Raw genomic sequence first — 144179 nt, 5'->3', positions numbered from 1 at the left:
CTAAGGGCTCCACACCCCCCCCCATGTCATAACCTTTGTGCACCATAGTTTCGGTCGAAACAGAGCCTACAACACAGGTAAATATTACCTTGCTTTGTAGAGACTATGAACACTAGCTGGTTGCTTCCCCAGCCGATTTTGTATTTTGTTGCTAAGCCATTGGCATAATCAAACAAACAAAAAAAAAAAGCAAATAAAAATAACCTTCTTTTATTGTCTCCTGGTGGACTTCTATGAAGATGTTGCCTGGAACAGAGGATGTCATCTTGTTGCCTTGGATGGGGGTCAAGAAGAGTGAAAAGGGACAAGTAAAAATTTTATGGTTGGCATGCTAATCCAGAGTTTTTGTTATGTGAGGTGATATGGTCCCATTCTTTTAGGACCCTGGAAATTATTATTATTATTATTATTATTAATATTAGTGTGCATGGTTGCTTTGCATGCATTTATATCTGTGCACCCTTGCACAGTGTCCATACAGGCTAGAAGAAGATGTCAGATTCCGTGGGACTGGCATTACAGATGGTTGTGAGTGGCCATGTGGGTGCTGGGAACTGAACCTTGGTCCTCTGAAAGAGCAGCTAGTGCTCTTAACTACTGAGCCACTTGTCTAGTCCCCCATGAGTCAGGAAGTTTAATACGCTGCCTTTAATTTTTTGTGACTATGCTAAAACATCATGACCAGAAATGATTTATAGAAGAAAGCATTTATTTTGGCGTATGGTTCTGGTAGAAGAGTCCACAGTACAGGAGGCATGGTGGATACCACAGAAGGCTGGCCGACCTCATTTCCATGCACACCAGTGTGCAGAGACAGGAGACTGGAAGTGGTGTGAGGCCATAGACTCTCAAAGTCCACCCCCAGTGATGTAGTCGCTCCAGGAAGGAGGCTTTCTTTCCATCCTAGAAGTTCCATGACCTCCCCAGATACCACTACCAACTGGAAATCAAGTGTTCAAATACATGAGTTTATGAGGGACATTCGTATCCAAGTCACCACATTGCCAATGTCCAAGATCATATAAAATGATAGAAATGGTGTCCAGACCCATCCCAGTTCATGTATCCGAGGCCCTGCAACCTCCCTCCTTCCCTCCATGACCTAAAAAGGAGATAGCTTCTGAAGAGCTTGGTGTGGTGCCCATGACCTTGGGCTATCTGACCCAATAGAGCTAGTGCTTCTTACCTGCTTATGTGACCTCTTACATGGAAGGGGGGAGGAAGAAACGATGGAGGATGCTGGACTCTCTTGAGTGATGATGACCGGGTTAGGCAGTGTGAAGCTTTCCAAGGACGCAACTGGATTAACCGTATTGTGAGTGTATTATCCCCCCCCCTTTATAACTTCATAAACCCTGATACCCTTTAAACAGATACACATGGATTTCTCATTACAGGTTGGCTTGCAGCGCTCTGTCTAGACTTTGGATAAGGGGGGAGACCTTTTCCTAAACAAAGGCAGTAGTAAACCATCTGACTCCATATTGTAAACTGGTCATTCACGTCTCTGAAATAAAGCACTATGGAGGAATCCACTAGTTGACCCGTCTTTTTCCCTTTGAGTGGGTCCCAGACACAGGAGGCAGGGGTGAACAAGTGGGTGATGTTGTTGCCTTCGGAGTAGAGCTTAAGTGACAAATAGAGGACACAGCCAAAAAGCAGCTTCTGGGGGTTGCAATGACAGCTCATGGGTGAGGGGTTTGCTGCAGAGGGTGGAGACCCGAGTTCAGCTCCTTACAACTCAAAGCCTGGCATGGGGGCACTCACCTTTGACCCCAGTGGGTTGGTGGTAGAGCGGGTAGAGACAGGTGGATTCTGGGGATTCACTGGACCGTTGGTCTAGAATGTGTTCTACACTCAGTGAGAGTCTGTCTCAAATCATACGGTGGAAAAATCGCAGAGGAAAACACCTGATGTAGACTTCTGGTCTCTACGTGTACTCACGCAGGCTCAGTTGGAGTCTTGGTGTAATATATGCAGCACAAACTGTTTACTGAAGACAATTTCATTCAGCACCTCCGGAGGATGTCGGATGACTTAATGGAAACACTAATGTATGGTGACTTGTGTCCACAAGAGGCTCTTGTCTGATTTGGATGGTGTGTCAATGATGCCGGGGGTCATCTGTTGGAAGTTGAGTGTGCTTTTGGAAGGGATTAAGGCAGTTCCCATGAGACCTTAGTTAGCTCTCCTGACACCAACTGTTACACGTGCATGGGCCTATCCTTGAATCTCTCTGACTCCCTGCTGTCATCTTTGAGATACAACCCTGCCTTCTTTCATGCAGTCATCATGATATGAATCGGTCATGCCACCCTCCCCAGAGCCATCCTCTGTTGTTTGGTCTTTTGGCCTCCAGAATATCAGCATTGTCTTGCCTCAGGTATTTTGTTCTATTTGGAAAATAAGTCATCACCCTTCGGTTGTTAAGGTGCAAAGGGAGGGAACCTTATTACTGCAGCCCAGAGCAAGCTCTGGAGGAGACAAAATAAGCAAGGCTGGAGAGCTCAGGCAGAGCCACTTGCCTTATTTCCCGCTCTGAATTCCAGCCCCTGGCCAGAATGAAGCATCTGGTGAGGTTTCAAGTCCTCCTGAGGCTCAAGGGGCAGGAGAGCAGGAAATGGGGCCTTGGTTTAGGAAATGGAGGAGAAAGCGGACCGGCAACAATTGTTTTTTTTTTTTTGTTTGTTTGTTTGTTTTTGTTTTTTAATTGTAGCTCTTCTCCTCTTGAATACCAGCTATGATAACTGTTTCAATTCTAAAGTGCTCTCACTTTTCTGAATACCTTCTTGCAGGCTTTTCTTTTTAGAAACACAGGAGCAGAAAGAGCCATCCGAATCTTCACAAATATGTAGCTGCGTGCATGTCAGTTCTGGGTTAATTAAAAACGCATAGCATTCCGTGTGTGCAGCAAGCCCAAGGGGACAGTGGTGAGGATCAAGGAGAGTCCCCCAGGCATGTGCGTGTGTGGAATTATGCACAGCTTCCCAATCAGGCTGGAGAGGCAGGGAAATGATACACTTGATCCTTACTCCTTCCCAGAGCAGGGTGTCCTCAACAACAACGAACCCCACTTAAGAACTTCGGATCAAAACCCAGGGAATAAAAATGCATGTCATTAGTCAAATGAGTAATTAGCTCTCGTCTACACGAGCTGTTCTCTGAGTCTCATTCACTATAATCACTGCCCTATCGCCTGCCCTAGAATCCTCTATGCATGTTTTCTCGCCTTAAAGCAATGGTGCACAGTATGCCGCTGGGAGAGTGTGTCACAGAAGCCATGAGGTCTCTGCACACCGGGGGGGGGGGGTGCACAATGGTGTGTCCTGGTCCTCCAGTCATGGCAGGTGAGCTCAATTTCCCAATTTCCCAATGCACCATCTCACTGCCCTATGAGCACTACCCCCAGAATCCGTTGTTTAATTTCCTTATTTTTCCTATCAAATTATATATGCACATAGCTTAAAGTCAGATTGCCCAAGGAGCCTTTTGTGAAGCACAGAAGCACATCTCTAGCTTTCTCTGCTCCCCAAAGGTGACTCACAAGCCCTGAGGACAGCATCCTCAGACACCCTGAGCAGTGTGTGTGTGTGGGGGGGTGCATACAGGCCTACATGGGCAGGAACATGTACATGTGTACCACTACCGCACACTCAAGCCCTGGTTCAATGTTCCACTTCTCGCTCTGTCTTCCACACATGTAAGGACAGCCCATCAGCCCTGAAGAAAGCTCCTGCCATTGCTTGAATGAAAATGACCGCCCCCCCCCCAGGCCCATATACTTGAATGCTTGGTTACCAGGTGGTATACGGTTGAGAAGGACAGGGGTGTGGGGTGGGGGTGGCCTTGTCAGAGGAGGTGTGCACTGAGGGTGGTCTATAAAGTTTCAACAGCTCACCCCAGGTCCTCCCTCCCTCCATCCCTCCCTCCCTCCCTCCCTCCCTCCCTCCCTCTCTCTCTCTCTCTGCTACCTGTAGATCAGGGTGTGACACGATGTAAAGCTCTCAGCTCCTGGTCCAGCATCATGCCTATCTGCCACCATCCTTCCTGCCATAATGATCAGGGACTCATCCTCTGAAACTAAAAGCCAGCCCCCAGTTAAATGCTTCCCTTTATTAAGAGCTGCCTTGCTTATGCGATCTCTTCACAGCAATAGAACAGTAACAGAGACATCTCCTCTTGACGGAAAGCTCTTAAAATCCTGCGTTCCCTGGCATGTCCGTACTCTGCCCTCACATTTATTTGGGCTCAGATTTCTAGGGTAAAAAATAAAAAAATCACTGGTGTCACCCCTGTCATCTCTGGTGGTGGCCTGATGTCTTTCTAAATGCTGATGACCCGTGGCTATACTTATCTCCCAAGGGGTTCTGGGTCATCTTTTTTGCCCGGTCATTCTAAAATTTTTATAATGATGTATGTATTCGTGTAAACTGTTTCCAGGTTTAGAGCAGGGTATATGGTACAAACGGTCAGTTAGTTCTCAACAGTATTCCTTTATTTCCAAAGTGATTTCCTCCCCACTGGTCTTATCACCTGTCACTGTAACACAGGTCCTGGCCAGAATGCTGGTAAAGAGGCTTATTTTGGCTCCACTTCTGGAGAGTCAAGCCCAAGGTCAAGTGGCTGCATTCCTGGGCCAAGAAGCAGACAGACTGAGCACGGAAGCTCCCAGTCCCCCTTAAGATAGTGGTGTAAGGATCCTAAGCATTTGAACGCCTGTGGGCCACTTGCAAACCTTGCCTAGATATAGCGTTCACTTGCTTGTGTTTACCTCACGTCTTTTAGAAATTAAATTACATTATTTTATATGTATGGATGTTCTGTGTGTCACATGCATGCCTTGTGGATAAGGAGGCCATCAAAGGGTGTCAGATCCCCTGAAACTGGAGTTAAAGATGGCTGTGAGTGCTGAGAACTAAACACGTCTTCTTCCGAAAGAGCAGTTGGTGCTCTTAACCACTACGCCATCTCTCTGGCCCTTTGTTCCAGCTTTTAAAGGCCCATAGCATCTCCCATCAGCACCAGTCTAGGGACCACACCTTTAGGGAACACTGCCCATTTCAAACCATGACCAGAAGCACACCCCTTCTTCTTTTCTAGACACAGGATTTTCCCTTGCCTTTGTGAGTTACTGCTGTTCTAGTCTTCAGTGTGAGAAGCCCATTTCTACAAGGTGCATTAAAACAAAGCAAAACAACAACAACAAAACTATTGTATTGTGCCCATCATCGCCATGAGAACCTCCCTTCTGAACATGCTTGCAGTGGTCAGCACATATGAGCGCAAACAGGTAAGGGCTGATTAGGAATTCTGTAGGGTTAGATACCTGTGGTCTTATTGCAGGCATGTCAACCAGGACATTTCTTAGGAGCCCTAGTACCAACATCATATTTTATCCAGGTTTGCTTATTAAACACTTCCCATCTCCTGCTTGGAAGGCATGTGCCTAGTTCATACAGCCTCCATCCTAAAATAGGAAGGGGTGTGTAGTTAGCATCATTTTACTAGTCTGTTTTCAAATGCTATATAATAAAGTATATGGAAATGGGTCATGTATGAAGCTTAGAGGTTCAAGAACATGGCTCCAACATCTACCCACTTCTGGGGGGTCCCCCTTCCTGTGTTGCATGGGAGTGAAAGTTCACATGAGAAGAACATACAGGAGGACAGAGAGCCAGAAAGGGACTTGAGGGCTGGCACAGTGTTCTACAGCAAACCACTTTTAAGGTAGCTATGGGCGGCGGGAGGATTCTGATAGGTCCAAGTGTCCTGATGAGCTGATTGCCTTTTCCTGGGTTTCAGCTCTTAAATACTCTACCACAGAGCAAGATTCCAGCACAGAGCCCTGGGGGCATCTCAAACCACATCCTCACATGATTTTACCAGTAAGGTCCCCTCTTATACCCCACACCTGCCCTCAGCCACGCTCTGTGCTCCGTGTCCAGATCACGCTCTCAGGAAACATACTCCAGTCTGCTGCTGCTGCCGAGCCCAGCTTCCTCCTGCCTCCAGTTACTATTAATATTACTGAAGTGAATAGAGATAAATGTATACGTCCAGTCAAGTGATTAAGTCTAGGCTGCAGATTTTGAGAGGACAGTAAAAATGCATTCTTCAAGACAAATAATACATCATGCAACATTTTATTAGAGAAAAATCCGGGTGAGGAACTCCGTGATGAACCAAAATGTCACCAGGATGTGAGTGATTGCATTTTCTCTTTCCTCTTGCTCTGTGTGGCTCAGGGTTAAGCTGGCCCAATCCATCACCTTCAACCAGAATTTCTGATGATGTTAGGATTTTCATGGCCTTCTCAGCCTGTAGAGGTCGAAGATTTCAAAATTATCTTCTCACTTGTCTATCATGCAAATTACTTGAATATCTAAGAGTGAGGGCTCTAGTCTGACCTGAGAAGCATTTCTGAACCAAATGTTAAGTGGCTCAAATGTGACAGATTGACTTCCCAGTACTGACAGAGGAGACAGCTATGCGTCCTGGAGAGTAGGATTTCTGGCCTCATGATCAGCACCTTTTTGAAAGAGCTGATTAAATGAAAACACCTATGCATGTACCGGCTAGACAAAGGAATGCCTGTTATTAGTGTTTTTCAGTTGTCCCCAGCTAAGTCTCCTCTGATAGTAATTTATGTTTTATAGCAGGATTCATTTTAACAATTTCTCCGTGTGTTCCAACCTCAGCTGTTCAGTGTAGACCACTCTAGGCAGAACCCAGACTCTTTAGCTTTTGTTTGAAACCTGCTATTCGGATTCCAAGCCTGCCTCTCTTTCAGCTAACCTTGAAGCTATTTGAATGCCTTTTTCTGTACAACGTTAAGCAGGAGGGTTCAAGGTAGTCCACAGCTTCCAATATCAGAAGCGGTCAGAAGATCGTCTAGTGTTTGTATTTAGTGAATATATTCTTTTGGAAAAGTTGCATTCTCCTGCAAATAAGCTATTTTTCAGTCTTTCCGTATGGTGGCCACATTCCTGGACACTATATGGCTGATGGACACTATTTCAAAAGCTGACCTTCTGTGGATTAGAGGAGGATTTTACCTAAAGCTTCTTGCCTTGCGTCCTAACTAGGTAGGTCACATTCACTGTAGGCAGGAGTGTGGTTCCCATGGGGATGCTGTAAGATAAGCTCAGGTTTCCACCTGTGCTTTGAGATGGGCAAGGAGAGGTGCTCTAAAATTTCAGGTTAACACAAAGCTTCTTCAGAAGTACAGTGGATCCATGGAAAAAATGTGGGAGCCTGTGATTGACAGTTCTGTGTTTTGTTAAGGAGCAGGCAACCTACTTCTGCTCAGCTCTTGGAATGAAGTGTGTGTGTGTGTGTGTGAGAGAGAGAGAGAGAGTAAGAGAGAGAGTATGAGTGTGTGGTTGTGTGAGTGTGTGTATATGTGTGTATGTGTGACAGAGTACGTGTGTGTATGTTTGTGAGTGAATGAGTGAATGTGTGAGTGTGTGAGTGTGTATGTGTATGAGTGTGTATATAAGTGTGTGAGAGTGTATGGGAGTGTGTGTGTGTATGTGTGTATGAGTGTGTGTATGTGTATGAGTGTGTGTGTGTATGTGTGTGTGTGTGTATGTGTGTGTGTGTGTGTGTGTGTGTGTGTGTGGTGTGTGCTAGATAAGAACAAAGACTCATTATAAAAGAAAGCATGACCTCACAGCTCAGAGAGAAAGGAGCCCACACCTGGAGCACTTTGCTCTCATTCAGGACACAGAATTACAGAATGGCAGCTGGAAAGATGCCAGGAGACCTGGAAACGCCCAAAAATGCAGAAAAGGAGGAGAATGTGACTGTCCTTCTTCTGTTAATCAGTAACTGGCAAGAGTGCAAAAACTCTCATGTTCCCACATTGCAGAAAACTCAAAAAAAAAAGGCAGACCTGGTCTCCTGGTGGCACTCAGTGGACTGACAGATGGTTGCAACCAGAGCTGCACCTTGGTTTGTTTGTTTGTTTGTTTTTACAACTCTTTATTGCAGTGGCACTAACAAACTCCACAGACAGCATGTCTTTTTTACCCAGTGAGCATTTGAGGAAACCCTACATGGAGCAAGCTTAGCTTTTTTTTTTTTTTTTTTTTTTTGCATGTAGTACTCTGCCCCTGACACAGTGGGCTCTGGACATGGTGCTTCTCCAGACTCAGTAGACTACAAGGTGGTAGAAATAGACCTTTTGCTTCCTGGCATTGCTAGAGCTTAACACTGCCCTGGCCCTTTGCAAACATAACTTTTCCATGCAATTGGAAACTATAGTGTTCTGGGACCCATTCCATTGCCATGTTTGTATTTTGGTCTGCACCCAAGTTGGCACCACCTTCTTGGTGGGCCTGCTCGGGCAGCTCAGACTTTTCTAGCCACTGTGTATGCTAAGGATCTCAGTGTTGCTTCATCAGAAATATTGATTAATTTCCGGAGCTCCTGCTGTTTAAACATGGCATCATCAAGCTAAACAAACAGGCATTAAGGGAGAACATACTCCTTCTACCTTCCATCAACAAAAACCTTTAATTGAAAAACAAAGCAAACAGGGCTAGAGATGGCTCAGCAGTTAAGAGCACTTGCTGCTCTTTCAGAGGACATGAGCTGGGCTCCCAGCATCTACTTCAAGTGACTCACAATTGCCTATGATTGCAGCTCCAAGGGATTAACATCCTTTTCTGGCATCTGCAGTCACATACACACACACTCACACACACACACACACACACACAGAGAGAGAGAGAGAGATGGGGGCAGACAGACAGACAGAAAGACAGACAGACAAATAGAAATTAACACAAACCAAACCTAACACAGATTGAATGTCCTGCTCAGTCACTTGGAGACAGGACACAGATGATGAAGAGAAGTGGGCCTCCTGAGCTCTTTTTTCACTTTCTGAAAGTCATAAACACTTACAAATGGAGTCTTGGGTTTAGAGCCTGCAAACTGTGCCTGTGTGAAACACAGTAACCTGTATATTCAGGAAACTAAACATTTGTGGCAACCAAATCCTGTCTCCTGAACTAGACTGAGCCCTGTGGTTCCTTTAGTGTGTCCAGGGCTGCTGTGACAAATGACGACAAAGTAGCCATTATGGTTTCAATGTGAAATGTTCCCCCACAGGCTCCAGTGTTAGAACACTGTGCCGCCAGCTGGTGGCGCTGTTTTTTGGAGGCTGTGGGACTTTCCTGTCCATGGCCTAGCTAACAGAAATGAGTTACTGCCCGGAGTGTTTGTCCCTCGCCCACCATGGTATCTGCCAAGGTTCCATCTCATGCCATACTGTAACCTTAGACATTTGTTATGAAATGACCCACTGATGGTGTGGACGTCAGCTTGCGTGCAGTGTTCCATGGGGGCTTGGGACCTTGGTAACACTGGTTAGTTTTCAAGCATGCCAACTCTCAAGCCCTAACAGAGTCTCTATGAGACTCTGTGTCATAGAGGAATTTGGTCAGGAAGTTTGCTAAGTGGAAGAGAGACACCAGTGAGCCTCGGTCACTGAACAAGTCAACATACATGGACCCAGAACCATGACTTTTGCTTGTCTACTCTGTCACCGTCTGCTTACCCCTATCAGCCTCCAGGTAGGGTCCCTGAACTTGGAGTGGTGGCATCACAGAGGCTGTTAGAGCCACACATGAGGGGCCATGGCTTGGACTCACTGAGGAGTGGAGCACTCAGGGTGGGTATCTGTGTTTCAGTCACCGCTTTGGGATGCACAGGTTGTTTTATGAGAGCCGCTGGCCTGCCTGGCACTCCATGATTCCCTATCGGTGCCTTGGAGAGTGCAGATGGGAGTGTTCAGGGGGACTCTGAAGCCAAGCATGAGATGCATGGCCCCTGCCTGTGGCTCCTCTGTCCTGCATCAGTGAAACTATGCAGGGTCTCTGTGCTTCCATCACCCTCTACCCGTTACCTGGGGAAGAGCAGATCTTCTGCTGAGATTACATCATTGTCTTCATCTGCTTCATATTGCTGAAACAGTCTCCCACTAGCTTAGCTGAGTAATTTTTAAAGAAAAGCAATTCCTTCTCATAGTTCAAGAAGGAGGGAGTCTGGTGTGTGAGTTGTATGTGTGGTGTGTGTGTGTGTGTGTGTGTGTGTGTGTGTGTATGTGGTGGTGGGGGTGGTTCGTCTAGAGATGGTCCCTGTGTTGTTATCCCATGATGGAATGCTGGAGAGAGGTAAGCTGGAAGGCAAAGGGAGGGAGTGGTGAAGGGGCTAAATTCATGCTTTCTTTTTCTATGAATTAGTAATTCACACACTCCCAACCTGAGATACTTGCATTACCGATTCTACAGGACAAAGTCCTGAGGACTCCATAGCCTCTTGGGGGCCCTGCCTCCTTGGGGACACAATTCAGTGACAGCAGTCATCTTCAGCATTCTTGCATTATTGATGCTCCAACCAGGAGGAGGCTTGGGCTTGGCAGTTCCCCTATGCCCTAGGACAGGCAGTGATTCTCAACCTTCCTAATGCTATGACTCTTTAGTACAGTTCTTTGCTACTTCATAAGTGTAGTTGTGTTACTGTTGGGAATCACCATGTAAATATATGATATGTGGTGAGATATCTGATATTCGACCACCAAAGCAGTCGTGACCCACGGGCTGATAGAACCACTGCCTTGGGGAAGGAAAGGGTTGGAAGAGAGGGGGGGAGACTGAGGGAGCGTGATGTGAGTTCCAGGGCTGGAGGCTGACATTGACCCTAAGTGAAAGTGAGATGAAGAGGCATGCGGAGAGGCTTAGCCATGTCCTCATCCTCAGGCTTAGCCAAGTCCTCACGTGCAGAGGGGCCTGCTGCTGGGCTGAGGGAGGTCTGCAGGATTTATTTTGTGAGAGAAAAACCAAATGGATGTTCCTGGTGGAAGAGCGCAGTGTGCGGTGTCTGAATAAAGTCGCCACTTACAGGAAGTAAAATGAAGTCTGCAGGAAACACTGAAAGGCAGAGAGACAACCAGGACAGACTGACCGGGTTCAACAATGCATGGGGAATGAGTCCCAAGAGGCTCGGGAAGATTTATTTACACCTCTCTCTCTCTCTCTTTCTCTCTCTCTCTCTCTCTCTCCTTCCCCTTGCTAAGATAGGCATTACATTGAACAATTTTGTTACTGGAAAAGAAGAGGAAGGAGGAGGAGAAGAGAAAGAAGAAGGAGAAGGAGAATTAGAAGGAGAAGAAGAATTAGAAGGAGAAGAAAAGAAATAGCATAGAAGGGAAAACCTTCTACCAGGCCTTTCCCCTTTCCATCTCCAGGGGAATGATAGCACTTGAAAATAGTCACCACATAGAGAGCTTTCAAATACATAGTTAACAGAATTCCGAATGCAGCAACAGAAGAACCGTATTACTTTCGTTAGGTATAATGAGGGTTTGCAGATATCAGATCCTGCCTGGCATGGGCCTGGCATCCTCTGGAGATGAGCACCAGCTCTGTTCCCAGCTTTGCGCTATCTCCCAGTGAGCTCATCCCTATCCTGGGAATAAGCTCCGGGTTTTCTGGGGATGTGTATCAAACAACCCTGCTCATCCCTGAGCTTCCCAGGAATGGCCATAGGTCACTTTATGCTGCGCCACAGATGCTTGTTGTGGAGTATACACACTACAGTAGTTCATCACCAATGAACCAAACATCACTCGCCATGCATGAGCAAGTTTTCTCAAAGCTTGGTTCTCTTGACTAGATTCTACATATATCTCCCTTCAACAGATAAACCTCAAAATTTGCAAAGAGAATTCCTTGGACATCATCAAGGTGATTATGAAGACATGGATCTTTGTCCCCAGTGTAACCATCATAGGGTACCATATGGATGTGAGGATGGGCTCAGGCAGAGCAAAGGGTGACTCCTGACACGGAGCACCACATATAGGACAGCATCGCAAAGGAGCTCCAGAAGCATGGGTCCTCAAAGGAACTGGAAGCTGCGATGACTCAGCTCCTTCCCCACAGGAAGCACCAGGCAGGAGTGGGTCTCTGAGGGAAGGAGGCCACTTGCATTAACCTGTGTTTGCACCTTAGCACTGCTTAGTGTTAAACCTAGCTTCAAAGGTCATGAAAAAATGTAGGCCAAGGCCAAAGAGGAGATGTCAGTTGTGATCCTTTAAAAGGGAAAGGAAGGTTTAGCCAGGGTAGTAGTAGACTTGAACACCCAGAAGGGTTCAGGGTCAGTTGGAGAATGACCATCATATTTGTGCTTGTCCTTCTAGCTCTCCACACTTACGCATCCTCAATAGTTCACCATGCTTACAGCATCCTCATGCCTGGTTCTAATAGTTCACCATGTTTATAGCATCTCTACCCTTGTTTCCAATAGTTCACCACACTTACAGCATCTCTACCGCTGGTTCCAACAGAGGCCAGAGTGCTGGCCTCATGCCTGGGAATCTTACTGGGGAATCAGTCACTGACTATCCTGTGACTTCAGGGAAGCCTTGCCTTCTCTCTTAGAAGTCCTTTACTTCGAGCTGTCCTAGGGTGTGGGTCACTTCCTGTTGGAATAGTGCCCTCTTAGTGATAGTCCCTCATCCTTGTCCCCACCCAGTCATCAGGATGCTAGAGTCTCTACCACCCCAAAGAAACATGGTCCAGCACACAAAACACTCTGGCAGGATTGCTCAGGCACAGCACCCACAACCTTGCCCCTCACCCTCACCTGTGTGGCTTCTCTCCCTCCCTGACCCCCTGCACTTACACAGCCCTGACCTTAGACCTTGAGCCCAGGAGCCCTCCACCTGTAAACTGAACATGGCAACATGGCTGGCTAAAGAGGAGAAATCAGGGTGTGGCTGTTACCTTACCACACTTCCCTCTAGAATCACTCACCATGCCTCTCATGCCTTTGTCATCTTCTTGCTTCAATAGTTCATGACAAATGCCAGCAGCTCCCTTGAGTGACAGACTGTGGCACTGGGGTAGAGAGGGCAGAGGGGCTTTCCACCCAGCAGAGTGTGGTTGGAGCCACGTAGATGTCAGAGTTGCTTTAGACTACGGGGGGGGGGGATCTTGAACTCTTCGGATGACACGTCTGTGACATCGTTGGCCGACTTGGGAAATCGATTAACTCTTAGTGTGTGTGTCTGAAACTGCAGGACATTCCACAGAACCCACAGTCAGTGGAGGAGTCTTGCTAGTCTTACTGGTTCATGACCTCTAGTGGCAGACGAGGGGCTCTGCCGTTCTCAAGGAAATCTTTCTTGTGGCTTCCTCCCTGAATCTCTCACCCAGCTCTCCACGTTCATTCCCTCTAAATGACATGACCCCCCCCCCATAGTGCAACCTGGAGGCACAGCTGGCTGCAACCTCTACCCTGATCTCTTGTTTAGAGGGACCCAGGCTCCTGAGGCCATCTTTGAGCTGTGGTCTTGCAGAGCTCTCTCCGAGCTGACACTTAGGTGTGGGTAATACACATACTTACTACTCAGGCCAGTTGGTGTATTTCCCACTTGCGTTTTTGAATTTTTATCAACACAAGTCTCATGTATCCCAGGCTGGTGTCAAGGCAACATGTAGTTGAGGATGGCCTCCAGCTTTTGGTTCTCTGGTCTTTACTGTCAAGTGATAAGTGTGTGTGTGCTGGCATCACAGGCACGCATCACCATCCTTGGTTTATGTAGTACTTGAACCCGGGGTGTTGTGCATGTTAGGCAACTGCTCTACCTATTGAGTTATCCTCCCCAACTTGTATTCTGAAGTACAGGTGTCCTTGCTGCTCTGTGCTGAGGCTGGATCCTGGGGGTGGGGAAGGTAGCTTCAAGGCATGTTTCTCCCACCACCTGTCTGCAGGACCTCCCTCCTTCCTTCATGGGATAACGGTTCTGTGGCTCTACATTCTAAGACACAGGGCTCCCTGCGGACAGCTCTGATGCACTATGTCTTCTGACTATAGCTGCACAGCCATGCCTCTGGATTCCATGGCAGCAGTTCAAAGCCAGCCAGGCTCACAGACCTAGCTTTGAGATATTAGAAGGGAGCTGAACAGAAGGTTCACTGTTCATCACTTCCAACTGCTGCTCCGAATCAACCTTCTCTCTAGAAAACTCACTCTGCCCAGGCTGGCCCTCCAGTGTTTGTTATATGTTCCCTCTTCCTTCACTAAATCCCTGGAGCGGGTCCCTATCCCCACTGGTGAACCTTCCCTAAGCTCTTCTGGTCACACCTCCTACCCAAGTGCCACCTTGCCTGTCACTGCCTGTGACATGCCAAATCTGACCAGCCTTTGCTTTGTTTCCTGGGGGGGGGGGTCTCAGTTTTAGAAGAATAAAATAGAGGCTAGGCTGGTCTCTTCCTTTAAGCATAGATATGGCGGGACTTGGTGCCGAGGAGAGACGTGGAGACAGGAGGGGAGAGCTGCAGCCTGGGAGGAAAAAGAAGAGGAGAAAGCAGCCAGGATAGTTTTTCAGGGCCACCAGGGATGCTCAGCCCTAAACCCCAGGCTCAGGAACACACATTTCCCTTCATCTTCTGATAGCCCTTTGTGGTGGGAGCAAGGGAGCTCTAACAGTTAACACTCGTTACCACGAGGCCACCTGTAGGCTGCTCAATTCTGCTTCTGCTTTGGGGCACTACTCAGGACTTCTGGGAACAGCCTGCCGAGCCGGACACTTAGATGACCAGAGCCATCGATGGCACTGGATCCAACAGCATACTTTCTTTCTCGGTATCTCACACTTTGCAAGTTTTCTTGCTACAAAATTTTCTTATAGAGTTGAATGAGGACAACCCCCAGAGTTCATGGATGGATAAATGAATAAACGAAACATGACACATGGATGGACTGTCATTTGGCTTCATAAATGGGGGGGGGGGTGGCCCCTGTTACATAGATGTACCTGGAAAGCGATATGCTCCGTGAAATAAACCAAATAATTTACAGAGAGAAGTACTGTATGCTCTAGCTAGAGGGGCTTAGTGGAGGTAGAGCCGTGGATGCAGAAATGAGAATCATGGTTACTGGCGGCTGGAGGGAGGGTAAATGGAGAACTGGCATTTAATAGGGCAGAGTTAGGGTTTGTGATATTGAAAAGGACCGGGCCAAGCAGTGCAGTGCACCTGGTACCACTGAATCGTATACCCGGGAAGGTGTGAAATTGTTAATTGAATGCCCTGCGTAATTTACCACGGTGGAAAACAAGAATTGGAATGAACGGACACACAGCTGTGTGAAAGCAGCTGCTGGTAGCGGAGACTCACCCAGCCAACAAATACCCAGGACTCCTATGGCGCTGCGGGATGGGGCTGCCCTGTTATAGCACAGTTGGAAGATAATCCTGGGCCTGCATACACCTTTATTCCAGCCGAGTGCGTGGAAGGAGGTAAGCTGTAAAGTGCCATGTACAGAATTAAGATAGGAGGGACATGGCAGTGGGAGAGAGTGTGCTCTTTTTTGTTTTTTGTTTTTTGTTTTTTTTTTTACTGAAACTTAGAAAACCAGAAAGGACACCTCCCTCCCACCCTTCGGGAAACAGGGTTTGAAGAGACCAGGGTGAATTCCATGATGGAAGGAAGTGAGGTCTGATGCTGAGGCTGTGGGGAAAGCATGGAATACCTAAGCCTGATTAGGTTCTGATGGGCAGGGAGGGAGAGGGGGAGGGGAGGGGAGGGCCACAGCACAGCACGTGCCTAGGCATCCTTCTGTGGTTATACCAAGTTGGAGAAGGGGCCAGGCAGAAAGCCACTGGATCAGAGGTCAGCACCAGCTATTTTTTTTTTTTTTTTTCTGCTGCTCCTTGAAGCCACCCTTGCAGTTAAGGAGAAAGAGCGCTGGAAACTCATCCAGTGTGGTGCTCAGAAAGGATAAGGAGTCATGGGCCAACACGGAACAGTGAAATTGGGAAGGAATAGTTAGGCCGCCATGGCGCGGTTCATAAATCTAGAGACAACGGGACCCGAGGGCGAAAGAGATATTTGGTGTGGGAGAACAGAACAGCGTAAGGGCTTTGTGTTTAAACAACACGCAACTGATACAGACGTCTGGTAGGAGTCAGCTAAAACAGGACTGACACTGGACACCCAAGGGTCTATGATTCAGCACCAAGTGGCCAAAACTGGAGGCCTAGAGACCCTCCCAAAGTAAATCTTCTCTACAGCTATTTCTGGCAGAGTGGCACTTTTGTGTGACTCTGTCTAAATACGGCCTTGAGGTAAGGGGCACGGGCCTTTTCCTTCAGCAGTTTGCCTCTGTGTCTCTGTCTGTCTGTCCGTAGGCCTTTGTGTGCCGATATACGTGTGTATGTATGCCCCTCTGTGTGGCAGTATGTGCCTAGGTGCCTACTGGTATTTGGTTGCCTAGTAGCCTTTGTGCTGATGAATAAATAAATCACGCTGTATCAGTGTACAACTCTTCAAAAGTGTCTTTACCCTCCCAGCCTCCAGTGACCCTCCTCCTTTCTTGATATCAAAGTATGAATCTTACAGAAGGAGGGGAAATGGGCTGTCACCATGAGCTCCTAGCTACTGCAGTGGGTGGGAGATGATGGTGCTCGAACCAGCTGATCTAGAGGTCCGGGAATGAGACTTTAGAATGTTAGAACTGGGACGCCATGCAGGCATTTGGGAGACAGTCTGGTAGAAGATTCCCAGCTACCAAGCAGAGAAAACATTAATAATTCAGAGCCATAAAGAGCATGGTTTCCAGAGAAACAAGGGGAAGGGAGATGAACCAGCTGTTCCAGTGCTAAATTCCTCTCCGTGAAGTGCCAGCCCAGCCACTCTTCCAAACCCTTCCCCTCACACGCAGCCGCTGAAGGGCCGATGGGTCTTCCGTACCCAGTTTGACACACCCTATTGCTGTAGACATGGTAACAGTCTTCCTGAAGCTCCTGTATTCTCAACCCTGGCTACATTAACAGTACCATCCATAGAGGCAGCTTCACAAACAGCACCAGGCCCATTTAAAGCCAACTGTTGGGGTCTCCTGGATTGGGATACTTGTGAGAGGCGATGGTGACGGACGGAAGGGGTGGAAATCATCCTTTTTCAATGCTACTTTGTGACTCTGGGTGCATGTGTACTTTTTTTGACTTGTCCCTCACCTGCCACAAAGGAACTCCGGGCTCTTTGGAAAGAGTTATCTCATAATGTGTCTCCCTGTTCTCAACAGATCAGGTGGTCTTACACTAATAATCAAAAGAGAAAAAAAAACCCTCCATATTGTTTAGCTAAGAAAATGCTTAATTTTGTTTCCTTTTATTATAGTATATTATGCAAATGATGCAAGTATACAGCTCCATTCAAAGAATCCAAAGAAAGCCAATAAAGCAGAAGGCCTCCCTGGAGATGTTTCCTTCCCTTCCTCTCCCACAGAAGTAATTACTCTATTGGTCTACTGGGTCTAATCTCAGCCCATTTTCTATACATGCATATGTGTTGTTTTTCTTTGAATGAGCGTGTTTCCAGAAAGATTACACTAAACATCTGCATAGCAAAATTTGCCTTTCCTTTTTCTCTTTAATGGTGTGAGTAAAAACTGACACCCAAGTGTCTGGAACCACTAGCCACATACACTGACTCCAAGTTAATTGAAATTTAATACAGTTTAACATCTAGCTCCCTAGTCATGCTAATAGCCCTGTTTCAACTGCTCAGTGGGTGTGTGTGCTTGCTCATGAGCACTCACACATGCACACTCATGCACATGAAAACACACACACACACACAGTCAACTGACAACATTTCATTATCCCCGAATGTTATATATCATGGTTCTGTTTGCAGTGGATGTGTTCTACTCCGCAGCAGAGCTGTGAGAGAGTTAGAAGCGCTCATTTCCAAGCCTCCAGTTAAGAGGGAACAGTCGCTGAGCACATCAGTCATGTGAGAAAATAGGTCACTCACAGCAAACAATCTCTCCAAGGGGCAGGAATCATTTCTGCAAGTGTCTGGGGTGACAGAAAGGCATTTAGGGCTCGTGGACTTCCGCAAATCACTGATTCGACTTACTTTGAGGTTTTAGTCTTATCTTGCCACCATTTTCATCTCAAAACTGTACAGACCCCAGTTCTACTGGCTTTCTCCAGCCCCACTTTGTCCTCCACCTGGAGCTACTCGCATGTTGGTGGGACTCTGCACATCTGCTGCTGAGTGTCTGGGGTACTTATCCCATGGGGGTATGCCATTTATTCTAAGGTTGGAGAATGAATATTGATGGAAGCAACTCATCAGTGTGCAATGGCAAACTGGCCTAGACTCGGCATTAGCCTGACAACATTGTTTAGAGTTCCCTGGGGAAGGATGATGTTTCAAAATGTTTTACTCACGCCTGGGATGGATGCTCAAGTCTATGGCATCAGACCTGGCAGGTGCTGCCTCCAGGTAAATGCCTTCTAGGGTTCACACCCTCACCATGAACAGCAGGCACTAGGAACCAGAGGAAAGAAAGGTGAATAATTGCTAAAATAATTTCACATTTGAATACTTAGAACATGGTGGCTCACACCTATAGTACCAGCACTCAGAAAGCAAGGCACTGTAGAAGACAGTAGTGAATTCGAGGTCCACTCAGGCTAGAGAGCAGGCTGCCATCTCAGTCTATGAATAAGAAACCAGGACTCCTGATAGAAACCCAAAGTTTTGAACAGACGTTACATTGAAATATTTAATCAAACGGATAATGCTCTCGCTCATTCTTACAGATATCCATTCATACACAAAAATGGATTGTCTAACCTGCTTTGGATGCTGGGAACGCCATGTTGAACAGGGCATGTGTCCCTGGCTCTCAGGGGGTCCTTGTAGTATTAGAGACAGTGCAATACTCCCACAGAGAATTACTGCTGTGACACAGAAGCCCCTGCCCCAGTCACACTGGGACACACTAACTGGAGCTGGGTCTTTCTGACTGTTCTCAGATGATGACCGAGACCAAGCATAATGGACTCGAGACAGGGTAGAACTGGGTCGCCAGCACCAACTACACTGGAGAAGGCACTTGAATTCTATTCCCAACTCCATCCTTGCGTCATGCTGGATGGGGGATAAGGTGCATCTTTTTGGTTCTCTTTCCTCAACTGTGGAGCCAACACAGTTCATTCATACCCCAGCTTTCAACACGGGTGTCGACTGGGTTTGACGGCTCCATAGACATCACTCAGCCACTTCCATTTGTCCAAGTGCACTCACTTGGGAAGATCACTGGTATTGATCCGTGTGGGTCACGATGACAATGAGATCAAGATGTTTGGGCACAGCTCTCTTAGTCATAAAGTTTGGTCTTTCTCTGGTGCACAATTGATGGTACAGAATGCTGGGCCCAGCCTGCGGAGGGCTGGGATGGCATATGCTCTACCTGTGGGCTCCTATGGGATATAACAAGGACTCTCCTAAAAACCAGTGTTGTCCACAGGTACCAGCTACCAATCTGTTGAGGTGCCAGTGTAAGTCCTTCACTCACTGGGTATATCTCCCTTGACAAGGACTTAGGCACCTCACACACTCTGTTCCATGCCATTCTCCTCGGGGTGAGAGTCTGAGGTCCGCATTTCAGCCACGCTTTTACAGCTGTGGAAACTGGGCTTTGAGAGAAGTTCGGTGGCTTTCCCCAAGACTCTGCAGCTGAGGTTTCAATGCAGGCCTACCTGATGCACCAGGCTCCTTCCAGGCTTTGCATCAGACATCACGGGAGTGCAGCAGAGTCTTTGGTGCTGATGCAGACAGATCCCAGATGAGACAGATCTCTGGGTAGGGTCCACACGCTAAGGGATTGTGCTGTGCATTGCTGTCTTCTCCACCCTATGCTACACAGCCAGTGTTCTCCGGAACTACTTGAGGCAGTCAGTCTTCTATACATTCCACCCCTACACAACCAACATTCCCCATATAATGTGCAGCAAAGCATGCAGAAACAAAGTATTAGTCAGGAATGTCTAGAGGAACAGAACCCTCAACTAAGATTCCCTTCTCAAGTGACTCTAGGCTCTGTCAACTTGATAATTAAAACTAACTAGGACAACTTGCTCTGGGAAGATGGCATTTGTTTGCCAATGACAAAGGTTGCTCCCCTGAAGTCTGCTAGTTAGCGATCAAGAGGGTAGAAATTGACTTTGGAGAGAGAGGGAAGCTTCCTTAGCGGGGCCTGGTGTCAGTATGGATAGGCTCATAATTGTTAGGAGGGTGGTGGCAGAGATGGGGTTAAAAAGAAGAAGAAAGAGAAGGAGGAGGAAGAGAAGAAGAAGAAGAAGAAAGTAATTCAAGCAGTTCCCAGCCCAGATGCATTGGAAATTGCTTGAATGAGCTCCAGTTCCATTTATATCATCCCTGGGCAAATTCTAAGATGCTGTGTCTGTCGCCACATGGGCATTAGTCAGAAAGAATAGAGAGTGGGTGGATACAGCTGAAGGAAGATAGCACATTCATACATGCTGGAGCACTGGATGGTCAGAGAGCATCCTAGGAGAAGGACCCCAACGCATTGAGCTGCCCCTCTGTGCCACGCATGATCTGCGGAGAATGATCTGCGATAACCATGTTTTCAGTTTTGAGTGAGTGGGTTTATTAAATATACAGCAAGCCGAAGAAAAAAAAAGAAAGAAAAAGAAAACCAACAACAAAAGAAGAGGAGAGAAAAAGCAAAACGCCATGGGATCAGGTACTCAGAACACCCAGCAGAGAGGCTGGAGAGATGGCTCAGTGGTTATCAGCACTTAGTGTTCTTTCAGGGAGCCAGATTTGGATTCCTGTCACCCACATTGCGGCTCCCGACCATCTGTAACTCCGGCGCTAGGACAGTTGACGCTGCAGGCGCCAGGCATGTATGTTGCACACATACATACATGCAGGCAAAACACGCACACACCTGAAATTAAGTAGGTCTGAAAAGTAAAACCATGCAGCAGGTACCAATGGAGACAGCCCCCTCTGAGGGGTTCCCAAGAGAGAGTTGTAGTCAGGGCAGAGCGTCCCCTCCAGTGAGACTTGTAAATGAAAGAACAAATAACCGTAAAGAATGACACCAGCAAATGGCAATTTATCAAGGCAGCGTCTATTACAGGTCCCACTGAGAGCAACCTCTCAGTGGCTGTTCTCAGGTAGCCTGACTTCACCGAGCTGATGACTAAAGCTCGGTGGAGCCCAGAGTTCCCCAGCTCAGGAGAGAGGCTCGTGGGCTTTCTCCCATGATTGTCTAGATAACAGATGTGCCTCTGCTCAGCCTGGAGCTGCCGGGACAAACACAACCCCAGGCGCCAGAGCCCCACACTACACTCTGCTGGATCACTTTCTCACAGTTGCTCAAAAGAGGGGCAGGACCACCTGACAAGAGAATAAGTAAACAACACACGGTAGTAGCTCCTATCTCTCTGCCACCCAGAGCTCCTCTGCAGACAATGCAAGCAACCTGGAGCATGACCATTATTTATAATAGACATGATTTCTGACACTGATTTTTTTTTTTCTCCTTACGATTTAAAGTTCAGCTGCATCCTCAAAAAGGATTCTGCCATCTGCCAGTCAACACGGTCGCAATCTGAGATGACTGTGCGAATCCTGTGGCTCACGGGGAGGATAGCAGTGAAGGGACCACACTCCTGTCAACACAGGGCTGGTGTGTACAGTGTGTCCTATACCCTCCAGCACTAGAGAGCTGGCCCTGGGCTCTGGTTTGTGCGGTTACACATTTGCCTCTGTTTACATATGGTCTGTGTTGCCTCCTATAATGCTCTAGAAGCTTGGTCCTCCATGTGGAGATGTTAACTGAGGAAGGGATCTTTAAGGGGAGGGGGCCAGTGGGAGGTCTTTGGGGGTGCTCAGGAAGGGTAATGGTCATGGTATCCTGGGTTAGTTTTTTATAAGGAAGCGGTGACAGAAAGTGATCATGGCTCCTCTGTCCCACCACAGTGCCTGCTTAGCGATGTGGTCTCCCCTCCCATGGGACCCCTGTCCTGTTCTCCCAGGTTCTCCTCCCCACCCGGGATATCATCCATATGATGCCCTCACCAGGAACGAGTGTTAACACCCTCAAAGATCCACAACTGTAAGGCCTCTTTTGTTTTTATTTATTTGTGTGTGTGTGTGTGTGTGTGTGTGCACATATGGTACATGTGGGGTGGTGGCTGTGCACATGTGTGTGCAGGTATACTCCACCCATGTGGATGAGTGTGCCCCATGGAGGCCAGAGAAAGATGGCAGATGTCCTAATCTTATTCTCTCCATCTTTACTCCTTTATAACTAACCTGGAGCTAGACTGGCAGCCAGCAAGCCCCATCTTCCTCCCTGCCTCTACCTCCCAGGATGCGGGGATTATGGTTATACACACAGCCACACCCGATTTTATTTTTCACAGTGATGCTGGGACTCAAACTCAGGTCCTCATGTTTGAGGAGCAACTGCTCTTATCCCCTCGGCCATCTCCCCAGCGCAAAGCTTTCTTCTTGATAGTTTTTCCCAGTGTCCAGTATTGTGTTATAGTGACAAAAAATAGACCAATACAGACACCAGGGCTTACACATGCTAAGTAATTTACTAAGGGTCAGAGACGGTTAATGGCGAGATTGTGAGTCACGTGTGCCCTATACCTTTGTAATTGAAAGCACCTGAAAGGACTTGGGAGGGCATTATACACCAGAAAATCCTGTGGCCCAAACTGCAGAGGAGTGTTTGTGCGAATAGCTCAGTTTTTGCTCTTGGACTAGCATGACGTCACTCAAGATTTGGGCATGGCACCATGTTTTAGAACACCCAGTTCAGTCACTGGTCTCTCGGGAAACAATTGTTCTGATTCTCTTGGGCTTCTACCTTCCTGTCACTGCTGTGTGATACTATTCCTGGAAACGTGAACAAATGTCTACTCACTCCATATAGGGAACTGATGACGGTCTAAAACATGGATATCGCTAAGGTTCAACCAACTTGGTGAACCATTGAGTTTTATTGGGATTACTTACAGGACAGGATACTCACGGGAGCAGAAATGACTCCCAGGCAGCAGCTGCAACACCAAAGCCCACCTCAGTTTGGGTGACAGATCATGAGGGCTGGAAACCTGAAGAAAACTGTAGAGCAGCTCAGCGGGTTGAAGACTGGCTCCTCCACACATCTCAGGTGGTGTTTGCTCCATTTTGGTGGTGTGGCTGGTCTGAGCCTTTTATGGCAAGCTAGGCTTGCCTGAGAGTCTTCTACGAGGTTCTGAAGGTCTCTGCCTCTTTGAGATGACTTGGATGGTCTGAGAGTGCCTGGGAATGGAGGAATTAAAGTGAGTCTGCTCGGTTTCAGGAACTTCAGGAAGCTGTGTTCTTTACTTCCTGGCCTTAAGGAGCTTCCAGGCAAGATGGTACATTCACTTCCTTCTAGAAATCCCTGTCCTATCCAGCTTCCTTGTAGAAGGGTTGTCTTACCCCAGAGGATTGCTAGACAACAGTTGGTTACCTGCATCACTTTCCCTGCTCAAAGAGCATGCTACCCTCTGTTACACAGGATGCATATCCTTAGTATATCTAAGCATGTATATGCTTAGAGGATAGTCTCCTCTGCCACGGTGTGAAAGACTAAAGTTCCTTTTTTCAAGACAGTCCTGTCACTGAGTAGTACTGGATGGCAGCTCCCCCAGGTTATGACAGGAGGGACATGTGACAGAGACAGCATTCCTGCCCAAAGGACTGATAGGAGACCGGTCACTCCTTGGCAAACCTCAAGTTTGGGACAGATGCAGGGAGATGACTAGAGATGCATCAGTGGCTTTGAGCTTTCAACGTGTCTCTTTCCGCCTTCTACTTTCAGATCAAGACTATTGCCATGACTTGGCTTTACTGTTGTGAATGCCAAACCTTTAAAACTATAAACCCCCAAATTAAAGGCTTTCTTTTATAAGTTGCCTTGGCCATGGTGTCTTTCCCCAGCAACAGTGACTAAGACAGTACAAGGGGCTGCTGTTCGATAGATGATTCTGTGAGCAGTGAGAACCTCCTCCAAAGGGAACCAGAAAATCCAGTTGACCTTCAGCTGACATCAGACTCTTGGCGTGGGAAACTGTCCAGGTCCCCAGAGAACAATGCAGCCTCCTCCCAGCTTGGGGGAATGTCCTGTGGAGGCATGTCTCCATAACTTCATCCCCAACCTATAGCTTTACAGAGAAATAGTGGAAGCTTAAAGAATGGGCCTTAGCAAGAGGTTTCAGGTCACTTTTCTTCTGTTTTTGTTTGTTTCATTTTTCGAGACAGGGTTCCTCTGTGTAGCTTTGGAGCCTGTCTTCATACTAGCTCTGTAGACCAGGCTGGCCTCGAAATCACATAGGTCCACCTGCCTCTGGGATTAAACCACTCTGCCCAGGCCCAGACAATTTACTCTAATTACAATTTCCCCCTCCTACTACGACTCACAGTTCCTCCTCATTGCCTCTCCCTCCCGGATCCACGCCCTTTCTGTCTCCCGTTAGAAACAAATATGCACTTAAGGAATTTTATAAGAATAAAATACATTAAGATGAAACAAAAACAAGTAGGAATAAGACAGAACAATCAGAGAGCCAAAGAAAAGTCAGTATATATATATATATATATATATATATATATATATATATATATGGTAAGGCAAAGAACCTCTAAAGATGCCCTCGAGTTCATTTTATACTAGCATGCAGCCCACACTTAAAATCGGTTTGTTTCTCCAGTGAGAGAGACTTCCTCGGAGAAAACTAATTTTTCATTTGCAAATGGCTATCAATTGGGAACAGCTTCTGGGTTAGGGATGGGTATTGCATCCACTTCTTTTTTTTTTTTTTTTTTAGCTCTGGGACCCCACCAGGCCCTGTGCAGCTGCCACAGCCTCTGCGTGTGCATCCATGAACCAGCCCTTTAAGTATTGGCATTGTGAACACAGGGTCATTGTTAATTTTACCTTCCCTGGTAAAGACAGTAAGCCTCTGTTTTGCCGGTTTTACTTTTTTTTTAAAAAGAAAAAAGTGATTTATTTTTATGTCCTGTGTATGGGTGTTTTGCCTGCATGTATGTATATGTACCATCTGCATACAGTACCCTGAGAGGCCAGAAGCGGTCATTACATTTTCCCTGGAACTCGAGTTACAGTTTCAAGGTTCTGTGCAGGTGCTCGAAATTAAACGAGGGTCCTCTGGAGGAAGAGCTAGGGCCCTCAATCACTGAGCCATCTCTTCAGTCTCTGCCGGTTCTCTTTTATTGCACAATACAGCAGCTGGTCCCATAAACAGGTGACCTGTGTAGATCGCTCTATCCTCCGTGACTTCCTCATAATTGGTATTTTGAGTTTATGTCTTATAATGTAAAGTCCAGTGGGACAACGAGGCTGTGTAAGAGCAGACACTACGTGCGCAGTATGTGTGCCCCATACACAGAGTTTGCGAAACCCCATGAGGACAGAATTGGGGAGATGCCTTCAGAGGACTGGGGCTCAATTCCCAGAACCACACGGAAGCCCACTACTGCCTGTTACTAAATTCCAAGGGATCCAATGCCCTCTTCTGGCCTCTGAAGGTACTGCACGAAGGTGTGCACATGCATACGTGCAGGCAGAGAGGGAGACAATTATATCTGCAGCAAAGTCAGGGTCAGACATCCCTTGAAGCCACACTGTGCTTTGCTGAGAAAGTGACGTTGTGATATCACAGGCAACCTCTTGTCCCTGCACGCCCTTCTTCCTTTTGGTACTCTGCTGTCCTGTTTCTACCTCTCTGAAAATGATAGATGGCTTTAAGTTCGTTTCCTTTCCTCTTCCCCGGTTCACCAGTGAGAGTCAGTAGAGCGGCCACATCACATAGAAACGGTTGAATAAGGTTTGTGTGGCATCTCTGCTGGTCTGATTAGAAGTAAAATACATATGCATGCGTGAGCTGTGAGATATAAATTATGCGGTCTTAAGAGTTTCCCGTGTGAATCAAAAACACATTTGCTCTGAAAGCTAACATCACACAGTATAAACATAAACAGGAAAATGCATGCTGAGAATGTGAAATTTTCAAATTTTCCTTTGCTTAGAATGACACCGTCTTGCAAAGGGTTGCCTCGGCAAGTGGAGACTGGGCCCCCCTAAAGAAAGAAAATCTCTCTATTTCAGTGAATTTCATGGTATTTTCTCTGACTTTTTTTTTTTTAATGCAGAACTCTCATCATTTTGCAGCAGGTTCCTTCTGATAACCAGACTACTGCATGTACTCAGCACGCTCAATACTTGCAGTAGACAGTTGTCACTGAAGATGGCATCTTTCCAGAGACCTCAGTGCCTGGGTTGAAGGCATGGGACAAGAGGCAAGGGGCAGGGCTGGAGTGAGACATGCTTAGGCTGAGGGGAAAAATAAAATGAAGTTCCGTTGTGTGAGCAGAGGCCTGGGTGCAGAGGGCATTGCCATCAGCCAGGAGAACACAGTCCTGCTGTCACAATCCTAGAATGAAATCCAAGAACGCAGCTCCCACACAGGCATCAGTCTTTAAGCTAACACACACAGGAAAGAAAATCGGTAGAATCCTGGAGGGTAGAAAAGAGCTCAGTGGGAAAGCAAGGAGCCCTGGGATGTAGCCTCACAGCATGCATGGGGGGGGGGGGGTGTGCAAGGGAGGGAGAGAAAGAAGGGAGGGAGGGAGGAGGCAGGGAGAGGGGGCAGAGGGACAGAGCTCACACCATTGCTTTGTCAAGTAATAGCTTCCTGGAGTGAGAGGCTGGGTACATGATTACTGAAATGCATTTCATGATTACTGAAATGCAGCTTCACACGTGGTTGTAAAAGAAGCACTAATAAAAACATCGCACCAAAATGTTTAGGGATGGGAGACGGTGGCTCCTCCCGTCTAACCGTCCCTTGAGGGGGGCGGTTCCTGCTCCTAGGCTTTTATCATTTGCTGCCAGCACCAGGAAGTTGTGCCTCACACTTTCACACAGCGCAGGAAGCTGAACTTTAAGGAATGCACCAAAGGAAGGACCTTCGGCACTCACACACTCTCTGCTCTTCCAGGGTATAAGCGGACTGAGTTGGCTGTGCTTTTATTTGCTGCAGAAATGTGCTGTAGAAATGACCATGGACACACCCTGCATCTGATGTGGCTAAGAGTGATGGAGTCTGCCTACTGACTTAACCGCCTTTATAAAGCTTAATTTTTTTTCCCAGATAAATGTAGGAAAATGTGTACAGAAATGTCATCTCCCATCCTTAGCATTACAAGAAATTAAAACAAAGATGACAAGATACAGACGCTTCTAGATTCTATTTGAATCACTACCATTCACATTTCAAACTTTTTTCTTTGAAAAATAACCAGAATAAGAGGCAGGAGGAAGAAGATAGGCCTTAGATGCTGTGTGCAGACAGGGCCTGGCGATCCGCCCAGTGAGGTTTGACTGAAGGCTCAGAAGCATCCAGAACTAGATTCTATCTGGAGCCACAGTTCATTCCCCGAATCTCTGTGAATGAGGGGCAAGAGAGGGCTATGTCCACTACAGACAAGTGACTCCAGAGGGAAACTGAAGAGAGGTCGCTGGGAATCAAATCCGCACGAGGTACCAAGCATGCAGCCTGGTTCAGAAGGACCTTCCCGGGAAGAGAGGGGCAGAGAGGGGTATCCTGCCCTGTGATCCTGGCCCTGCCTACATCTGCAGTGAACTTCAGTTCCTTCTGGGCCGCCAATCACCAGATGTCTAGGCCGTACCCACAGCTCCCCATACTCTGTTTCAACCCACTGCAGACAGGAGAATTTTATACTTCTGCCTGCACTGAACCTGTGCGGGCCTTTTCTCCCCACAGTCTTCCTTATATAGTAAGACTGCACAGGTTGATGCTAGAGGTGTCCCTGCTGGCATTTTCATCCACACAACCTCAGAGATGACAGTTTTGCTGCTTTCTGACCAGCTGTTGCCAAATCAGAAGTTATGATTACAAGTTACAACAGACAAGAAAGTTAACGATAAACAGTGTGCTCTGTGTGGGACTGACTTACTGATGGTGGCTTGGCTTGTTAGCGTTTTGGGGGAACCCTTTTCTATGCTGACTCTCGCTGCTGTGAATCGGATTCCAGCCCAGCCATGTGCATGTTCCCAGCCTCTCCTGTCTCAGCTGCCATGAACGTGATCCGTCTTATGGGCTGTGATAAGCTAAGGACAGTTTGCAGATAAGCAATCCCAGCCATCATTGGCTTTGAGGAATAAGCTGTAAGCAGGGCTTGCAATGTAGCTGGTGGGAGCTCACTGACTCTGCACTGATAGCTGGGAAACCTGCGTAGGACTGAATTAGGTCCCCTGAATGTGGGTGTCAGTTTGTAACTTGGGCAGACTGTGGTACCACTGGCAGTGGGATCAGGATTTACCCCTAGGGCATGATCTGACTTTTTGGAGCCCATTCCCTATGGAGGGACATCTTGCTCAGCCTGGATACAGGGGGGAGGGGCTTGGTTGTGCACCAAGTTGATATGGCAGACTTTGTTGACTCCCCATGGGAAGCCTTACCCTTACTGAGGAGCGGATGGGGGGGGATGTTGGGTCTGGAGAAGGTGGAGTGGGGAGCAGAGAGGAGGGAGGGAGCAGGAACTGTGGTTGTTACAAAACTCAAATAAAAGAAAAAGTCTTAAAAAAAAATGAATGAAATTCTCAGGGGATGGAAAAATGTGTTTGTAAAGAGCCAAGGATGTAATTTCGGTCATTCATCAAGGACATTGTCCATGCAAGGGACTGATGTCACTCTCATGGAACCACAATTGGATCTCAAGAGACGTTTGCTATGATATAGTGAACCTGGACCCTCGCCTCCTATGGCTTCCTGTCTCAATGCTTCTTGTCCCTGGTTCCATGCTACCGTCTGCCTTAATACAGCACAGTTAGGGCCTTCCACAGACCTGGCAGGTTAGTTTCCAACCTCCAAAACAGGTGGTCCTGGAGTGTGGCTGGCCTCCCCGAGCCCCATGTGACATATTTGAATATTTCAGCTATATTGCTCCTGAAGGACGACGGAAATGTTTGTGCAAGTCACTTAGATCCTATGTGTTAGTATTCAGGTACCTGTACCGGCCTGTCCTTGGGGTTCGGACAGGATTCGCCCTCAGCTGCAGCCACTAAGAGCACCCCCTATGCACATTCACTACATTCCCTTTTAAAAGGCCCTGCCCACCCCCATCCTCCTCATCCTCTCTTTCTCTCCCCCCCACCTCCTCTCTTCTGTCCCCTGGAGGCCAGTCACCCCTCCCCCTCCCCCTTTTTTATGATCCCTCTCCCTAATTACAACACCATGGGACTCGGTTTCCCACCATCCAATAACAGTGGGGTGAGAGGCAGATTCTTGATCTTTTCTGTTGTACTCAACAATTGCCTGGAGAGTTTTGTAACAGTTAAGCCCAGATCTCTCAACATGGGCCTTAGTGATGGATGCAGGGCCTCGTGCAGGCTAAGCACGTGCTGTACCACTAAGCTAAGCCTCCAGCCTCTGTCTTCCCAAGTCGACTAGGTAGAGAACATCTGCGAGGTTCCATCTCTCAGCATCAACCTGCGGTCCTTAGCTCCCTCAATGTCCATCTACATATTACACTGGGTGTGTAAATACAGCCCCTGGTACCTGCACACTGGGTATATAAACACAGCCCCTGGTACCTGCACACTTGATTATGTTGTCATTTTATATTAATATCTGCACACCCAGAAAGCATATATGTCTATGTATGTATATATGGTACTATTTCCTCGTGTATTTATGAGATCGCCATTTGAAGCCGAGGTATGAGGAGCAGGAACCCACTCCTCTGTATATGTGGTGCTTAGATTCAGGGCACAGATATAAGCAACAAGTTGTAAAAACCTGAGACCTTGTAAATCCAGATGCAGAAGAAATGAAGAAAACAAGTGTTGTGCCTTGGGGCGCCAGCTGGCACCATCCAACCCCACAGTCCTTTCCTCTCCAGCTAGGGAGAGTTCACTGTGTCTTTAAAGACTTTCAAGGTTCCTCGCATCCGGAATCCTGGGAGCCTGCAGTCCTCCAGCTGCAGGTGATCAACCTATTTGGCCAGATCTGTTTGGCCAGACCACAGGTCTCCCAGGTAGGTACAACGAAAAGATGCCAGTGGGCATAAGGAGGAGTATTTGGAGCGGAGAAATTGTGACAGACATTGTGTTTGGTTTGTCCGTGGGAAAACAGTGTGGGACAGGTATACTCCTACAACCCCTTCGCCACAGAAAACTCAGACTAAAGAGGAGCGGCATGCTTACTTACTCAGGTCACTAAGTGTAATGAACCGTGTCTCCACTAGGGGGTAGAGTTGACTTTCCTTTGGCGCTTTACAACATTCCAAAAAGCCTGCTGGTTTTCTACAGCTGCGTTTTCCTCTGTTAATGCCCTCCACACCTGATGCTAGCACAATCAAAAAGATGAGCTTGTATTGTTCTAAGCTGTCCCGGCAACCTACGGGTATGATCTGGTTAGCTCGGCCCTAATTATCAGAGGAATGCTGCATAGATCTGATCTAAGGATAGCTGCCGTGAAGTTCACACAGCAAATTATCAGGTTTGTTTGTTTGCTTGTTTTAATTTGTTTTTAAGATTTATTTATTATGTATACAGTGTTCTGTGTTTACATGTACGCCAGAAGGCCAGAAGAGGGCACAATATCTCATTATAGATGATTGTGAGCCACCATGTGGTTGCTGGGAATTATGTCCAGTGCCCTTAACCTCTGAGCCATCTCTCCAGCCCAAATTACCGGGTTTTAAAATGGAAAACAAGCGCACAATCTATTGACCTATCATTCCGATACTTTGTGAGAACCTGTAGTTTCCAAAGTGACTTTTTAATGATTTGTCCACCATTCTTAACATTTTTAGGGAAATAATTTAGACTCTAAATTTTAATTATTTATACTTTTGGTTGTGAGTCTAGCCTTTATCAGCTGAGCCTTCTCTCCAGCCCAAAGTCAATTATTCACACTTACTGGTTTGGAAAGTATTTCAGGATTTTCTTTTCCAATAATTTTTATTGTCTTAGACAATGCAATCCATCTTTCCTTGACAACTCCATGCAGTAATATAATTTTGATTACATATACTCCCGATCATTCTCTAATCCCATGCAATTCACTCTCTCTAATTCCACGCTTCTTAAATGAGCTTGATTGTGGTTGCTAGCATGGATGCGAGTACAGGATCATTTCTGGGAAGATGGGCAACTTACCCTGAAGAAAAGTTACTCCCTGCCCCCAGCAGCCTTTCCCTGCCAATAGTTCCTAGAGGTGTGGGTTCGTGGTACTTTGTTCTTAGTCACTACTCTTTCCCACTACCTTCCCTCATCTTCCTCATAGCATCGTGCTAGGACCTCTTCTTTCAAAATTTCCCTTCTATTGCATAGCACATAAATTCCACCACCCTCTCTTTCCCCCTCCATTCTCCTCCTCCCAAAGACTTCTCCTGCTGTGTTATTCTCTCTCTCTCTCTCTCTCTCTCTCTCTCACACACACACACACACATACACACACAGTCCATATATGAGAGGAAATTGTGATACAATATTATCTTTTCCACTCCAGCCTTTTTCTTGCCAATGCCATGGCTTTATTATTATTGTTGTTATAATTATTATTGTTGCTATCATTATTTCTATGTAAAGCTAAAAATCATCCATTGTGTATATGACCCACACTGTTTTTTTTTTTTTTTTTTAATCTATTCATGTTTGGGTGGACATCCAGACAGATTTCCTTTGCCTGGCTATTTGAATAATGTCAAAATAAACATGGGGAATGCAAGTGTCCCTGTGATACAATGACTTCGAGACCTTTGTGTTCCCAGGAGTGTGGGATTACGTTGTAGCAAAACACTGTTTCTAAGATTTTGAGGAACCACTGCACTGACTTCCACAGTGGCTGCACATGCTTATACTGCAGCCAGCAGCATTTGTTGCTGTCTGGTTTTTGTTTATTTGTTTTGCTTTTGTTTGTTTGTTTTTTGGAACCCCTCTACGTGTGGTGAGGTGCAATCTGAAGGCAGCTTTAATTTGCAGTTCCCTGATAACTAAAGATACCGAACACTTTCCAGGTAGTAACTATTTGCACTGCCTGGAGAACCTTCTACTCAGTGTGTTTGCTTATTTATTCACTGGGTGACCTGGGTTTCGGGTGCTTAGCTTGTGCAGTTTTCGGCGTGTTAGATATTGATCCCCGTCTCATACATTGTTGGCAGAGATTTTCCATGCTCTGTGAACTGTCTCTTCACCCAAGTGGTTGTTTTCTTTACTGTGCGGAAACTTCCTAACTATGTCGGGTGTCGTTTCTCGAGGTTGCTATTGCGCGGTTGGGATCCTTTTCAGAACGCCCTGTCTGTGCCTCTGCCTTGGAGTGTTTTCCGATGGCAGTTTTGGCTAGTCTCAGACTTGTGAGTTCATGCAATCCCCCTGCACTCCGGCATCAGCTTCCCAAGGAACTAGGATGGTAAGTGTGAGCAATCAATTCAGCAAGAGCTTGTAGAATATGCACATGCAACTCGATGCTGAGGGACCCAAAATGAGGGAGCAATAGCTCACCCCCCTCCCCCACACACACCTCCAGCAGGTAGAGCAGAACCTCCTCAGAGAGGTGTTGCTCAAAGACCATGGTGACACAGCATTGCAAGGGGACAGGTAGAGTCGCAGTCTAGGGAGCAGCAAGGCCAGGTACTTGTCAGTGGCAGGGTGAGCTGCGCAGCCGAGCACAGGGTGCAGCCAGCACTGACCGGGTGTCCTCACCTGGCTGTGTTCTACAGGGATCTGAAACAGCTCTTGGCTCTCTCGAAGAAGGTGACCCCATTGACTTTGGACTGATCCTGACTCTGGGCAACAGTGACAAATCACCCAATTCAGGGGAAATCAAAAGCTGAGGGATGGATAGGCCTACGTTTCGGTTGTTCTGGGGTATCTGGAGGAAAGCAAACCAAAAACTCTTGAGGTGGTTGTGGGGGTACAGTGAAAATGGTGCCTGTCATGGCCACATGCAAAGGGTAGAATGAATCATCAGGGTGTGACCCCAACAAGCGTTCATCCCCATGCTGCCCTTCTGTGAACCCCACCACTTCCGAGGTCTCAGCATGTCACCATCTCGGGGAGGTTGAGCAGAAAGTAGGTTACCTAGAACAGCTTGGAGGCTTCTAAACTCTCCATGCAAGCACAGACCATGCTCCTCAAGCATCCATCACTGCAGAAGGGACTCGGAGTCTCTTTGCACCACTTGTCCCAAGAGCACAGCAGGACAAGATGGTCCCCGTGGGGCTGAAATCACAGCCTTTGATGCCTGCCGTTCATGCCTGCGGAGAGGCAGCCACTGTGCCTGTGAACAGGGAGAAGCAGGTCACCTGGGATGGACTCAAGCCCACATGGCATTCCGCAGAGGGCAGGAGGGCAGTTAGAGAAGACAGTATGGCAATGGCCCAAACCTGGCTGCCAGCCTCAGGAACCCATCCTGCACATGCCTGGTCCTCAGCCAGGAAGACTCCTGTAATAGAAACACAAGGGAACTTGGTCTTGGTCCCCAAAGGAGACCTTAAGTCCTTGTAGGGGAAGGAGAAAACATCTGTGTACATGTTAAGACAAAGTCATACATTGGAGCAGCCTTGACAGCTCGACACAGCTCTATTGAAGTTGCATGGCCACATTACTATCTGAAAACCAAAGCTTCTAAGCAAGGAGGTGGGCGGTGGCTCAGTGGCACAGAAGAGATCAGAGACAAGGGTGTGTGTGTGTGTGTGTTGTAAGGAGACAAAAGAAAGTGTGTGTCCCTTGCAGGTCAAGACCCATCAAAGCAAGGGCTCGTGAGATTACCCTTTCTCTAATGGCTGACACACAGGATAGCCACTCATTTACCAAGGAGTTTCTTTGAAGAATCCTTTCTCCCCAGGCCATAAAGCACTACTTGGCCCTCTGCAAGCCCCTTGCTGGGCTGAGTCACAGCAAGAATCCCTTACCCTTGCTTGCTCTGTCCCAGCATATCTGCTTGGATGCTCTGGTCCAGGCCTGGGTTCTTCGAGCTCATTTGATCCATTGCTTTGTACCAAGGTAATAGTTTATGAGCTATGACTTAGTAGGTCTCTCTGAGATGTGTTCACTATCACACCTTCTCTCTGGTAGGCTCAGGTGCCTTCTTTCACTGGTGGAGGTTGGACTTAAAGCACCTTGATGTTGTGGTCACTGTCAAAGTCCTTTGTAAGCAATGTGAGCATCCTGACCTCAGTCCCCAGGGAAGCCAGGCAGGACAGTGACAGGGAAGCTCTCTGTCTGTGTCTCCCTTCATCTGATTCTGCATTTTCAATCAAACAAGATCATCTCCTAATACGACTCCCTAACACACACAGACACACACACACACACACACACACGAATGACACTGTCCCAAATTGTGTGTGTAGGCCCAGATCTGCTTCTAACAGGGAAACAGGAGCACAAACTTGGAAGTGCCCAAACGGAAGTCTGGCTGCTGTGCTAGAAAGATAACCTTTCCAGAGTGGCTTGCTCGAATGAGCGAGAACTTCTCTGGGTAGAAAACAGTTTTACCAGCGCATGTATGTACACGCCTGTAGATGCCCACACCCTAGAGAGACATAAAAAATAACAGTTAGTGTGAAATACGCTATAAACACTGATGATAAATGGCCTTGTAACAGCATGGTTAATAGCAGCAAGCCTTTGCCTCTCACTGCCAGCTAGCAGGCAGGGTCAGTGGGCTTTGCTGGCCTTGGCTCCAGGTCGTGAGCTAGCTTTAGTTATGTTCCTTGCGTCTCCAGACTTGTGGACTGGCAGTTGCTTGGGGCCCCGCCTGCTTTCCAGATGACAATGACAGACACTAGAACGGTAGAGGAGAAACCACAGTACATCTTAAGGGCTTGGCCCCAAACTGGCATAATGTCCCTTCAGTCCACCTTCTTTTAGCCAGAGAGGCTTGTATGGCCAGGTCAGCATCAGTGAGCCAGAGTGAAGAAGGAAAAGGACTCAGCCACCATACAATGACACAGAGGTCTCGGGGCCATGGCAAGTGCTCAGAGATGGGTTTGGGAACAGGGAAATGGGGACACAGGTGTCAGATGATGAGTTCGGGAAGATTGGAACGGACTATGGCAGGCATGGCTATCTTGCCAAGGACAGGGGCTTTTATCATGTGGGCAGTGAAACGATACTTAGGAGTAAGGAATGGCTTGGCTATGGTTTCCTTTGCCCCAGCTGCTCCAAGGCACACAGGAGCGTGTGGTAGCTAAATGGAAACCTCTGCCTCCTGCCAGGGACAAGCAGAAGCCTTTGGGTATGGGCTCTGGGCTCTTGGCCAGTGCCACTCTGAGCATGCAAACTTAGCTCTGACTGGGCTCATAGATTAACTGAGCAGTCTGAGTAAGGAGCTACAAGGGTAAGGGCCAAAAGCACAGGACTCACCACAAAACTAAGCACTCTGTCGGGGAGACCCATGTGATTCAACGTCAGCCCCACTTAACTCGAGGCTCAGTTTCCACACAGATAAGAGAGTTGTTATCCCCATACTTCCTAGACTTGGGAGGATGTAGGCAAAGTCAGAATGACTAACAAATGTTCATGACATTTGGATTGTTCTTTTCTTTTGAAGCACTGAGGACTGAATCACCCCCTTCCACATCGCAGGCACCAAGCTGTATCTCCATGTTTTATTTCATCCTGTCTCGGCCTCTCAAGGAGCTAGGCTTCCGGGCTTGCATGCCAGGCCCACTAATGATACTTTATATTGGTATGTAAGATTCATAGATGATGTGGGAGGTCCTCCTACATGCTGCAAATATGTGTTGCTTTTATTGGTCGATGAATAAAGCTGTTTCAGCCGATGGACAGGCAGAATTTAGCTAGGTGGGAAAGGGGCGGAGAGAAGGAAGACAGAGTCAAGGAGATGCCATGTTGCTGCTGGGGAGGCAAGATGCCAGGGCATCACCAGTAAGACACAGCCATGCGATGATACAAGGATTAGTAGAAATAGGTTAATTTATAGGAGGAGGAGAACTGGCCAGTTATATGCCTAAGCCATTGGCCAAATAATTATAAAGTCTCTAAGTGGTTATCTTATAAGCGGCTGCTGGGACCCAGTGAGAGGAGAGAAACCAGTTCAAGTGGGACCAGCTGAGGGAGGCTCACAATAGTTGAAGCCAAGGGAACAGCTGCTCTTCTAGTGAACTAACCCTGTACAGACAGTCCTCTGTACAGCTAGAGCTGACCTATTACTATGTAGACCAGGCTGGACTACAACTCAGAGAGATTACCCTGTCTCCTTAACATCCTGGGATTAAAAGTGTGTACCACCTTATCCAGCTAGACTTTAACTTTTGAGTTTATATATATTTTTTCCCATCCTGTCCAGATGCCTCACAGGGTTAGCAAGCTGCAACTCCCAGTCAACCCTGTGGCCCTCCAGGAAATGGCCAATACTCCATAGCGCTCTGTTTGTCAACCATGGTGTCTTTTAGGTTAGATGTGGATCATTTTCAGCATGATATTTTCAATGTACAGTGCATGTCCTAATCAGGATTATGGTCTCACAGTGAGTCTAGAAGCAGCTTTGGTGATCCTAGCATCAACAGAGACACATATTCAGCAAATCAGAGACTGTACCGACAACTGTGCTAAAATTGCTGTTTATCAGACACCCCAGGGCTAGGAGAGAAAGCCCCTGGGAGATGAAGTCACAAGGGAACTACCAGACAGTTCCCGCCACTGTGATAACGTACCCACAGGCAGAAGGCATGTCTAGGAGCACCTCTGTGTTGACTCCTTCAGAGTGAGATAAAATTTAATATTCATTCTTCCATTCTGTGCACTTGAGAAAGGGATGGCTTGGGATGAGGGTGTGGATGGGGGTCTTAAGCTTCAAACATGGTAGATCCAGAGAAAGAAATTAACAAAAAAGAAGGGCATGATAGGAGCTCAGTTGGTACTATGGAAGTGTAAAGAGTTAGGAGGTACTTGTTTCAACTAAAAATAGCCTTGGGTAAGGAGACACCCTGAAGTGGGATTTGTTTGTGCATTTTGCATCCAACAACAGAGAGAGCCACAGAGAGGTACGACTTGGAGAGCTATTTGATTCTAGACCTACTAGTGGGGGCATCAGGTTCCTCAAGCAGACTCACTCTTTGGTAGACAGGCTGGATGCTAACACTGTGACGACCAATAGCAGCCAGCTGATTTGGTTGCCAGGTTTGTGCGCCTTTGGGAAACCGGATCATCCCCAGGGGCAATGAGTATAGAAGTTTGTCTCACCATCCTAGGGATGCCTGCTTGCAGGAAGCTCTATCATGCCGTGGCCGGTTAAAAGTGTAAGATGTGTACTGCTGAAATTATCTGAACGGGAGTCAGGAAATAGATTTTCATCCTTGGTACTTTGATGATTTAATGGAACTAATGAGACTAAAGAAGGACCATGGCAAATTTCCCCTCACACTGTTAGATACAATGGAAGGGGTCTAGACTGCCCAAATTACCTTCCTAGATTGCTTGCTTTCATAAGGCCCAACAGAATATAATCTTATCGAATTCACATGCAATGAAACAAAATTTGAGTATGAAGAAAAGAGTGGGTGAGAGCTGTAGAGGTTTGGATTTTAGTTCAGGCTCAAATCCTCTTTCTATAATTTAGGTCAAATCTCGCACATCCGACCATGTGACACAGAGCGAGGTCTTATCAACAAGGGAAGGCACACTCCACTGTAGACTCATCAGTTTGTATTGCCCAGTGGTATCATAGGCATCTTAGCCAACTTGAGTGCACGATACATAATGATGCAAATTGCATAACAGTTCTTTGAACACATCTCTCATCATTGAGTAGTGCATAACTTCCAGCTACCCAAGTCTGACCAGCTGTGACTTTGGAAGAAAGGTGATTATGGCACTGGGATTCTGTAGTAAATGAAGGGAAACATAGCCTTGTTTCCCTACAGAGGAAAATGTCTTGGGGGTTAGATATTGCTAAGTCTACATTCCCCGGAAAACATCCATCTAATCAAATGTCCCAGGAGCCAGGATATAAGGAAAGAGAAAAGATGGGTGTGTAACACAGAATGGTAATTGGGGAGGAATACTAAAGGAAGTGGGATTAAAGAGAGCAGAGCACACAGCTACCTCTGTCGGGGTGGTGGAGCCAGAAGATGGGGTGGGTGTCCTTGGACTTGAACATGGGGACCCTGAGGAAGGCAGGTCTAAGCATGTTTGTTCTTCTGTTTCATCCTCCATCCTGCCCCTTCCTTTAATCTCTTTTGGGGTTTGGTTTGCTCTAGTACCAAACGCTTCCAATTATAACAAAAAGATTGTTCATAACTTCCTTATACCAAGTATCCTTTATGAAAGTCAATTTTTGTTTATGTTATTTGTAGTGTGGAATAATTTACTGCACTATTACTGAAATAGATCAAGGGGTTGTGTTTTGCTTTTCATGCCGCCATGAGAATAAGGCTTGGAAATTTCCTGCTTGTTTCACAAATGTTCCTTTTATGGGAGATTCAATGTCTGTCAAGCTCTATGATGCATTTGGGAAACATTTCCCAAATACAAAGAAACAGGGAGAGTGATATCTTCAGCCTTCCTAAACATTGTCTTCTTAATTGTTGGCTAGGACAACCCAGAGCAGAGACCCCTGTCGTCTTCTGCCTTGGGGGTCTATTCTGAGGCTCTGGGAAGGACCTCTTACCCAGGGAGGGCCAGGCTGGGGGCTTCTCTGCTGAAGGAGGGATCCATGAGCCAGGACATTCTTGGGGAAGAGGATGATGATGCCTGGACCGGAAGCTTTGGGGGATTCGGTGTTACTAGACACAAATGGAATTTTAAAGTAATGACTCACAAAGTGGATGAAAACTCTGACAATGAATTTGGAACCATGGAACCTGTGGAGAGATCTTGTGGATAAAGAAACAGATAAAGGGATCGCTTTGGCGTCTTCCCACATTCACACCATCCCCCAAGCGGAAATGACTTGGAGAAATGGATCGGAATGCTGTTATCTTCAGGTGTGGCAACACTCAGTGCGTTCACCTTTCAGGGAACCTCACAAGTGGATGATAACAATTAGTGTTGTTTATTATTATTGCTATTGAGATTGCTGAGATGGTGATGCCAGGCAAGCTTATCCAAACATGTTCAGCTAGGAATTTCTGCTTCCAATAATACCAAAAACAATGGGGGGGGGGGTGAAATCTTCCCCAAAACAGCTGTAAAAATTGTACAAAATATTTAATGCCTGTATACTTGAAGTCATTCAAGAGCTAACAAGATAGATAATTGTGGGGTAGCACCTGAGGGATTCCATAGAAGTCTGAAAATGAATGAAGGAATAAAAAGCAATAAAACGTTAGCAATTTGACAAATATTGATTGCAAAGAATAATTTTGGTGAGAAAAGGCTTCGACGACAAAAATAGACTATGAATTATGCAAGGGGCTCTATGGATAGAAACACGTTATTAGATTTGGTGAGAATGCATGCTGCAATCCTTGGAGTAACCACTAAATTAAAAATGCGTGAGTCCTCTTGTGGGACTCCTAACGGTGGGCTGTCTCTGACTCTTTTACTGGCTTTTGGGACCATTCTCCTTATACTGTGCCTCCTTGCCCAGCCTTAAATCATGGAGAGGTGCTTAGTCTTACTGCAGATTGGTTTGCTATTTTTTGTTGATACTCATAGGAGACCTGCCCTTTCCTAAACACAAATAAAGGAAGAGTGGATTTCAGGGGGTAGGAACAGAGGAGGGAAGGAGGAAGGAACTAGGAGGAGAGAAGGGAGGGGAAACTGTGGCCAGGATGTAAAATAAATAATAAATAAATGTATTTATTAAAGAGATAGTCTACACCCACAAAAAAAAAAAAAAAAAAAAAAAAAAAAAAGAAAATAAAAAGAAAGTCCTATCAGGGAAATGAGTAGCCTAGAGTTCTAGTGTGCAAACTGAGGACCACATTAATAAAACTGTATTGATACAGGGACTTCAAGCAGATTTTTTTTTAAAGTGACATTTGTCCCACACAAGTAACTGAAATGCTAGATATGTTGATTGGCTTCACCATAGTAATCATGCTCTTGGAAAGTAGGATCAACATAGTAAAAATGGCAACCCCACCAAAAGTAATTTAATGATTCAGTGTTGAGACCATTTAGTGTTGCTTGCATGTATGTCTTCAGGGATGCACACTTGGGATTGGCTAAGCTATCGGGGGTTCATCCCAGGAGAAGACTGAGTCTCCCTCTCTGAGTAGCCACTCATTGCTCTTCATCTAGGGGCAGGGCCTTGTGAGATGTCCCCCATCCATGCTGGCATGTCACTGTGCAGGTCTGGATTAGGCAACCATGGTATTGTGACGTCATGGGTGCAGCTTCCCTGTCATATGTAGACGATAACTACCTCACAGCAGAAATCCTTGTCCTCTGGGCATTACAGTCTTCCTCTTCCACCACGTCATGATCGTTGAGCCTTGAGAATAGGGGTTATGCTGCAAATGTGTCAACTGGGGGTTGGAATCCCAGGCTCTGGTCTCTGCATTTTGACTGGTTGTAGACTTCTGTGATGGTCTCTGCTGGCTGTAAAGTGAAACTTCTTTGAAGAGGGAGGAGAGCTGCAATTAGCTGTGGATGTAAGGGTAGGTATTTACAATGCAATTAGGAATTATATAGTCCAGTGTTCAAAGGCAACTATTTACTCAACAGCCTAGCTACCCCCTCACCTCTTTAGCCCCTATTCTTCTCAGACAAAGAGCTTGCTACTAAGGGAAAGTGGAGGGGGGTTACTGTAAATGACCATTGAGGTCCCACGGGGAAGAGGGCATGGCATGGCAAATTAACCACACTTGTGGGTTTGGCTGAGCTTCTCCTGTTGAAGGATAGGAGTAATATTTTGATAAACCACGCATACAGGTAACGATGAGAGGAAGGGAGGAGGATGCATCCACAGAAGATGAGGGAAGAGACAACAGTTGCCTCAGACTGTGGGTGTTGATAGACCGCAAGGAATTCTCCAGCTCTAAGAAGAGGCCTTCATAATTCCTCGAGACAACTGGTTGGAAGTGAACTGTTCTTGGAAATCTAGAACATGGAGCCATTAAGCTCCATGGAGTTTGCCAAGAGAGTTAAAATCCCTATATAATCTTCATCTATCTCACAGATAATGCTGTCGAGATTTTTTTACTGTGCTGTGCGAGGCGGGGATAGCTAGGAATGTTTACGTAAACCGGATCAGCATCACGTTTGCGACACTAAGCCAAGCTCTGCTGCCTGGCCTCTCAGTGCCCTCTCCAGTCAACAGCTACTGTCAGGACTGGGATATTTCTCATCGCTCCCCACGCCACATCACCCACCGCTCTGCTCATGGGGGATGCACAAACTTCATTCAACATCCACGCAGCGAGGACCGCCTGTTCAGCAGCACAAAATCTAGACACAAAATCTGTGTGGTTATACTTCTGTATCCGCTTCTCTATCCTTGAGGGTGTGTTTGGCAGCGAACACAGTGCTCAGGCAAATCTGAAGTTAGAATTTGAACAAGAAGAAAAGAAGTGTGGTGCTTTGAACAAGAATGCCTCCCCCACCCCCCAGGCTCATAGATTTGAATGCTGGGTCTTTAGGAAGAGACACTACTTGGCAGGCATTAGGAGGTGTGATCTTGTTGGAGGAGATGTGTGGCTGTGAATGGGCTTCGGGGTTTCAAATGCTCAAGCCAGGTCTGGTGCCTGTATGTCTCTTCCTGCTGTCTGTGGATCAGGGTGGAGAACATTCAGCTATCTGCCCAACACCCCGTCTGCCTGTGAGCAGCCATCCATGCTCCTCACCATGAGGACAATGTGTTAAACCTTTGAACAGTAAGCCAATCGCTTGTGATTTTTGTGTTTATAAATCCTGTTTCTGCCCTGGCTGAGAAACAAGGCTCCTGAATCCTTGTCCCGCAGCCCTGATCCATGCATGTGATGGGAGATGCCATTATGTATATATGCTTCTCATACTGGTTAATGAATAAAGCACTGTTGGCCAATAGGAAAGGAAGATAGGAGGGACTAGGAGACAAGGAGGAAATAGGAAATAGTAAGGAGGAGTCAAGATGGAGAGTCTGGAGAAAGCAGTATGCCACCGGCTCCCCGGTAAGAGAAATACATAGATCAGCAGAAATGGGTTAATAATTAAGGCAGAGCTAGACGATAAGAAACAAGTAACAGGGCCAACAGTATTGTACCAAATACAGAGTCTCTGTGTATTATTTGGGGCTGGCGGCGTGGCGGCGGGACAAGACCAGCGGCGGCGGGCGGGAAAAACCCATAATCCTTACATGCATGTCTTGCTTATGTGGTGATGTTAAAAAAAAACATTTGGGACCAATAAATGTCTCTCTCTCCTTCTACATGGTGCATAAACGGCGAGGTGTGACAGTACTTTAAAATTTAAGTGCAACAAGGCAAACGGGAAGTTAGCATGGATGCGGAAAGGTAGGTAAACTGGAGTAGGGCATGAAGTTAACTGAAGTAGGAGTGGGTAGTGAAGAGTGTTAGTTGATGTGTTAACATAATGTATTCTGACCACCTCTCGGTGCTTCAGAACAATGCCCGATGAGTCCATGGCTAGCTTCTATGGGCACACTGCGAATTGCTCACTTCTTACTCATTTTATCTCCCACAATGCATCACTTCTCTGGCTAGAACGTTACACAGCTGACCTGCAGTGCCCTCCAGCCGTTAAGGATTCTGAGCACGATCACTTCACATCTTCAAATGTTTTGTTACTTAGGTTTGCATCATTTGCTGTGTTCAGTTTGTTTGCTCTCCTAAAAAAAAAAAAAAAAATGCATGGCACGGGGCTGGATATAAAGCAGATATTCATCAAATATTATCAGAGCTTCTAGCAATTACTGGCATCCATGTGTCAACTAAGGGCCTGGAAGAGTGAGCACAGCCATGGCCACCAACGCAGTGTGTTAAAAACAATTCCTACCTGAACCAGGAGGAGGGATGCTCTCCCTCATCAAGATGGAAGCGGTGAATTTACCATAATTGTAACATTTAATTGTCTAACAAACTCAGTAAATTAATTATCACTCTTCCCATCGACCCACTAATAAACGAAAACAAGAACAGTGAAGGTATTCTTTAAAATGATCACATCTAATGTGAAAGGAAATGGAACAGATGCCAGGCCTACTTGGAGATAAACCCATGTCATTGCCCACCAGGTTACACCATGTTGATTGCTTCCAATTTATCTTATTTGTCTTTAAAATATGCACATCCGTGTGTGTCTCTGTGTGGGTATGAGCACATGTGTGTCGGTGCTCAGAGATGGAGGCTTCAAGCTTCCCGGAGCTTCAGTTCCAGGCAGTTGTTACTTGTCCCAAGTGTGCAATGGCAACCGAACTCTTATCCTCTAGAAAACGCAGTGCATTTCCTTAACTGCTGAGCCATCTCTCCAGCCCCATTGCTTTGATTTTTTTTTTCATGTGTCAAAGCATGGGACATAGTAGCCACAAAAAAAAAAAAAAAAAAAAAAAAAAAGAAAAGAAAAGAAAAAAGAAAAAAAGAAAGAAAGAAAGAAACCAGAGGTATAGTAAGTAACACAAATAAAAATTATGTCTCAGGGTTCTGGTGACTTATTTCAGTCACAAATGTACACAGGGTGTACATGGTAGATTTTCCTGGACATCCTTGATGGGGCTTGGCCCTTCCTGAACTTAGGCTTTGTCTGCTCTGCTGATGAGGTCATCGGGTGCTAAAGGATCCCAATTCTGGCACTGCCGTTTCAGAGTCTCCAAGTGGGTTGTAAAAATGTGAGCCAAGATCTCAGGAATCTCGTTAATGAGGCGATGTTGACACGTGAAAGAGTATCTCAAGCCTTTTCCTGTCGTATGTGCTGGTGAGAACCCACCCCCCCCCACCCCCCCCCACCCCCCCACCCCCCCGTGCAAGGATGAGCAGGCAAAGAGAAACATTAGTAAAGCGTTTAAGATGAGAATCTACTTCCCAAATGTTTGTTATCCATGAACACAAGGACCAACATGGTGGTGTGGCTCTCTTCTCCTGTAGGGTCTGGCACAATGTTTGGGTTTAGTTCCTTCTGATTTCTCATGAGTAGAATAGCTCCGTTCTTGTCTTTGTATCTTTGTTATTTTACCTCTAAGGTCTCCTCTAATTTTCCCACAACTATAGGAAAGGAGAGACGGCACCGAGTAGCACATTCATCATGTCTGGCCTGTCTCCCATTTCTAAGCAGCCAGGACACCCTATTCCCAGTAATTCAGCTACCAAACAATGCTATCTTGATTGAGTTTTGATTCAAGTCCTTGAGGACCTGTGTGTCAGACACTGTTGCAAGTACTTCCAGAAATGCCTTGTGTCACGTTGTAGAAACCAATAACACTTATACTCTATGTCAGGCAAAGAATCCAGAGGCAGCCTGGGTAGTCTATGGGACCTCTGGTGGTGGAACCGGTATTTACCCCTAGTGCATGAACGGACTTCGAGACCCCATTCCACATACAAGGATACTCTTTCAACCTAGATACTCGGGGGAGGGCCTAGGCCCTGCCCCAAATGATGTGACAGACTTTGATGATCCCCCATGGGAGGCCTCACCCTCCCTGGGGACTGGATGGGGAACGGGATGGGGGTTGGTGAGGAGCATGAGAGGACAGGAGGACGAGGGAACTGGGATCGGTATATAAAGTAAGATTGTTTTTAATTTAAATAAAAATTTATTTATTTAAAAAAAAAAAGAATCCGGAGGCAAATGGACTCACTCTAAGTCTCCAGGCAAGTAAAGCTGTAGAGTGCACAAATCAGGCCTCCTCCTGCTCTCCAGACCATTCTCTCTGGACACCTCAGGAAGGACTTCTACTGTGACCATGTCTGCCCTCTGTTTCCATTTCAGACTTGTCATGAGCATATAACTGACAGGAATATTGACTCCCGGGAGGAGAGCCAGCAGTTCCTCTGGGGGCAGTGCCGTTGGCCAGGCTGGCACACAGGAACACATGCTCCCATCTGTCTGTGCTGGAGCAGCTGTCAAGTACTCAGCCTTTGACATGACCTTTTGGGATCCTCACTAACCTGCTCCAGGCAGTTTTTCCCATGAATTCTTGTGATACGGGTTTCCACACAGGAGTCCTTATTTTTCCGTGTAAAACTATTTTTTTTTTAACTAAACATTTACAATGTAAGAGATGAACTATTTACTTAGACAGTTACCAGTTCCGCCTCTGATTTTTTTCTGTAAGTTTACCTGTATATTGGGTATTTCTAGCTGATATGTTAAGACCACAAAATCGAGAAACTGGGTAATTTGCATTGAGATCTCGGCTGTCAAAACGGGCCGTGAAAACACTGTTTAGATTTCAGGCTGTTTATGTCTGGGCTTTGGGGCCGGGGGAGAGGTGAGCATCCGGGAGCCACAATGAGGACACCGAGGTCCAAAACTATTTAGATGTTTAGCTGTGATAAATGTTTAGAAATATTATCCCTCGAGAAAACAGCTTGAGTTGTGGGCAGTGTGTGCACCTGTGTGATGTATAAAATAGGAGGTTGAAAGGGAACTCCAGAGACAGTGATGGTGGTTGGAATGAGGCTGTCCCCACGTAGGCTCTTATATTCGAACACTGGTCCACGTTGGTGGAACTCTTGGCGAAGGATTAGAAGGCATGGTCTTGTTGGGAGAGGTGTGCCGCCGAGGTTCCAAAAGCTCATGCCATCCCCAATTATCTTTTCTCAGCCTGTGGCTGTTATCTCGATAGGTAAGCGCCCAGCCATGGTGTCTCTTCCCAGGGATAGAAAAGTAACTGAGACAATAGTGCACGCAGGCGGTAAGCGGCGCGTCTAAGAAGCTTCTCGTCATTGCTCTGTACTGGTGATCACAGAGGTGGCAATGTCATATGGCTCAACAGAATAGCCCTGAGGAAAACCATCAGGGAGGTGCTGAAGTCGGAAGACAGGATACACCACCCGGGTGGATGGCCCTTTCCCATCCAGCAACTCCAGAACCAGACAAGGGTTTTGACACAACAGAGGTAAAAAGCAGCTCAGAAATACTTAGAGGATTTAAGAAATGCCAGGAGAGCAAAGATGCGAACAAGATTCATTTGCTGCTGAAACTAAAGTGTGAAGCCTTCTGTCACCAGTGGTCTAATGACCGGGGACTTTGCGGATGGAATTAAGAGCAAGAGAGAGAATCCGGCTGACAATGCAGATAAAGTGTCTTTGAGACCAAAAATGCATATGGGGGAGGGGGGTTGCAACCTGTGGCCATACTGTTTATTCTGTACATGAACTGTATATTGAGAGTCCTTCACTCCAGTAGCAGGTGTGACTGTGTGTGCTGGGTTTGGGGTATGGAACAGTGAAGACAGAGGGCTAGTAAAAGCCAACAACATAAATCCAGGTCAGTGGCACTGACAGACATCTCCCTGAACTTCTCCTCGAGTCCCTGTGACTAGAGGGCAGGGTAGAGAGAAGGTGGCCCTGGAATGTTTTATATCCTGAGATCTGGTGCCCCACCTGACCCTAGTTGACAGAGATTGATCAAAAACAGCCAGGTGGATGCTAACTCCTCATTCCTGGTAATTTAACTGGAGAGGACTTCAAACTGTGAGGACAAAGAGTACAGACAGCCAGTCCCAGAACGCTCAAAATATCTTCACAGGGTCCCTGGGTAGGTAGCAGGCTGCCCTTTCCAGGAATGTGTTTATCAAAGAGGCAACTGGAAAGTTTGTTTTCCTGAGAACTCTGTTAACTCCCAACTTGGCGATAGCTGCACATCGCTTCTCTTTGGAGATGGGAGGCTAACTATTTATAATTCCGGCTGGGACCATCACCTCTCCTCTGAGGCCTAAAAGGTAGGACGCATCCATTTGCTCCTCCGTGTCGCGAGTGGCCTTAAATGCACCTACTGCAGAGCTAACTCCAAACACTTCCTTATAGGTGCAGGCTTCTTGCTCAAACTGGGAAGACACAGCCTGGGGAGCTCCTGGAAGCAACTGCTTGGGGTTCATATGTATTCCTGATTGCACTTAAGTGCCGTCCACCAGCAGGAGGAACTTGCCTGACTTGTACTGCAAAATGCAGGCAAGACGCAGGAGGACAGCAACCATGAGTGTGTACTTAAACCATCGTCCAACTAAGGCTTCAACTGGAGTCCTTCAATTTTCTAGTACAGGAAAAGAAAAAAAAGTGGATCATACATCTATCAAAGTAGGAAGGTCCAGCTGTTCTAACCCAGTAAATGTCCTGCCGTTTCAAATTTAAATTCTCAGCTCAGCTCACTGTGCTATTATCAAGCCTGAGTATATGAAATAGCAGTAGGAAGAAAACTGGAAATCGAAAAGGGGGAACAAACCCAAATCAGCACAGGCTTGCCCTGCCCTCCTGGTGAAGCCCAAAGTATGTCCACATGCTGATCCGGTTTCTCTGTGCCCACTTCCTTTATCGAGAAAAACCCTAAATCCCCCCAGAAGTCTCTCATCTCTTCCCACAGGCCCTGTTGCAGAACGCATCCCCCCCCCACCCCTGCCCCAGGCCCTGGATCTGAAGGGGCCTCACACACACAGCTCATCACCTCTGAAGCACCCTGAGCAAAGCAGCCAGACAAGAGCTCCCAGCAGCCAGCTGCCAGTAAGGAGATCAAGAGTGTGGAGTTGTGAAATTGGGAGCCCCGCAGATAACGAGCAGGTCAGAGCCAGTGCCTTTCTGAAGAGAGGTCAGCCTAAGGCTCATTAAAACTGCATCTTAAAATAGGAAGGGCATTCGGTGTTAGAGGAAGCTCTGTGGAGGGCTAGCGTTGCCCCAGTGTGCCCTGAAGTCCCGAAGTATAAAGTACGGAAACTCAACTTTTCCGAACAAGGAACCACACTGAAAACCTCAGCTCTCCTCTGACCCTGAATTAATCACTTTTCTAACGCTGTGATAAAATACCATTACTGTGACGATCTATAGACAAGAGTGTGTTTGGGTTTATGGTTCCAGCAGGGTTAGAGTCCACGATGGTGGAGCAGGGACCTGGCAAGCTGGAGCTGGAAACTGAGCCGTCACATCTTCAACCAAAGCAGGAAGCAGAGATTATGAACTAGAAATGGTACAAATCCTTCAGCTCTCAAAGCCTACCTCCAGAGACATCTTCTCGATGGATTGCGAGGGAGGGCAGTTGATTCAAACTATGACACACCCTAGTCTCACCTAAGATGATACTTTAGGCTCTGGGTTTTGGAGTCAGCCAAGCCTGACCCTGAAGTCCAACCCCATCACTTCCAACATAGACCTGTCTAGTTTATTTTATTTCCCCCAACCCTGTTTCTATACATACATGTGGTGGTGTGAATAAGAACGGCTCCCATAGACTCATGTGTTTGCATGCTAGGCCCATAAGGAGTGACACTATGAGTAGGTGTGGCCTTGTTGGAGGAAGTCTGTCACTGTGGAGGCGGGCTTTGAGGTCTTACATGCTCAAGCTACCATCCAGTGTGACAGACACACAATCTCCTTCTGCTGCCCGCAGGCCAAGATGAAGAACTCAGTTCTGCCTCCAAGTCGCCGAATCCCACCATGATGATAAAAGACGAAACCTCTGAAACTGGAAGCCAGCCCAGTTAAATACCTTCCTTTATAAGAGTTGCCATGGTCCTGGTATCTCTTCACAGCTAATAATAATTAATAATAATAAAACCCGGACTAAGCCAACGCAAAGCAGGGAACTACATTAACAATCTGAAGCAGGGCTGGGAAGATGGCTGGGTTGGTACGTGTGCCTGCCACCAACGTTGACAACCAGAGTACAATCCCTAGAACCCAGGAGGTGGACAGAACCAAGTCCTGCAAGTTGCCCTCGGACTCTTGAGCACTACCCGTGCTCAGCAGCACATGATCATACTTGAGTTTGCATGTACACATACACAAAATGTTAACTTTTGTAACCTGGAGATTGAGCAAAACTGGCCTGGTGGCGGTGGTGGCATGTGCCTTTAATCCCAGCATGGGACACAGGTGGATCTCTGTGAGTTCAAGGACAGCCTGGTCTACAAAATGAGTTCCAGGATAGGCTCCAAAGTTACAGAGAAGCCCTGTCTCAAAACAAACAACACCACACGCACACACACAAACCAAAAACAAAAACAAAAACTCATCCAGGACAAACAAGATTAAACATAGTCTATGAAGAGAACTTATGTCCAATGGTACTGGAGCATAGTACGCACTCCATGATACCATCCTATGTGTCACAGCGACAAGGTCAACCATCTTCCTCCCTCATCTCCAGAGTTGACTTCTAAGATTTCTTCTTCACACACACACACCCCACACTTCTTTACCACAACAGCAAACATATCTTTCTCTAAGTCAGCCTCTAGATTTCAGGATTAAAATATCATACCAGGGGCTGATTGCATAGTTGAGAGATAGAAAGTATTTACCAAGCATGCTTGAGCCTGAGTTTGATTCCTAGCATTGAATATGAATATATATATATATATATATATATATATATATATATATATATATATATATATTTTCAGCCAGGAATATTTTTATTCTGACTTTGACTCTCCCTCTGTGGTTTAGGTTGATCTCTCTACGTGGTTAGGGCTGCCTGGAAATTTGAAGCAATCCTCCTGCCTTGATCTTCCAAGTCCTACAGTGGTTAAGTGTGATGCCCAGACTCAGCCCAGGAATATTTATTTTTAAGAATATTTTAAAGTCTGATCCTAAAAATATATTCTTAAAACTTTAGGAAATGGAAGTTCTGGCTCTTAAAATACTCCTCAAGTACAGTAACGGAACTCCATGTTCAATTAAACTTGACTTACAATAACAAAAATGAAAACCGATTTTCTTTTTGAAGTCAACTTGGGTTTATATAAAATGAATAAGAGTTGCTAGTACTATGAGGAAAAGGAGGTATTTATACAAAGACTTCTAAATCCTTGAAGGTTACAAATTAATCAAAGATGAAGGGCTTAATTTAAAAAAAAAAAAACTAACATAAAAGCAGCAAGTGAAGTTAATAGGGAAAGTAAATTGCAAGAAACAGAAATAGAAAGACATTTCAAAATAACTCATCATTATTCTAAGGAGAGATGTTGTACTCATTGAACAACCGAAGAATTCAATCTTTAAAAAAACAGTCAATACTAGACTAGAGAGCTATAAAAATAAAACTTTTATAGTATGGATGAACATTACTATTAGACTTTTGAAAGTTTAAAAATGACAATAAAAAAGAAAAAAAAGCCCAGAATTAAAAAAAACAAAAACAGAAACGTGTTGGCTGAGAACTTCAAGATGAATGCACCCATCACCATCTTGGCTAATGCAATCGCGGAGCATGAATCAAAATGGTAGAATCCATAAACCCTCTCAGTCCACTGAAACTTTGGGGGATCACTGCACTCTTTTTTGTATTAGATTAAGGAAGTAGCACAAGACCTCATGGTGTCCTGTTGCTGTTTATTTAGGTTTTTTGTTTGTTTTGATTTTGATGCGTTCTTTTACATGACATATTTACTGGTTTCTAGAGGAAACTTTGAAAGTTTTTCTAACTACGTACCTTCAATACTAGTCAGGTAGCCAAGAGAAATGATAGTTTGAAATTGCCTGACTCGGAAAGCTCAAGTGTAATGCGTGGTAAATAAGAATGTGGGAAAAGACAGGCTGATGGATATACGCCAGAAGCAGATGACCCGCAGGTTCCCGTCCCAAGGATACCTGTAGATGTTCTCCATCTCCGACCAGGAAGTAAGAGAATGAGGATCCTGGACCTCAGACTTAGTCCCCGCTAGGTCAGGCCCGCACCTGTTGCACTGACCACACCCATTGAGGCATGGGAACAGGTGCTGGCTGGGTGGGTATCTTACTACACGTGTAAGTTTGCAAAAGCCCAGAGTGCAGTCTTGGGAAATCACAGATCCCACAAGAACCAGAAGAATCAGCTGCCAGGTGCTAGACTAGCTGTTGCCAGAGGCAGCTACCAACATCTGGAGGCTAAGAGCCTGTTTGAGCTGGAAGCTGGAGATGCAGCCTGTGGGTCTTAAAGCCTTCATTTCTCACCTCACATCAACAAGTCTGTTTTTCTCTAGCTGAGCTACTCGGGACTCCTTTGCTCTATATGTGTCTACCTTTGTTTCTGCCCCACCGCATCCTGGTAAACCATACTTTTGTTTTCAGTTTCTGATATACTGTCTACAGAAAAAGAACATTTGGATATCATCTCTTTGCACGTTATTTCTGATGTTTTCTGTGTCCTTTAGTCTTTGCACTGCGGGTACTTGATTTTTGCGCAGTAAATTACACTATGGATTTTCTAGCACTCACAGCTGGACTGATAGAAAGGTATCATGCCCTAAATGCTATCTATCAGGCTTGGCCTCCTGTGTAGACTGGAAAATGTGATAGAGACTTACAAAGCTTACAAATTTGAGGAAATGCTCAAAGTGGGTGTTTACAAGAAATACTGGAAGTTTAACTTACAATGGAGGCAGAATCCTCCTTAATGTATACAATTGTTAAAAGTCGACTGACTTCTTAGACATGTGATATATATATATGTATATATATATGTATGTATATATAATATATATTGTGAAAGGCTGAGACTTATAAGTTTGATCTTCCTCAGTTATTGGTGTCGACTGCTACTTACTCTTGGACCTTTTAAAGTTTAAATATAATCAGATTCGAATTCAAATGGTGTGTCTCGTGTCAATACCTGTTCGCAGAACAGGTCACAACTATATCCAGGTTTGAAGGAAGACATTCTACAGAGAGTCAGCATAGAGAAAACTGTCTTCAATGCTTCAAGCCATGGTCAAGCAAGACCTTTGACTTGTACTTGCACAGATAGAACAATTGGCAAAAAAGGAAGGTTGGGGGAGCCAAATGCTCCTGCTAAGCCCAAGTAACCCTGAGAACCAAATACTCTGCTGGTTTTGACAATTAATAAGAAAATAATTTTGGGCACCTGCCATCATCTTAAACACCAGCAAGAGAGTATAACCCAAAACTAAAATGATGGGTATATTGCTTTTTGTCTGTCTGACTGTATGTATGTTTGTTTTTTAACAATTTAAGGAATCACACTGCTGAGTCATTAGACTTAAAACTATATGGATTTATATTTAGAATATTTCTCACTAGCAATTTTCTTCTTTATAAGAAAACTACTGCCCAGGTATAAGATCTCAGATCTTGTACCTCAATTGAGCACTGCAATACCTACCTGCAGTCAAGAGAGACAGGGTCATGATTATTTTAACTTAAAAAGCAAGTGATGGTTGTTAGGTTTCAAACTCAGGACAAATGGCTTACTAAGAGTCAAAGACTTCCCTTCCTCCCTACATCTCATAGTTGGGTTGTTTAGATGGGCCTTCTGGAAGACTATTCCCAAACTGCTTCACTCAATACCCCAAATTCAGCTGAGGAAAGCCAGATCATTCATCACCCCAGTCCCACAATGGCACTAGGGGTAAGGGGTTGGGGCAAAGGTGATGATAAGAATAGGAGGTAGATTTTTGCCAGGCAATTTAGAATAAACAGATCCCAAAGCAAAATAGCTAGTTTCTCTCTTGACTAAAAGCTAAAAATTTCCTCTGGGCCTTTGGGTGGCTTAATTTTTAACAAAGACTGTATATGCCTAACCTGGATTGGGGAGCTCAGACTTCTAGTCTTGTTTCTGAAGGATTGCAGGGTTACCTCTAAATGAGGCCAGTGGTTAGAGCATCAGTGAGGGCCTGCTAGGAAACTGATCAGCAGAGAAGGCCTGGGCAGAGACCCAACATTCCAACAGGGCCTGGTAATTTTCCCAGCCAAGGGACCACTCCTAGGACTTCAAGAGCATCTTATACTAAAGGAATAGTTGGAATAATTAATTTCTTGTCCTTGATAATGAGCTAGGTCTTATCAAGTCAGCTATTATTAAACAACCTCCCCCACCCCCGCCTCACACACACACACACACACACACACACACACACTTCCTTGTTCCAATACTCGACAAAGAAAGCCGAATACCTTAATGAGTTTGAAGAAAAGAATGTTTAGAAATCAGAGGAGGGATTCCTAAGAAACGTTCACCAGGACTCTTTTCCTCTGAACACAATAAAACAAGGACTTCAAAGGTTTCCCATCTCCCCAACCTCGTTAAGCCTTTATGCAAATGTATTAATCCCTGGACCAGTAAAACCTTTGTTCACACAAAGGCTCCGTGAATTCAGGGAGGGTAGTGAGATGAGCGCTTTTCCCTTTCCTTCATTTCCTGCGTGCTGATTCCTATCAACTAGCCCATCTGTGAGGCCAGACCGCAGCTGCCACCTGAGTTAGAGTGAAAACCAAGCACATTTCCTGTCTCCGTGTACTTCCTCTTTGGGACACGGTTTTGATCCAGTGTTAAGTTTTGTCTTGTCAAGGCACTTAAAAATACATTTTTTAAAAATAAAGATTCTATTTTAACGGAGAAAATGAGGGGTCGGGGGAGGCCAGAGAGGGAAAATTAGTGGATACATTTGAGATAGAAGTTCCATGAAGAGCAAAGAGACCATGAAGGTGGGAAAAGAGTAATAATAATAATTATTATATGTGTGTGTGTGTGTGTGTGTGTATGAAAAGTTCCCAGTAAAGAGGAGAGTATGTGTGGAGACAACAGAAACAAACAAAACAAAACAAAACAAAAACCAAAACAGCCAAGAGCTATCATGGCAAAGTTACAGAATTTACTAGACTGGGGACTGAGAGAAGTCCTAAGTTCCTACAGAAGGTAAAATAGCAGAATGAGCAGCTGACATTCAATGGGTGCTCAGGGAGATAGCATTGAATACATCAGCAGAAAACCTGCAGTAGAAACAGTAGAAACAGCAGAGAAGTCAAATCCCAAGGGAGGATTTTGTCCTTAGAACTCTACACTCAACCAAGCACCAAGGTCTGTGAGTGATTGGTCCTAGGACCTCCTCTGGATATCCAGATCCACAAATGTTCCAGTCTCTGCTATAAAATGGTGAGGTATTTCCATCTAGGATCTACACACACACACACACACACACACACACCCTCCAAACCCTACAAATAGGTCTCTACCTAGCCCTATGCCCCAAGGCATTAATTAGCTCCTTCCCAGGAAGCAGCACAGGGAGCCTTACCTAAGCAGAGGGGAGGTGACCAGTTCATCCCCTAGGGGCAGGTGTGAGTCCATAATAGCTCTGGGCAGGAAGGCACTGGGTTTTGACCATCAAAGGCTGACCAAGAAACAAGACCACATGCATTAGATCATTTTCCTAATATGGCCATTTGAGTGAGATATGGGTTTTCGTAGCGCTTCCATGAATTATGCATGGGAAATAGTCCCTGCACAATGCTCCAATTGGGGTATATCAGGAACTCTCTTCTTAGCGTAGAGGTGATATCTCAAAAGAACTTTAAGTGAGGAAACTCACAATTAAAAAAAAAAGAAAAAAATGTGATTGCAGGCATGTTTAGAGATGTTGAGCATTGTAAACCTGGAGACTAGAAAGTGGAGATGAAACACCATTAGCTTTTTGTGAGTATAGGTCTGTCATGAAGACAAAGAATAGCCTACAATGAGCATTTCCAAAGCCAATTCATGTCTGAAGGGCTCTGAGCTAGGAAGGGCCTCTGCTTGTGAGCTCCCCAAGGACCCATCTGTCCACATCATTGTGAGTGTCCCTTCATGGAAATACAATTGACTGTGTCCTTCAGGAAGGTAGTGTGTGCTACCTTCATGTCCCCAGCTGTCAGGAGCCATGCGTGACATGTGGCAGGCACTTCACATCAGGGACGGGTAGATTTGGGCTTAATATAGCTTTGGCTCAAAGAATAAAAGGAGAGTCTGTCAGTAGCCACCTGTCCCTTCGGCTGAGGTGCTGAGTGGCTAGAGCCATTAAGAGGAGCTGGATTCTCTTTATTGTGTGTGTGTGTGTGTGTGTGTGTGTGTGTGAAGAATTGGAGATGGCTTGCAGCTCCCTTCCAACTTCAGGAGCTCTCATCTCAGGCTAATTTCTATCCCATGAGTGTGAAAAATCTTACCTGTTTTGGCAAAGCCTCCAGCTATGTTTTTAAAATGCTCATTGCTGTCAATATAGTCATTCTTTTTTTTCTTCTTTTTTTTTTCCCCTTTTCTTTAAGAAATCTATTCAAAAGATACAGACAACAAAATATGGGAATGGCCAAGGACCAGCCCGACAGCAAGAGCTCCCATCCCCCCTTCTCAGGTAGATGGAGAGAGTGGGGCAAACTAGGAATGAGAGCTCACTTTGTCAGTGTCCACAGAGAGTCTCAAACTTCTGGAACAATACCAGTTACTTCCGAGACCAAAAAAGACGTCACAGGCCTACAAAATTAAATAGAAATATTTAAAGGGGTCACAGAAGCATAGCATGAATGACACACAAAATTTGAAGGAAGGCAAAAGAAAGTTGATTAAGACTCCTCATGTCTTGAAGTCTCCACTGATCCTACCTCCCAATCCTTCATATCTGGATCCAAAGGACAAAAAGAATTACAGAGATGAGAGCAAGAAACACAAACACAAAGCCAGAAGACACCATTCACCCAAGTTTATGGAGATGGTACCATCTAGACTTGAGCAGTATAGAATCTTTACAGCAGGACATGGTGGCCTACATGGCAGGTTAATGCCAGCCAATGGGGGGGGTCTCTTTTACCATAGAAATGAGGAGAATGGGGATGTATTCAAGATCCCAGAGATGCATGCTCAGTAATACCAAACACTCTCTAGGAGGTTAGTGTCTATACTTGCCAAGCAGCTCTGGCTGTTATCTATTGTCTATCTCGTGGTTCATTGTTCATCTAGTTTCACCCTACATACACCCTCCATAGTTTTTCTGAAGGACTGATGTATAACTTAACATGCTGTGCTCTCCAAAAGTGACAGCCTGGAAATCCAGGTGGCCAGCTTTCATTGTCCCCTGGCCCAGTAAGGTTCAGTGGTTCTGCTCTGAGGAAAGTTAAAGGACATTAAGGAGGTAGATAACAGAAAATGAAAGGGACATGGAAGAAAGAGGTGTGGACAGCCAAGCAGAGGTGGCGAGCCTACACTGGGTACATGTGAACCTCGAACACCTGTTTATTTTATGACCCCTCTTGGCTGCCTGTGTCATGGAGCTTTGAGGACATCTGTGCTCAGGAACCTGAGCTACTAGAGAGAGAATCACCAATGGTCTTCACAACTGCCTCACATCAAGTTCATAGACTTCAGGAGGAGCCAGTGGTTGAAGAAGGGCCATAGGTAGCAGGCAGAGCTGTCCAATGTGACACTTCATACCTGTGTGAGAGGGGAACCTGTAAGACAACCGCCTTCCCAAGCTCCTGATGTTTGGGCTTCTCTATCTAAGGAGCTCCCTTTAGGAATTAGAATTTTTATATTTACAAGAAAAAGAAAAAGAAAAAAACAGGAGGAGAAATCCTTGCTTGCCACTGCCTAGCAGAAATAGAAATGTTGAGAACTGATGTCACCTGAAGATACTGGAGGCATGGAGGCAATTCGGTTACTGTGCCTAAGAGGCCATGTATTACTTCTCTCAGATGACACAACTGCCAGTGTATCATATTATAGGCCAAAACTGAGTGTTCTAGGTCTCCCAGTAGGAACTGAAAGCACTTACCAACACCCATGAGGACAGACGTGGAACTCATGAGTTCAGTGCTAGTAAATGCCACTCGGGTAATATGACTTCCACACACACAGCACCAAGGGCCTAAAAGAACCTGTGAGTGACATAGAGAGGAATTGGAATTGGAACAGGTCCACCAAGAACCAGTCAGGAGGTGGAAAGGTCTGGAATCCTCTCTTGAGTCCTCTTCATGCACCATCAGACTTTGGAATAAAATAACGTCTTATCAGGCCACAGCTCCAGCAAATACCTGACTCCAAAAGGCTTTGCTGCCTCATCCTCTCCACAAAACCGAGTGGCTCCAACTGGACACTTGGAAAGAAAACAGACTTGGATGATTGTGGTTAGACAAACAATTTCAAGATCATTTGGTCTGAGTGTTTAGAAGGCTCAGGGGGCCTGAGGAATGCAGTGAATTTACAGGAAGAAGGACAAGAACTCACATTCCTAAAGAACGCCCAATCACAAAGCTCTTGTTTATTTTTTTGGAACCAGTAATGTCTGGAGAGAGGTCATCCTTTCTGAGGCTGGAGAATGGAGACATGCCCTGAGGTCATAGCCAGACAAGACAAATGAGGGATGGAAGGACATCTAATGTGATTTCTATAAAATCCAGCTCCAATTCAGAGGCAGGAACTGAGAACTCTGTTGTAGTCTTCTTCGGACCCTCACAGGGACTCAACTCCCTGGGAGTTGGGTCACACACCTAATATGGCTAGTAGTAAAGGAGCTGTGGTTTGGTGTCTCCTGAAGGTCTGTGTGGTGAAGGTTGGTCAGCCTGTGGTGCTTCTGGGATATGTTGAACTCTAAAAGTAGTAGCAGGCTGGAGAGATGACTGAGGAGGTAAAGGAACTTCCCACCAAGCTTGGTGAACTGAGTTCTATCCATTGAACCCACACAGTGGAAGGGGATGACCAACTTCCACAAGTCATCCTTTAACCTCCAAGCACATGCCATTGTGCATACAGGTGCGCTCACACACACAGATGTACAGACACAGACAGACAGACAGACACACACATACACACTAAATGTTCAAAAAATGCTTTACTTTAAAAGTAAATGCTCTAGGCTAACCAACCATGAACTGAAACAAAAACTATTTGCCAGAAAACAAAACAAAGCAAAAAACTCCTCCCAGCTTTTAAAACTGAGCTGCCTTGGATACTTTGTTTCAGTAACAGACAACTAAGTAACTGAGCTGCCTTGGATACTTTGTTTCAGTAACAGACAACTAAGTAACTGAGCTGCCTTGGATACTTTGTTTCAGTAACAGACAACTAAGTAACATCATGAGACAATGAAGTCTGTTAGAGCAGGTGAGGAGCAGAGGGAGATTAGAACAAGCTAGCAAACTCAAGCTCTGTCAAAAAGTATATTATCTCCACATCACCAGTCCAGGAAAGCTCAAAGTAGCTCAAAGTGGCTCTAGGATTGCCAGATCTGTTATTTCATGAGAGACCAAAAGCTGTATTTTCATGTGGAATCTTATAAAGCTACCAATACATTTTTTTAAAAAAAAACATAGTATTGCCCAGGCTCTCAAACAAAACTCTACAGGCTAGATTCTGTCCATGGACCTCCTCCATAACAAGGCACCTCAATCAGGGAAGTAATCTAGAATCTGCTTGTAAGATAAGAAAGATACCCAAGACATAAGGATCAATAGGTACCCAAGGCATAAGGGACAAAGCACACAACTCTGGCTTTGGGGAGTGGAAGTTGCAAAAGAAAACTGAGACATGGGGAACTTGGCAGACACTAGCCACGGAAGGGTAAGATACTCAGTCCACTGCCCCTCCCTCTGGGTTGGCCACCTAGTCAGATCACCACATCTAAGACCTCAAAGATCTCCATGTATCTAAATCCTCTGGTGTCCCGGTCTGCCTTTTCAGCTTCTCATGCTGTGCAGCTCCAACGTGAGGGAAATGACACCCACGGCCTGATGTGGGCTAAGGACAGAGCACGCTAGCTACATATGTGTGTGCATGTGAGATAAGCAGGCACTTGTATGTACTTCCTACAGGAATGATTTTCTTTCTACTTCCCAATTATTTGGGGTACTTTAAAAATTATAATTTTAATGTTTAATGCTTAATTTCATTGTGGGTTCATTATCCATAGCTCTGTTTTATATAAGGGCATCTCTAAGCATGTACTGTATGTTGAGCACGCCCTTAAATCTCCTAGCACTTTTTGTTGTAGAGTGATTACTTGAAAATGCCATTGTGGGATTCATTCTCTTACCATTGTTTAAATATGTATATGCCATTCTCTTTATCCCATTCTTTTAAGAATGCAACTATCTGTGTTATCCCTTCTAAGAACTCAGCTATCTGTGTTTCCTCTGTGTGAGTGTGTGTGTGGTTTCTCTTTATATTTTAGTCTAGAGTTCTATAATCTGCATCTATAATTTTAGTGTAGACTTAGACTATACTTTATAGTCTGTATCTATATTTTTTTTTTAGTCTGCACCTATAGTCCTCTCAAGCTCACTTGTGTTCATTAGAGTTTACATCTCTAAGAATCTTGAAAGCCCTTTTAGTTACATTTATATTCCTTTCAGTGACTTGATTGTTGTGGGATATTATTTTAACTAGGTGGAGATGTTTTACATTTGTTTATGCTGCAGAATATTACTTTAACTGTGTGACGGTGTATTACTTTGATGTATGCTTCATTTGTTTAATTATGTAAAGATGTGTTTGTTTCACCTTGTCTGCCTAAGGCACCTAATTGGTCCAATAAAGAGCTGAATGGCTAACAGTCAAGGATAGGGAAGCTAGCAGGCAAAGAGACAAAATGGGAGCAGTAATCTGGGCTCAGGAAAGAACAAGAGGAGGAGGAGAACAAAGAGGAGAGGGAGGACAAAAGTGATGGGGGGGGGGCAGGAGCCAGACAGCTGCCAGACAGCCAGACAAGAGAATCATTGCAAGTTAAGCTACACTGGAAGACAAAGAAAAGTAAAGAGCCCCGAGGCAAAAGGTAGATAAAGAGAAACAGGTTAATTTAAGTTAAAAGAAGCAGCTAGAAACAAGCCTAAGCTAGGTAAAGCATTCAAAACTAATTCTGAGGCCCTGTGTCATGATTTGGGCGCTAACTGGTGGTGAAAAAGAAAAATATTAATTTTAGTGTGGTTTATGACTACTTTGTTTTCTGGGCATAGCATATGAATAAGAAAAAAAATAATAATGCTCTGGAAGAGGTTATCTATTCCAACCAGGCCACTGACCATCATGACTATGTCATCATGAATTTTATGTATCTGGGGTAGATCTGTTTCTGTTTAGACTTCTTTTGAGGGGGGGGGGCATGACTTGTTACTAAGATGAGGTTCTTCACTGTTTTGTTTTTGTTTGTTTCTGTTGCTTGTTTGTTTTCTTTCTTCTTTCTTTTTTCCTCCTGTTGAACTGAGCTTTTGGCCATGGTGTATCAGCATGTCCAATTGAATTAAAGTATTGACACTCCTGTGAGGGTGGGCATGAAGTAAGTGAGGCCCCACCCCTGGGGGCCCAGGGCAACATAAGAGTTAGATTTGACTTCAAAGCTGCACAGGATGTGGTACTTAGTGAATTCATTTATTTGCATTTTTTTTCCTAATTGGTTTTTATCTTTTCATCCAGTTACTACATCTTGTTTCCATTTTTGCTGTTTTTAAGCATTGTTCACAAAGTCCTGTTATGAGGATCAGGTGGTGTGGTGGCCCACACCTTTAATCTCACCCTGGAGGCAGAGGCCAGCCTGGCTTCTATAGTTCATTTCAGGTGCCAGGGCTACTACATAGTGTCACTAAGCAAAATATTATTATATAAATATATGAACTAAGCTCTGTAGTTCAAGCTAGAAAATTCTTTCAAGACAAAGTTGTACCCTTTTGAAGGGCTACAGTGGAGAGAGGTTGCTTCACCACCATGTCCTAGGCTGCTAAAGCTTGAATATGGTTTATAAGTGTGTTGTTAACCTTGCCCCCTCCACAAGTGTGGTGAGCTTAAGAGTTGTAGGGCTGTAAAATGGCCAGAGCCTGAGGATGAATTGGTTAGGTCACTGGGAAGCCCTTTGGAAGGGGTTAAAGTTCTTATCATGATGAGACTTTGGTCAAGTCTCAAGAGAGATTTGTTGCAGAAAGTATGTTACTGGACCCTCCCATCACCTTGGCTTTGTGTGTGTGTGTGTGTGTGTGTGTGTGTGTGTGTGTTATCCTGAAAGCCTCACACATGACTAGGCAAGCTTCAGGCACTGAGCTTATTCCTAACACACTTTTTTGTTTGAGATAGCTCACTAAGTTGCCCAGGCTGCCCTTGAACTAACTTCAAGGCCCAAGCAAAATTTAAATTTTCAATTATCCTGGATCAACTTTCCAAGTAACTGGGGCCACAGGCTCCTGTGTAGGCTTCTTGTCTTGTTTATCATGTGATCCCTTTCTCTTTGGTGTACTCCAGCTATTGTAAGTCACCCACCACTAGATTTTCACCATGATTCAGAGAAGGAAAAAAAATAACCCATCAAGTGATCAAGCCCTTTGATGAGGCGGACCCTCGTGACACACTTTCCTTTGGGCCCCATTTCCCAACATTGTTGCATCAGGAAGGTTTCTAAGAAGAGCATGCTTCTGGGAGGGCACATTCAAGCTACAGCGCAGAGAAAGGCACCGAGGTGGTAGACTTGGAGCTCACGAGCAATACACATACCAACGTGCTTCTTGCTTGTGGGCGGTGATATGGGCTGTGACGAGTCGCCTTCCCAGGTCTCCTGGAGTGTCTGTTCTCAGTGGTCTTCCAACACTCAGCAGGAAAAGAGAATGAAAGGCAAGAGGCTGTGTAGTCCCTTTCAGTGGCTGGGGGTCCCCTTGTCTACATCTGAACAGCTATGGGCACAGCTCACTCTGATGGGACATTTGGCCTGAGGGGCTTTGCACATACCACCCTTTACACTCCAATGGTGTAGGACTGAAGGCGCCACTGCTGCTTTTGAAAGTGAGCTCTGGTCCCAGGTCTGGTTCTGCATGTGACTGCCTTGCACACCATCCCAGATCCCATGTACTGGCCACTAATTCAGTGATCAGCTACTTCCCTGGCAATGCAGACTTCCTCCTACCCAGCCACTGTGCACAGCCTCTCTGCTTCTGCTGAGTGGAGGTCACCTTCCTCCACAGTGTTTTGGTGGGACTGTTTGTAGAAGTGGAGGGGGCCAGAGGACCCCAAACCAAAATAGAACTGAGGGTTGTCACGAAGAATTTTTTCCTGTGAATGTTATCTGACATCGGGCTATCTGGAAGCCATCTGCTCCCTGAAGACTTGGAGAAATGTTAGGTTTAAAGTCTTACAAGTCCTACGAAGAAGAGGAAGAGGAAGAGGAAGAGGAAGAGGAAGAGGAAGAAGAAGAAGAAGAAGAAGAAGAAGAAGAAGAAGAAGAAGAAGAAGAAGAGGAAGCCTTCCTCAGAATCCCACAGAGACTAAAACACAGTAAGAGCATCATTCGTGAAAATACTGAATCACCTGGGCTGCTTGGAAAGTTGGCAGGGATAAGCAAGCCCTCCTGAGTTCCAGAGATTTGCAGGGCAGGGGAAGCAAAACAAAACAGGAAGAGTTAGCAGCATCCAGCCTGTGTGTCCCAAGGAGATGGTACAAAGGGAAAGGGAGGCTGCTTGCTGTACCTGCCTCCTGCCTACCATCTGCACCCGTGTTTAGTGTCTACCAGTGCTCATCAGATCTACAGAGTGTCCTGGGGTAGTTAATCTGAACAGCTGTGGGGACAGACTTCATAAGTGTGTGGAGTGACGCTGGCTGTAGGTTCCTGATGCCCTAGGCTTCTTTACCCTTTTATACTATCTCTGGGTGAGTCTAAAGGGTTTGTCATGGGGTCTCCCAACCTAAACCACATAGTTTAGATATCTACTTGGAAGCTACGGAGGGTTGTCTGAAGGTTGTAAGCTGCTGAGGTTTTAGGCCCATCCTCTAAGAAATGATAAGTGTTCATGCCTCAAGGCTAGAACAGTCTAGGAGTCCCTGGTGGCCTGCTTGGTATAGTCAGCCTGGAATTGTGACCGCTGACATAGTCAGGGCTGGCGTGGCAGCAGTGGGCCATCTGAGGGCCCCATACTTTCCTGCCCCCACTCTTGGGTCCCTGATTAAAATGAATTCACTTGTGAGCCTGGAACCTTTAAGATGGGTCAAACCTTTCAGACTTGTGCATCTGTAACAGCCAGGTGTATGTCTGCCTGCGTGACATAGACCTATGAGGACATTAGGGACAGTAAGGGAGTCCTGAGCAAATGGGACAGGGACACAAAGGCACCAGGGGCAACCCTGGGGGACAGTTGGCCTTGGAAATCAGCCTGACATCGAGGCCTGGACCCTAGCAGGTGCTGCCCAAGACTTCCAGATAAAGTTGAGCCTTCCTTCTTCCAAGTCCGGTTCTTTCTACCCACCTCTTGCTTCTTTTCCTCTCCCTTCCGATTTAAGCAAAACAGACCTTGAAATTCCTTGCTTCTGGAATGTTGCTGAAAACAGGCTACTCAGAGAAGCTGCCTTTCCACAAATATCCAGATTTACGAGGGGGAGGACACGATAAGCTAGGCCGCAGACATTCCTAACTTGAGCTTGTTTGTTTGTTTGGCTTTTCCAGGGTTGCGGTCATCCGACGCACACATTCTTTTCAGATATACCCATTAGTTATGGAGTCGGCGCTGACATTCCTGAAGTTAAAGGAGTTTATAGTCACTGACCCTCCCGGCCCACAAATGGGGCCAAGCTGAACGTTATCAGCCATTGAATAACAGCCGATGACACTTGGGATTGTCATTCCCTTCTTTTGTCGTGCCTAACCAAGTCAAAACAAGAGATTAAAGCAAGAAAAGTATCTCCTCTTAAAGCCTCCATTCGTCTGTGCTGTGCTGTCTATCACAGTGGGGGGGGGGGGTCAGTGAGCCTTCCAGTGTCTAGAAGGAAGAGCAAGTTGGGGAGTTGCTCATCCGGGCAAGGACTGTAGTTTGTTGTCAGATACCATCTTCTACTCAGTTTCCTTTTCCATACTTGATTCCAGACCCCCTTGGAAATGACCCTTGACCTCATCAGTTTTAATCCAATGACATGCTGGTTTGCCTGTTTTGGAGAACAGGGCGGGGGTGGGGTGGGGAAGGCTTTTTAAAGGAAGGAAGGAAGGAAGGAAGGAAAAAGGGAAGGAGATATTATGGTTTTGTTTTTCTCAAAACATCCTGTTCCTACTTCCCGCACACCTTAGGTGGGTGATTCTCTCTCTCTCTCTCTCTCTCTCTCTCTCTCTCTCTCTCTCTCTCTGTGTGTGTGTGTGTGTGTGTGTGTGTGTGTGTGTGTGTGTGAATCCAGGTACATGCTTGTATGGCGTGCACATAGAAATTAGAGGAAAACTTTGGTTTTGGTTCTCATAGCCATGTACATGTCTAGCTGCTGGGGATTCTCCTGTCTCCTCTCCCTTCAAAGAAAAAAAGCACTGGCCCAGCTTTCACACAGGGTTCTGCGGATCGGGACTCGGGCTCTCATGCTTGTATAGAAGCACTTCACCCACCAAGCTATCTCTCAGGCCAGCCTCACAATAGAACACAAACTTTTACCTCCTTACTTGAAGCTCTCTGCTTGATTTTTGTTCTAAAGAGAATACAAGTTTAGGATATGTTATTCCTTGACTTTTTTTTTTTTTTTCTGATAGAAATAAGTGGTTGGGAGAAAAGGGTAAGTAAATCTTGTGAATTTATAGAATAATCATGTCAAATGGTTTTGAAACTTTTCATCATAAAAAAATTTGTAGTTGAGGAAGCAAATAGATTTAATCTGATGTAGGTAACTGTGCAACTTATAGATGGCATTGAATATTGTTACATGGTATCCCATTAGCCTGTACAGCGCTACGTTTTCATATCAGTTAAAAATACATTTATTAAATGATTGATATTCCTTTAAAAAGAATTTGTGTAACACAGTGGGCATTTTCATGAAAGGGTAAAGAACTTGTGCTATGTATTGTCTGAATGCATGTCTCTCCAAATCTGTAACGGTGAAATCCTGACCTTAGTGGAATCTAAGTCTTTAGGGGCTGCTTAGATAACAGGGTGAAACCTCGTCAGTAGAATCAGTGCCCCCATGTAAGGGACCTCCTGGCTTTTATACTTCAGGAGGCCACTGTAAGGGGAACAAAAAGCCATCTACAAACCAGATGCACATTCTGCTAGGGCCTTGGTCTTGAACTTGCGTTTTCCAGAAGTGTAAGAAACAACATTCCACTGCACACAAGCCAACCAGTCTGTGGGGGATTGCTACAGCAGCTGGAACGGACTAGAATCGTGATTATGTATGGAACCAAGCACCGGTGAAGGGAAGGAACCATGTGAGCCTTTCTCTAGGTTTGCTCAGGAAGGCTTGTCGTCTACTTCTTCTCCAGGTGACTATTTCTTTGGGGAGCTGACCCTCCCCTTACCATGTTGGGGATTTGAATGAGATCTTTTCCTGTGCTCTTTTGCTTTCAGGGTGTTCTGTTACTCAGGGAAGGAGCCCCAGTTCCTCTTGTCCGGCATGCCCACAGCACCCTGTCCCCATTCCTTTTCTCTGCCGTCCTTCCCCTGTATCTTTTTAGACCTAAACTCACAGCTTGTGTAGCCTGACAGTCAAAGTTCCGCCGGAACATAAATGACTGCCAACCTGCCTTCACTAGCTCCAAGTGAACATCAGATCTCCGGGGCTCTGGGAAAACATCTCTGTGGGACCCCGGAAGCATCAAAGAGTCCGTGAGTGTCGAGGTCGCTTCCCACCTCTCGCCGGCAGAGTTATCCTGCCACTTTGTGCTGCCTTGAAACCTGCAGTGATCAGAGCGGTTGAGTACCTGGAATAAACCGGCCGGAGAACAAGGCCTCTTGTGTTGAGCAGGAAAAGTTCATTGCAAGGCGAGGTTAATAAATAAGGTGACACCCTGACTGTGTCAGATGTCACCGCTTAACTTTCAACTCTCTGGGCTTAGCAAAACCAAATCTCTCTCCCTTCCTGGACTTGTTCTAGCTTTCCTGTGACTGCTGAACTCGATGTGTACTTTAAGTGAAATATAACACTTGTACTCCTCCCACGTTCATACTTGATACGGCCAACTGTTAGCTTCTTTGCGTCCAAGAACACTTTTAAGAGATTTGGGTAAAGCTTCCTTTAAAGGACTCTATTCCTCCCAGGCCTCTAGACAGGATGTTGTATTTTTTACTAAGGGTAAATCATTTTTTACTCAGACATTTCCAAAGGCTGACTGTAGCTCCATGCCAGACATCCAACAAAAAAAGGGACTCCTGAACTCGCCAAAATGCCTTCTATTCCTTCTTATTCAAAAGTGTGCATTTGTGAATATTATCCCAAGCGAGTTTATACCTGCTAGGTAAATAAATGTATGTGTATCGATATATTAAGATATCACTACGATACAGATCATTATTTTGTCTTCAACTTAGTGCTTTGAGTTTCGATGCTAAGGGCTGCACGGTCATCCAATCCACACATAGGCACCGCGAGTCTGATATTTAATTCAGAGCATATCAATGCTGGAGTAACAGCAGGCTCTGCAGCTGGGTCTGGGCACCGTTTCGTTCCCAGTTTCCAGTCTGTCTGCTATCATTGCTGCTCTTCTTTTTCATAGCTAACTAGCTCATTCTGTTACCTGCATTGATTCTCTAAGAGAACAGGCTGAACAAACGGCCAACAGTATCTTTGCAGGCTCTTTGTCTTATAATGTTAACTCGGGTTTTTTGTTTCCTTCTGTTTTATTTTGTTTTGTTTTCTTTTTAGACCTTGCAGGTCTTTTGTGTATATATTATGGCTTCTGCTTTGGGATTTTTAACGGGATTCTTATGTGTGCGGATATGTGTCTCTGTGTTTTGATGCATTCCTTGTGATTTTTCTTGGACTCTTTTTCTTGTTTGGTCATATTCTGATATGTTTTTGATTTATCTTACTTTGTTTTCTTATTATCCCTTGGAAGCTTGTTTCTAAAGAAAGACAGAAAGGGTTTGGGTCTGGAAGGGAGGGGCAGTGGAGAGGAACTGGAAGGCGCAGGGGGAGGAAAACCGTAATCAGAATATAATGTATGAAAAAAAATGTGTTTTCAATAAAAGAATAATTTCTTTCCAGACAGGCTTGGTTTTGAGAGGGAGCAAGAAACGGGATGTAAGAGATTAAAAGGAGGAAAGGTATGGGGGATAATTATCTAATTTAATTTAAAAAATATATTTAAAAGATACATTGATCCCCTTACCAGCAGGAAGTAGTTTGGAAAGAACAACGCCCAAATTCCCAAATATTGTGTATAAATGTTTGTTTTCATTTAATTGGACTTTGTTATATAAAATAAAATAAAATAAAAAAAAAGGAAAAAAGATACATTGATTTAAAAATTGAAAAGAAAGAAAGGAAAAGGCATGTACATTGGGAGTAGCTATGCACGCCTTTAACCACAGCACTCAGGAGGCAGAAGTACGTAGATCCCTGTGAGTTTGAGGTCAGCCTGGCCTGCATAGCAACTTCAGGCTAGCAAGGGCTAGACAGAAGACCCTGTCTCAGAAAACAAAACAAAACAAAAAAATATGAAATAGTTTCTGACGCTTTATCGTTTTCTTCTAGTTGTTTTGGACTTTCAATGTCCATTTCTTTTATTATGATTATTCTTAAAGATTTGAAGATTCAGCAAATTAACTTTGCTTTCTTTCCTAAGTCTCACTTGCTTCTCCTCCGGTGAGGCTTATCCAGTCCTACGCTCCCCTGTTTTATTTATTTTTCTAGTTTCTTCTGAGTGGTAGGCTGATTAATGTATCTTCTGTTCGATGATCATGAGTTCCTTTAGCTGGGAAACATGTTCTTTCGCCTTTGATCCCGAAGGATGACTTTGATTGATGTGGCAATCAAGGTTGGCAGTTGTTTCCTAGCGTGGTTTGAAGTACGTCACTCCATGTCTTCATGGCTTTTTACTTTCTGCTCAGGGATCTCCAGTTCACCTGATGGATTTGCTCGTGTTTCCTCTTGAAGAGCTCAGTGTTCTTCTTTGTTCTGTACTTTTCCCCCCCACCTTAAATAATGAGATACAGAGAGATTCTTTTCTGGGTGTGTCTACACAGGGCTCTGAATGCCTCTGTATCTGGGTATTCATGACCTTCTGGAGTTGAGAACTTTCTGTTGTTATTTCACTGACTAGGTTTTCTGTGCTTTTAGTTTGTACCTTAGTTCTTTGTCTATACTGGCTATCTGTAAAATTGGTCTCCCGGGTGTGTGGTATATTCTTATACATACTTCTCTCTCTCTCTCTCTCTCTCTCTCTCTCTCTCTCTCTCTCTCTATTTTCTTAAGTGCCTGACATTCTTTCTCCTACTTTATCTGTTCTTTTGGTAAGTATGATGGCTAATGTTGATTTTTAACTTGACAAAATCTAGAATCCCTCAGAAGAAGGGCTCCTGGGTAGGCACATGGGGGTTATCTTGATTATGTTAGTGGATATGTGGAGACCTGTCTTAACTGTAGTCTGGAACATTCCTTGGCAAGGTCATTTTCTAAAATATTGGAAGAGAGCCAACCACCAGTTTTTATTCCTGCTGTCCTCTGCCTGTAAACATAATATGACCAGTGGCTTCAGGATCCAGATGACTTGGCTTTACCACCATGACAGACTATGGAGCTATGGACAAAAGCTAACTCTTTCTTCCTGGGGTGCTTTTGTCAGAGCATTTCATCTCATGACAGGAAAAGAGCCTACTGCTGTGAATATTATCCCAAGCAAGTTATACCTGCTAGGTAAATAAATGTATGGGTAGCAATATATTAAAATATCACTATGATATGGATCATTAATTTATCTTCAACTTAGTGCTTTGAGTTTCGATGTTATCTCGAAAAACCAAATTAGAAAGAAAGACAGAGAGAAAGAAATAAAGAAGGGAGGAAGGGAGGGAAGGAGGGAGGGAGGAAGGGAAGAGCAAACTTAAACTCCCCATAGTTGGGGTAGACAGACAATAAAGGCTTGCTGGGTTCTCAAATAGTAGAACCTATAGATACAGGGGTGCTGGGTCACAGCTGAGGCTGTTGTAATTCCTTCAAGCTCCCACCAAGTAAGTTGGGGCTAAAGCATAGGGGAGCCCTGCCCCCCATTTCCCATCAGTATGATTAAGTGTATATTATCTGCTTGGGGGGGCTATATTCATTCCAGAGCCTCCCTAGAACGGTGTGTGTGTGGAGGGGGGGTTCTACAGGCTGGGGGAGGCACTCTTAGCTGCTGCTAGCCCTGAAGGGCTTCAGTGACATATGGACTGGACCAGTATGTACTTGCTTCAGGGGTTTTGCAAATGTCTACTCCCTAATGTGTCTCCAAATGCCTTAGAGTATGTGGGTGGATGCACAGAGTCCTACACTGGAGAGAGAGGTGTTGGGCTGTGGGCACTGAGCCTTGTTCTTGGAAATCTCAAAGCTGCTCCTGGGATACAGTATACATGGCTGCTCTTGGGCTCACCACAGACCACGGGGCCACCAACCACAAGTCCTCCATAGCCCTTGTTCCTCCTGTCTACATTTCTAGTCAAGATTTTGAGATCCTGCCACTCTGCAACTGCCCCCAATGGCTGCAGTCTGTGGCGGGGTCACCCCAGGGTCCCTGAATTGGGATTTTTTTCATGTCTTTTGAATCCCAGAATATTTCTGTCTTTAATAGGAGTCCACTCAGGATGCTCCTGCCTATAGTCCTCCAAGATATGGTGAATTATGCAATGTGTTTATTCTCTAAAACTAAGCGGCCATGCAGGAAGAGTGTCTTTCAGACTGAATCTCAGTCCTGGATTTAAAGCTTCTAAAAAGCTTGCTTGTTCCCTCTAAGTCTGGGACTGCCAGGCTCTTGTCACCAGGGCTGGCTGCTGTCCAGGCACACCTCAGCTTCTGCATGGGATCCCCTCTCCACCACCCGAGAAATGTCTTTGAGCTGAAAGATGCTTCCCACTTGGCTCTGAGTTGCCTTTTTGCTCCCCTGTGCTTTTTAGCTGCCCCGTGATGGCCACTTCGATTGCTGAGTCCTCCCTTTTTCTCTTCTCAGAGTGTAGTTTCTCCCGGTCTGCCCTCACACTTCTCACTCTTGGATTCATTAAAAGGGCATTTACATTGCACCACTGTATCCTGGCACTCCAGCCGTTTAATACCCATGTGGCCCAGCACAACGTTTTCCTACGTGGTTTTAATTTCTCCAATCTCCGCTAATCTCAAAGTAATAAGAAAGCATTTGTTAGACAAGTCTCAGTGTCTGAGAAGAGGGGTGATCTCTAGCTTCCAAATTCAGGAAATCTACTCGGTTTGCTTGCTAGTTTAAAAGGATGGGAACCAATCCTTCTGTCCTGCTGTAATTATAGAAGGTCTCTCTCTCTCTGTGTGTGTCAGCACTCGGCTAGGCACTTGCTAGGGGCTGGGTTACCAGTTAGGTGCCAGGATTAACTCTGACATGATCGTAGAAAACAAACATTAGTTATCACAGCAACAGCTGTTTAGCTATGTCTCCAAGACTCCACTCTCAAGTGGACCACATGCCTTCAACAGCGCACATATGCTGAGCACAGGCAAATACTATGCAGCCTGAACGTGGCACCTGGCTAACTGTTTCTTAGAAATTTTATTCACAGGATGAAAGGGGTTCCAGACTGTACTGTACCTACACAAGGCAAAAACAAAAACAAAACAAAACAAAAACAACAAAATGGTTTCAGGAATGGGTCACTACATAAAATTCCATCTGGAAACATCTTTTTTAACTTTTATCTTATTTGCATTGGGGTTTTTCAGGCATGTATGTCTGTGGGTGCTGGGAATTGAACCCAGGTCCTCTAAAAGAGCAGTCAGTGCTTTTAACCACTAAGCCATCTCTCCAGCCCCTGGAAACTTCTTAATATAGCAGAGGCCATAGATTGTTGTTTGTTTTCGAAGTACTAAGGACCAAGTACACCTTTTTGTGTGAACCCGAGGCTCTGGCAGCATGAAAGGAATCTCTGGGAAACTTGCTGAGATTCTACAGTCCAGGTCCCTCCCTACCCATACTATTTGAGGAGTACCCAGTCTGTTTCAGTACTATGAAATTCAATGCATGTTTTCCACCATATAATTGATACCTCTCAAAATGCTTAATTTAATGTGTGGCTAATTTTGTTATAGTCCAGTGTGGCTTCTTACTTGCTGTTCCTTTCTGGTACATTTGACTAATTTTCTCCACGACTTCTAATGCACCGATTAACTCTATCTACAGCCAGTTTACGGGTTACAAAACCTGCAGACGCTCAAGACCAGCATAGCCTAGGAAACCAGCCATTAACAGTGTATATTTAAGTACACTAATGCTCTCAAAACTGGCTAGAGACTTGAAAAAAGACAAAGGGATGTTCCCTGCCGAATGCCCACATTTCTAGACTGCAACACATTTCTGATATCGTGATGTCCTTTCCTAATGAGCCACTTGGTTGAAGTTTCTTTTACCTAAAATTATGGGTATGTGCCTTTATTCCACAGTGTATGAGGCAATTTAATGGGGAAAAGTCTTTTTTTTTTTTTTTAAATTTCATACATTGCACTGGAAATTATTTAATTCGGCATTGCAAAAATAAGAGTTAACGCAGACTGCAGCATGGAAGAGACAAGACAAACAGGGTGTGAAAAATACTGAATCAAGAGTAGTCTATACCCATAGAGAAAGTAGACCGGAGGCTGCCAGGGGCCTGATAGGAAGGTGGGTGAGAAGTTGGTATTTAATGAGGACAGAGCTACTGTTTTGGAAGTCGAAATGTTTAGGAAACGATCTTGTAGGTTCTTGCATGACAGTGTGAACATACTCGTTGACACTAACCTCTGTCTTTAAAAGGGTTAAAGTATTGAGTTTTTAACCACAACATAAAGTTTTACCTTGTGGTTTCCCTCTTAGTCTGGTATTTACGACATTTGAAAGCAGCTTTCACAGGTACCTTCTGAGTCATATGGCCTGCTCTAGTGACTCACAACACAGTCTTGTCTTGCAATCTCTTTTGATATAAGACAGAGCTGACTGAGGGGAACCGTTGGCTCCCAGGGAACCTGGAGCAAGGCCCTTCGCTCGCTGACATAAAATGCTGTAGAGTGAGAGACCTATAAACAACAGAAGTTTATTTGTGGTTTTGGAGGCCAAGAAAGCCAAGGTCATTCCTCCACAAGTGCTGAGGGCCTTCTTGCTCAGTCACAATCTGTAAGAAGGCGCCTCATGGTAAGGGGCATCTGAGAGACTCAGCCAGCTTATAAAAAAGAGCACATAAAGTTGGAGGGGAAAGTGGTGTGTGTCGGGAGACAGACGTAGGAAATGAGGGAGTGGGGGGAGTCTTATTAAAATATATTATAAGCATGAATGAAGTTCTCTAACGATAAAACTAATGACATCGGTTAAAAGAAAAGACAGTTTTTCCCTGAGTTGTCGTCAGTCACATAAATTGGTGTGGATGAAGTCTTTAAAAACAGGTTGGATGGGAATGTTAGCAACAGAAAATGAGGGTACACGGCATCTTTAATGTTGGGGGTGATACTGACCTGTAAGCACCTACTGCGCTTCCGGGTGTGTGTGTGTGTGTGTGTGTGTGTGTGTGTGTGTGTGTGTGTGTGTGTCCTCATGTGTATTAGTGGGACAAAATGACACGCTGAATCCGGGAACAATGGAGCACACCCTAAGCGTCTGTTTGCTTGCTGAAAATACTGTAGGGGTTGAAATGGAGAGACCCTTTCCCTGCACACCATGTGAATCATACTCTGTAACAAAAGACCGCTTAACGAGTATGGTGGTTTGGGTGTTTAGTTTTGTTTTACATCCTGTTTTGGTTTTGACAGGATCTCACTGTATAGCTAAGGCTGACCACAAACAAACTCATGGTTGAACCTCCTGAGTGGTGGGACTACAGGTCTATGTCATAACACCCAGTACTATTTTGAATATTAAATGCCTGACCCGATGGCTCTGTTGGGAGATTATGGGGGCCTCTATTTAGGAGATGAAACCTATGGAAGTTGATAGTTGATGTTCTTATTGTGAGTGGCATAGTAATTAGATCCTGTATCCATCTTTTTTTTTTTTTTTTTTTTTTTTTTTTTTTGCTTTTCTTTCCATGATGTTGGCATCTTGGCTCTCCCTATCACACTCTGCCTTGCCACAGGTCCAAAATGATGGGGCTGAGTGACCATGGATTGAAATCATAAGGCAAAATGAATCTTTCCTCCCTATATTGGAGGAAATCCAATAAAAATAACAAATTTATTTGATCACGGTTTCCTATGGCCTGGAAAGCCTACAGATAAAAGAACGGAAGACCAGGGTGGGCCATCCCTTTTCATCCTTAGGTTGGCTATTTGTGAACAGCTGTGTAAAATGTGGTTGCATAAAATGGTCTGAGCTAATGGAATAGACAGGGCGGGATGGGGGTGGGGGAGGTGTGGATGGGGCATCGGGGCCTGCTTCTGAGCAGCATTCCTTTCTGGAGTCAGGGGTGGTAGTGTCTTGTGATCTACAAGTATACTGTAGATCAGAGAATTTCTTTATGGCCAGCTCTTCCGTGGACAAGTAGCTAGTTAGCTAGCTGTGGAGAAAGGAGATACTACTTGACCCATGTTGGGGAAAAGTCTCTATCGCTGCCCCCCCGAGGAAGTGTCTTAACCACTGTTCTGTTGCTGTGAAGAGACACCATGACTCTTCAAAGAAAGCATTTAACTGCAGGCTTGTTTACAGTCTCAGAGCTTACTCCATCATCATCCCGCGGCTGCGATCAGGCAGGCATTGCCCTGGGAGAGGGGCTCAGAGTTCCACATCCTGATCCTCAAACTGAAGAGAGACACTGGGCATGGCTTGAAACCTCAAAGCCCATCCTTCTCCAATGAGGCCACACCTCCTAATCCTTTCAAACAGTGCCATACCCTTGAGATTAAGCATTCAAATATATGAGCTTGTGGGGAGGCAAGGGGGGGGGGGTGTCATTCTTACTGAAACCACTACAGGAAGAATGAAGGCCAGAGGCAGACAGGAGGGCAGGAGAGGATGAGGGAAAGGTTTGGTGTCAGAAGGCCTCTAAGTTCCCAGCTCCGGTATGAGTTATGGCTTGGAAGGTAATTTGGTTCTTCTCCACATCCAAACGAGTTCTGGCTAAGCCACACTTACAAGGAAGGTGCCTGGGTTCTGTCACGTCAGCAAAAGCGGCGTTATTTTTCAGGTTGAGACTTTCCAGAGCTGCAGGGATGTGTTTACAGTGCAGACAGATCTGCAGCCGCCTTCCCGGGTCATTGTTCTGGGAAGTGCAGAAGGGCTGTTTACACGGGGTTTTCAGTAAGACCAGACCCATTGGCTAGGTAATCCCAGCAGCCACTTGGAACAAAACTGACTCGTCCTCCCAGTTTCTGAAGATAGACATCTGGTGGGTGAACATTTCCTGCGGCGATCGGCTCTGCACCCCAACGCACCTTGGTCCTGCATCTGCGAACTTCCTAGTTCAGAACCACTCAATTTGCTTTGCCCTGCTCACAAAACACGGCGCCTTGCTGTGCTTCCCCTTACTGGCTACGTAGCCTCCAGGCTTCCTGACTCAGCACCCTGTTCCTCCTTCCCGTCAGCCTGCCCCCAGGCTCTCTGGTTTTCCTCTTCCTCCGTGGAGCATCTGCCTAGGTAGAAGAGCAGGGGTGATAAGGAGCTCTGTATCCTCATTCATCTTGGGAGTAGGGGATACGATGCGGGGGTGGGGTTTTCTGGGGCCGCTGAGAGAGGGGGGCGTGGCACCTCCACTAACCTGTAACAAAGGACAGGTTAACCAGAAAGAAGCGTGGCAGGTTCGTGTCTAATTGATGTTGACCCTTCAGAAGCCAAGATCCAAAGGCTAGGGGGAACAATCGGCGTTCATGCCGAAGTTCCTGAAGCAGAGAGCACTGTGTAGGCAAGCGATTGGGAAGAGATGGAGGGGAACCCAGCCAGGCATGTCTGTGCAAATGCAAACCGGAATTCTTCCTGATAGCTTTGTGCACCCTTCCTTCCTCCCTCCAGCCCGCAGATGATGTGGGTCAGCCTGCATATGTGCGCGTGTGGCAGGACTCCTCTGCCATGAGGACATTCAAGAGAAGAAAGAGGCGGAGAATGGCCTGTCTATGCTCCCTGGCTTGCTGTGGGGAAGGGGCTTTCTGATTCTTCTGATCTGCTTTAGGGAAGGAAAATTTTGATTTCTGTGGCTTACTTTGGGAAAGTCAGGAGAAAGGCAGAGACACTTGAATTCTAAGGACTTCATGTCTCCTTTCACTCAAAACACTTAGCACAAACAAAGTCAAAACTCTGAGGTATGGTGTTCTGAGTCCCAGCTAAAGAAAGACACTAACTCATTTAACTGGGGGGGGGGGCTAGGAAACGTTTATTAATGCCACACCCAGAAAGGGCAGTCAAAAGTAACAGGCAAGCTAGTCGAGGAGAGGAAGGGGAGAAATGTGGGCTATCTTAGTTAATGTTTTTATTGCTACTATAACAAAACACCATGACTACAAAATAAGTTGGGGAGGAAAGGATTTATTTGGTCTACATTTCAGCATTGCTGTTCATCAGGGAAGGAAGTCAGGACAGGAACTCAAACAGGACAGGATCCTGGAGGCAGGAGCTGATGCAGAGGCCATGCAGAGGGGTGCTGCTTATGGGTTTGTTCTCCATGGCTTGCTCAACCCATCATTGTATAGAACCCAGAACCTCCAGCCCAGGGATGGCACCACCTACCATGGGCTGGGCCCATTGCTCATTAAATGAGAAAAATGCCTGTAGCTCACGGAGGCATTTCCTTATAGCTATAGCTCACCACGGAGGCATTTCCTCAGCTGAGGCTGCTTCCTCTCAGACCATTCTAGCTTGTGTGGGTTGACACAGAAAACCATCGAGTCCATGGGTCTATCGACCCTCAGAGCTAACAAGAAGCACAGACCCCTGATGGGCAGGCAGTGCACAGGAGCATTCTGACACAGCACCAGGGTCCCAGACTCATACAGCCATTATCTGTCCACCCCAAAGCAAGAGACGGTAGTGGCAGACTCTCAAGGACGGCCATGGAAGTCAATGGTTAGTGCTATCCACGGCGAGCTGGAGAGGATGGGAAGTATGTCTGTCTACCCGCCTTAGTGCTGAAACTGCAATATCCAGCTCCTCAGCCTGTGCTAGAAGCACCCAGGACAGCATCCGAACAAACTGAGATCAGGCCTGTTGGATTTCACCAACCCACTGGCAAAATGCCCAAGTGTAGAGACATGGTTGGTGCAGGGAGTGGTGGGGGGAGCAGGATACTCCAGGAGACCCTGCCCTGGAAGGCTTTCCTTACCCAGGCTGGGAGCCGGAGGTATAGGCTCCTTCCTGAGTCTATTACCTCTCTGCTTGTTCATACACAAATGAGGTGAAAAATCAAGATGGAGTTATTATTCACACCACCATGATACTGCACTGTGCAGAAACTAAGTCGCTCACGTGACCTAAGGAGACATCATGCTCCAGAGATAAAGGCCAAGCTCCCAAGCATCCATCTTTATCAGGCATGGCAACGACAGGCCCCTCCATCGTCATCCTCACACTGAAAGGGCAGCCTGACCTGATTTAAACAGATGGGCTGCTCCTCTTCTGCTCTGTCTCTCTGTCTCTACGAGCACAGATGCTTCCTAATGGCCCTCTCTTCTACAGTCTTTCCTGCTTTGGTTGCTTCTCTGTCTTTTTTCTGTGAGATAAAGTGGAGTCACAGTGCAAACTTTAAGGAAAGCCAATGGAGATCTTCACTTGCTTGGGCACAGTGCTTCAGGCTTATAAGAGCTTGGGAGGGGTCTGATAGTAGGAGACCGAGGTCAAAGGCAGGTGGGTCTTGAGCTTTGGATAGCACAATCTAAAAGTACCTTTTATGATGTTTCGAAAGATGAGCAAGTGCCACACTGGAGAGCAGTTCTCCGCACGCCCGGGCCTGCCTGATCACAACCCAGGATGCCAGGCCCCAGCTGGCTCAGACACTGTTCCCTTCCACCAGAGGATGCTCCTGTGGGTGGGGTGTGAACATCAGACAGGCTGCCTGCTCATCAACTCCCGCCCACCCCCACAGCTGTGTGCCTGAGCCTGTTGGTATAGAGAAGGATGCTACTCATGGAGCCGGAAATACGCCACACCAAACCTCGGGGCAAAAGGATCCTTTTGTTAGAGGAAATTACATCTATCAGGAAACTGCCCTTGATATCTAATCCCCCCTCCCCTGGAGGGGAGGGATTCCTGGAGGAGAGTAGGACTTCTCTGATGACTGAGGGTCTCATGAGCTATCCACCAAGGCAGGCAAGAGAACTTCTTTATCATTGACTCTTCTGTTGAAACGCCAGGAAAAGTTCACGTGGTACTTTTAGGCTTTATGACTGCATTTAGGGGGAAAGGAACTTGGTTCTGACTTTCTGTAGCCCATGTTGGGGAAGAGGAATTATCGTCTTTGTGTTCTGCCTCAGAGCAGAATGAGCTGTGAGAGCCAGGAGGGCAGCACAAACCCAGACACTGGTAACACTGAGGCCTTAGCTTCGATGCATCATTTTGCGAACTCCAGCTCCCTCCCCCATGAGTCAGCCAGTGACATGAGAGGCAGGCAATCAGACTTACCCTCAGGAAAGGTTTGTACAGTCCCTGGGCTTTGGCATTGCAAATCAGAAAGTCTAGAGAGGTTCTGTACCCAGGCCACAGCTGTTTGCAATTGCCACAGACCCTTCTTCCTGACAGCCACCTGACTGCAAGGCTTCGGAAATCCAGCCCATTCTGTGCCTTAGACAAAATTGTAAGGATAAAAAATGGATCCCAGAGATGCAAATTGATGGGTAGTATTGTTAGCCTGGATCCAGGGTTTCCACACCCCGAAGTTGAATCCATAGATGCAGGAGGGGGTGAAGTTGCAGAAATCTGGCCCAAGGTAACTCTTAATCACTTGAAAGGTTAACCTATGTGACAAGCCCAGCTTAACTGGCCATTCTCTCTTCCCCTTATGCTCCCTTTACTTGTCACTACACCCCCAGAGTGGCAAAGCCTCTATTCCACTCCAAGTACTCAGGATGCTAGATAAGCCTCAAGGATCAGACTCTTCTTCAAGCTCCATATTTATGGGATCTTAGTGTGTATGTGTTGCTAAAACTCCTTCCCCATGGGAGAAACCAAACAATGCTTACCCCTCCTTTCAAGGTCTCGATGACAAACAGAGGCATGATTCTGTCAAATTTCACTCTGGAAAACTATAAAATGTATTGGGCTTCATTATGGAGGCTAGACGGGGGTTTACTTAGAAGAATGTGGGCATTTCCTCCCCTAGCCAGTTACCCCATCACAAGCTTTACCCAACTGGGACAGTTAGAGACCTCTGCCTTCCAGTGTTCCTCAGTCCCTCCCCCAAACCAGGTGTAGAGTTGCCTGGCAGCAGGAAGTAGTTGGGTACTTAAAAGAAAATTCTGTCCTTCTATGTGAAGGTGAAACACACTGGCCAGCCCTGCTGGGCAGTGTTGTGTGCACCCCCTTAATCCCAGCACTTAGAAGGCAGAGGCAGGTGGGTCTCTGTGAGTTCAAGGCCTAGCCTGATCTACAAATCAAGTTCCAGGATAGCCAGGGCTGTTACACTGAGAAACCCTGTCTCAAAAACCAAACCAAACCAAAATAAAAACAAAACCCCAAAACAAAACAGGCTGGGAAATGATCTTCTACAAAGGGTAGGGGCATCTTTGTAACAGTTCTAGTGCTGTGAAAAGACACCAAGACCAAGACAATTCATACAAAAGAAAATGTTTAACTTGGGGCTTGCTTATAGTTTTAGAGAGTGAGTCCATTATCATCATAACAGGAAGCAAACACTCATGATGTTGGAGCAGCAGCTGAGAGCTTTAAATCCACAGGCAGCAGGAAGAAAGAGAGAGTGTGATCTGGGCCTGTGATACACCTCCAACAAGGCCACGCCTCCTCCAGCAAGGCCACGCCTCCTCCAGCAAGGCCACGCCTCCTAACCCTTCCCAAACAGTTGATGAGTTGTGGGCTAAGCACGCAAAAAATATATGAGCCTATGAGGGTCATTTTCATTCAAGCGATCACAGCGGTTGGGTAGCAGAACGTCCCAAGATGGTATTTCTTGGCTTGGAGGACAATCACTCATGACAGTATGCATGTGATTAAGATTAAACTGCTTGCTATCGATTTAATGGGATGCTGTCCTCTTGAAGGGTGGGGTCAGCCTTTTTTCTTGCCCTCTCTAATTTACCCAGTCGTAGGAAGATGATGTGTGGCTCTTCCAGATGCCTGGAAGAGATCTTCAGGGACTGTCCTTGCATTCTATCTGCCCACAGCACCAGTTGTGGTGGTCTGAATTCCCAAACTGCCTCCCTGGTGGGAAGCTAATGCCAAGCACACAGCCTAGGGACAGTGTTGGGGGCAGGTGACAAGAGATGCCACTGTCATCGGCTCATAAGTTGGAAAGTTAAGGAGGCTCGGGAGCTGTCGTTTCTCTGAGTTAGTCTTCTCTTTTTTCTGGCATACCGGCTTTTCAACAGACTCCGGCAAACCCCGTTTCAGCTCCACACAGAATCACTATAATCACACATGAGCAAGGATGATGGGGAGGGCATGGCTTTTTGGAAATGTTTTCCAGCCCACGGCCAAACAGGTGCCTGGTGCTTGAGCCCATGAACCCTCCTGTGCAAATGCCCTTGGCCTCCTAAGCGAGGGAAGGGAGGTCAGTGAACTCTTTACAACAGGCTTTCCCTTCTGAGCCAATGGAGGTTCTCCTGTGACCCCAGAAAAGTTCCCTCCTCCCACTCACGTGCCAGCCGCCTGCAGCCTCCAGCAAGGCATATTGCCCCAAGCTACACACTTGGAGGTTCTGGACCTAATGGCCTCCCTGTTTGGGCTGCTCTTGGATTGCCGGAATACATGTGAGGCCTGGGGTGTCCTTGAGACAGGCAGGTCAAATAGGAGCGTACGCGACAGCCTCTTCCCAACCTGAGACTTCTTACATTTAGAGACCAAAAAAGGCTTGCAGGAGCCAGGGTTGTGCTCTTATCTGCTGTGCCGGGCCAGTGGCCATGCCTTATTTATAGCACTGTTGATAGAAGCCCACAGCATCGGGGCAATCCAGTGAGACACACAGCCTGCACTGTGCTGGCCCTCATGCCCATTGGACTGGTGGCAGGGCAGAAGGAAGGGCTCTGGTGCCACAGGTAAGGATCACATTTACTTGGCCTTTTTCTCTTCATGCCTGTCGGTTCCAGCACACGTCTGACCACACTTAGATGTCAACTGTGCTCAGATGGCATTGTACTCAGTGCAAAGGGAGTGCCCTAGACCCCGATAGGCACTGGGACCTCAGGACCCCAGCTCCCAAAAGGGCTGCTGTGGTACCTGAGAACAGCCCAAGTCCCTCATCACCTTGGCCTCCCTCTATGGGAACCAGAACCAAAAACCAGAAGAGCTTTTAAGAAAAGAAAGCAAAGGCAGGCAGATCTCTGTGAGTTCGAGGCCAGCCTGGTCTACAGAGCGAGTTCCAGGACAGCCTGCAAAGATACACAGAGAAACTTTGTCTTGGAAAACCAAAAACAAAGCAAAGGAAGGAGAAAACGTCTAACATAAACACGGGATAGGGTCAAGCTGCAAAGTACTTAAGCTCTCCCTCCCCCATCCCAGTATTTCCGGAAGGCATGGGTGGAAAGGCCAATTACTGATGCGTCTGATTACTCTAGGAAAGCATGTTTATACAAGATGACTTACGTGCTACGGCGGATAGTTTGAAAGTCCAAAGCTATTGTGCAATTTAAAGGGAATGTGTGCATACTCTACCCGCTTCTTGTAGCTAAGACGTACAGGACTGAGTGATGCTCTGGCCAAATGCATAACGTCCTCAATATTGATGAAATGACATAGATGGCAATCAATGTGACACGTGTAAACATCTCTTGCCAGACCCTTATCAATCATGATTTTAAAGTATTCTCACCCCAGGGTTTTTTTTTGGGGGGGGATTGGCTTTTTTTTTTTTTTTTATTCTGAAGCCCATGGACTAGACACCCAAGCTTTAGGCTGATAGGATTTTATCTCACAGGTGCTGTTCATAGATTTGTTGTTGCTGTTTTCTTGTTTCTGTGAGTTGGATCCTTTGTTATTATCAGGCTTTGTTATTAACTGGACTTTGATAACAGAAGTCTTTGTTTTTCATTGAGCTCAAATCATTGCATTTTAGAGGCTTTTCATGGTATTAAAAAAAAAAAAATTAGGGGACTGGAGAGATGGCCTAGTGCTTAAGAGGACTTGCTGCTCTTCCAAAGGATTGCAGTTTGGATTCCAGCAACCATCTTACAAACACCTGTAACCCTGGCTTCAAGGGATCTAACATATCCTTCTAGCCTCTGTGGATCGACACTTACGTATGTGTGTGCATGTACGCACAGGTATTTAAAGAGACTTAGTGCTTCAAGAACTTTCCATCCAAGAATCTAGACCACCTCATAGCTTTCCTCAATTTCCAAACCTAGAGTATGGACACCTTTCTCTTCATCTCAAAATACATAAGTTCTTGGAATATGTGTCCCTGGTGTTTGTTTCAAGTCTCCTCTCCCCACCAAAAGGGGAGATAAAACCATATTCTGAGTGCTTGTATTTTCCTTTGTTTTTTTTTTCTTAAGTATACAAATAGTGCTTATTTGTCAGAGAAAATGCCCAGCAGCAGAGAGGAAGAAAAAGGGGGAGGTTACGTGTGGTTCTCCAGATGATAACCATTTTTATAGTTTTTCCTGTTTCTTGTTTTAATTTTTGCTTGTGTGTATGTGTGTGGGGGGTGTGATTGTACATATGAATTCACGTGTGTGTTGCATGTGGTGGTGATACAGGTGTGTGCATATGTTTGTGGACATCAGAACTTGATGTCAGGTTTCTTCCTGAATCACCCTGTACTTGAGGGAAGAACTCACTATTCCAGCTAGTCTAGCCAGCTTGTTCCAAGGACCCTCCGGCACCACTTTATTAGCACTGGGATTGTAGGCTGGTTGCCACACCCACCTGACATTTCCGCTGATGCTGGGGAACTGAACTTTGATCCTCATGCTTGGCTTATACATCAGGTAGGTAGTCTGACTACTGAGCCATCTCTCCTCCAGTTCCGTTGCCGCCGCCTCTTGATTCTAGATGTCCTTGCTGAGAAGAACAGTCATGGATATAAAATAATTTTAAAGGAGGAAAAGCATGAGGTGGTCTAGACTCTTAGATGGAAAGTTCTGGAAGCACCAAGTAGGATGAAATCTACAAGTTCAGAACATGCTCAACAACAGATGGAGTCTGGACAGTCGGAGAACCCTGTGCTGGGGATAAGGCTCTTTGTAGACTTCCTAAGGCTAGAGCATGTCTAATTTGATGATAGAGTGTTTGCCTAGCACTCACAAGCCCCTGGATTTGATCCCTAGCTTCTCCATTTTTGGAAAACATTTATTTCATTATTGATTTTTGTGTATGTGTGGGTATCTTCATATATCCATGCGTGTCCATGTGCCATAGCTTGCCTGTAAGAGTTAGAGGACAATTCTTTGGAATTTGTTCTCTCTGTCTGCTTTTACATGGATTCTGGCATTGCATTCATCAGGCCTGCACAAGCAAACACACTTGTTCTACTGATTTTTGTTGTTGTTGTTATTGTTGTTTTAGTAATACAATTTATCATCCTCCCGCCACTTTGTCCCCATTGTGTTAAACTGAGAGTAAAAAAAAAAAAAAAATAGAAAGAAGCAAACAGAAGTTGTTGTAATTTCAGAAGAGCAGCATGTGATAGAAAGATGCCATGTGACAGGGTTCAAGCAGAATTTTTTTATTAGGGAAAGGGACCATAAGAAGGGGAAAGGAGGGTGGGGAGACCAGCCTCTGGAAATAGAAGTAACAGGAGAGAGAGGAGAAAAGAAAGAGGGAGAGATCGGAGGTGGACAGAACCCTTTTAAAAGGGAACACAGTGAATGTGCACAGGTGGTGCTCTTAGTGGCTGCAGCTGAGGGCGTATCCTGTTAGAACCCCCAACGACAGGCCAGTACAGATGCCTGAATACTAACAGAAGTCTTGGGCAGTCTGGTAACACGTGTGCTTTGTAAATACAGTACTTTAAAAATGAAAATTAGTAAAGATATATATTTTAATTTTTTTGGTGCTGAAAATTGAATACAGGCCACTGTCGTGCTAAGCAAGGGCTCTGCCGTTTAATTCCCTCATCAAATTTTAACTTCTAAGAGAGTTTTGCAATTCACTGCTTCATTTGCATTTAAAAGACACAAAGGAATGAAGACATAATTAAACATGGGGTTTTTGTTACAATTTAAAAAGAAAGCCCTATCAGTCAATAACTATGTGTGTCTACATCTGGCTTTCGCTGCTGTGACAAATATGACCATATGACCAAAAGCAACCTGGGAAGGACAGTTTTATTTCAGCTGCTGGCTGCTTCCAGTCGGTCCGGTCCGTCAGAAGGGAAGCTGGGCAGGAGCTGAAGCAGAGCGTGCAGAGGAACTCGGCTTGCTGGCTTGGTCCTCATGGCTTGCTCAGCCTGTAGGAAGCAGAGGTGAATTACTGACGTCCGTGAACACGGCAGAGGGAAAGACAATGAGCAGAGACGGAAACAAAATGCGGTTTCTCTAAGGCCAGGAAATCCACTAAGTGTGTGTTTGAAGTCTAATGACTTAGGGACAAGGGCTGGCTTGCTTCTTGTTGGAACATTTCTAACACTCAATATTTTATAAAAGGAAGTAAAGAAGTGTCTTGGCTCCTCAAAATAAAAATAGAAAGGGAAAAAGAACAGTTTCGGCGAAGAACCTGAACACCCAGGCCGCTCTGAGCAGTATAGCAGTCATGGTGGCTGGTGGGTCTGGGGAAGTTTTGGTCAGTGAATGCTTTTGTCTGCCTCCGGCATCTGCACAGAACCTTGCATGTCCTCACGCACGCACATACTGCTTTTCATTCAGTTTGCATGTGAAGAGAAGAGTGTTGTGTATGGAAGTGTACACAGGCCCAAACAGTGCTGCTGTGAGCCCTTGGGCCACACAGGATTCATGGCCCTCTGGGAGGAGGCCTGTTAGACCCTGGTGGATGCAGGAGACTCAGAAGCAATGAGCGGGAAGCAGGGTTGGGCTTTACCCACAACACAGAGAGAAACTGGGAATGCCAACCTCCCCTCCCGAAGATTCTTCACAGGACCCAGCATCCCCTGGAGCTCGGGAAGGGTGCATTTATCTTTCCCAGTCAGACCCAGAGCTGGCACAGTGACTCGCCCAACTGTCTAGCAAACGCTTGTGGAGCTAAACTATGCAGTCAATCTGCACTTAAGAGATCTAGGAGCGCTAAAAATTCAAGGGAAGGAGTTGGAAGCAGGAAGAGAGTATAATCTTTATTTCATAGCCAGCTTTAACTACACTGAACTGAGGCCTTGATGGTCAAGTGCTAGTCTCTTCCAGCTTCGGAGTCAGAAGACAGAGGGCAGCCCACAAAAAAAAGTCAGTGAAAGAACGAAAAAGAACTACAACAATCCTCAAAGCTAAGAAGTTTGATTGCCTACACAGACAAATTTCATTTTGGGTTCCTCTTTGCCCCTCCAAGCTGAAAATGCAAAGAGGTCCTATAAGCAGTTACGTGTTTGCTGGCACCACAGTTGGCAAACATCTTTGAGGAGAAGAAATAATCCTAGTCCCCGTGCCATCCTGACACACACTTACAGATGGAAAACTCTGCAAGATGCAAGGAAGGGTTGAGAAGGGATGTTTGAACAGGGTTCTCAACAAGTCGGGGGCTTGGGAACTCAGAGTGCCAAGGTCAGCCTCATTGTATGATGAGATCTGGATGGAGGAAGGAATAGGCAGCAAGCAGTCCTATACACTCTAGGAAGATCAGCATATCCTCCTAGTCAGCTGCTGATCCCCTGGGCGGGGCCTGTCTCCCTTCCCCCAGCTGTTACTATGCCCTGCCTCTCTCTACCCTGGGAAGTACCAGTGAACAAAGCCCAAGGCAGGAGCATCCAGACAGCCCCACAGGCCAGTCAGCATGCACTCAACCTAACCTCTAGCTGCCTCTACAAGCCTGGTTACTGTATTTGTAACCTGAACTCAAGCACAGCTTCCCCTCCTCAAAACCCTAGAAAGGCTTTCCAAGTCAACACATGCAAACTGTAAGCACAGCCTGCAGGCCCCCACACGATCGGGGATGGGTGGGTGGAGGGTGTCAGGAATCTTGTTCCACTCTAGCCCAGTGTCCAGTCACACTGACCTTCTCCCAACTGGGCCAAGGACCTTCACACTTGCTGGTGCCTCTAGCAAATGCGTGCTTACCTAAGAACCACACATCGTACTCTCTTCTTCATCAACACACATCTGACACCCACCTCCTACCCCATCTCATGGTTACAGTCACTCTCTAGTGTCTCATATGACTCACTTCTCCTCCTACATTTTCTTCAAAGTGTCACCTTACACGTATATACACACCTGAAAATACTACATGTATATATACATATGTATGGATGTGGCATGTATGAAGTCATCCCTCTTTAAGCACAGAGAATTAGGTTCAAGACCCCTTGGCTTCTAAAATCTACTCATGTCCAAAAGCGCCACAGCATTCATAAGGAAACTATGCACGTTCTTGTGCTACATATTTGAATATGCGGATGTGTAAATAGGACGCAGTTGTAATGTAAATAAGGGCCCCATTTTCTCAACAATCAGGTACTATTATAATCCCTAGCTTTCAAATGAGGAAATGCAGAGCAGTAGCTCAGAGGACAGCCTTTGGCTTGGAGGCTGAGTTTCCAATGAGAAAATGCAGCGACTGCCATACCACTAATGCACAATGGCGATTGATTACATTAGTTTTAGTTTCAGATTGATGCTGCTCATCAGAATAAGCTTAGCGTCTTAAATCTGCTCTGCCTAGGTTTGCTGTTTTAAAGCTGTGAAGGTGAGGAGCCTGTAGTGTGTGCGTCTTCCCTGGGCTGAAACTGGAGTTCATTTCCTTGACTTCCCCAGCTTCTGATTCTGAAGGCTGCCTGCGCTTAGGGCCTGTGGCTCCTGCCTCCCCTGCCAAGGCAACAACAGTAGAGTATCTTCACATTTCTCCTTGACATTGTCATCCTGAGTCTGTCTTTCATGCGGTAAGGACTCTCGGCCACCCAGATAACCCAAGGCAATCTCCTCACATTATGACCTTTCTCCGAGTGCGGCAGGATGCCTGCCTGCAGGTAGCAGGGATAGAAAGTGTACATCTTAGGGGAATGACCCTGAGACAGAACGGTGGCTTAAACCCCATCGCACTGAGGGGTGCTCAGTTATAGAGGTGGAAGATACTGGGCCTGGCTTGGGGTTCCTAGGAGATACTGCCCAGGGCAGTTCAGTCCTCTGCCCAGCTCATTTGCAACACAGTATGCCACAGATTTCACAGTGAACTTGGAAAATGGTGGTATCTTACCAAGGTGTTTTAAAATCATCAGGTTCCCTGCATCCCCAAACATATGATTGAGACCACAGATATGTGATAAGAATCAGTCTTGGGGAGAAATGAAAGCCTGTGCAGCATGTGGGTGAATGGGGGAAAGTTGGGGAGGCGGTAGGCGGGCCCTGAATGGAGCCCAGTGCCAAGAGTTTCAGGACAGGAGGGCCTCTAACACTTGATGGTGTCAAATGAAAGGCCAGCCCCAAGCAGTCAGCAAGAGAAGGCTGGCCAGCCTAGGACAGGCAGAAGCTCCAAGAGCAGACCAGCAGGGCGATGGAACACGCTGGTGTAAAAGGACAAAGGGAATGGTGGGCACAGCTGTGCATCTGCAGCTGCACATCTGCAGCAGTTGCCAATGGCCCTCTCTAAAACAGGTGGTGGCCGTCTGGGGTTAAAGTCAGGCTTCGGGGTCTATGGGAATCTCAGCTTCCTGAGACTGGACAGAGCCCACGGGTAATGCTAAAGCCAGCAAAAGAGATGCCCAGGGTAGCAGTCTAACAAACTGAGGGAGACAGACAGACAGACAGGAGCTTATTTAGGTCCAAAACCAGTAAGTGTGAGGTGTGACCAGGAGTCAGAGGCAAGCAGCGCCTGTCAGAAAGGTGACATTCACAGTGCGACATTTGGTAACTTTTCCTCTGAAGGCCAAACACTGGAATCTGCTGAAATCAACTGAGTGTAGTTTTACATGGTGTAAGCAGATGGAAATAAGGATTTAAGCACTGCACGTGCGTGCCATGGCAGAGGAGAAGGTTTATATTGTGGATGAGCACAGCCAGAGTCCAGATCAGGGAGAGAGAGCAGCGGACTAGGCAGGACAGGTAGACTGAAACCCGGCTTGGGAGGGGGTGAGGGAAGAGAGAGGGGCAGGAGAGGGGACAGGGGCAGGAGACCAAGAGAATGGGGTCCCAGGGACTAAGTGGCTGAAAGGGCAGGTTTATGCAGGAAAGAGAAGGGACAATTCCTGGGCTGGAGAGGTTCAGAGTAGGGGTGGCTTGGGAGGAGCAGAGAGGATCCAGGGATACTGAGAGAGCCTGGATACTTTGGTATGCTAATAGGCACCTCAGTTAGCCATTTGCCCTGGGTGTCTTTGGGACCTGACGATGAGAACCTTCAGATCTGGGAGCACGGGTCTAAGAAGAACAACCCATCTTCGCAGTTTCGGGGTCCGTAAAGCCAGAGCTGATGTGCAGAAATGTGGAAAGCCACGGGGCTTGTTCCCATCGTCTCTGGCCTCTTTGTGAAGCATTCCTTCCTCCCAGGTGTGAGGCAGGGCCCTCCTGAGTCTATAATCTACTCTCAGACAAGGCAGGTTAGGGAATTTCTCTGTGGCTAACTCTAAATGAAAAGGCAGGGGAGGAGCTGGGCAGATGGCTCAGCGGGTAAAGCCCTCGACTCACACACACACACACACACACACACACACACACACACACACACACACACACACATCAGGGCCGAATTTCGAATCTTCAGAGCAAGCCAGCAGAAAGTTAGGCACAGCATGCGTTTGTACTACGCGACTGAGTCTATGGTGAGGCGGAAGGTGGACCCATGACGATCCTTAGCGGGTTTTCAGACCAGCTAACTTACCATACGTAGTGTCAAACAACAAAGAAACGCTGTCAATTTTTGCTTGTTTTATTTTGGTTTTTTCGAGACAGGGTTCCTCTGTGTAGCCTTGGAACCTGTCCTGGAACTCGCTCTGTAGACCAGGCTGGCCTCGAACTCACAGAGATATGCTTGACTTTGCCTCCCGCGTGCTGGGGTTAAAGGCGTGCACCACTACTGCCTGGCAAGAAACCCTGTCTTAAACAAGCCGAAGGCAAGGGCCCAAACCAGAGGTTGTCCTCTGACCCCCCCCCACCCACCCTCCCCACCCCCCCGACCATATGCACCATGGCACTCATATGTCTAGTCACATGCAGGAATGCACACACACACACACACACACACACGTAATCCTAATTCCTATAGACAGTCTTTATATGTCATGACGGACTTGGGGGGAAGTGGTTCCAATTTCCATGGCCTTCCTGTAAAAGTGCAACCTGGGTTCGTGGGGCTCGCCTCGAGAGAGAAGGAATGCGGGTCGGAAAGGAACTTTGCTTCTGAGGTCTTCATTTCCAGCTGTCAGTTCCCTGAGCCTTGGCATGGCCACGCCCTTGGCTCCCAAACCCATCAGATGATCCCTATCTAGACCTCATGCGCAAGAAGCTCACAGCTGTCTCCACACAAAAATATACAAATGCTCCAGAGCTACAAGCACCCGGCAAGGGTCCCATTCCTCTAGGCCAGTGGTTCTCCGCCTTCCTGATCCTGTGGCCCTTTCGGACCGTTCCTCATGTTGTGGTAACCTTCAGCCATGAAATTATTTTCATAAGTACTTCATAACTGTAATTTTGCAATTATCATGAATCATAATGTAAATATCTGATATGCAGGTTATACGACATGAGGTTCAATCCCCAAAAGGGGTCATGACCCATAGGTTGAGAACCACTGCTCTAGGCAGAGGGGACCGTGGACATCCCCTCAGCAATCTCCTGAATGACAGGGCGTGGAAGGAGCGGGAGTCTACACCTGCAGCCAGTTAGTTGCTCTGTGTCTCCCCTTCCTTTGACCTGCTATAGCAATGTAAGAAAAGAGGGTGAATGTACACATGGGCCTGTGTGTTTGTGCAAAGCAACAGTGAGGTGTGTGTGTGTGTGTGTGTGTGTGTGTGTGTGTGTGTGGACATGCATTCCGCATCTCTCCCCACACGGGACGGCCACAAACGTTTACAAAAACGTATTGCCCAAACAGGCCCCTTTGAGAGTTCTTCAAATGTGCCTCAGAAGGGCAGTTAGAATCACAGCAGTACGTTGACACTACCATGTGATCGCGGTGGAGGTATAAATAAATAAATAATAAAATGGCTCTCACTGAGGACTTTTACTCCCAATACTTATACATAATTGAACCCTACCATGGTGTCCCAGTTGCCTGCCATGCAGTAACAAGATGCGCAGGGCCACGATGAGAAGCAATGGGTTGACCCTTCCAGTCTACACATGGAGGAGGCCACATTGCCTAAGGCTGAGGAAGTCCCCGCAGTGACAAAGTTACCTGACTGATTTCACGGTTCCCAAGACATTTCTCCATCCATTTAAGGGGATAAGTGCTCATACGAAGTGCTCGTACATCACGTCCAAAAGTTTTCTTGGGAGTCTTTGTTGCCCTTGCTGAGAGCAGAGCCAAAATCTGTCGGGTCAAATTCTCAGAACACAGGCACCCAGGGCCATAGCCTACAGTGTAAACACTTGGCCTCTGTGAGCTTGCCTGTGGGGAATAGAATAGTTGACTGCCTTTCTTGTAGAAGATCAGAAATGCTGAAGTCCAGTTGCTTAAAGGCTGGCTCTGTGAACCTCCAGCACTGCCTTCAAAGCGCAATGGCTATCAGTACTGGAGAGCTGGCCCTATTCGCTTGCTATTTTTATGACATAAATTAGCCTTTGCTTCTCCTGTCCTCTCTGAAGGTGCATAGGACTTCCCTCCTTGTTTGTGGCTTGTCAGCTCTTGCAGTTGCAGGCATGATATCTGCATGCCACATCCGTGGATGCAGACCAACATATTCTGAACAGCAAAATGAAACACGTTAGGGAAAAAAAAAAATACAAAATCAGAGAGAGACTGAGACTTGGGAAGGAAGATTAAGAGCTCTTTCACAGTTTCCTATTATGGTACTATCCTAGTACCTGTCTGCCCAAGGCGGGAGAGTGGCTATGAACCGCCCCCTCGGGTGGAATTGCTGCCCAGTTCCTGAGCTCTGGCCATAGACTGTATCGCTTCCTTTCTTCCTTCTTATGCATTCTTGCCTAATAGTATACATCCTCTCAAAAATCCTCCCTCTGAGGACGACAAGGTTTCAGAGAGCTGATGAAGCAGCTTGCCAGTTGTTTGCTTCTATCAACATGTCTTTGAAAAGTTTCTGCACCCCAATAAGCCTCTCAGCCTACGCAGCAATCCAAATCAAACCGAATTAGAAAAAATAATGTATTAATGGATACAACGCTCCCAGATGGCCTTCCAGCCCCTCAGAGAGGAGACAGTAAAGGGAGACAGGAAAAACCACTAGTCTGGTTTATGGAGGGCAGTTTACATACTCTGTGGGAATGGTCCTGAGCATCTCTGGGGAAGGGTCATCATTTGGCGGACTTTCTGAGTTGCGACAGGGTTTAGAGAGAGATGGGGGCTTGGGGTGACGCTTCCACGAGAATATTCCAGACTTTTGATGTGTATGAATGCCAGGGGCTGGGGTGATCCTTCCACCAAAACAGTGTCTTTTTTTTTTTTTTTGAAAAAGAAGAAGAAGAAGTCAATACCAAAAGTCTGCCTTCTTCCCGGGAAGGGGGCAGAATCAATCACGGGATAGAACTCTGAGAAGCTCAAAACAGCTACTGTGATGACTACAGCTGCAGCCAGCCTCTGAGACATACACAGGCCTCGAGCTCTGTGTGGGAGTGCGGAACATTTGCATGCATGCATATGTTCTGTCCCAACCCCCTCTGTGCCCCACCACAAATGGAAAATACCCCAGCCCAAGGCCGGCCTTATTTTGAATTGTTTAAGGATCTGTGCGACTGTTCCTGCATCCAGCCTTTTCCTGTCGTGGAGCAGAAGGTTCACTTGGAAAGCCAGCTCTCCCATCATAGGCCCCCCTTTCCTGACTGTTAATCAGGGAATGAGAGAGGAGCCCCTGGGGCCCTGGTATGGGTTAGCCTCAGCAGCCCACTGCAGCATTTCCAGAGGGAGCAAACTGCAAAGGTACTTGAGAGGACATGTTGTTTCCATCTTCGCCATGTGTTTTTCATTCCCCTTTTGGTTACTCTTGGCTCTCATTATGGAGCTTGGTTAAGGTAACGTGGTTGCAATTGCTTTTAGACATCAAAAATGAGTAGTGATTTGTCTGGGGTGGGCTAATGAGGATGGTCCCTGGCTAAGACAGAAAGCACATTGCCTTTCTAGAGATCTGGAAAATTCCTTTTTTTTTTTTTTCATTCTTCCTTGCTGGTACAGAATCTGTTTGTAAAAGAGCCCAGGGAGCTTTGAGTAATGCAAGTGGTAAAACTCAGCAGCCAGAGGAGAAAAAAGAAAAAAAAAAAGGGGGGGGAGGGGATCACAAAGTGTGTGGCCGTTTGGCTTCTGCGGTGGAAGCAGCTACCTTTGAACCAGAGAGCAAGATGGAAAGATTAACATTCTTCCTCCTGCAAAAAATAGGGTAGCTTGCTGGAGCGCTATAGCTACCTAAAGAAGTAATAGACAATAAAAGAATTGTCCAATTGTTAGTTAAAAATCCCGGAACACGGTCAGGAGTAAAATGTCTGCTGTGTGGTGGACAAGGCAGCTCAGCAGGTAAATACACACATGTCATGATGACTTACGTTCTCTCCCAGGGACTCGGTAGTGAAAGCAGAGAACTGACCCCCACAACTTGTCCTCTGACTTCCACATGCCCACCTGCATGTGCAGATGACAGAGACAGAGGCTGCTTTAATCTGATGCCAATGTCAGAAGTCTTATCAAGGTCTCCAGCAAGTCTTTGCCCCTGTCCCTCTCTCTTTCCCCAACAGTGCAGATGATTGTACCGGTCAGGTGTATTGTTAGGGCTTATGAAGGAAGCTTTTGAAATTTTCATGTGGTTTCTCAATAACTGAAGGTCCTTGTGCTGGTGCTGTATCGCCTTTGGTTCTGATCTCTGTACTGTCAACTGGTACTTATATGTGAGTAAAACTGGTGGCCTCGGTCTTACAGCAAAATCTAGAATATCCTCATAACCCTGGGGGGGGGGCAAAGTGAGAGACAGGAAGAAAAGAGACCTGGTTCTAGATCACACTGCCCAGATGAGGCTCGAAGAAAAGACCCTGTGTGGTGGTTTGAAAGAAAATGGTATTGTTAGGAGGTGTGGTCTTGTAGGAGTAGGTGTGGCCTTGTTGTGGGAATTGTGTCACTGTGGGGGCGGGCTTCCCCATGTTCGAGCTGTGTTCAATGTGACAGTTCACTTCCTGTTGCCTGTGGATTCAGATGTAGATCTCTGATAGACGTGGTCTGCTGGTAAAAATGCCAGCATGAAAAACAAGCCATTCTTTGATGGTTTGGATATGAAGCCAGCGAATCAGGTTCACAGTATTCTGGACAACAACTTTCTCAATCAGTCAAATAAACAGACGAGATCAACCAACGTGAGCCACTGTTGGGTGGTAACACCTCAAATTGCAGGCAGCATTTTAATTTTGACATCTTGGATCTGAAAGATTATCTAGTCACATCTTCGTGAGCAAACAAAACCATCAGGAAACTGGTTTTAATAATCCTTCTAAGTAGCTTGCAGTTTGGTCTGTAGATCATGTCTCATCTACAGCTATAATCCTGAAGTCAACGGGAAATCGAAACAAAGGAAATTATAAATCAGGAAGAAGAAATTTGCCTTTTCTGTGACCCCTCGTTTACATCACCATTTCATTTCTCCATAGCTTTGTTTTATCTGAAAAACAAAACAAAACAAAAAAGTCAAGTCTTTTCCCATGGACCTCTACTGTTCCCACCATAAGATGCTGACTTCCAAACCCAGCTCGCCCCACACTTAGGAAAGCCAGAAAGTTCACAGGGTTAGCAGTCTATGTCATCTTCACCATAGTCAATGGGAGCCTCTTGGAAACCCAAAGCAAATAAAAACAAACATGCTATAGCCCCAAGCTACCCAATCCATCCTCAAGCCAAGATGCACCTTCCCTGTGACTTTTGCCTTCTGGATGCCCACGAACTTCAGAACAAGTGGTGTCTTAAGGGACCCACAGCAGGAATCTGGGAGAATGGCCTCCAGTGTAATAATTCCTCTCTGGCAAGCCCTCTGGGACCACAGAGAGACTAACAGCTAATGCAAGTAAAAATGCTCTATATTAATTCCAGTGCAAAACTAGCATAGTGAGGAAATCAAGGAAATAAATGTGGAAAATGAAGACCCAGGACAAGGAGTCCTTGACAGCAAGGACTCTGCTCATGAGCCCAGTACACAGTGTGCTTTCCACGCCATTGACACTCCTGAATTTGGCAGTTCTGACTTCAGTGTAATGATGGTGAGTTGGAATAAATTTGTCTTCTTGATGAGAGCTGAGTTCATTGTCTTCCCTCAGGCATTTGGCTTTCTGTAGGGCATATATCCACATGAGATTTGTCCCAGGCCTCAGGGATACATGGATGCTCAAGTGCATTGGGTGGTGTCATGTTTGCATAACCCATGTACCTCTTCACATAGACAACCCCAGACACTCATGGCACAATACCTACATATCATGTCATGCACTCACGCAAATGGAGTATAATACTCTACATGTTGCATATTCAAGATTAGCTTTTTGGAGCTTTCCAGAATGTTGTTTTGATCATTTCTTATGCATGGTTGTTTGAACCCTTAGATGAGGAACCCACAATTAGGGAAAGTCAACTGTAATTATGATCAATCTACCCCAACACCCACAATGCAATTCACTAGGGACTGACTGCTGTCCTTTAAAGCCTTCTCCATAACTTGCAGCAAAGCAGGACGCCACTGTAGAGCCATTATCACTAGCAACAAATCAAATCCATGAAGACTCTGTCCTGTGCCTATGAAGGACTGGCTATTCCCAGGTCTAGTGACAAGCTGATGATGATAGATGGAAGCGATGTTCACTTTATTCCCACCAGATAGCCTTGTTCCCAGGAGGTCTGAACTAGATAGAGTTTGGCTGTAATTTGCATCTCTCCTTTAGTCTGGCTAAGAGGTTGAATAAACCCCCACCCCCAAAATTCATATGCTGAAACCCTAACCTTCAACAAGTCAGGGCAGAACTTCATTTGTTAATAGTGCTGTTACAGCCAGGCAGTGGTGGTACATACCTTTAATCCCAGCAGAAGCAGGGGTATCTGTGAGTTTTAGGCCAGCCTGGTCTACAGAGTGAGTTCCAAGACATCCAGGGCTACACAGAGAAACCCTGTCTGGAAAAACAAAACAAACAAACAAACAAAAATAGAGTTGTTATAAGTGTAGTCAGTTAAGAAGACAGGACTAGCATGCATTCCAGTTCAGTATGATGAGTGTTCTAATAAAAGGCAACATCTGGACAGGGAGAACAGTGTGTGGACATGAAAACAGGGATCAGGTTGATGAGTCTACGAGTCAAGGGAAGCCAACAATGACTAGCTTACCAGGAGCTAAGTGAGAATCACAGGATGAGTTTTCACTTAGGGTCTTCAAAAGAAATAGTTGTGTCTGCTGGCACCTTGACCTTGTACGTTTAGTCTCTAAAGCTACAACAAAATGAATCTGTATATTGAGGTCACCTAGTTTTGATGTGGCAGACTAGCATGCCCGCCATGAGGTGGCTTGACCTAAATAATGGGGACTGAATTCAAGCACCCAATCCTACTCTTGAAGCACTGGCCGGGGCACCCTGGATGTCTCCTTCCTATCACTGATTATCATGTATGCCTCATATTGCTGGGTTATCAGTATGGAAAATAAGCAAAGAATCATTTTCTCTAGCTTCTGTAAGTCACACTAAGAAAACAGATGGCCAGGAGAAAAGACATAGAGCTGTATTTGCTCAGGATTTCTTTTCCTCGGCAGAGATGTTCATAGCCAAATGAAAAGCTAAACAGGGGTTAGATCTTGGAGTTAATAGTCCCTTTTAACAAACAATGGATTTATGAATTGTTTTCCTCTTTCTTTCTTTCTTTTTTTTTTTTAAACCAAGGAAAAGGTGTTGGGCTTCTGGGAACGGCGAACTGTGGGAGGGGAAAACTGGCAGAAGAGAAGTTTTGTTGTACAGACTCTCTGTGGTGCCTTGGGGGCTGTTCTGATCCAGGAAGGTGGGGAGGGCCACAGAAGGAAATTTATGTCTTGTTTCCACACAGATGGGAACAGGGGTGGCAGAGTGTTCTTTCTGATTTTACTGTTTCTCAGATGCCTTAGGCTCAAAATAACTGCTAACAGCAGCGGGGGTAGGGGGATGTGGGGGGGATGGGGGGTGGGGTGGGGGGGTGGTACATCCTGATCTTTTTCGGGGGGCCTTTCTGCAGATCTGCATATCTGTGTCTAGGAAAGCGTGCTGGGTAGGTGTGAGCAATAAAACAAATAAGGCATCTCCCTATAAAGATTATGCCAAAGACTTTTGGGAGGGGGGGTGAGGAAGATGGACAATATGTGGCTAAATGAAACCGCGTACATTTCGAAACACCGTTTCAGTTCTTCACAGTCTTCATTTTGGTTATGTAAAACGCCGAGTCGGAGATATGTCTCTTGGCGTGGCTAATCCAGGCAAACGGACGGCATGGCCTGTGTTCTTCCAGGGAGCCCACTCAGGTATACGCATGGCTGTGTCTTACAGACTTTGATCCGACTCCTTTTCGGTGTGTCTTGTCTTTTTGTTCTATTTTAGGGGTATCTTTTTTAGCTGACTCGTCTCCCTAACATAGTCTGGTGTGGCTTTCTTCACAGATGCAATTTCTGTTCTCCTAATTCTGTCCTGGTATGTCGCGCGCTGCAGGATGTGAAGCACCTTCGGTCCCTATTTGAAGTCATTAGCGAATTGCACTACCGGCAGGCATCGTTTCTAACGTTTTTATCAGCACATGTTGAACGCTCGGGGTAGATTCCATCGTGGCATTTTCACACACAGCTTTGTATCATATTCACCCCCAGCGTTACCATCTCCTGATCCCCTCCTGCTCTTGCTGATGCCCTTCAGTTTCTTTCCGAGTCCTTCTCAATGTTCAAGTCTTTCTTTATGTCTTTATTTCTTTATTTCTAGGCATCCCAATATAGTTCACTAGGATTACAGTGTTGCGGTTGAGAAATTATTTACAGAATCATGGGTTCCTTGCCAGTGTATATACCACGGAAGAAAATCTCTTTCTCTTTTCTAGCCGCTAGTTAGAGTCTATGGATACTTGGGGAAGAAGGCGCCTTCTGAACCCCTTCCCCTTAGCTACCCTTATTTCCTATAGGTCCTGGGGATGTGAGGGCTCAAGGACCCAGGGTGACAAAGGCTCTGGTTGTGTCAATATCTCAACTACTGTGACGTCAAGAGTGTTAAGAGCAGGGTCATATTCTGAAGACTGTTCTACTTCACTCTTCCCCAGCCTCTTACATTGTCCCCGCAATCTTCCATGATGTTCCCTGAGGCCTGGGAGGAGTGATATAGACAGTCCATTTGTGGCTGAGCATTCAACAATTCTCTGATCTCGGCTCTTTGGCCATGTAGAAGTCTTTGCAGTTATTGCTTCTCCATTTAGCGAAACAAAGGCAGTAGCTTTTCTGCTAGAGCCTATGACTTCCCCAGCCACAAGCTTTAGATTAAGTTTACAGAACCAGACATGGATTCCTTCCTACAGAGGGGGCCTCAAATCCAATCAGAGGATGAGTTACTCCTCCTCGCGATTTGCCACTGTTGCAGAAGCAATAAGGTCTCACCATCTAGTTCTTGTGGGCAGCAAGCAGCTATTACAAATGCCACACTGTACAGCGTGTACTTTTAAGTGGACAGACATATAAGCTGTCACACATATAAGTAATAATGCTATCAAATAACACTATCTTAGGGTCTGTTGGAACCCACATGCGACTTCTCCCCATCCTAGATGCTCTACTCTTCTCCTAGGAGAAGGATGCCGCTTTTCTGGTGAGCTTTTCTTGTGATTTATTTTGTTGTTGCTGTACTAGGAATGGAAGGGCGGGTGAATGTCTGTCTGTCTGTCTCTCCTGAACATATGACCACTTTTCATTCCTCATCACTATCAGCTGAACAATAGAGTGTGTCGGTATTGTGTAGCATTTGTGTTGTATTATTAGGCGCTGCAAACCATCTGGGGATGATTTAAGGCATACGCAAGGACACCCCTTGGTTATATTGCAAATCGTACACCATTTTATATGAGAGTTAACCATTTTTCAGATTTTGGTGTCCTGGAGTGGCTCCTGGAGCCAATCCCCCTATGACCCCGAGGGATGACTATGTACACAGGCACACACAATTGCTTACACTATTGTGACAGATGACAAGTCCCAGAGTCAACAAGCTGAAAGCCAAAGGGAGCCTGAGCCTGAGAACTGGAAAAAGGGAGGCTTGGCTGGATGAGGATGGGCATGCTCAGGACACAGTTTCCACTTGCAGCTAATGATAAGAAAAACCTGATGCTCCAGCCTTGAAATGTCAGGCAGGAAGAGGGCTTTGCTTCTTCAGGTAGGTCAGGCTCTGTTCTCTCCGGGTCCTAACTGATCGAAGGGCACTCACAGAGCAAAAGCTAAACTGCTTTATTCGTCATGAAAATTCACATGCTGTTATGTTTGGATTTTAAATGTCTCCCCACAGGTTCAGGTGCTGAAATTTTGGTCCACCAGCTAAAGGCACTTTCGGAAGATGGTGAAACCTTTAGGAGTTTGGCCTAAAGGAAGGAAGTCAGGCTGCTGGCCACTGATGGCACATTGAAGTTCTAATCTCCTTATTTAGCCTCTCTTTTCTCTTTGCTCCCTGGCCTCCATGAGGTGAGCAGCCCCCTTTCTTTATATGTATCTGCCATAGTCCTCTATCCCAAGCAACGGGGTCATGGTCCTCTGTCTCACCATAGTTCCCAAGCTGTGGGCCAGGTGACCATAGACGGAAACCATCAGCCAAAATAGACCCCTTCTCCATTTTTTAAGTCACTTCTGTCGGCCAGCCGGACTGTCAGAAAGCCAATAAGCACAAATGTCACTGTCATCTAAAACTCCAGAATGAGGTTTGGTCGAATAGCTCGATACTTAGTGATCTAACTCAAATCGACACATAAAACTAAGCACCGTAGACTCTTGGGTCTGCCTGTGGGCTCTGCCCACATCTCCATCACTTTGTACACATGCCCATGCCACATGTTTTCCTCACTGTCTTGATCACTGTGAAATGTCGACTTCAGTCACCCCGAGTCCTTGCAGCGGTTGGGCAACCATTTCAGGGACTCTTTCATCTTCTGACAAAGGGAATTTGGTTTCCATTCCCACCTCTGCCATCCCCACCCACCACCATCCTACCCAACGCCCCCATGCAGCTTCTGGGACTCCTCTTCCTGTCAGTGTGATTCTGAGTGCTGTGTGGATTTGTACTCTTGTGGCTGGCTTATTGCATTTAATAGACTGTCCTTCATTTCTTCCTGTGTTGCGGCGTGTGTCAGAAGCTCCTTCCCTTTTAGGACTGTATAATACTTTATTGTGTGTATCATTCCTTTGTGTATGCCGAAGTTTGCTCGTCCCTTCATCTGCGTATGGACATTTCAGTTACAAACGACTCTTAGCTAGCATGAGTACTTCTATGAGAATGGATACAGAGCCTGCTTTCTTGGTCCGTCTTGATATACTTCTAGAAGTAGGATATGAATTCCCTATCTTATCCTGACCAGATTTTACTGGAGTTTTGCCTTTACTCAGCTAGTTTCCTCTCTTCTAGTCACATTAGAAGGGGATGGGGGGGGAGAGTTATTCATTGTGGTGGCACTGTAAGCATTAGTCACTTAATAAATAACAGGTTCCTTCTTAACAACTTCCTCCTGGCCTCCCTTCCCACTCCTGGAAGAATGCTGCTGCCTCTCTCTCTCTCTCTCTCTCTCTCTCTCTCTCTCTCTCTCTCAGGATGCTCTCTCTCTCCCTCTCTCTCTCTCTCTTTCCTGGAAGGATGCTGCTGCCTCTCTTTCTCTCTCTCTCTCTCTCTCTCTCTCTCTCTCTCTGTGCCTCTCTCCCCCCTCTCTCTCTCTCTCTCCTAGAAGAATGCTCTCTCTCTCTCTCTCCCCCCTCTCTCTCCTGGAAGGATGCTATCTCTCTCTCTCTCTCTCTCTCTCTCTCTCTCTCTCTCACACACACACACACACACACACACACACCTGGAAAGATGCTTTCCGAGCCTGCTTTTTCATTGCTATCATTCTAGAGGTGGAACTCAAAACCTCACACATGCTAAGCAAAGGCTCTGCTCTACCTCTGAGCTCTATTCTTGGCTCTAGGAGCTATGAATGTAAAAATAGCCCCAAGTTCTAACACTATTCTCACATTATTCACCCCAAATGTGAGGACTATGGATGCATCAGAAATAAGGGGCTCCAGTTAAAGCCAGGAATAAGAGATAAGACTCACTAGATTGTAGTTGGAAAGAGTTAATGAGACAGAAACCTTGTACCCCACAGTTTATTGTCTGAAAAATCATCTCTAAATGGGACAGCACTGATATAGTTACTTCTTCTAAAGTTGTAATCTGTTTTTAAATGACATTTTAAAACATGACATGTACACCAACATCCTCTAATTTTGTGTACATTTTAGGATGGACTGGGTATCAGCCTGACTCTATTTAGGATGGGCTGTTAAACTGAAGTCAGAGTAAATGGCTGTAGGCATCTCAGGGGGGAAAACACACTGTGTGGCTTACTTGCATTCTTTGAGTGTTTGCTCCTGTAATTGCTCCCCTTCTCCCTTTAAGTTTCACGACAATTCTATACACCGAAATAGGTTTGAGGCCAAAGCACCGGAGATTCAGCAAATGATGAAACAGACCTGAACAACTCCAGCACCTTCTGAGTATGGTTTCTCTGGCCTCTCCTGTGAGGTGGATTTGCTATATTTGGTGGCTTCCTAAAAATCCAAGCATGTGGGGTTGGAGAATTTAGCTCAGCGGTAGAGCTCTTGCCTAGCAAGCACAAGGCCCTAGGTTTGGTCCTTAGCTGGGGGTAGAGGGACACACAAAACCCAGCATCTTTGCCAAGCAGCATTCCTTTATGCCTGTGGCCACAGCTGTGGCTGTCCCTGATTGGCTCTTTAGCGCTGTGAAGGCAAATTCAAAAGGATCAAGCATCTCATTGTTCCTTGCCTTACATTCTGCAGCATTTCCCCCCACCTATGTGGACCCTCTGGCTGCCAGCACAATAGAACACAAGCTGATACACGAAGACATGCATACCACACACTTCCCTCTGTAGCCTAAGCCAAGAATCCTTCTTGCCTGAGAAACACAGGCAGGCCACTGTTGGTTTTGGACACCACCTCCACCACCACCAACTAGCAGTACAACGTGTGACCTGTTTTCTCGGAGATTAGCAAGCAAAATAGACTTCAAAAGCTTTCGCCCTAATAGACCCGATGGCAGATAGCTCGCCAAGGAGCAGAGCGAGTCCTACAGAGGGGCTGGTGAGTAAAAAGTGGTTGAGGAGGAAAACAGCCATGGTATTGAAATAGACCCATGTGCAGGTTGACGCTCTCCTCCCGCGTGCAGAGCGGCCACAGACCTACCAGATGCAGAGTAAACTGTGCAGAGCACAATCTCTGCAGAGACTATAAAGGGAGGAGGGCAGATGGAGCTGCTAGAAGGTGGAGGAGTTGCTGATGAAGTCACCCTGGGTTTACCCTTCCAGCTGGCCAGCTGCCTGTCCCCACCCTGATTACGTTTGAGAGATAAAACTGTCAGACTGCCCTTCTGGTTTCTGCCCAGGTTACCAAGTTCCCTGCATCCAGCCCTGGACTCTGGGCCCTGCCTCCTTTCAAGCTGCAGACCTTTCTTCCAGCTTCACCCAAGCGCATATGGTCACAGGGTTGAGTCCCTGTGATCCCTGATCTCCGTAACACCTCTCCATTCCTGTAATGTGAGGTAGACCCTGTCTAGGAACCAGGCATGTGCCCCGACTTGTTCCTCCTGGTAGAGCCTGCTGGGGTAGGCTCAGCACCCCCAGCCCCAACCGTGGCTTTGGTATCTGCTGCCATGGGAAAGTGGTTTCCATCTGGTTCATAGATGCCTCAGGGACCCCAGGAGGATAGGAAACTGGCCTTGAGGCAGCCTTGATTCCTACTGGCTTCTCTGCCTTTCTGCGAGACAGGGAGCCTAGATGGGCCCTGGGAATGTAGGAGCCTATCATTTAAGCTCTGTTGTTTTGCCCCTGTGGCGAAGCAGGACATCTAAGCAGGATGTACAGAGCTCACTCCCTGGCTGAGAAGAAAGGTAAGGGCAGGGAGAAAGAGATTCCTCCAGTCCCCTGTAAAGATATACCCTCTGTGACCTGGAGACCTCCCACTATGCTCCAGTTATCTGTGGGTGTAGACCGCCACAGCCAAGCCACTCCTGCCCACTCACCACTTGAGTCTCTCGAGCCAGGTGAATCTCTCATAAGGCAGGAAGGGTGAAGGGAGATGTGAGGGCTTCTGTCCGTCCCGCCTCTGCCCACCCACTATCAGAAACACAGTCTGAGGGACGAAGCTACGGCAGAGCCGTTGCCCGGGGAACACACAGCTGCCTGAGGTGTCTCTTCCTACATGCTCATGCTGTTAGAGAGGAGAGAATCTCAGTAGAACTGTGGTGAGATTTCTTGCTTTGTTTCATATGTTCTCATTTGGATAGACAGAAGTTTTGTTTTTTTTTTTTTTTTTTTTTTTTTTTTTTAAGTAAATGCACAGGTAATTAATGTGACCTTGGAAAGTAAAGACATGGGTTCTCAGATTTGGTTCCTTGAAATGAAGAAAAGGGGGGTCATTTGCAAAATGGGGGCATCCCGGAAGGAAGCCCCTCTGAGCAAAGTTCTCTGGGATTGAGTAGAGCTGGGGTAGACAGTGCCAGGAGATGGCAGAGAGGTCTAGAGCAAATGGACTCAGGACTCTTCTAGACTCCCCACAGCCTCACTCTAGGCAACCTGAAATTCCTACAAATGCTGTCACCTGATGGGTACTCCCCCTAACGCAGGAAGAATTGATTACAAGCTCAAGTATGCTGCTGCCTCCTGCAAGGTCAGGCTTTCCAAACTAGCCCGGAATCAAGCTCTTTGCAAGGTAGATCTCAGGACAAACTCAGACTACAGTGCCGAAATGGGAATCCGCCCTGACTACTTTGGTCCAGGCAGGGGATATACATACAGCACAGCGTTTGCATCCGAGACTTATACTGGTTCAGGTATTCAGGAAACCTGCGTTCAGTTCAGTAAATAGCAACCAAATTGCGAAGTGATGTGAAACAAGAAATGTCCCAGTCCTCCCTGTGAGGGACTCACAGCTTTCTCTTCTGCTGATATGAGCAATAGAACGATGCGGCATGATCCAACACAACGCATGCGCAGGTATTCCACAGCGTTTCTGTGGTGGAGTGACTACATGTAGTCGTTCAGCGCATGCTGGGTGGGGTTCTGGGTAGGAGACAGAGGAAAGACAGGCGTTCCAAGAGGCTCATTCTGATAACTGGGGGTGTAACAGAGGGAGAGAGACAGAGAGAGACAGAGACTGAGACAGAGACAGAGAGAAACAGATTAGCATCTTCAAGGTCCTGATAAAATGCATCACTGATAGGGAACAAAAAGAAAGCCCTCCGTACCGAAAGGACTCTCGCCTCTCAGGCTGAAGGCAGATCAAGTGGAGGTGGAGAGAACGAGGATAAAGAGGATGGTGTCCCAAAGCCCCTCTTCTTGCTTAGGACTGTATTACATACAGTCTCTGATTGCCTGGCTTGGTAACTCAACAAGCAAGCACATTCTTAGGAAAAGAAAACGTCTTTTCCTTTCCCTGCTTAAGCCTGATCTACTACAGAAACACGAGTACCCACGGCAACACAAGGAAGCAGACAGTGACCCTAATAGCGTGGGGGAGTCCATCCCGAGGCAATAAAACCAGAAAAGCAGACTGCCTCAAGGATATATGTGAAATGTACAGTTTCAGGTTGTGGAAAGGATGGCAAAAAGTACTGGGGAGGGTAGAGTTTGACAGCTTGCTAGCTGTTTCAGATGTCTGACATTTAATTGCACTGGAGCTCCCTGGATCTGTCCCAGAAGGCAGATAACCAGGCCACTAGTATTGCACAGTAATCTCCCAGCATCTTCCCTGTGCAGAAGATTCAAAAAACATATGTACAGTTAGTATAGCCTGAACGTTTATTTATTTATTATTAGTTTTCCAGCAAACGTAACTACCAGAAGATGTTGAACGCCACACATTTCAGAGAAATGTGTCCCGGGTACTCCAACAGTCAACTACCTAGTGCATTGATGTGAAAAGAAACTTGTTGGCTCTAGAAAGCTCTGCCCCATTTTAAAGCACATTCCAAACCAGGTGGAAAACTGTCCTCAGATTTCTTACTGGGAGAACTTAAGACATATATAGCTAGCTTTCTCCTGGTGCAGAATTATCCACAGGATGTATTCTAGACAGGTTCCAATTGAAACCTACATAATCGGACCGTAGAAAAGATAGATTTATCGAGTGATCTCTTTCCATGAGGTACAAAGAGAGGCACTGTTCCCTTTGTAACACAGGTAAGGTAAAGAAGAGAGTGCAGAAGGATCTTCCCAAGTCACACACACCCAACTGCTATACTTGGATCTTAAATGTCACCCCCAAATCCATATATTAGAACCTTAGTCCCCAAGACCCGGATGCAGCTCAGTAGAAACTGTTTGCTAAGCATATACAAAAACTTAAAATGAACGAGTAGTAATAATCAAACCTTGGTTCCCCTCGGGGGACTGGGGATGTCCTTGAAGAGGGGATCAGGAGATCCCAGGGCCTGACTGTCTTGTTCCTTGGCCTTGAGGTAGTCTACTTTATCACCTCATGCTGTTGTAGAGCCACACACAGTACAGGCCCACGCAATGGGGCTAATTAAGAACACCCCAGACCATGAGCCAAAACAATGTTCTCTGTAGTGACAGAAAACTACCATAGCGCCCATAGATTCTGGTCTGGTGTTTAGCCCCCTCCCTCCTCTAGCCAGGCTGGCCCAAAGCCCTTCTTGGACAGACCATTTATATTGTCTGCCAATGAGAAGAAACAAGAGAGTGAGGTCTCTAGGATGGCTGACTCACAAACTTACTCCGCACAGGGAAACAGTGGCTTAGGTAAACATCCCAGGGACACCAGATACATGACACAGTCCCCTCTCAGGGATGCGGGGAAGAAGGGTGAGAGGTCACATGTGCAAGCATTTCAAGGTGTCTTGACCAGGGCAAGAGAGAGTGAAACAGCCGAAGAAGACAAGCAGAAAGGTGCCAGACTCTCTCCGGAAAAGGCCCAAGAGCAAAGACCAGAGGGGCCTCAACACGCAGCTCGTGGTTACGAGTTTTGTTTCCCTTTAAGATTTCGAAGGAAAAGCAAAAGCACATGCTTTCAGGGGCTGCATCGGGCGAGCTCTCATGAGTAAGAGTCCAACATTCGCTGACAGGGAATGCTATGCCCGCGTTGTGTTTTATTTTTATTTATTTATTTTTTTTTTTCCTTGCCCTTGGTGGTTCAGCCAGCCAAACAGAACCCCTTCTCGGTGTGCTATCAAAGCCGCAGTGGAAACTTGCATCCAGTGTTCCAAGCAAGCTTTAACCACCCATGGAAAACTCAGAATCATAGAGTCACTTGTGGGTTTGGCTGAGAGTCAGATGTGTTTTGAGGCTTTGAGCGCTGAGTGTTTGCATGCACTAAATAAGTTTGAGAGAGAGAGAGAGAGAGAGAGAGAGAGAGAGAGAGAGAGAGAGAGAGAGAGAGAGAGAGAGCAAGGAAATAGAATATGGAAACTGCTTCCCAGGGAGCCAAGCATCTTCCTCCTAAACAGAACCTGAAAGGAGAGGAGGTGTTGGTTGAAAAGTTTCTACACCCCCATAAGCCTCTCCAACGACTCAGCAATCCAAATCAGACCAAATCAAACAGAATTAGAAGAAGTCCACATTTAATGGATACAATGCTCCCGGATGGCCTTCCAGCCTCCCAGAGAGGAGACAGGAAAAACCACGTGTCTGGTTTGGGGTGGGGGTGGGGGCAATTTAAATACCCTGTGGGAGTGGTCTTGAGAGTCTCTGGGGGAGGGAGGTCATCATTTGGCAGCCTTTCTGAGTCGCAGCAGGGTTTGGAGGGTGATGGGGGAAGAGGGTTTGGGTGGAACCTCCATCCTTGCAGGGTCTTTGCTGGAGTGCTAAGCCTCTCTTGGGAATTTCAGTCAAACGAACAGAGTGTGGGTGGGAGAGGGGAGCTCTAAAGAAATCAAGCGTCTCTCCTTCATTGGAGGAAGCCTTAGGGAAGTCCTTGTATGCAAATGCTCTGAGAAGGTTACTGCCCTGCCAACTGCTCGGTTTTCCTGCTGAGCAAGGCAACTGTGCTTTTCAGAAAGCACGTAGAGCCTGCTGTGCCACCAAGGCAATTCTGTGTCATCTAGACACATGCAGACACCTGCCTTGGGTCCCCCAGGTGGAGAGAGCCTGGTGTTTGATCACCTCTATTGCTTGCCCTGGCTTTCTGGTCCTAGACACTTACTCACCTTCTAACCATAAGAGGCAACTGGGAAATGAGCTCTGAATCAAGGCTGAGTCATCCAGGCAGCTTCCTGCCCAGGGTTGAGTGGGGATGTCTACGTGGAAGAAATCTCTCTTCAGTGGGACAAAGGTGCACTTGACGTTATCCAGTGCTGGTGGCCAGATAGTGAAACCCATATGGGGAGGTCTGTCTCCTGGACCTGTCCCTTTCTTCCTAGTGATGATTAGGCTCACCTGGTCCCCACAGAGTGGCCACCATCAGAGGAAGGGGACCCCAGGGTCTGCTCCTCACAGGTGGGCTTGCAGCCAGCCTCTCTCTCTAGCCAGACTTGCCACCGGGTGGTAGCATCCTGCCTACCCCAGATACTCAAGTATTCACACCATTTCAGGCCAATGCAATGTCAGCGTTTGGATCACTCTGACCCACAGACGGAACCTTCTGACACTGTGACATTTCTGTGCTCTTCTCCTGTGAGGGAGGATGTGATTTGTGAGACTGGGTGTTCTCACACAAGATTACAGTAGCCTAGACCAGGCAGTTGAAATTCCAAGCAATTGTTTCACTCAGAGCCCCTTGGGGATCACCTGGAAGGCTATTCCCCTAGGGACTTGCATTCTCACATGGCCCCTGTACATCCTGAGTGCATGCAGCTGGACACAGGTTTTAAGGCACGAAGCTAGGAGCTCATTTCCCCCCAGCTGTGTGGCCCCGGGGCCCAGAGACTGTTGGTTAGAGACAAAATTACAGGCTATGCACTCAGTAACCTATTGTTTGCCCTCGTAGTGGCTTGGTTCTGCTTAGGGAATCAGATTATCTCTCCATTTCTTTTTCTTTGACCAACTACCCTGCTATCTAGAGCAGAGTTTTTTTTTTCTCTCTCTCCAGAAGAAAAAATTCCATTTACAGAACTGGAGCCAGGCCTTAATCTCCTCCCTGTTGAGGATGCATATGTTTCCTTCTTATCCTTGGGTCATCATTCCCTTATCCTTGGATAAAAGCTAACGTTTACTGGGGACCCTACTGTGTGCTATGCTGTTTGGTCCTGGGTGGCTTACATGCAAGACCGCCAAAGACTAAAGGGCTTCCACAACAATTCTTTAAAATAGATATTAATTAGGCCATGTTATAAATATGTAAATTGAGGGGTAGGAAGCCTCGAGATTTACCTGAGGTCACAGATCTCATTGTAGGTAATTCTTATTTTTTAAATAGTTTATTCTTTGAGTTGTTCATAGGAGTAGATGATATTAAACCCAGAAATTGGGTCTCTTGAATGTCACAGGAAATGACAATCCTGCCCAATCACTCAGCCTCCCAGGCCTAGTCGAGCACAAGAATGTATTATTTCTCCTCTCTTTGTTCACAAAGGCAAATGATTGGTTACCATCTACTTTTAGTTTTCTTGGTTGCTGTATCTTGGAGATCATGCCAAATCAGTAAATATACTTACCACATTTTTTAAAAGCTACACTCATAAATAATTTGAAAATGTACCATGCTGTGTTTAACAAGTGTCCCCTGTTGTGGGACACTTGATCTGGCCCAGTATTTTGCTGTCACAAACAGCTCTGCAGGGACTGTCCTGGTGAGCACATCACTTTGCACAGGAACAAGTTCATACAAGGTAGGTTCCTGGAAGGGGAAAGCCTAGGAATGGCCAACAGTATGTGCATTTTTAATTTAAGCACATTTTTCATCATGAAGCTTTTCCAGCATTGCAAAGGGAAAAGAGAGGTATGATGAACTCTCTATTCACCATTGAGTTTCAGTTACTATAAAAATCCACGGGTGAAACCTCTTTCCGTATACTTCTTGGTTCCGTCTCCTTCCTCTGCCTCAATTTATCTTGAATCAACCCTGACATGTTCTGTCACTCACTGGTCAATACTTTGGGAAAGTTTTTGAAAAGCAAGAGAGTTTTAAAGAAGAAGGACTAGAAAGCATGTATATGTAATTTCATATAATAATAAATAATAACTTGTTAATATCGTCAGATACCCTATCAATGCCAGAATTTCCCAGATTGGCTCATAAAAATTTCTTCTCCTAATAGTTTGCTCTGTGATCAAAATCCAAACGTAAATTGCGGTTAGTTGGTTGTTGGTGTTTTTGTTTGTTTGTTTGGTTGGTTGGTGTTTGGTCCATTGGGTTCTCCTCCTGTCCCTCTTCCTCAGCATTGTAGAAATGGGGTAAGTCTGTTTTGAGAGACTGAATTTTCCTGACCATATGACCTTGAGGTATTTAATAGCTCTCTAATGTCAAAAGGAAAATACAAAGATAAGTCACAGAACTTTTTAGTAAAGAAGGCAGCGTAACAGAGTCAGCGTGGTGCAGCCGCAGCAATTAGTAGAAGAAACTCTACATAGCCATGTCAATAAGAATAAAACTAAAAGTATAACTCACACAACGTAAACAAATAAAAGGAAGCAGGAAGAGGATAGATGCAGAATTCGTGCTTCGTTATTCTTTGAACCTGTATTTAAAACCGAGGCTTAAGACTCACTGTCACAGACCTAGACCATTTGGTAATCTACAGCTTTTACATAGAGAAAGTAAATGTTAGTAGCATCAGAGCGATTGATCTGTCTACATACACTTCGCTTTGAATCTACAATACAGCCTACCTTGACCATCAGTGGGAAGTCACTTAGGGTATGCCTCACTTGGAAGATGGGGACAAGAGCAGAATGGATTCCCTGTGTCAAATCACAGCTTGTCCACCCTCTTCGAAGAAAAGTGTGAACCCCGGGGAGTCACCTGTGTGAGCGACTAGGAGTTGAGGATTTCTGATCCTTTATGACACTCTTATGGTCTTGTTCTCTCATAGACACGGGTGCAAATCTCATCTGGTATAAAAAAAAAAATCATTCACTTCATCTAGAGCAAAAGTCCTCATCACATAACTGAGATAATTAACTTTACCTAAAGGGGCTGAGCATCCTGGGGGGAGGTCAGATATAGCTGGTGCTTAGTAAGTGACAGCTCATATTTCTGAGAGTCCACCATGGAGACCCTCTCGTGGTACCAGTCAGGAAGTACCAACGAGAAGAAACCCATCACACAGCTCTTTCTGCCCTTTCTGAGAAATGTTACCCTGTGCTCCCCTGGAAGATGCCTACTCACAAAACCTCTAGCATTGTGATGGTCCTTTAGTCGATTTGACTGGACTTAGGATCCCCTAGGAGATCTCTAGATGACTCTTTGAGGATGGTTACAGAGGGGTTTAACTGAGGGTCAAAGACTGACCCCCAAAGGTGAGCAGCACCTCTCAACAGTTGACCTCTCAGACAGGATGAAAAGGGGAAGAGTCAACTGGACACCTGGTCTCATCTTGCTTTGCTTCCTGACTGAGAAGGCAACATGACCAACCAACTCCCCGTTCTCACAATGGCCATGCCATCTCAGTGAGGACCAGCTGTATCCCTTCATAAACCTGGCACCCAAATGTTAAGTCGCTTGTTGGGTCAAGCACCGTGAAGACACTAACGCAGGCTTTCATTGCATCTCCACGTGTCCATCTGCATGTGGACCCACCACCTACTCAAGAGCAGAATCTGCCCTTCTTCTACACATCGGGATACGGATGTGTTCTACCACCATGTTGGACATTGTCTCCTATCCCACGGAGGGCCAGCTCTGTGCAGAAGACCTTGGCTTTGAGCTTGAAGGACACATTAAGACCATCATTTGCTTTCTGTCTGCATGGAGCCACAGAACGTAAACAGCTCTCAACCTTCTTTCAGTCAGCTCCCTGATGGAACAGACACATTAAAGACTCTTTAGGTCATTGGTTGGGTTCATTCCACCATGGAGAGGTATTTGCAAGGTAAGGCCCAGCAAACCACCACACCAATGCATGCCCTGTGCATACATTGTTCCTCCCCCAAATCTCCAAATGGCCCATCCATGTTTGCAACAGACTGCAACCAGGCAACCCAGAGGAGGGTCCTGGTGAGAATAGACCCATGTCATCCTGCCCTTAGGTGGCAGTGGCCACAGCCCTCTGCAATACACTGCCGCTGGCCCCCGGAGCCCAGGCCAGCAGGGCGCAGGGAGACTTGGCTCTGTGCGCCAAACATCGGGAAGCAAGGAAGAACGTTAAGTCAAACAAAGGGTCCGCAGCAGCTGCAGCAGGGGAGCACGCGACGGCGACAGGCGATCGAGGGGCGCTCGCCACCGCGCCCTGCTCCCTTGGCCCGCGCGCCCAGCCCGCCGCCCCGGCGCGTGTGTCCTTATATGGTCAAATGACTCGGCGGGGGTTCTCGAGGGCGGGAGCGGCGCGGGCTGCACTCCGCCTGCTGAGCCGCCGCTGCCGCTGCCGCCGCCGCCGCGCCACAGTCCTCTGGGTGCCCTAGACCCTGGCCCCTTAGCGCGCGAGTGCTCCTGCCGCCGCCCAGTCCACAGCCGGGCCTGGTACACAAGAATAGCCACCAGACAGCTGCCCCAGCACGCGTGGAGAGACCCCGGTAGCCAGCGTACCCCGACCGCGGGGCGGAGACCCGGGAGACCGAAGCAAGGCTGTGCAGACCGCACCCGGGTAGGGACCCAAAACCGAGAGGAACAGATCCTGGCGGTAGGAGAGCCCTGTTTTGCAAAGGACACCCGGGATGGGGACCTAAAACGGAGTGCATATCCGGGGAGGAGAGAGCCTAGCCGGGCAGGGGATACTCAGCACGGGGACTCGAAATGAAGGGGATAGGGCGAGTCTTGGAGGCGGTGGATCGGAAACATGGGGCCAGAAGGGGAGTCTTGAAGGGGAGACCCCAGGATGGGGGAGTTGATTTCGGGAAGACACCTCCAGGAAGAGCGGATTCGGGGCAGAGAGGACCAGAATCATGAGTGCTAGAGACCCGAGCATAGGAGAGCCTAACTTGGGGACAGGACCATTGGTGTCCAGAGAGAGGGCTACAGCCCTAGAGGAGTGAGTGGGTCGCCGCCAGGTGGTGAGAGACGATGAGCCGCCCACAGGCGATTTCCCCCAGGGGCAAAGAGGAACTGAAGTCTATGGAAGGGAGGTGACAAGCTGGTCAGCACGTGGAAGGCCAGACATTTCCCTTGGGAAGAAGTGGAAGTTTGGCCCTGTGACCACACAGCTTGACTCATCCACAAGATTAAAACCTGAGCCATAGGGTTAAATACTACTACTACTACTACTACTACTAATAATAATAATAATAGTAACACGTTGAGATGAACAGAATTCTAGCCGATAGATTGCGTAGTCTTGTGATGTCTTGTGGAAAGAAACTCTTCAATGCTGTTTTTGGTTTTAGAGGAAACATTGGCAGTATTTGCTCCGGTTGTGTTTCTGGAACTCAACGAAGTAGGCATTTTATGAAATGCACAGCTGTCTCTGGCAAAGCCATCTTGTGGCATGCACTTTCTTACACATATTTTTTGGGCTGATAGACACGAGATTGTTTTCAAAACGTGACTCTAGATGTGTCCCGTGTTGCGGTGCTACTCTGCTTATATGTATATTTTGCAGGAATGTATTAGAGGAAGGTTGCTTGTGGTAGTGTGTGTGTGTGTGGTTATTGTTGTTGTTGTTTGAGATAAAGCTTGACTCTGTAGCCGGGAAAGCCTGGAATTTACCATGCCATCCCAGGTGACCTCAAACGGGTGCCTATCCTACTGCCTAAGCCTTTGAAGTGTTACCATCGCAGGAATGACTGCAAATTCCTGCAGCTGTGATGATTTAAAAACCCCCTCAAGTCCCCTTCCCACCAAAGACAACAAACAATGTGCCCTAAGAGGTTATGGATTCCCAACCCAAAACCTAAAGGTCATGAAAACCAAATTTAAAACACTGATTTTTCTCACTCTTTTTTTTTTTCAGATTCAGCTCTCTCCTAATTTTTTTTTTTTTAACAGAATAGTGTATCACATTGGAAGCCCCCATTCTTTGTCCTTCCTTCTTGCTGTCCAGCCTCACAGATACAACATGAATGGGTGCAGAAGGCTTGGCTGGCAGATGCACTTGAAACCGAACCAAGATGCCAGAATTAACATAGGGACCTCTCAGCCCACATGGCCTTGCCTACGTCACAATATCTATTGGTTTCCCAGTTTCCTCCCAGAGAATCAGATAACAAAGATGCTTTCCCAGCAAGATACATATATACATATATGCACACACACATATCCTGCATATTATGCACAGCATGTGTAGATTTTATTGCCTCTTGTTCACAGATAAAGAAACAGAAAGATCGAAGTACCTCTGATGTCCAAAGTTTCCCAGCCTGTAAATCATAGCCCTGAGAACTGTCTCCAGAGATTTCTACTCTGTACTGGGCCTCACTGTATGAATATTTTGTGGAGGCCCTACATGGCATATTTTCACCTAAGATCGTTAAGTGCCATCAATACTAAGCAATATCTCAACTGCAGAGAGAAAAATGCTTAGCAGGATATAGAAGAAAATTAAAAAAAAAAAAAATCAGAAGGCCAAGAGGCCTGGATTATTCTATCCCTCTTCTGCACGGAAGGCTGACTACCCAGCATCTGACACCCCATGTCTAAGTCACTGTCATGGTCCTGTGAAAAGACACAGTTTCGGAAGCTTAGTCCATCATCACCACAGCAGGGAACATGGTGGCACACAGGCAGACTGATGTTGGAGATGAAAGTAGATGAAAGTTCTACATCATGTTCCGCAGGTAGACGGGAGAAAAAGAGTCTGGGCCTGGCCTGGGCTTTTGAAACCTCAGAGCCTACCCTCAGTGACACACTTCCTCTATCAAGACCACACTTCCTAATCTTTCTGTTCCTCCAGAGAATTCCACTTCCTGGTGACTAGGCATTCGAACATGTGAGCCCAGGAGGGTCGCTCTAATTTAAACCAACATACAACAGCTTCCACATTTGTAAAGCAGCTGTGCTTCAGATAGGATTTTTCTTCGAGACTCTTGTGTTGGAAGCTTGGTCATCCTTGGGTAAAAGTTGGGAGGTACAGACATGTACACACTATGTAAAAATAATAATAATAATAATAACAATGAAAGAGCTTAAGAGAGGGGCCCTAGACAGCAGAAGCCCCCCCCCCTTAGGAAGGGACAGTGATACCCATCTGTCTCAGTGTCTGCTTCCTTTGGCAGTGTGATCTCTCTCTGTCTATGTCCTCGGTGAGGTCCTCACCAGAGCAGAGCCGAGGCCTTTGAATCTCTAGAATTACCAGTTATAGAAAAAAAAAAAGCTGCAGAGTTTAGGATGTTGGAAAGTGTCCTTGGAGCCAGCAAATAGAGCTTTTCGTGGAACTAGACTGTCAGTCAAAGAGGGTATAGTCCTGTGCTTGCTGCAACCTTTGGAGCCAGCTGAGTTAGGCAATCAGCAAATGAGTGGAAGGAAATGCACCGGCTTCTCTTGATGGAGCCCTGATATGGAACACCGAGGCAGAACCACAAAAGAGAAGGGTACCGTGAAAAGAACGAGGAGCAGTTGTTCTTGGAGTGGGGGAGGCTAAAGGGAAAGGCCAGCAGAAGTGTGTGTAAGGAGTTGGGGCTGCAATATGGAGGTCAGGCAGAGGAAGACAAAGCTGCTAATGATTTGTACCTTTTGGGAGAGAAGGAGCCTGCTGAGAGAGAACCGTTGGCTTTCCTTCTGTAGGTGTGGAAGCTGACAGACAGCATCAGTCACTTGTTCACACCCTCAAAAGCAGTGGTCCAGCGATCGGATGGGATCTCCCTCCGTCTGGAAGACTTAGGAACTTGAAGCACCCTGCCCTTCCGGGCTTCACCAGGTTGTCTTGTGGGGACTGAATGTGCATGTTTTGAGAATAAGTGTTGTGATAGGATCAGGCTGTAGCTGCTTGGCAGAGTGCCTTTGATTTCAACTCCCAGTACCTAACAGTCTAGGGACATCTCGGTTACTCAGTACAACCTTTTGACTGGATTAAAAAGTCTGAAGCATATTTTTTTTTTTTTTTAAGTATAGCTATCCCGGATTGTTGGGCTTCAGAAATTTGGCATCTATTGGCTTTCATTATTGAATAATCCAAGGATCATTCAGAAGACAGCATTTTGCACCTCCCCCCTCCTTTAATCACAAATGAATCTTAAGTTTCCATTTTCTGTTACTGGTTATGCACTAGTATGTATTCAGTATGGAACATACATGCCTCACCTTGACCTCTGTACCCTTAAGGTGCACTATACAATGAGGGGCTCGTTAAGTGAACCAATGAGCTTAGACTTTATAATCTAAAGTGTTTGCAATCCAGACATACAGAGGTTGACCTCAAGTGGATTCTGGGTAGGTTGTTATTTTTAGGCACACTTAGACACTCAGGTACCATTTGAGCTGGTAACCATTCCTTTCACCGGCATCTCTACTTAAAACTAAGTCAGCTTGATTAGATTTACTTAGACCAAAGAGAACAATGTTGAGTAAGCACAATTTGCCTGTCAGTATCACCATCCAGGGCAAGACAAATCCCTCCACAGACTGGTGCTGATGTAAGAGTACCTTGCCTCTGGGCTTGGGAGCATCATTGATTACAAACACAACACCCACCAGGGGACATTGCTGATCTCTGTGGCCCATGTCTGGATCTGTCCATTTCCCCCCCCCTCAGGGCTTAGGAGTGTCTCTTGGATGGCTTCTTGCTTCTTGACCTACTCAGGTTGTAGCCTGAACTACGCAGCTGTGTGTTGGCTGGATTCGGAGTCCAAACACAACAAGAATGTTCTCCCTCCTGTGGAAGCAGCAAATTATCTGGGAGGAGGGATGAAAGAAAATAGTGGTGGAGAGAAAGCATAGAGACCTGGATCTGTTAGTGTAGAGATCTCAATGGCATCAGACGCCAAACTATGGTTACTTTTGGGTAGACTGTACATGCAAAACATTCCACCTTCTCACCCTTGACCTTTGCCCACATCTCTACAAGATACTTCTGTTTCAGATTGTTTATTTTATTATTATATGTCCATGAGCATCTTACCCACATGGATGTCTGTTGTCCAAGAAGGTCAGAAGAGGGCATCCGATCTCCTGGGGCTGGGATTACACAGACAGCTATGAGATTCCATGTGGGTGCTGGTAATCAAACCCGAATCCTCCGCAAGGGCAGCAAGTGTTCTTAAACCACTGAGCAAACTCCACAGCACTTTGCTAAGACTTTTGATTCTTTTGCCCATCTGCTCATTTATTTTTTCATTTGTTCTACTTCTAAAAGGCCCTGTTTGTGATCCCTGCTGGAGAAGTCTCCATGACAAACAAGGCTCCCAGACCAATCATATGGTTGGTTGGCACAGGCAGGTCATACTGGGGCTCACGGAGCACTGTGTTTTCACTCACTGCATTCCTACAAAGAGCCAACAGCCAACGGACCGACTTCTTATATTTTATTAGCGAACTGTGTTGAATTACTTCCTAGCATTGAGATTTCCTTCCGAAATCTGTGGCAACATTTAAAGATCAGCATGGTGAGAGCCAAATCTAGTAGCCCAAGCCTGGAATCTAGAGTCACAAGCATGAGGAATGCGTGTTTAAGGCCAGTCTGGGCTACACAGCAAGACCCTGTCCTTCGTGAGTGAACAACGAAAGAAGGAATATTAACTGGCTGGTTGTAGTTGCTCCTACATATGCTCTGGGAAGGGTCACAGGTTTCTCCTTAGATGTGGCTACAAGAGGAAAGCAGCCAGCAGTAAGGTTAATATACATGAAACATTGTTGCCATCCCTTGGGATTTGAATGGGCCCTTTGGGGGGGAGGTTGGTAAAAATAAACAGATAAAAGAAGTATTAAGAAGGTTGCTTATTGGGGAGTCTTCCCCCCGCCCCCAGTTGACCTGAGATTCAAAGGCCTGAACCAGTAGACCAAAAAACAAACAAACAAAAAGACTCCCAGGAAATCGTTCTCATTTAAGCAGAAAAGCAAGAGAAGAGATCTCTGCACATCTGCCTCTTGTCCTTCCTCCTTTCTCTCTTTCACCACTCCCTCCCTTCTTTTCCTCCCTCCTGGCTTTCCGTGTTCCTCTTCTCTCTCTGTAGCTCTGACACATCCCTGTCTGAACGCTTATAAACACAACTGCATTTGTGCAAAACCTGTTGACTCGTACAGGCTTTGTCAGTTTTAATAGTGGTTGAGCCAAGGCATCCTTGTCCCGTGGACCTCTGAATCTTTATTTTGCAAGAGCCAGGAAGCCGGCTGAGGGCAGAACCCTCGTCCCCAGTGCAGACCCTCTGATCTCTATTGCTTCCTCTGCTTCTCCCCAGTGCAGGTATCTGGGTTTGGTCCTCCTGTCTGGGACCTAAAATCCAGATACTTCAGATACTCTGGTTGCTCAGAGCTGGAGGGGAATGACATCAGAGGATGATTTCATCCTGGGACGTTTGAGAACTCCGGTACTCTGTAATTTAGATTTGATTCAGTCAGCAGTCATACCTCACATTCAGGTGCCTCCCTGTATGCTCTTGCTTAATCCTTTCTGCATTCCTATGCAACAGGTAATAGGCAGGAATTATATATCGCTTGGTGGGAGAGAAAAAGAGTTCAGAAATGGCAGGCGGGTTGTACATAGTTGAGCGAGAAACTCCCTGTCTTAATCACTACTCTATTGCTCTGAAGAGATGTGATGACCAAGGCATTTAACTTAGAGCTTGGCCCATTACAATCATGGCAGGTAACATGCAGGCAGAAAAGGTGTTTGTTGGAGAAGCAGCTGAGAGTTCTACACCCTGATCCATGGGCACGGAGACAGAGTCTGGGCCTGGCATGAACCCTCAAAGCCTAACCATAGCAACACACTTTTTTCCAAAAAAGGCCAAACCTCCTAATCCTTCTAATCTTTACAGAGAGTTCCACTCCTTGGTGGCTAAGCCCTCAAATATGTGAGCCTATTGGGGGGGGGCATTCTTACTGAAACCACCACACTCACCTACTTGTATGCTTGGAAAGACTATTCAGAACTGGACGGGAAGGGCGGGGATGTGGATCAGTGGTAGAGTCCTTATCCAACATGTGAAAACTCTAGGTTTGAGACTCACCACTAGGTGGAGGGGAGAACAATGGGGGTGAGGGGTCAACAAACAAAAACTAGACTCTTAACAGCACGGTCTCATTCTTAGGAGGCGTTGTTCCTATTCTCTCTCCCCCAGTTTTACACGATAAAGTGCACTCAGTGATGTGCAGATGTGGGGAAATGGTATATAAAATTCCACTGCCTGCAGGGAATACCAAGTCAGCGAACCAGGCATACAACTCCTCCTCCGCGCTGTCTTTTTGGCTGAACCCCCCCACCCCCACCCCATCTGCTTACCTTCCATCTTCCTGATGTGTGTATGTCTAGCACTGATTCTTCCTCCACAGTGTGGCCTCCCCTCCAGCAAGCCACTCGCTACTCCGCTACTCCTGGAGGATGCTCTTGCTCAAGACTGTGGATCAACCCTGACCTCCCAGCCTGGAGCTTTGGAAGTCGCCACAAGGGCTTTCCTTGGTGCTGACACTTCCTCTCAACTTCCTCTCCCACCATGGTAGCCCCCAATCCTTTGACATCCAGTACAGAATTCCAGTTTAACCAATCATTTTGGAGTGAACGAAAGAACAGCCGGGTATTTTGTAGGATTTAAAAGTGAAAAGTTACGGGAAATTTCTAATGTAACATTAATGTTAACTTCCTCGTGAAGCATGACATAAGGAGCCTCGTTAGCAAAGAGGATAATGGTGTTCAGCCTCGGCACAGGAAAAAAAAAAAAATACAAATCCAAGCTACTTTGGAATTCCATCTTTCTCCAGTCACAATGGCAGTCACTAAGAAAGCAATTAACAGCAAATGTTGGTGAGGATGTAGACAAAAAGGGACCCCTTATGCATTGCTGGCCCGGATGGAAACCAGTATGGAAGGTTCTCAGAAGCTGAAAATTAATCTGCCATGTGACCTAGTTATGCCACTCTCCGGCATTTACCCACAGGACTCCATATTCAGAGATACTCGCGCATCAGTACAGTATACCTGTCTAAACTGACAGTTAGCCCAGCCCGGCATACGGGGAATCTATACTCTGAAAAACTGAAAAAGAAAGATACATAAGCGTATGAATGATGGTGATACCTGGGGAGGGGAGACCCCGAATTCGATCCTTAACCGTCAGCCCTGAAATTCAGGAAGTTATGTGACACATTCTCCTTACTAAATGATTCCCATAGGTTCACGTGTTTGACCCTTTGGTCCCCTGTGGCGCTCATGCTACAATCTGTCCCACTAATCGGGCGAAGGCCTAGAGATTTAAATAAGAGATAAGACAGCGGGTCAACAGGAATGCAGAATGACGTTTATTGAGGGGAAGAAGCGGGCTCATATACCGACTCAGGGCACAGTGGAAAACAATCAAGGGTCAAGCGTGAAAGTTCTCGGGCTTAGCTCCTCCCCAGCAGATGTGTGTTAGCAAATCAGGAAGAGTACCAGTAACAGCTGAGAATGAAGAATGTTCCAGCCAATAGCTCAGGCTTGCTCACGGTGCCTCGGGGGTCCATGCAGGGCCCTACAGTCCCCAACCCGTGGTGGTGCTGTTTGGGGAGGTCATAAAACCTTCAGGGGCCTCGCTTGAAGAAGTGAATCACCCAAAGTAGAGATTGAAATTGTATAAGCCCCTTCTCTCCCCCCACCCTGCTTCCTGGCTGCAAATGCAGTATGAGCATCCAGCCTCCACTCCACCAGCCCACACGCTTCCTCCTCCGTGATGGGCTGTGTCCCCTTGAACCACAGGTCAAAATAAACTCTTTCCCCTGAAAGTTGCTTTTTGTCCCAGCAACTACAACAACAAAAATGGTGACTATTAAACTCCTGATTAATTGGCTTCCGTTTTCTAGATTCTGGTTTACACAGCCTGATAGTGAGGTGGACACACACACACACACACACACACACACACACACACACACACATTCTAAAATAACGAGGATCTCAAATTCTAGGGTTTTCTTCCTTTTCCAAGTAGGGAAGAGCCAAGTTGTTGGTAATTATCAGAGATGAACACAAAGCAGCTTGTGCTTGTCTGTCTCAAGGACTGATAAGCCTCTGGATAACATCTACACCACACAAAATAGGGCCTGACATGTTAACAATATAGTAATTTTCTTTTGTTTAGTATTAGTATAATTCAAAAGAATAATGACTAAATCACTGAAATAAATATGCCATGTATGTAAGTAAAGTTTTTTAAAGACTAAAAGAAAAAAATCTATTATCTTGTATGTTCATAAAAATTAATTCCCCCTGGGGGCGGGGTAGTGGTGGTGGCACACACCTTTAAAACTAGCACTTGGAAGGCAGAGGCAGGTGGATCTCTGTGAGTTAGAGGTCAGCCTGGTCTACAAATCAAGTTCCAGGACAGCCAGAGCCTGTCTCACAAACAAAAACAAAACACTATTTTTTAAGAGAGGACCTCACTAATGTTTGTCTCACCGTGTTCCTAACTACGGAACTAAGTATGAACTAAGCATTCATACTTTGCTCACTTTGTGCCTTATACTGGTTGGTTGAGGCAGAAAACAGGAGGGAAAAATATAAGGAACAAGAATTATACCATCATGAGGCAGGGTTCCGTGGAAACCAGGGCCAAATGCATCATCCCTGTTAGACCCCCAGAGCACAATGCAGCTGATTCATCATCCCTGCTGGGGAATCGGGGTCAATGATGGTAATGTTAAGCATGGAATAAATGGCCTTATCCTTTGGACACATGTAGGAACCCTGTTGATTCTCAGAGGTTACACCCTTAGGTTTTCTCTCTCTCTTCACACTCACCTATAGAACCAGATGAGGTGGAAAACTCATGCATCATGACCAGAGTAAGAAGCAGGTATCCCTCCCTGGTATCAGACACAGACATGGCGTCTATCTAGATAACTGCACAGCTTTCGGGATAGCCTCCCTTCCCCAGAAGGGCTGGTGCTTGTCTAAACTCGGAACCACCTTTCCGATTAAGGCCAGGAGTTTGCTTTCTCAGTCAGGTGGCTCTGGGAGGGCCCACAAAACTCCTTTCTCCATCACCATTTCCGAATTACGGTTTTTCCATCCACAAAATGAGGTCGTTGTTTTAGACGACTTGGGGAGTGTTTTCCAGCTTTCGAAATTCCCTGATTCATAGCTAGTTCACTCTCCCTCTTCCTTCTGTTTGTGTGAACAGTGCAGGCAATGATCTCATCCCACTGCTAAATGGCGACATTTAATGGAAAAACATATATGTTGGAAGGCTGAACCCCCCCCCCCCATGAAATAAGTGAGCAGCCACTTTCAAGGCAGATAACCGAAGACTTACTGGAAACCATGGAAGTATCTGCCAGCATAGCAGCTGCCGACCCAGATAGCCTAAGCAAAAAGGCATTCGTATGTCATGTTTCAGGATAATAACTCGTGTGTTCAAGAGCCTCATCTTAGGATGCTATCACAGGAATGTTCAGACAGTTTTCTTCAACTCCAGGAAGAATGATTTAGAAGGAAGGATCTTGCCACATGCATCCAGCTGTGTGTTTTGTGCTCTTGGAAGCAAATTATCCTACAAACACAGACATAAACCAGTAACAAAAGCTTATAGTCACTGCAACCTTGTGTACACAAGGTATCAAATTAATAGCTACTATCAAATTTCCTGTAATCATAAAACCAGACAACAGTGCTATATTTGCATCGTAGAGCCAAATTCTTGTGGGGGGGTTCACCCTTGAATGACTTGAAGTGACTGGAAATGGAGCTGAGTTTGCTTGGAGTTTGTGAAATACTGCTTAGTAACACAGCTAGCTGTGTGCCTGTGGACTATTGATAAAACTTTTCACTTTTAACACATTAGTTATTGCCAATCAAGAAAAATCTCCTGTGGGTGGGGGGAGAAAAAAAATCAAGCCTAAAATTTTAATGTGCAAGAGGCCTTTGTCCATGCTATTGTTCACAGAGTGGGCTTTTTGTATCCAAAGTAGTCCTAACATGATTTTTAGGGATGGTGGCTTAAGGTGGGGAGGTGAAAATCAGTCATTTCCTTTCCTCCGCCCTACAGAACATCTCTTTCTCTTGACACTGCATAGTCATTCTGGAAAAATGCAACATGTCTGGCAAGGATGCACATTCTTGTTCCCCCCTTTGTAAGGCTTGAGGTGTCTCCTGGAAAGCCACTGACTGTAGTCACTGCATTCCCAACTGTGTGCTAATCCCTGTTCTTGGAATCAAGCCTTCCTCTTTTATCCTGCTCTCTGGGTACCCCGGACAGCTGAAGGATGGAGACCTCTGTATCCAGGAGAAATGACTGCCTAAAGGAAGTTGGCACTTTCTGGTCTACATTGTCCTTCCCAATGCATGTTCAGATCAAGGTCAATATTCTCCTGGCCCCTGACTACAGATCTTCCTGTCAAATACCCTTGCCTTGTGCCGTGATGCTTTCTTACTATTCAAACTTATGAATCATAAAGCAGAGTGCATGGAAAAATCTCTTTTTATAGAGGTAGATATATTGTTTCTGTGCCTGCCTTTCTATTCTGAGGGCAGAGAGGTGAGGCAGGGTCATGCCCTGGAAGCTACACATAGCTACGGTAGAGTGGGGGCCATGGCGCCTTTTCTGGAATCCGACATTCTGATCCAGTCGGCAATGACTGCTTTAGTGAAGGGAGTGTATCCAAGCACAAAACTCCCCCTCACCCCCCAGCAAAAAACGTGTTTCACTGAAAAGCACGAGCATCCAAAGTTTGTCTTGCTCCTTGCCTTCCTTGGCCTAGAGCATGGTGTGTTCCTGAGTCTGAAGCGTGGGTTTTCTCCTCTTTGATCTGTCACAGGTTGCTGTGGAGTCGGGTGTCAACATGACTGAACGCTTCGACTGCCACCACTGCAATGAGTCTCTGTATGGCAAGAAGTACATCTTGAAGGAGGAGAACCCACACTGCGTGGCCTGCTTCGAAGAGCTCTATGCCAACACATGTGAAGAGTGTGGCACAGCCATTGGCTGCGACTGCAAGGTAGCTAGCTGCCTGTTGGCTCTTAACAGCATTCCCCTGTTAACCCCACCCCTGGCCTTCCCAAGAACAAGCTACTTGGCATTCTGGTCCTCATCTCTCCCAGTAGGTTCTGTCCAAGAAAGCCCCCATTTGATGGCCTTGAATTCTTATGAGGCCTTGCAGAGCTGCTCTCTCCGTGATCCAGTCTCTGCCCATCAGATGAGTGCATTGCCAGGCTGCATGGCTGGTGTTCTAAGTCCACTCTCCTTGTCCTGGTTACTAGGGCCCTTATCTAACCCCACCCTTCCGGGCAATGGTAAAGCCTTCTCCTGCCCCTGCTGTTTGCCTCTTGGTGACTAACAGGGAACAGGTGCTGCTTAGTAAATATTTGATGAGTGAATGTATACATGCAGTATCTAGTCAGCAGCCTAGATAAACAGACCCGGAAAGGCAGCAAGGTCCTTGGGATACGATGGGCTCTTTTCCCTTTGGGTAGAAGAATGGGGGTTTGTGTTTCATTTATGCAACAAAGGGATAGGCAGCTTCCCACAGATGGTGCAGGCATGGGCAACAGTATCTCTTCATTCTTGGTAAGTGACCAGTGATGAAAGGTCACACGTAGCCTAACCTGGGTCTCTTGTAGTTTTCCATCAACGGGACAATATACCCAAGACAAACAACTTCCAAGGAAAAGTTTAATTTGGCTTACAAATTAAGACCTTCAATTCTTGAGTGGTTGGTATTGCCACAGAGAAAGCCTATCCCCTGGTAAGAAATAGGAAAGGGTTAAGGCCCCAATATTCCCCTCAAGGCCGCATCTCCAGTGATTCCCTCACCCAAGGCTCCATTTCCTGAAGATCCCACCACTTCTTAGCAGCACCAAGCTGGACACCAAGGCTTAAACATGGACCTTTGTAGGGGACGCCTCAGACCCCCAACTGCAGTGGGATCCATGCAAGATTCTTGAGATCTTATATTTGTTGTTATGAGCCTAGCGTTTAATGGCTGAACCATGTCTCCAGCCCAAGATTCTTGGTATCTTTAACTGCAAAAGCCCTCCTAAAACACACTTGAAAAGCACTTCAAGTGGTGCCACCCCACAGCCACAGAACTGATTACAATGCGGGACCACTTTGGAGCCCCTAGGGAAATCCCAGCTTATGGGCTCAGAGGAAACTTGTGGCATTGTGCTGCCTAACCTCTGCCACCAATGTCCTCTATTCCATTGGAATCTTTTACCACTCTCTTCCACGACTATAAAAGCCATGGCGTACGTCATGTTCCAGGTGGTAAGTGTCCCCGCGTTTAGGCTCCTGGCGTTGTTCCCTCCACGATTGGATGGGCACAGCACTTTTGTTGAGCCAGGGCAACCAACCAACCCATCATGGTAGATGAACGTGGGAAAACAAAACTACTTACTATGTAACCTGAGAGACAAAGTGGGAAGGAGGCAGGAGCCAGGGCCTCAGGAACCCCTTTTAAGAGCACACCCTCAATCATCTAAGGCCCTCTAACCATCCCAATTGCTCCTGGCTGGGAATTAACCCGTTAATACACAGGTCCTCGGAGGAAACCTGAGATCCAAACAGTAGCACTCTCTCCCCTGATTTAACAGGCCAAGCATTAGAGCCCCGCTACCTGATAGTCTCACGCCTCTCTGTTGAATGTCAACCAGTTCCTTGACCCCCTCTGTGCCCTTGTCCGCACATGGAAAATGGAAAATCAGGTGTCTGCCAAATGGGGTCATCGTGATAAAGTTCTCACCCTGAAAGGCAGCTGCAATGGTGTAAAGCCTTCCCTTTTCCAGTATCTCTGTAACCCTTTCTGGAACACATGCCTCTTAGAAGCCTCGTCCTCCCTGTCCATTTTCACGATGGACAGAGCGGTGAAAACATCAACATGGGAGACAAACTCCTAGGCAGAGACAAAAAAGAAGTGTTTTATTAAAAACTATGTCTGGGTAAGAAAGGGTTAAGCTGGTTAGAGGTCCACGTAGTGTTCTGATGATGACCCGGTTTAAAGGAAATGTTGTGCATATCTGGGGCTAGTCATCCCTGACCGGTGGCTGAAGGAAAAACAAGACAAAAAAAAAAAAAAATCACTTATCGTTTCTCCAGAATGATTTAATGGAAAGACCCCAAAAGCCAGCCTTCCTTCCAAAGACATTTTATGCACAAATAAACAAGAGTTCCTACAAGGGGGCCAAAGTCAACAAGACCGCCGAAGGGGTCAAAAGCTAGCATGCTGAACTTTTCAACCCACACCAGCAACTTGAGATCAGTGGGTGTGGGTCCTGCCTTGTGATTTTCCTCATTTGGGAACAAAGACCGTTGGGTTGGAGTGAGACTTTTGCGTTGCAGGGTTTACACTGTTTGCTGTGGTTTTCCTGATTGTCGCACGTAGTTGTGTAGTTGACTTTGTGGAGGAAGCAGTAACCCCCACAAAAAAAAGTTTCTGTTACTTCAGGAAGTAATGTTAAAAAAATAATTGCAGCAGGAGGTGGAATGGTGGGATGCTTAATGAGCTAATGGCCGCTTATTAGTCTTCAGTGTTCTTTAAGCAGTCCAGCCACCAGGGACTTCAAAGAACTCTCTGGAAGACACGTTGATGTGTAAAAGTTTAAGATACATTCGTGCCTGCGGGAGTTGGGCTGATTTTGAGGTACTGAATGAATTTTAAATGAGACGATGAGTTTTGGAACCTGTCCTCGTAGATAGTATATGTCTCTTTATTTGACTGCCCCGGGCAGCCACGTAGGCTAGCTCTCTTCCTTGTCTCTACTTGGCCATTCTTTGGAAATGCTGTAATACCCAAGGCAAGAAGATCCTTGATTTTGACAACCAGTGGAATAGTTCAGAAGTCACAATACAAATGTTATTTTATCGTTTTGCAGTATCATATCCTTTAGGGTTTTTTGGTACTGATTATATATATATATTTTAAAATCAGCCTGAGTTCTGAACCTCAAAGTAAAGAAAAACAGACTTCTCACAGAGCACTATGCACCTGAAAAATTAATGACTTTAACAAAGGGCCTCAGACGGAACAGACTGAATATTCCACTCTTTGCAAGCAAAGTCATGATGCTGGCCAGGCTGTCATACCCCATTGTACCTTGAGGGGGTGCTGTGGCAAGACCAGTAATTGTAATGAAAAGATGCCTGTAGAGGAATGCTAGCTGCCAAGACTAATCTTAGGATTTAGCACCTGCTGGGTAGTTACTTGGTTCTGGCACTTGGAAATGACTCCGTTGCATTATCCAAACCCCTCTAGGGTCCTCCCACTGATAAGGACTTATTCAGCCCATCTTATGTAGAAGCCAGAGTAGAAGGTCTCACCGAGGTTGGAATTGGGAAGTAGTGAAGGTAGACATGGGAGGTTCCTAACCAACAAGCTTCGCTCCCTGCCCACCTGCACACAGCTTTGGCAATGGCCTTCAGTCAGATATGGATTCCCAATGGTCATCCATGTGACTAAGAGACGTTTGCCTGACCTCTGCCTAATGTCCCCTTTGTCTTTCTCCTGTCTAATAGCAATGAGTATGCTGCAGAAATGGTTCTGGGTTTGTTCTACAGTTCCTGCCCTTCTTCCTGGTGTTACTGAGGCTGACTCATTGTGTCCCCTGTCCCTCCCTGTCCATCACACTATGCCAGTCACTGAAACAGTGGACTCCCCAGTAGAGTTTATTTCACAAGCCTCTGGGAACTTAAGATGAAGTCTCTGATCTACTCCCCAGGGCGGGGTTGGGGTATTTATGGGTTAACATGGACCATACAATTATATCAAACTTCTTCACCTGTGGATATCGAGGCCTATATTAAGATGCTATCTCTACTCAAATAAAGTGAGTAATGATGGCAGCTGTGACCCGCAGGATTGATTCAGGGGCTCCGAGCACGTTCATGGGCTACTCATTGACTCTACTAGTCAACGAAGAGGGAAACAAACATTGAAGCAATAATAGAAATGGTACAAATTATTCCCATCATCGTACAGTCTCTCACTTAATGTTGGAAAGTTTTTAAAGAGAAAATCTAGGAGGTCCTTGTTTGGGGGACTCCATGGGTGAACCCTAAGGTAAACTCTGGTTCTTGAGCACCAGTAGAGTAGCAGGCTGTTAGGAAGAGTTCAGTCTTCCTCCATCAATGGAGACCTTGCCTGCAGCCCTTCTGGACCTTTCTCTGTTAAGACGGATACTCTATTTTTTCGTTCTTCCTTTCATGGCCTCTTGAAACCTTGATGCTTATTTTTTGGAATGATTTTCAAGGTTTTTTTTTTTTTTTCTCTTAAAAATGTGAGATTTTGTGTTGGGTGGGGTGGTTCATGCCCTTAATCCCAATACTCCAGAGGCAAAGGCAGGTGGATTTCTGTGAGATCAAAGGCATTCTTCTGCCTTCAGTTCCTTCCGACTTCACTTGTAAGGAGGATCTTGAAGAACATAGTAGAACAGGATCACTAATAGTCTCACAGCGGAACATTTTTCAGCACGCTGGACGTAACTGATGAGCAAGTCCACTTACACTCTGAAATCAGACAGCTTGAGAAGCAGTTAGTATGGAAAAGTGGCAGCCAAGGCTCTCCTAGGTTAGGTGGAAGATCATGCAGGAGGGACCCTGTTGTTTAGAGCCACCTCCGGCTGTGCAAAGGCCCAGGGGTCCCTTAAGATCACTGACTATCTATCCTAGGGCTCAGTTGAAGTTCCAACAAGGGCACATTTGGATGCAGGCAATAAGCATGTCCTAGATTGGGACTGTCCCCAGAGTGAACACTGTAGTCTGAAAAGAGGCATGTATACTGTTCTTCCATGATGTCAATGTTTACAGATCACAACCTTCCTGTGAGCTCAAGGTTAGCCTTAGCGGATTTCTCTTTGTTTTTCTGGGAAATAGAAAAGGTATTTTCCCTTCTTTTTCCAGTCTCTTTGGAAAATTTAATCTCCTTCTTCCTTCCTCCTCCCTTCTTACCCCCCCCCCTTTCCCTCCCTTGGTATCCCTGTCTCTCTGTCTCTGTTTCTGTCTCTCTCTCCAGTGCTGAGATGGGCATAGGGCTTCATGCATGCTAAGTAAACTCAAGCTGCCTTACCACTTAGTAGCTAAGTGTTGTCCTTGTCAATGCTTGTACAGGGTCTCTTAGTAATAAAACATGAAGATTGAGTCTCTTGTACAGAATAGTACAATATTTCCTTGTATCTACATATAGTCTCCAGCATCCTGTAAACCTGTGATACCCACTGCAGTATAGATACTATATAGAGAATTTTAATGCATTATTTAAGGAACATTAGCCCTCCCAAAGTGTTCATACTCAATACAGATAATGTTTTAGTTTTGGATCTTTTCTACCGTGGTTAATTAAACCGAAGGATTCAGAATCTGTAGATATCAGAGTCACTTGTACAGAACAATATAGAAAACAAAGGAACTAGCCAACACTGGCATGGTGCTAATCATGAAAACTAAAGTTCTGTTTAGAGTCGTGAATCTGACGAATGGAAAATTACTGGGTCTTCGTGACGAATATGTGGCATGTAGTATCAAGCATTGGCCAGCTCTGACCTATCATCTCAGTTTTTGAACTGTCTCTGAGCCCCAGGGAACCCTGGGACTAAGACCTTGTCTCCCACTAAGACTCAAGACACTGAAACCAAAATGGGCCTGGAAGCCACTCTGTGCTCTGAAAACAAGTGAATTGCCCACTTCCTGATAAGAACAGAAAGCAGTGAGATCAGGAGGAAGATGTAGAGGGGAGCGAGATTCAGAACTAACCCAGGGAGTTCCCAGGGAAGGGTGTGTGTGTGTGGGGGGAGGATTTGGCCTGAACTGGTCCCAGATGCCCGGTGATGGGGTCAAAGATCTCAGGCAGGCAGGGACTCAGGGTAGCGAGTGGATAGGTGGGTCCAGTGTGCTCAGAGCAGATCCAGGAAGTTCCCCGGAGGTGGAGGGGTTGTTGGACCCGCAGTCTGGCCCAGTGCTCAACCAGAGCAGTGGAGCATCAGGCCCAGTAGGACCAGGAGGAAGATGTAACAGCATAATCGAGTGTTCTCAAAGCATAGCCTGAGAGCCCCAGGAAGAGCCCAGTGGTCTAGTAAGTCTGTGTGAGTCAGAAAGAAATGCATGAGGTTCTGCATTGGCCAGAACTTCCACAGGGCAGGTGAGATGTGGGTTGAGCTTGCAGCTGAGCAGCATTTTGCCAGAGAGGAGAGAAATGGATGGAGGTTGGGGCTGGGCAAGTGTGCTAGGATCAAGCATGCTGGGATCTATTTGGAAAGGGTTGACGCAGATTTGACACCTACAAAACAAACAAACAGAATTGGGATCCGAATTTGGTTCATTGACTCAGTGAAGGTAGAAATATGGGGTGTGGGTTGGGGGGTGCTGGGGGAGACATAACTTTTTGCATTCTTGTGTCAAATCTGCTCATGCATAAGCATCAAGCTTTGTCTCATAGGGTTATTGTGTGGCTTAAAATAGGCAAGATGAATTTAGAAACATATTTTTAGGTTATAAGGCCCAAGGAAAGTTTAAAAGCACTATACAAAATTAGAGTGCTGGAATTCTTATTGTGGGAGCTTTTTAAGGTGATAATTTTTTTTTTAAATGGGCTGTGATGTAGCATGCCTGGGATCCTTGCACTTGGGAGGCTAAGAAGAGAGAATACTGAGTTTGCATCTTGGTCTCCATAGTAAGCTCAAAACAAAAACAAAAAAAAGCAGAAACAAAACAAGAAGACACAAGAAAAAAGAAATTGTGGCTTTCATTGCCATCTTTGTGTGAAAATTTTACCAGTGGGTGACACTCAGGCCACCACTTCCATGATTAACTATGAGCTAGCTAGCATGCACTGAGCAGTTCCTATGCAAGCAGAAACAGCTGCAAGTTCATTGCATGTCTTAAGGCATTATTCTGCTGTCACAGCCAATAGCAGGCACTGTCCTGGTTTTCCTGTGAGAGGTGTGATGTTGAGAGGTTCAGTGCTTGCCCTCAGCCGTGCCGCTGGTATGTGGGGGAACAAGGGTCTGGCTCTTGGGTTCCCTAACTGTTGAGTCTCCTGCTCCCGGGATGGCAGGAGTACCCAGCCCATAATAGCACTCACTATGTAAAGCGTGTGACACCAGGCTCTCCCATTGCCTGCACATCCCACATACTCTGATGCTGAGTCAGGAAAGCCATCACCATCTCCGGCTAGAACAGCAGAAGGACCAGTTCTGACTCTCGTGCCCACCCATGCAGGACCCGTCAACAGTGGTAGCGGAACACTGTTTAGTGGTGTTTTCCTTTCTGGTCCACCACTGGATTTAGGAACATAATCAAAAGTTGACATTTACCTTCAGAGAATATATTTTTTACAGGAAGTACATTTTTTTAAAACAAAAACAAAACCATCCTCCCTCTGCCTTTTTTCGTACATGCGCACACACACCAGCCTGCCTGGGTCCGTGTTTGTCCCATGGGTTTCGCTGTGCCCCTGTGCTACGATGAGTTAGACAGCTGCTCCACCTTTCCTGTCCTGCCTCTGACTATCTGTGCGTCTGGCCCTCCAGGATTTGTCCTACAAGGACCGGCACTGGCACGAAGGCTGTTTCCACTGCTCCAGGTGTGGGAGCTCGCTGGTGGACAAGCCCTTCGCCGCCAAGGAGGAACAGCTGCTATGCACCGACTGCTATTCCAACGAGTACTCGTCCAAGTGCCAGGAATGCAAGAAGGCCATCATGCCAGGTCAGAATGCCGCGTGCCTCCCTCACGTGCACGCAGAGCAGCAGATGAGCCCAGTCTAGTGATGGGCTGTGGGGTGGGACTCTCACTTGGACATGGCGATACTTCGGTGCTATCCCCTGAACTACAAAATGTGTTTAGTGAGCCAAGATGTGGGGGTGGTAATGATTATTAAAAGCAAGTGAACAGACCGGGTCTAGAGGTACACACCTTTATTCCCAGCATGCTGAAGGGAGAGACAGACAGTATCTGCATTACAGACCTGCCAAGGTAAATGAAAATATATAGCGGGGTGGTGATGGCGGCAGTGGCGCATACCTTTAATCTCAGCACTCGGGAGGCAGAGGCAGGCTGATCTCTGTGAGTTTGAGGCCACCCTGGCCTACAGAGTGAGTTCCAGGACAGGCTCCACAGCTACACAGAGAATCACTGTCTCAGAAAATATATATGTGGAGGCTGGTGTAGCTCAGTGGTAGAGTGCTTGCCTAGCATGTGGGCTTGATTACCATCACTGTAAAAATACACACAAATGCACATATGCAAATATGGGATCTAAGAAGCAAATCTTATCATACACATGATGTGAAAATGGGCATTAGAGCAGCTCGGAGAAGCTGGCCGAGGATTCTGATGCCCCTTGACTTTGAAAAAGTGGTAGGAGGCACAGGAGCTGGATTCAGGAGCCACCATAAGCAATAGCCTTTGTGTGACCTATTAAAGGCTGTCCAGATTCAAGTTGCCTAGTTCAACCAATAAAAATAGAGGTCTTCACTTACTTCTAAGAGCCAGGTAGCTCTCGGCACGTGTCATACATGGCCACTGGGTAGCTACACAGAGCCAGCAGAGAGCTTCAGTCCATGGGAGTGTCTTTAGGAAGTGTGTGCCCTCCCTGGAGATGAGGTAGGTGTGAGGTCCCATAAGCAGATCACTTGAATTCAGGGGGACGGCAAGCTGACTGTGGATAGAGACATCTGTGAGCAGATGGGACTCAAGGAACGTAACTTTGAGCATGTGGGATCTGACCCATTCATGTGGGAAGACAGACATCCTGTGCGGTGGTCCAAGCAAGGCCATCACGCGTCCTCTAGTGGCAAAACTGGGTATGGACTTGGAACTCATCATTTACGAGGTAGTGCAGTCCTGAACCTGGCCAGTTGGGAAGCTGAGGACAAGGCATCCCAGGCCAGCCTGGGGCCATACTGCCAGATTCTACATAAGATAACTAAATAAAATGTCAAGACATCTTCAGAATCCTTTAATTGTAGGGAGGTTTAGAACCAGGGGAAGCAGACACATTGGGAAACTTAATCACCAGGTGTATCCACTTTGTGGCCCACAGACTTTATAGGTTCCAGGATAGCCATGAATGCCAGCCAGCATGTTTGCAGATCACAGTATCATATTGCCATGTCAGCTGGCTGCACACCCCTGAGACCAGGGTAATAGTAAATTACTGCTAAAGAGTATGAGGTTTTAAAAATGTGAATTAACCTTGGGATTTGAGTTTTAAAGTACATATTGAGAAAGCGATCCACACTTGTGATTTTAAGTTGAAATTTCCCCCAATGTATTCTATATTCTAGCACTTAAAATATAGAAGTTTAAAAGAAATTCAGTTTGCCCCATTGGTAACTGAGACTGATCTAAAGCCATTTTAAAGTATTTATTTATTTTTTTTTTTTTAAGAGTAACGTTCAGAGGGATGGGATGGGGGTAGGGAGAGGGACAGGGTAGGAGGGGAGGGTGAGGGAACTGGGATTGACATGTAAAACAAGCTTGTTGCAAATTTAAATAACAACAGCAACAACAATAATAATAGTAAAATTTCTAACACCCTCGCTGCCAGGTGTGATGGAGCACAGCTTTAATCTCAGCTCTCCATAGATGGAGACGGGCAGAGCTCTGAATTCTAGGCCAGCCGGTTATGTGATAAAACAGCAACAAAAGGATCAGATTCAGCGGAGAGCAAAAAACGTAAAACCAAACTGGAAAATACTGTGAGGACCACATGTGGTGGCAGAGGGGCTTGAGAGAAAGCTCAATTGACCCCCCCCCCAATCTCAGGCTTCCAGTTGGAACTAGAGTGTGCCCACCTGTGTCTGGCTGAAGGAGAGCACTGATTGGTTGGTCATTGGGATCAAGCGTGTACTCACGCAGGCAGGCTCCAGTTCTCAGCCACCACTGTAACCCACTTCCTCAGACATGTACTGCTCCCCCATGTGGCAGGGCCGCGGTGAGCCCTGCATGAGGACTTGCATTTTGTTAGAAAGATCGCACCACCCCAGATACGATAAACATCTTTTACCAAGGAGAAAAACACCATGAGTTCCCGAAGCGGTTAATTCCTGAAGGAAGGACTTGGAGCTGGAGGGGCTGCCCGTTCTCCTTGGCTCTTTCTAAGTGTTTGCCTACACAGCTGTGCCGGGAACGTGTCGTCACATGGTAAAACACCATACAGAATCTGAAAGATGCCAGCCAGCTTTGGCTAATCAGGGAGCCCAAAGGCCCCATGAGGAGAACAAGGTGGACAGCTCCTGGGGGACAACATCTGAGGTTGACCTCTGACTACTACACATATGTGTGGTTCCTTGTGCGTTTGCACACGCACACGCACACACACACACACACACACACACACACACACGGGGGGGGGAGGAATGGGGGATTCAAGTCGAGAGTTCTGAGTTTGTAGTTTCAACCTTAAAATCTAAAACAACCAACCAAATCATCCTGTGTCATTTGGTAGCCAGGTCCCATCCGTGTGTGAAGAACACCATGTTTAAGAGACAATTTACAGGGCTGGAGAGATGGCTCGGCCGTTAAAGGCTAGGCTCACAACCCAAAATATAAGAGACAATTTCGAGTCAAATGGTGACGTGCGCTACGGCGAATGTTCACGGCCTCCCGCTCGCCAGTGTACGCTCCGCCGCTGAGCTACGCCCGCAGCCGTCAAGCCCCGGCCCTTCTGTGGGAGAGCGACTAAATCAGCTACACTTTTTCTTTTATTTTTGGCTTGCTTTGCTTTCTGGCAAAGGAGAGGGGCTGCAGAGTCCTGGGCGACAGACTGACATATGGGGAGTATTTGGGGGGGTATATGGAGCGAGAAGTAATGCTTCTCCAAAGGAGATAATTAGACCTTTGGTAAGGGAGACTCTTATTGTGACAGCACTTTTCTGGTATTGATATGACTTTGGAATGGTGGTGACACACTGTGACAGGAACAGGGGCACCCAGCCGGAAAGCACAGCTGGGGAGGAGCGTGGAGCACAGAGCTGGCTGCGTGGCAATCAATGATGGTTGAATTCGAGGCCACGTTAATTAGAAACGTGGGACCCAAGAGTGGTGTGGCAGTGGCTGCGGAAGCATGGCAGGCCCCTCCCACATCAATCATTAACTTATAGGCCCATCTGAAGGGGGCGTTTTAGCAATCGAGGCTTCCCTTTCCAAGTGATTCTGCCTCGTATCAAGTTGACAAAAACAGACAAATGAACAAATCCAATCCCCACCTCCCGGCACCCACAAGATTCCAGGGGGATAGGGTCCCTCTAGACCCTCCTCGTGCCTGTAGCCCAAGCACACAGGGGCAGCCCAGCCACACAGGGGCAGCCCAGCCACACAGCTCCACCCATTCTGTATGACTCCTGCTGATTCCCAGTCCCTCCAGTTTACCCCGACCTTCATGCATGGAAGGCCAGTGCCAGGATCTTTCGTGCCTAGGGACAGGCAAGCAGGTCCTGGGGAGGTCAAGGCACTGAGGAGGGACTGGCGCCATCCGAGAGCATCTGGGCCAGCTTCTTGGTGAACTACAAGACATGGTGCAGGACGAGTGAAAAAGAAGACACATAGAAAGGGTGGACCATTTCCTTCCCTTGGGTTCTGGGACATCTCGGTGAAGATAGCGAGCGGACAGAGGATGGATGAGCAGTCCTGGGATCTATCCCCGTGTGGTCCATCATGCTTCCTACGCAGGCGTGGCCAAGGGCTATGTGAGCCTTGGTCTGCTCGCCTCACAGGAAGGCCATGGCTGCGAGTCTCCTCTACCAGAGCATGGTTAAGTGAACCGTGCCAATCAGTTACTATGAATTCAGAAGCAGTGCAGTTGATGATGCTTACGCCCCCTTGTTGCTGCAGGACGTGCTCCACAGTGCAGACCCTCTGTGCTCCTGCTGTAGCATCTCTGCAGTCTCTGATGCTGTGGATATCCTTGCTGAACGGCAAGTGAGCCACCGCCCTGTCGGTCCAGGATACACCTAGCTCTGGATTCTCAGCTCTCCTGAGTAGAAATGACAGTTCTGAAGTCACAGACTCTCGTGGGGGACATCGTCTCTTCTCCCAACAAGTCCCAGAAACTTGTCTGCCATTGAATGAAAATTGTTTGGAAGTCTCAGTTCAGGGAGCTTTTGACCTGGCTTTTCGAAAATTTCACCGTCTTTGAGACAGACTCACGACCTGATTAACGGCATCAGCTCAGACAAGAGCAGGGCACCCAGGTGCACGTGGCGGTAGAGGTCCCAGTCCTGGGGCCCCAAGGGCACACATTTTGAACTCATTCACACCTGGATTCTAGTTTTCTTGGTGATGTCCAGGACCCATAGCCCCGGGACAGGCTGTGTGTGCCTTCACTTTAAAAGTCGCACACATGTGCCCCACACATTTTTACATAGCCTAGGTAAGGCAGAACCCGAATGTCTGCCCTTTGAAGAATCGGGAGCTGAGAAAGTGGCCTAAGAATGTCGTGTAATGATTCTCAACGCATCCCTAGCCGCCTGCAGCACAGATGTCTCCTGGCCAGCCTCCCAGCCAGCTGAGGCAGGGTCCACGTTTTGCTGTCTTGACTGAGAAAGTTAAGGACGGATTCACAGCCGCTTGCATTATCCAGTTTCTTCTGCTGGGTCTGGAGCGGTGGGGCCCTCCAGCTATCTCCCTTCATTCCAGTGGGCCCAGGTGCAGTCTCACGAGTATACCATCACCCAAACTATGTTCTGCATCTTTTATATGATCCTCATAGCTGGGGGGGGGGGTATTCTCCCATCAAAGCCACAAGAGGCAGTGTAAACCAGACAGATGCTGATTAGTGGAAGGTCAACAGGAGAATGTACCATATTCCCTCCATCCTTAGCAAGTATATTCTGAGACTGCCATCAATAGTACTTGGCCAACATTTCCTCTGCTTTATGATAAAATTCAATGTGTAGACTGGACATAATAATTTTAGGGGAAATAAAGTTATATCGACCCAAGGGCTGTGTAGTACCATGATAGTCGATCTTGTAACTGAGGTGGGCGCACTGGACAACAGGAAAATGCCCATGTTTAGCAAGACTGAATGGAGGAATGTGATGCCTCCCCATATTACCCAGAAGAGTGTGCATATATACTTTTGTTTGTTTTTAAATTATTTTTATTGTTTGTTTCTGGAATTTTTCATTATGTGTTTTCAGTTTGACTAAGTTTGACTGCAGATAACCAAAACCATGGAAGGTTGAACCATGAGTGTAGAGGGGGACTGTTACCATCCCTGTGTGATAGCCTTCACCAACCCTACCCCATGAGGATGAGCTAAAACCATGTTGCATTTCATCTATGTTTTGTGATGCAGAAATGCACTTAGATTTTTATTTTCGTTTAACATCTCCAACCACCGTATTCTCACATGTGAAGCACTGAATCCTAAGGCAGAATAGGAATTATCTCCAGCTCGAGGTGAGACTCGCTGGTAACAAGCTCTGGAGGCACATCATGGGGGCTCCACACCAGTGTAACGGCAGCTGCCGATTGTCCTTGCCTCTCACCACAGGTACCCGGAAGATGGAATACAAGGGCAGCAGCTGGCATGAGACCTGCTTCATCTGCCAGCGCTGCCAGCAGCCCATTGGAACCAAGAGCTTCATACCGAAGGAGAACCAGAACTTCTGTGTGCCCTGCTATGAGAAACAGTACGCCTTGCACTGTGTGCAGTGCAAAAAGGTACTCAGTCCCCCACCCCCACACCTCCAGGGCCCCTTGACCGTCAAGAAGGGACAGCAGTCACATCTCCACGTTATGAGGGTGTGGATATTTCTGCCTTGCATGCTCTCTCTCTTTCTCTCTCTCTCTCAAATCTGTGCATTGTTCAATTGGATCTGTGATCTGGTCTCTGTTTCAAAGAAATGAGCTCTGAGGGGGAAAAATAATCATGCTTTCCAAAACCTTTATGAATGTTTATGGCCTGATGGTAGAGGGAAATGAAGCTCCCTGTCTTAACCTGTCTCTGTTGAGCTGAATCAACGGGAACCACAGAAAGGAGCTTCCGCTCTCTCCCACACGCGGCTCTGTGGGTGGTGGCACTTCCAGGACTTATGCAAGCCTGTTAAGCTATGCCTACCTCCTCCCTCACTTCCCTCTACTCCCCTAATATCCCTGCTCTCTCAGCCCCCACCACATTTATGGTTATTCTTTGCTTACTAATCCTGCACTTTAAGTTCTTTTCTTCTGGGATAACTTTGTGCTGTGCAGCCACCTCTTGTAGCTTGGAAATGGTCTGTTGCTTTTCAGCTTTTCGGTGAGGGTCATCTTGATGTGGCTGGGGAAGCTCATGCGTGGGTAAGCAAGGCGGGTAGCTCATCCTTGTTCGCCCATGCCTGTTTTATGTCCATAGAATCTGTATGCAATGCCTGAAGTTGTCTTCATTTGTACCGATGCACGACAAAAAAAAAAAAAAAAAAAAAAAAAAAAAAAAAAGATGAGCTCTGTTTGGAGGCCGTTGACCTTACGGTCAGCCCCGAGGTCAGGCCTACAAGCCTGTAGGTACCGCTACAGACTCTGCGCTGCCACACCGTGATGGCATTTCCTGTGCCTCCCTTCAGTTACTGGCTCTTGCCATCTGCCCACTTAGCTGGTAAAGTGCAGGTGGTACAGCCTTGTGGGGTGCATGCCTTTGCATATGAGCTCCCTATATACACCCAGGGCTCTCAAGCTAGACACATCCCTCCTCGGGCAATGGAGGAAACCCTGGAGCATTGGGGATCTGAGACCAGACAGGACTCGTTCAAAGGCTGGATTTTAACGTAGGTGGGGATGGCTGGGGCAGCCACTGGGTGTCTTGACACGTGTCCCGTGGGACAGCGCAGATTGTCCACAGAGTAGGCTACGAGGGGAAACCAGCTAAGCTGGGCTGTGGAGGAGTTCAGGGAAGGACTCTCCAAGGAAGCTACGCTGAAGCTGACGTGTTGCTGAACCCACTGCTGTGGTGTGAGAAGGGGTGGAGGGAGTGGGGATGAGTGTGTGGAAGGTACCAAGGGAGGTGGAGTGGGGAGAGGGGGTGAATGGGAGGGGTGGGGGTAGGTAGAGGCGAGAGAGTGGAAGGTGTAGGAGACAGTGTGTATGAGATCCAGGGCACAGAGGGAGGGCCTCCAGGCGGGATAAATACCACCTCACACGTACATGCCTCCTGCATCTCCACAGAGCGTAGAGGACACAGAACATACAACATGGAACTTATTTTCCTTAAATTCTGTCCCTGAAATGGGGGGGGGTGTGACTGGCAGACGGTCTCCGACGTACGGTTTAATGACAAGACAGCAGGACAGAAGGGAACCCTGACTCCTCTTGCCTTGTCATGGCCGGCTCTGACTTCATTCTCGGGCAGCGCCTGGGTCTCTCAGCCAGTTGATTCTTCTACAGCTTTAGAAATAGCGTCTTCCTGCACAGGCATCACGCGAGGACCCCAGAGAGCACACAGTGCTGCCCACACTGTTCAGAAAGCGAGGAAACCACCAAGGTGTGGCCTGGAGCATTTCTATCCCTTCTTCGGCCACCGCCTGTCAAGCTGAGACCTACCTTAGAGTCCCCAGGTCTCCGACCCCACTCTTGACCTGCTGTTCCCACGCCCGTGGAAAGCGACATGTAAAGGGAACTAGTCGCAGTTGAGGGATGGCGAGCTGTTTAGCCATTTGCAACTTCTTTGCAAACCTTTGTCTGTAAGACAGGGTGAGGATAAAGGCTCACAGGATGTATGCTGGTCCCTTCAGGTCGCACCAGAAGGTGCCAGTTCCGAGTGTCTTTAAAGCCTCTCCTGTCCTGCCTTTGTTGTCTGTCCACACCGGGCATGAGAACAGAGCTGGTATTTGTTTTGTTTTGGTTTTGGTCTTTTGAGACAGGGTTTCTCTGTATTGCTGTGCCCTGGCACTCGCTCTGTAGACGAGACTGAACTCACAGAGATCCGCCTGCCTCTGCCTCCTGAGTGCTGGGATTAAAGGCGTGTGCCACCAACGCCTGGCTCCAGAGCCGGTACTTGAAGGAAGGCTTCCACAGAGATTTGTCCCCTTCCTCATCAGTTTGATGTCACAGAACTGAGGTGCTGAGGTCTTTTGCCATGACTGTGCAGCTACAGGGCAATGCCCCATGCCTTCTGTTCCCCTGCACGAGTGATACCTAAAGCCCCATTGTCCCCAGGGCAAAAGCCAACACGAGGTGCCTGAGGCTTGAGGTCCCTTTACCACTTCAACAAACTGGACATTTGCAGGGGGCTGCGGGGTGTCTCGAATCATCCACTGGCAACAGCGGTGAGGGATGCCTACCAGAAGCAGGTGCAGCCCTGACTCGTTTCTTCCCCTCTCCCCTCTGCCAGCCCATCACCACAGGGGGCGTCACTTACCGGGAGCAGCCCTGGCACAAGGAGTGCTTTGTGTGTACCGCCTGCAAGAAGCAGCTGTCTGGGCAACGCTTCACAGCGCGGGATGAGTTTCCCTACTGCCTGACCTGCTTCTGCGACTTGTACGCCAAGAAGTGTGCTGGGTGCACCAACCCCATCAGTGGTAAGCATCCAGGAAGGCCACTGTCATGGAATCAACTGTCTGCCTTCTGGAGTGCCGGGGAGGCATAGAGTGTTAGCATGGGTGTTAGCATTTTGAGGCGCTATGCCCAGCCCACCTTTGACTGCCTGCCCATCCTTGGCAGACTACTTGTGCTCCAGCGGCCTACTCATGACTTCCCCTCATCTGGTCGTGGAGAACCACTGGCCTGTCATTGAGTGTTTCCGCGTGGGTCTATGAGTCTGTTATAAGCACGTGATCAAAGTGTGTGTGTGATTCAGCCGTCTTAGTCCGTGCCGTCTTAGTGAGACTCTCATTTAACCACAGACCCGCTGCTACACGGAAGCACGGTGCACGTTCTGAGTAGTTTATTCACAAGCGCAGTGCCCAAAGTGTTTGACAAAGTAAGAGCCCACATGTGCTTGGCTGGCCGGCCAGTTATCAGGACTGAGCTATCGTGCTCCTGTGAAGGTGGAGACTAGATAGATGGCTTCAGGCTAAACACTCGCCACGTGCCAATCAGTGGCCAGGTGCGTCCTGTCAAAGGTAGGAATCTTTCTTGAAGTGGATTTCCCAGCCCCATTTGTTCATTCCATCTGGTCTAGTTTGCTTTTTATTGCAACTTGTGGATCAAAAGCAACTTGTAGAGGAAAGGGTTTATTTGATCTTACTGCTTGTAGTTGAGCATGAAGGGAAGTAAGGGCAGGAACCTGCTCCCTTTTCTCCTGGCGAGCAGGTTTCATTTCAGGAGAAAACATAATAACCCGGGAAACAGCAGATGCTTTGATTCCCACAATGCCGGGGGTTGGAAGGCAGGACCCCACGCTCTGTGTGCAAGTGCTCTTCCCCCTACCCTGAGCTCCAGGCTGTGCAGGGTTGGTGATAGCACGAGAGTTCCCTGCTCTCCGTTGCTCCTCTGACAGCGGTCAGTGTTGCACAGAGTTGAAGTGGATCAGACTGTCGTGCCTTTTTCGGCTCTGCTGAGGTTGGCCACCTGGCGACACCTCACTCTGGTTTTCCCTTTTGTGCGCAGGTCTCGGCGGCACAAAGTACATCTCCTTCGAGGAGCGTCAGTGGCACAAAGACTGCTTTAACTGCAAGAGGTGCTCCCTGTCCCTGGTGGGGCGAGGCTTCCTCACAGAACGAGACGACATCCTCTGCCCCGACTGTGGAAAGGACATCTGAAGGCAGGGTGGAAGCCACAGCTTTGTGGCTGGGAGAGTTCGCATGCTCCCTTTCTCCACCAGGCAGTAGTGCTGTGTTCTGGTTCCCACCAGCCGCCTCCAGGCTTCCTCTTGCTGTCCAGGCTTCACGCTAATTGGAATTCCTATAGTTCCGGGCACCACTGCGGTCCCAGTGGGGACTGTAAACCCCGGATGGGAAGGTGACTTGGAATTTTGTAGAAACGCAAGGCAGATCGGACGAAAGCGTCCTCCTCCTGTGTCTCTGTAATGCTTCCTCCTTTCACTGCCTATTTAATTTTTAAGTGCAATTAACATTTGTTATGAATGTGTTTTCAAGGGAGAGCTGGGATTTGCAGCTTTGTAACTCCCTTTTTTTGTGTGTGTGTAAAACTCAGAGTAACATTTATGTGACTTAGAATAAAGTTATTCAGAATAAAACCTTTGGCCAAGCATGGTGTGTGAAACAGTGATTAAATGTCGGGGTCTCCCTTTAAATAATACTTTACTGGGAGGGACCTTTGGCCAAGCATGGTGTGTGAAACAGTGATTAAACGTCGGGGTCTCCCTTTAAATAATACTTTACTGGGAGGGCCAGTGACCACTGCCCACAGTAGGTCCTGATTGGGTCGGAGTGCAGGTTGGGCCCGGGGCAGTATACAGCAAAATTGCACCACACTTTGTTTCAAGAAATTTTCTGGTAGCACCACACTTCCTGTCACTGGGTTTTCTCCCTCACAAACTCTTCCTCCTCCTGGAATACAAATGTAGAATTATTCTACATTTGATACATAACTCTGTGCCCCATAACATGAATGGCAGTAAGGCTAGGAGGCTAATGACAGGAAACCCAGGTTTCCAGTCACTTTCAGTAGCAGAGCTGAGCTCGTTCTCATCAGCAGATCTGTGAAAAACATCGGTTCTCAACGTGTGCGGTCCCAACCCATTCGGGGGGATTGAACCCTTTTACGAGGGTTGCATGCCCTGCATGTCAGATGCTTATATTACCATTCATAACAGCACAAAATTACAGTTATGGAGTAGCAATGAAGTAGCTTTATGGTCAGTGGTCACCGCAACTTGAGGAACTGTATTAAGGGGTACGGCATTAGGAAGGTTGAGGACCACTGGTCTTCTTATCCATTAAGTGAGGACACAAGCAACTTGGGGTGAGAGACGGCGTCTAGTTCCTTTAACATCCTCAGCTTAGCACCCTAGCTTGAGAAGACACATTGAGGCACTAGGGTCTGCAGGATTTGTGTATTGTGTTGTGTTTATGTGTACGTAGGTTGTGTGTGTGTGTGTGTGTGTGTGTGTGTGCATACGTAGGAGGTGTCAGAGTCACACTCTGTAGCAATCGTCCTGTTTTAGCTTCCCAAGTGCTGGAATTATTGATGGTTTGTTGTATCCAGCTCACCTTCAGGATTTCACTAAAGAGGAAAAACAAATACACAGACACACAGAGAACTCAGACTGTGGCAGCAGCTTGTGGAAGAATTTGCCCAGTGGCTAAACAAGGACACGGCGAGCCAATCTGTGTAACCAACAATGCACTCATTTCTCTTTAGGACTGCAGAGTGGCCACTTTTCTCTCCCTTCTTTCGTAAGAAAAGACTATGGTAAAGCGGCAAGCTGTACAAAAGGAACACCTCTGTTGAGTAATGTAACGTCATGTTGTTAAATAATGAGTACAGGATGTCCTTGTTTTTTTTTTTATTTTTGACAATATCAAACATGTATATAATGTTAGGAGTCTTATTATCTTTTTTAACCTCACCATTCCCTTCTCTAGTTCCCTTCCTGCTCCTGCTGATCCCCGAACAATCCTCTCCTGCCTCCATGGTACAATCCACCTGGCTTTATTAGGATTGCTTGCATGAGCACGGGCGAGGTTATTTACTCAAGCGGTCGGCAACTTACCAACAGCTACGCCACTGAAAGACATTACCCCCCCTTCCAAGCAATCATTAATTGCAATAGCTCCTCGGGAACGGGTGGGGCCTTATAGGCCCCTCATCCCTGCGTGATGGGATCCTGAGGGGCCCCATCACGTGCCTTGGTCACTGAGGAGTAAGTAAGATAGGCAATGCAGCCTTGCTGGAGGGTGTGTGTGTGTGTGTGTGTGTGTGTGTGTGTGAGCTCTGAGGATTCACAAGACTCACGACACCTGCAGTGTTCCCCTCCCGGCTCCTGTTCACACTTCAGGGTGTGAGAACTCAGCGGCCCCTCGCTCCTGCTACCTCCTTTCCGCTCTGGTGTCATGTACTCTGACACACTGAAACTGTAAGCACAAATAATTTGGCCTGGGCATAGTGATTTATGATCGCAGCCACAGAGAAGTAACTAAGGCATAACCCAAAGCATACAGTGTCCATGCAACTGTACACACATTACTGAATCAATTATTGCTCCACTTCCTGTCATTCCATGCTCACCTTCCCTATGGAATCAGGAACCGAATCACCTGGCTCAAACCCAAGACACACAATACGGGCATTTAAAAATACACAAGGACTCAGACTTTTATTTTTTATTTAACAATCAGGAAACCAACTAAGTTATTAAGCAACGAAAACGATTAAAGGCATTTCAGTTCCTAAAAATCAACCAAATACAAGGTGAGTTTTGGAGTTTTGTCTTTGCCTTTTTTTTTTTTTTTTTTTGGTTTAAAATAGCAAATTACCCAACTATTTCCCAAGTTACTTGATTTAGAACTTGTCTTCAAATGCAGTAACATTAAGATCCCAGCTAAGGAATTAGTCATTTAAGCTCAGACCTGTGCTCCTAGTTAGTACTCAGGAGGCATAAGCAAGGGGCCTTGGTGGAACCCAACTCAGAAAAGCACCCACCCTCCCCAGAGGAGGAATCGGCTATTGACCTCAGATCATTCACCCTAAGTCTCTCAACCAAGTTTCTGCTTTGTTCCATTTATTTGTTACTTAGGAATACTTAGGGATGTGCATCTTCGTGTTAACCAAGGTGTCTCAAACATCAACATAATTATCTGCCCTCCTGCTCACAACAGATGACTGGGCTGGGCTGTCTGAATGCAATGTAGAGATTATGCCACACATAATGACATTTCCTGAATCAGTTTCTTCAATGACATCAAGTAACAGGAATATTTTTCCATTTCATTTGTTTTGCAAATAACAGATCTGCACAGGATAATTTTATTCAGTTTATTTAAATAAAGACAAGGCTACTTAAAACACTATACATACAAAAACGTACATTACAAGGTCAACCTTTTCTATACTGAATTACAAAACTTACACAAGCATTTAGTAAAAGCACACTTAAGAACATGTTGACCAATGAGTAGCCTCTCAACAATGTTCAAGTTCCACAGCAGTACACAGAGGAAGCTCTAACACACGGGGATGATTTAGTCTACTGGCAGTTTCACTTAATGTAAGTTTTTAAAGGTCATTGCTGTTGAATGAGTCTACGTCGGTTTTAGAACTGTCTCTCTAACTTAAGTCAACCAAAATAGAATTTCAAATAAAAACTTCAGTTCTGAAGAGTTTTAATACCAGCAAACACAGCCTCATGGTGGTAGTGAGCCACTCTCCCAAGTGTCTGGCAGCTGTCTAGACTAGTAAGGCTACTTTGGAAAGCTATGCTGCTTTGAGAAGCAATACAACACCCTGGCGCTGCGGGTTCCAGACAGCAGGACCCATACAGCGGTCTACAATCCCCCAGATGTAAGAGGGCTGGGGGGGTCAGACTACCTTCACCCCTTAGTAAGTGGAGTAAGGTCACAGACACAATACAACTTGCAAATCTAAGTCTGAAGCTGAGGCCCAGAGAAAAGAGGAGAATGGGAAAGAGTAGGATGCACACAGGCAGGAGAAAAGAACAAGGCCGACTTGCTGATGGCAGGGGTGGTTGGTGCCTCCTATACCTCACAAGCTACCACGGCCTCCAGGGCCTAACCCTAACCCTTTGCCCGATGCAGTAATCACAACACCTGGCCTCGGTGGGACACGGAATCAAAAGCAGCAGTGCTGACCGGCCCTGTGTTAGTGCGTGAGGTTACTCACTCCAGAGTTGCTCAGCACTCACACCGAGCCCCTCTAACCCGCTTGGAAACACCGCTTCGGAACAGAGCAAGACTCCCAAGGCTGCTTCTCCAGTTCCATGATCCCTTCAGGAGGCACAGAGCTGTGACGGAGGGGCTACATAATAAATACACAGTGCATGGTTCAATGCTTCTCCACCTCGAAAACTCAGAACAGCTCGATAACACGCTGCTATGTGAGCGTAGATGCTGAATGTTCATAGTATAAACTTCAATTTGAAGCAACAATGTTACACAGTTCAGCTGTTATTACCAACCTACTCTGTAAGTTAAACATACAAATTAAAAATTAATTTCACTGAGTAACTAAAAATAAGTTCCCTCTGACTTAAAACTGTCAAATGGCTAATGCTCTTCAAAGAGAGATGCTGGGGGGAAGCAGAAGGCTCAACTGAATATAAAATAGAATGCATCATTCTGCTCTAAAAGCTGCACTTCTAGAGTCTCCCTTGACAATTGCATATAGGAGCACAGTTCCCAACAACAACATTAATTAATCAGCCCTGCAGATAACAATGTACTTAAAATCTTACTGTAGCATCGACAAGTCATGCAACATTTAATATTTATCAATTTTGTCTTACGTGTACAAATTTAGTCTGGAAAAAAAGCAGAACACTAAAAAAACTACAGGGTTGACGTCTAAGAACAGTACTTACCTGCAAGGCTGAATTATATTTTGTAAGGCTAGTCGATAACTGATCTAAAACGCTTGTTGTAACAAACCAAAGAAAGGAGATGACCCGAAGGCCAACAAGGCAAACCACAAATCTCAAGGATACATGGAAAGGGTATGAAGTATCTTTGCTCTTAGTTAGAAATATAAAGGAGGGAGCAGATACCAGAAGTCATGAACATAAAGCAAACAGTATGTTCTCACTCTCCTGCATTGTACACGGGTGGATAATGCTGCTTGCACAAAAATGAGAAGACTGTCAGTTACCCCTGCATGGGACAGCCCTGCCCGCAGGAAGTTGTATTATAGCACAGGAACCTTGTTCAGCTAGCAGTCTACTTCTCTGCTGCACTCTACAGTGAATCCCAATTCCAGTGGCCTAACAATGGCAACGGTCTACCCCACAGCATACCAATAAGCACCCCCCCCCCACCACTGCCACATGCTCTGGACTTTCCAGATGACTGGAACTCTC

General features: G+C 46.5%; 1 protein-coding gene across 3 annotated transcripts; it reads left to right on the top strand.

Annotated features, from left to right (window-relative positions):
- The first annotated feature begins 79587 nt into the window (after positions 1–79587).
- Fhl2 (four and a half LIM domains 2) lies at positions 79588–139399 on the top strand. 3 transcript variants are annotated; one of them, XM_051204248.1, is made up of 6 exons: positions 79588–79755; positions 121101–121280; positions 128800–128974; positions 134769–134938; positions 137580–137766; positions 138797–139399. In XM_051204248.1, the coding sequence occupies exons 2-6, from the start codon at positions 121125–121127 to the stop codon at positions 138946–138948; spliced, it is 840 nt and encodes a 279-aa protein (XP_051060205.1). In that variant the 5' UTR covers positions 79588–79755; positions 121101–121124; the 3' UTR covers positions 138949–139399. The 3 variants fall into 3 exon arrangements, with proteins under 3 accessions (XP_051060205.1, XP_051060207.1, XP_051060206.1); XM_051204250.1 differs by lacking the exon at positions 79588–79755 and adding an exon at positions 109649–109911; XM_051204249.1 differs by lacking the exon at positions 79588–79755 and adding an exon at positions 109653–109875.
- Positions 139400–144179: the final 4780 nt, after the last annotated feature.

The sequence above is a fragment of the Phodopus roborovskii genome, unplaced genomic scaffold, assembly GCF_943737965.1.
Source record: "Phodopus roborovskii unplaced genomic scaffold, PHOROB, whole genome shotgun sequence".
Taxonomy (NCBI): domain Eukaryota; kingdom Metazoa; phylum Chordata; class Mammalia; order Rodentia; family Cricetidae; genus Phodopus; species Phodopus roborovskii.
The sequence above is the reverse complement of the archived record's forward strand: the minus strand, read 5'-3'. Positions and strand labels throughout refer to the sequence as shown.

Excerpts from the sequence above, each read along its gene's own strand:
- Fhl2 (XM_051204248.1), top strand. The coding sequence starts at position 121,125 with ATGACTGAACGCTTCGACTGCCACCACTGCAATGAGTCTCTGTATGGC. Across the intron at positions 121,281-128,799 it reads CCATTGGCTGCGACTGCAAG|GATTTGTCCTACAAGGACCG; the intron begins GTAGCTAGCTGC and ends CTGGCCCTCCAG. Across the intron at positions 134,939-137,579 it reads ACTGTGTGCAGTGCAAAAAG|CCCATCACCACAGGGGGCGT; the intron begins GTACTCAGTCCC and ends CCCCTCTGCCAG.